At 40.1% G+C, this 144,147-nt stretch overlaps 6 protein-coding genes, 4 long non-coding RNA genes and 1 pseudogene across 16 annotated transcripts; 7 read left to right on the forward strand and 4 right to left on the reverse strand.

The window, feature by feature from the left end:
* The first annotated feature begins 24,374 nt into the window (after positions 1–24,374).
* On the forward strand, positions 24,375–48,363 carry LOC125020750. The gene is made up of 3 exons (XR_007114252.1): positions 24,375–24,503; positions 47,063–47,213; positions 48,204–48,363. It is a non-coding gene; the product is annotated as an uncharacterized LOC125020750 (long non-coding RNA).
* Positions 26,473–27,096, forward strand: LOC125020751. Its single transcript, XR_007114253.1, has 3 exons — positions 26,473–26,539; positions 26,630–26,710; positions 26,801–27,096. It is a non-coding gene; the product is annotated as an uncharacterized LOC125020751 (long non-coding RNA).
* Positions 48,364–72,017: 23,654 nt separating the features above from the next.
* LOC125020897 lies at positions 72,018–72,413 on the forward strand. Its single transcript, XR_007114288.1, has 3 exons — positions 72,018–72,051; positions 72,160–72,207; positions 72,296–72,413. It is a non-coding gene; the product is annotated as an uncharacterized LOC125020897 (long non-coding RNA).
* Positions 72,414–81,161: 8,748 nt separating this feature from the next.
* Positions 81,162–88,593, reverse strand: LOC125021230. Of its 2 annotated transcripts, XM_047607208.1 has the most exons (5): positions 88,547–88,593; positions 82,675–82,781; positions 82,050–82,109; positions 81,635–81,961; positions 81,162–81,522 (listed from the first exon to the last, which is right to left on the reverse strand). In XM_047607208.1, the coding sequence occupies exons 2-5, from the start codon at positions 82,682–82,684 to the stop codon at positions 81,425–81,427; spliced, it is 495 nt and encodes a 164-aa protein (XP_047463164.1). In that variant the 5' UTR covers positions 82,685–82,781; positions 88,547–88,593; the 3' UTR covers positions 81,162–81,424. The 2 variants fall into 2 exon arrangements, with proteins under 2 accessions (XP_047463164.1, XP_047463163.1); XM_047607207.1 differs by lacking the exon at positions 88,547–88,593 and having other exon boundaries at positions 82,675–83,656.
* A 1,215-nt stretch (positions 88,594–89,808) lies between these two features.
* bud13 (BUD13 homolog) lies at positions 89,809–98,140 on the reverse strand. 3 transcript variants are annotated; one of them, XM_047607884.1, is made up of 13 exons: positions 98,080–98,140; positions 97,260–97,454; positions 96,929–96,989; positions 92,782–92,963; positions 92,560–92,647; positions 92,189–92,273; positions 91,856–92,077; positions 91,304–91,536; positions 91,121–91,229; positions 90,820–90,958; positions 90,554–90,735; positions 90,306–90,387; positions 89,809–90,175 (listed from the first exon to the last, which is right to left on the reverse strand). In XM_047607884.1, the coding sequence occupies exons 4-13, from the start codon at positions 92,919–92,921 to the stop codon at positions 90,082–90,084; spliced, it is 1,374 nt and encodes a 457-aa protein (XP_047463840.1). In that variant the 5' UTR covers positions 92,922–92,963; positions 96,929–96,989; positions 97,260–97,454; positions 98,080–98,140; the 3' UTR covers positions 89,809–90,081. The 3 variants fall into 3 exon arrangements, with proteins under 3 accessions (XP_047463840.1, XP_047463841.1, XP_047463839.1); XM_047607885.1 differs by lacking the exon at positions 96,929–96,989; XM_047607883.1 differs by lacking the exons at positions 96,929–96,989; positions 97,260–97,454; positions 98,080–98,140 and having other exon boundaries at positions 92,782–93,069.
* LOC125021731 (U11/U12 small nuclear ribonucleoprotein 35 kDa protein-like) lies at positions 93,391–95,255 on the forward strand. The gene has a single exon (XM_047607887.1). It carries the CDS (start codon positions 94,209–94,211, stop codon positions 94,899–94,901), a length of 693 nt encoding a protein of 230 aa, XP_047463843.1. The 5' UTR covers positions 93,391–94,208; the 3' UTR covers positions 94,902–95,255.
* On the forward strand, positions 95,573–101,281 carry LOC125021730 (U11/U12 small nuclear ribonucleoprotein 35 kDa protein-like). Its single transcript, XM_047607886.1, has 2 exons — positions 95,573–96,356; positions 99,781–101,281. Exon 2 carries the CDS (start codon positions 100,235–100,237, stop codon positions 100,925–100,927), a length of 693 nt encoding a protein of 230 aa, XP_047463842.1. The 5' UTR covers positions 95,573–96,356; positions 99,781–100,234; the 3' UTR covers positions 100,928–101,281.
* Positions 101,282–101,450: 169 nt separating this feature from the next.
* On the reverse strand, positions 101,451–104,677 carry LOC125021734. The gene is made up of 2 exons (XR_007114366.1): positions 104,107–104,677; positions 101,451–103,480 (listed from the first exon to the last, which is right to left on the reverse strand). It is a non-coding gene; the product is annotated as an uncharacterized LOC125021734 (long non-coding RNA).
* Positions 102,262–107,309, forward strand: LOC125021732 (U11/U12 small nuclear ribonucleoprotein 35 kDa protein-like). Its single transcript, XM_047607888.1, has 2 exons — positions 102,262–102,382; positions 105,809–107,309. The coding sequence occupies exon 2, from the start codon at positions 106,263–106,265 to the stop codon at positions 106,953–106,955; it is 693 nt and encodes a 230-aa protein (XP_047463844.1). The 5' UTR covers positions 102,262–102,382; positions 105,809–106,262; the 3' UTR covers positions 106,956–107,309.
* Positions 107,310–107,479: 170 nt separating this feature from the next.
* si:dkeyp-69c1.9 lies at positions 107,480–137,861 on the reverse strand. 4 transcript variants are annotated; one of them, XR_007114365.1, is made up of 5 exons: positions 114,286–118,647; positions 114,041–114,151; positions 113,329–113,451; positions 110,943–111,213; positions 107,480–110,862 (listed from the first exon to the last, which is right to left on the reverse strand). XR_007114365.1 is itself a non-coding variant. In XM_047607891.1 (5 exons), exons 2-5 carry the CDS (start codon positions 114,111–114,113, stop codon positions 110,769–110,771), a joined length of 561 nt encoding a protein of 186 aa, XP_047463847.1. In that variant the 5' UTR covers positions 114,114–114,151; positions 137,797–137,861; the 3' UTR covers positions 107,480–110,768. The 4 variants fall into 4 exon arrangements, 3 of the variants coding, with proteins under 3 accessions (XP_047463847.1, XP_047463848.1, XP_047463846.1); XM_047607891.1 differs by lacking the exon at positions 114,286–118,647 and adding an exon at positions 137,797–137,861; XM_047607892.1 differs by lacking the exon at positions 114,286–118,647 and having other exon boundaries at positions 110,943–111,012; positions 114,041–114,272.
* Positions 119,681–136,955, forward strand: LOC125021728 (annotated as a pseudogene).
* Positions 137,862–144,147: the final 6,286 nt, after the last annotated feature.

The following is a 144,147-nucleotide window of genomic DNA, read 5'->3' on the forward strand; positions in this document are numbered from 1 at the left end:
TGAAATGGTAAAAATGTTTCGAATGTATTTGATCATAGGTCAATAACACTTGGAAGTTATTATTGTTATGGAGCTACTTGTTCTGCACTTTGCTGTAGTAAGACAGCAATTCTCTGCTGCTACTGTTAAATTGTTAAATGGAACAATTTCCAATTATTTCAATAAAGTATGAAGTAAACTTTAAACTTGTTTTGTATTCTGTGAAATGCAATTTTAAATGTTATTAACCTTAACTTGAAATGTTAACTTAACAACCCTAACTTACTTTTTTGAGTGAGTAAAATTCTTAGTTGGTATAACGCTAACCTTTAAGTTTTACTAATGGAGAAAACTACTTTATCTGAACAAAAGATTATTAGTTGGCCAAACTGTTTGAAAACATAGACTTGGTACAAGTCTAACTTTCAAGTTTGTCTCAAAAGGAAAATGTAAAAACAAAACAACATGAGTTTTTGGTTGGGCTCAAAACTCAAACATTGATTGCAATAAGTTGCCTTGAAATTTTGAGTTTTCTCAACTTTTTCATTTTTACAGTGTCTGTATCTTGACGACTACAATGCAACACAAACCAAACCCAGGAGACATGGACTCAAACACCCACAGCCATGGCACAAAACTTTCGGAAAGCTCTCTCCCTGCTCTATCACATAGGTCAGAGTCAAAACCCAGTTAGTGATATATTTCTTTTTTCATTGAAATTGTAGATTAATGACAATCGTGTGCCACAAAACTTAAAATAACGGATTGCTTAAACTGGCGAATGTGAGCAGGTTCCTGCTTGGCCCAACAAGCCTCAGCAACACTCTGCGAAAAGGTCTGTTTAGTGACCTTTCCGATCTTACAACACCACACGCTGGTGGGACAAAAACTTTCTGAAAATTTTCCGGAGCATCTCTCTGACATATAGCAAATTCACACTGTTGGCACGTTGCTTTATATTGGACCTCCAACAAAAGATCACCAAACTCTTATATACCCACATACAATGTGTCTTTAATGAGGCCCACGTACACAACTTCCTCATCTTTAGTACAACATTTAGATCCAACATATTCTTGGAAAGGTCTCAGTGTTGAATCAAGCTACCTCAGACCCAGCGCTATGTGCATACCTGAACAGAACTAGATGGTGCCTATTTTTTTTACCAAAACCCACAAAAGATACACTGAAACACTCACACGCACGGCACAAAATGATTCAGAAACTTCTCTCCCTGCTCAATCACACATGTCCAAAACAAAGTATCAGTAACTGATAGGTTCACATTTCTTTTGTCTGAAATGACTGAAATTGCAGATTAATGACAATCATGCAAAATTTAGTGCAAAGGATATCTTCCGCCTGGCGAATTTAAGAACATTAAAGGCAATTTAACAACACATATTGGTGGGACAAAAACTTTCTGAATACGCGTCTCTCTGATATGTACGTGGCATGTTGCTTTAAATTACACCTCCAATAAAAGACACACGAATATTAGTAGCTCACAGATAAAGTTTTGAGTTTTCAGGAAGGAACCATTCATAAGACTTTAAAGGCAAGGAATTCCCAAGGGATGTTACTTCAGAGAGAGATGGAATTCATAACACTTTTCAAAGAGCCTAAAAGAATGTCCCCTTCCAAAAGATAATATCCAAACGACACAAAGGTCTTCAAAATCTTGGCCATACTTTAGATATTAAGGAAAGATGGGAAACAGAGGGGGGCCTCACATTCTCACAGCAGTGGTTAGTGACCAGCTCTCCCTCCTGGAGGGAATTCAGCTGGAAAAATTTGTCTTGATTCTTTTGTTCTCCAGCTCAAAAGATCCACTAGTATAACCAGACTGCTTGTTGGAGGTCCTATAGCAAATAATTTTCACATGTTTTGGAGGCTGGGGGCTGTTTTTAAAAGGAAAATCTTTGATTTGAATACATAAAGTAAGACAAATAACTTTTTAAAGTATTTTTAGTTGTATCTATAAAGACTCTGACCAGAAAAGAAAGACAAACCAACAAAATATATTTTGGAGAGAATTACATTCAAACCAATGAACTAAATTGATGTTTTTGAAGAGAACTGGCCTGAATGGCTCAGCTATGTGTTAACCTGAGACCTGATTTTATATAGAATCACAACGATAAGGTCCCCTTAATAACAAATGATTTTTTCTTCCCCTTTAATTTCAAGCAGCATCTTTATCCTTATGTGTGATGTGTTTATGTATGACGCTGTTGTTGTACTTAGTGCACAAATCCTCCCTTTGTCATGTTGTGTTTTGTTGTCTTGTTCCCAGTTACCGCATACGCAAAGTATGTGTATTTTACGGAAAGAAAGCTAATAAAAAGTAAATAAAGAAAGTTTAATTTCATTAGAAAGGGATCAATATCTCGGGCTTAACATGCTCAGCGGACACCTGGATGTCTCAGTGAGGCAAACAGTCATTCTCTTGCATGGAATCCACTGCATTCCATAGTTTCCATTACATTTAGCATAACAAATGATGAAATGAGTTTAATTGCATTAGTCTGGAACATTAGGCAACTTCAGACAGAAAACAAATGCGATGTTTGGACTGCACTGACATGCAGCCATCCTCCACATAATATTCAACTGAAATACATGGAACCTACTCAAAAAAAACAAAAAAACGGTATTTTTATCCAGGAATCGAATTAAACAGTGGCTTTTGGTGGAGCCCCATTTTACAGTGCACCCCACGACTTTCCAATTCACATGCATAAGCTTTTAACAATCCAATTGTGGATCTGCAACAGTTTTTCCTTGCCACCGTTGCCCTCAGGCTTGCTATGGAGTTTTTTTTTTTTTGAAAAGCATCTTGAGACAATTTGTATTGTTATAGGCACTATATAAATAAAATTGAATTGAACTGAATTGAATTGTTAAGTATTCATGATGTTGTTTATTTGGATTATGTTCCAAGGGTGTTATGACTTGCATCATCCACCATATTTGTGTGGAACATGCCAGAGGCAGTGGACTCTTAATGTGTCTGCTTTGTACAAACTGGACCTTCTGAGCTCCTTTCAGGAACTGAATATAATTTCTCCCGTCTTCCAGAAAGGTCTTTGTAATGTTAATGGAGCACTGCACAAGCGTGGAGGAAGAGTAAGTATATTTGTTCTTCATCATATTAAAAAGCTGTATTTCAGCAGACAACATCCAAAAATGTACAATTCTCTTTACCTTGTAGTGTGGACATATCAAGATACACTGCAGTGCAGTTTTTCCTACTCTTGGTTTGAGGAAACCCAACTCTGCTGTCTTGAATTCCACTGTCCTACCTGCTAGTCTGAAATGTTGCCTGTTTCTGTTGATGGAAATTCATATTGCTTTAGCCAAAGTGGAGGGTGCTCTTTTTTCAGTGTTTTTGCTAATTAATTAATTTATATTCTTATGTGATTAATGGATTTGTCTATTTTTCTTTCTTCCTCAGCCTCTGCTTTTTTGTCTTTGTAGCAAAAGACAGTGAAGATGCCATATATATCATTCAAAAAGCAGTGAAAATGGAAGTTATATTCATAATGTTACAAAATTAGCTGTATCACGGAATTGTTACTGAAATTAAATTAAGAGAAACTATGACATTTTAGTGGACCCCATTGCTTTCCTTTTAATTTACATTTGTGGCCTATGTCACAGGCACAGGGAAAGGAAAGTGTAGGAACTCCCAGTGGACAGCAGCAAGGGAGAGATCCAAGAAGGCTTTGCAATTGGATGAAGAGGTGATGGAAGTCACTGCATGCAAACCTCAGTTCTTTGCCATCAATGTAGCTTGCAAATTTTGGGCCTACCTCAGCAAAGCTGCCCGTGTCCTTCCGGCCCTCTAGGGGCTGTCAAAAATTAAACCGTTCCTCAGTGTGATGTATGCAAGAGCTCATGCAACTAAGTGTGAGGTATTGTTAACATTTTTGTTTCACATGTGCATTGTCAATGTTTACAAGAGCAATATTAACATACAATTTAAAGTTGATGCATAACAATGGTATGTAGCCTTTTGCGATATCAACACTCATAGATCAAATGAAGTGGTAGGAACCAGTAAGGAGCCTGGACAAAGGTTGGTGAGGAGGCGTAGCAAGTTATTAACTATCTATCTTGTTTTGCCCTGATGACAAAATATGTCAAAAGCAGCTGTAAATCAATTTGCCATATTTTTGCTCCCTTTGATTAGACTGCATTTGATATACTCATCATTTGTTTTCAACGGCACGTGTGGACATGCTTGCATGCACTGGGGTGGAACCATAATAAAAGCACTTTCCACTACATACATCTGTATTGATGGTTTTGTTGTGCCCATTTGGTGACATTTGCTGTTCTCTTGCCTTGTTAATTCTCGAGGGCTTAAATCTTATTATTGTACAACACTGTTTAAGTCTTAAGACTCCTGGACGAGACTGCAAGGTTAGCTGAGCTAAAAAATGAGCTACATTGCCCAGATGAAATGACAACACAGTGGATCTCTGAGGTGACTGAATGAGCAGAGAGTAGAGTGCAGAGAGTGCAGGTAGAATATTTTACAACCAAGCTGTATAAAAAGGGGGTTCTAAAACAAAGTCTTACCTTTCAAGTCATGTGTTCTGTCAAACAAAGGGCTGTGCTCCATTCAGTACTGGACAACCTCCTCGTTTGTGCACCCACAGAGGAACAGTGCCGTTCTGACTCACTCTCCTTGCTGCGGACACAAGGACACAAGGTAAGTCTCTTAGAACCTCAGTGGGTACAGGAAAAGGTTATTTTTCTGGGCCGTGTTCTCAATGCTGAAGACAAACAATTTGTTCAAACTGTTGATGAGAAAGGAGGCCACATGACCTCTGTGTTGCTGCAAAAACATAGTGACAAACTCAGACCTGTGGGCTATTATTACTGTAAACTGGACCCTGTGGCACCTGTAATCTCTCACAGCCCCACGGCCGTGAGAGATAGCATGTCAGCTGAAAGAGCTCTGCTGGCCACCAGAGACATTGTGGCCTACTCCGATGTCACTCCTATTTTCCCTCATGCAATAACTCTTCTACTTAATGATCAGATATCTTCTCATTTCTCTGCTGCTCAATTTGTCTGGTACCATCCAAATCATCCAAATGTTGAATCATCCAAATGTCACCATTAAAAGATGCAACACACTGAACCCGGCCTCTCTCCTCCCCCTCCCAGAGGATGGAGAACCACATAGCTGTCTTGATTATGTTAACCTTGTTTGCACCCCCAGGCATGACCTGAAGGATGAACCAATCCCCAATTCTGACCGTATTCTCTTCGTAGATGGTTCTCCTTCCAGCAACCAGCTGGGAACCAACTGTGTTGGTTATGACGTTGTGACCAACACTGCTGTCCTGGACTCTGGACTGCTCCCCTTCCACTACTCAGCACAATCTGCAGAACTGGTAGCACTCACAACAGCATGTAAACTCTCAGAAAATGTCACCTGCACAACCTATACGGAATCACGTTACGCATTTGGTGTAGCGCAGGATTTTGGTTGCCTCTGGAAACACCGAAACTTTCTAAAATCAGATGGTTCATCTATTCAGAACCACAAACTTGTTTTGGACCTTTTAAACGCTATCCTGTTCCCTCTGCGGTTGCCATATGCAAATGTGCTGCTCATACCAATAACGCTGACCCCGTATCTAAGGGAAATGCAAGAGCAGATGGAGACACTAAGCAGGCTGCAATCCGTCAATCGCCTCCTTCTTTTTCTGAAATTCCCATTATCTAGTGCCGCAAAACACTCTGGTCTCTGTCTGGCTGCACTTATTCTAATAATGTATGGACAGGTCAAGTCAAGTCAACATGTATTTATATAGCACATTTAAAATGACAGCAGTCGACCACAGTGCTGCATATGGGAAGGATAGAAAGTTTAATGAATCAATAAAAAACAGTTAATGCAGCAGCAGCAATAATAGTTTGATAAAACATCAATAACAAATAGCCTAATAAAATAAATATAAAAACAAACACAGGGCAAACAGTGCAGGTAGTCATGAAAAAGATAAAAAGTTAAAGTCAGAGTGAGAGACAGGGTCAGGATAAAATCAGGCTGAATTATACGCTAGGTAGAAGAGATGGGTTTTGTAAGGAAGATTTAAAAGTCTCCAGGGACTGGGAGGACAGAATGTGGAGGGGAAGGCTAATCCAGAGCCTTGGGGCGGCCGCTACGAGGGCTCTGTCACCCCGAGACCATAAATGAAGCAGTGCAACAGGTCAGTGATTTCCTGAAAATTGACCTCAAGCAACACTGTGCTTACCACCCAGCCAATGGGGGTGCAGTGGAGTGTGAAAATGGAACACTGAAACAAAAATTGGTCAAATGCTGTGAAGAAAGTGGTCTTCAATGGACCTCAGCACTACCACCTGTGCTCATGTATGTGAGGATGAGGAAAAGAGCCAGAACTAATTTGAGTCTATTTGAAGTTCTCTTTCCAGCCCCACCAGAAATGGGACATGGACAACCAGGAAAGGGTTTCCCTTCCACAACTCTTTGTGAAGATTCATGGACTGTTCCAGATTTCGCTCACACCCCACATGTGGCAGAGTGGCAGAACGAGCAATGTGGATCCACGCCAGCCAATGCGCATGGGTCCAGACTCCTGTTGAGCCAGAACCATGAAAAGAAGCAGACGACAATGCCTGTATCCCCAATCACCAGCACACACTGGATCGGACACACAACCGAGTCCGGGCAGCATTTTTTTCATGTGTCAGAAGTATGAAGATATGTATTAAACTGTGTCTCAGGGTAACATGAAAGATGTAATTTTCTAATACTTGGCATATTTTGTGATCTTTAAATGATCAACGGGGGGAAATGTGATGGGAAATTACATTTTTATTTTTACATCTCTCATATAAGCTGTCTATATTTACTAATGTGACCTTTTAGCACACACGAGTTCAAAACAAGTGAAAAATATGTTCAGCAGAAGTTCACCGAAAGTTCATAATAAGTGCGACATTACATTATATTTTCTATATGTGCAGACTGAAGACCTTGACTTTGCTTGCACTTCCTCTTGACCTTCTCACCTCATTTCTATGAAGAAGTAAGAATCAAGAAATGGAAAGCACACTTTCACCAGATCCATGTGGAACAAATGTGAGTGTGGATTATAAATTTTGTTGTCACCTCACATTCGGGGTGTCATGCTCTCTGAGTTTTACTCTGTGTGTGTGTCTCCTTCCGCGCAGAATATTTGCAAATAAACCATCAAATGTGATCACTGAGTCTGAATCATTACTAGTTTCAAAAACCCCCCTTGGGGAAATTTTTTCCACAACACTTGCCACAACGTACCGGAGAGGACAGTTCAATAAGGTGAAAAATTTAATAACAAAAAAGATGAAGACAGAGGTCCAACATTCATTCAACTTTGAGAAAGACATGTGATTGAATGTACAGATTTTTGAGAACATCGATCACGACTTTTTTGATAGTCTTTTTTTTAAACTGTGTCTTATTTTAACTATTTCAGTTCATTATTAGTTCTACTTTAAAGGGGTCATTTTTTAAAGTTAAGTTAAAACTTAATTTAAATTTTAAGAACGGGAAACTTAAATTTTGGCTTTTAGCAGAATTGATTACTTTAAGATTTTCTGTTAGTTTTGGTCTAATTTTTTTCTTTCAGAGCCCAAAAAAATTTTTGCTTATTTTAAGAATTCTTGTCAAGCAAACAAAACTCATTGTCAGATTTCTTTGCTTTCTATTTTAACCTATTTTAGCTTTCTATTAGACTATTAGTCTCAGACCCAGCGCTATGTGCTATGTCTGAGCAGAAGTAGGTGGTGCCTAGTTTTGGAAAATATCACCTAGTCAGCCCTTGTATCTTGAGAACTAAAACACAACACAAACTAAACCAATAAAACATACACTGAAACAGCTACAGATATGGCACAAAATGTTTCAGAAACCACTCTCCCTGCGTTATCACAGGGATGTAATATATTTCCCTACACAATATTATCTGGGAGATGTGCTTGGGCTACACAGTCTCTTCTAATAGACTGTAAAAGGCACCCTGTTTAATGTATTTGCCTCCGCCAACTGACGTGACCGTAGTTTTTGTTGTTCTTGCTGCCTTTGCTACATTGTGATTCAGGATGCAGTTGAGTCAAGGGCCATTTCATTTTGGCTGTGTTTGTTTTTGTTTTGTTTTTTATTTGTGGGCCATGCAGTTGTCATCCAGCATGCTTATTTGTATTAAGTTGTATGTTGTTTGTGGTATAGACTGGCATCTTAACATGATATGAAGCAGCAGGTTCTCTCAGGTTCAGATGGCCTGCAATGAAATAATAATTTCATTGTTGCACAAATGGTCTTACTCTTAAAATAAGGCAAACACTCTTGTTATTCCACAGAATTTCATCATTAATTTATTGTAAAACATTTTGATACTCTGGTTTCTGGTTCATTCTAAAAAATGAGTGTGTTGCTTAGAAATGATGACATAAACAATGCAGTGTGTCTATGTAATTATGTATTGTTTTGAGCTGCAGCAGCATAATACCGTTTAGTATGACAGAAATTAATTATTTTGGGAATTTCTATATGACAACATTCATGTTACTAAACAAAGACTATCAAAAAAGCATCCAAGCCTTTTAGATTCATGTGATCGATGTTCTCAAAAATTCATAAATTCGACTCACATGTCTTGCTCAAAGTTGAATGAATATTGGACCTCTGTCTTCACCTTTTCTATTTTTATATCATTATATTAATCACTTTTGAATTGAATTGAACTGTCCCCTCATGGGATGTTGTGTCAAGGTGTTGTGGAAAATTTCAAATCACTTTTGTTGGTTTGTTTGCAAATATTCTGCATGGACGGAGACACACACATACAGTAAAACTCATATATCAATAACTAAGGAAGTTAGAGTTTTGACTCTGACCTATGTGATAACGCAGGGAGAGTGGTTTCTGAACATTTTGTGCCATATCTGTAGCTGTTTCAGTGTATGTTTTATTGGTTTAGTTTGTGTTGTGTTTTAGTTCTCAAGATACAAGGGCTGACAAGGTAATATTTTCCAAAACTAGGCACCACCTACTTCTGCTCAGACATAGCACATAGCGCTGGGTCTGAGACTAATAGTCTAATAGAAAGCTAAAATAGATTAAAATAGAAAGCAAAGAAATCTGGCAATGAGGTTTGTTTGCTTGACTAGAATTCTTAAAATAAGCACAAAGTTCTTGGCTCTGAAAGACTAAAATTAGACTCAAAACTAGACAGAAAATCTTAAATTAATACAAGTTCTGCGGTAAAAGCACTAATTTAAGATTCAGTTACTTAAAATTCAAATTTAAGTTTTAACTGAACTTTAAGAAATGACACCTTAATGTGGAATTAATAATGAGACTGAAAGTAGTTAAAATAAGACACAGTTTAAACAAAGACTATCAAAAAAGTCTGTGATCGATGTTCTCAAAAATCTGTACATTCAACTCACATGTCTTGCTCAAAGTTGAATGAATGTTGGACCTCTGTCTTCACCTTTTCTGTTATTAAATTATTCACCAACTAAATTTTGCGTGATTGTCATTAATCCGCAATTTCAGTGACAAAAGAAATGTGAACCTATCAGTTACTGATACTTTGTTTTGGACACATGTGATTGAGCAGGGAGAGAAGTTTCTGAATCATTTTGTGCCGTGCGTGTGAGTGTTTCAGTGTATGTTTTGTGGGTTTTGGTAAAAGAAATAGGCATCATCTAGTTCTGTTCAGGTATGCACATAGCGCTGGGTCTGAGGTAGCTTGATTCAACACTGAGACCTTTCCAGGAATATGTTGGATCTAAATGTTGTACTAAAGATGAGGAAGTTGTGTAACTGGGCCTCATTAAAGACACATTGTATGTGGGTATATAAGAGTTTGGTGATCTTTTGTTGGAGGTGCAATATAAAGCAACGTGCCAAACAGTGTGAATTTGCTATATGTCAGAGAGATGCTCCGGAGAATTCAGAAAGTTTTTGTCCCACCAGCGTGTGGTGTTGTAAGGTCGGAAAGGTCACTAAACAGACCTTTTTGCAGAGTGTTGCTGAGGCTTGTTGGGCCAAGCAGGAACCTGCTCACATTTGCCAGTTGAAGCAATCCGTTATTTTAAGTTTTGTGGCACACGATTGTCATTAATCTACAATTTCAATGAAAAAAGAAATATATCACTAACTGAGTTTTGACTCTGACCTATGTGCTTTCTGAAAGATTTGTGCCATGGCTGTGGGTGTTTGAGTCCATGTCTCCTGGGTTTGGTTTGTGTTGCATTTTAGTCGTCAAGATACAGACACTGTAAAAATGAAAAAGTTGAGAAAACTCAAAATTTCAAGGCAAACTTATTGCAATCAATGTTTGAGTTTTGAGCCCAACAAAAACTCATATTGTTTTGTTTTTACATTTTCCTTTTGAGACAAACTTGAAAGTTTAGACTTGTGCCAAGTCTATGTTTTCAAACAGTTTGGCCAACTAATAATCTTTTGTTCAGATAAAGTAGTTTTCTCCATTAGTAAAACTTAAAGGTTAGCGTTATACCAACTAAGAATTTTACTCACTCAAAAAAGTAAGTTAGGGTTGTTAAGTTAACATTTTGAAGTTAAGGTTAATAACATTTAAAATTGCATTTCACAGAATACAAAACAAGTTTAAAGTTTACTTCATACTTTATTGAAATAATTGGAAATTGTTCCATTTAACAATTTAACAGTAGCAGCAGAGAATTTCTGTCTTACTACAGCAAAGCGAAACATTTTTACCATTTCATATACAAGTCATTGAGCAGTGTATTACAATTGTAACAACAGCAACAACATTGCTGACATATCTCAAGTGGCTGTGTCAAACAGAAATACGCAAAACCTGTAAAAACACCTGTGCAGTTCACAAACACAACAGTTTATATAATATAAAAAAAGAAAAACAATGTCACAATGTCAGCATACAATTTAACATTGTAAATTGGGCAGAATTATCCAACTGAATAAAACACCCATAAAAACAAAACAAAAAAGTTTGCCATGCATGTCTGCATGTAGACAAAAGCAACATAGAGTGATGCTTCTACCATTTTTTTCCCCTTTGGGATAACATTTTTTAATTTAATTAGCTTCACTCTAATGAACGGTAGTAAATGGGATTCATTCTGCTTAGTCATCTGATAAACTTTCCAGTGGTGTACACAATTATTCCGTACCCTACCGTGCGTTTGTTTCTTGTTAATGCACACACAGTCCAAGCGATTATATCTATCCTCTTGTTGGATAGATATGTTGAGCCTCCTATTGTACTCACCAAGCATGTCCTGAAGAAGTTCTCTGAATCCTCGCGAAGAAACAGGGTTAGACCTTGCAGGGATGTGCTCCTTCTGTGTAGTCCCAATGTCAGATGTTTGAAACCCCCGCCAAAAAAAAGAAATACTTCTCAGAGAAGTGACCAACGCTGTATTATTACATAAGTTGCTATTACGGCCGTGAGGGTTGGCCGTATGTCTCTCCCCTCTTGATGTGTGTGTGCATGCACTGGTGTGTCTGTTTCTATCTTGCGCTAGGTGTATTGTGGAGAGTCTCCAGTGGGCGTGTCTCCAGAGAGCGTGTCCGACTGATCAGCTTAAGTGTATAGTGTATTAGGGTTGGGATAGAAAATCAACTCACATAAGTATCAGGACTTTTTGTTTTACGATTTTTAAATCGATTTTTTTGTTCAAAATTGTCCCCCCCCGCCCCCCAAATTTAAATGCTTCATTTTAGTTTGTTCATGACCCTAAGTGGGAAAAAGTTACCACTTTTGTCCAGTGCAGGGTGAAATGTGTGTGTGTGTGTGTGTGTGCATGAGGTGTAAGTGAACGAGCGAGCGGGCAGAGAGTGAGTGTGCATGTACACACTCACTCCAGGGTCCAGGGTGTACGCCCCATCGTTTCCGGTTGATAGTTTTGTGTGCTCGCTTCCTGATTTCTATGGCCTCCAATTTCTCCTGCAGTGATCTGTGATTGCTCCTGATTTCCCCGCTGTCTCCTGTTTCGCATTCTTTTTTGTGTTCATTTCTCCATGTGTAGAATGATCTTCCAGTTTCTCCAATGTATGTTTTTGGGCATGTTTATGTTTTGCACGATATTTCATAGATGATGTTGCATTTTTTGTCCAGTTCTATTTTGTCTTTTGGGTGTACTATGAGTTAACAGAGTTTTTTGTGTGGTTTTATTGCTGCGTTGATGTGATGTTTTTTCATGATGTGTTGTATTGCTTCCATTATCCCCAGATGTATGGTATGCATATGGTGTCTTTGTATTGGTCCTCTGTTTTCTGAGTGTGTTTCTTCGTTCTCTCTTTTTGTTTATTGTATTGTATTATATTGACAAAGTGTGAGTGCGTGTTCTATGTGTCTTTCCTCTTCCTGTCTGTCTTTATCTTCCGTGATGATGTTGACCTGTTGATAGAGTGTTCTGACGACTGAGTGATTGTGTGCTGTGGGATGTTCTGATGTCCAGAGGAGGTACTGGTCCGTGTGAGTGGGTTTTCTGTAAACAGTGATTTTTTTGATGCCGTCTTCTTTGTGGTGGATGTTCAGATCGAGGAACGACATGGTCCGGTTGTGTTCTTCTTCGTGCGTGAATTTTATGTTTCCAGTGTTGTCCATAGTGTGGACATTGTGTGTATCCGACTTTTATTTTTTCCAAGATGTCGTCCATGTATCTTTTCCACAGTGTGGGTTTACAGTGTGTGGATGCTGTGTAGATGGTTTTTGATTCCAGGTCCTCCATGAAAAAACTGCTCATTGTTGCTGATAGTGGATCTCCCATTGCGAAATGTTCTGTCTGTCTGTATATGATTCCTTTAAACTGAAAATAAGTGGATTTAGCAACAAAATGTAAGAGTGTGGAAATATCTTCAACTGTCAGGTTTGGTGTGTTTTTTGAGGGTTTCGGTGTTCCTTGAGTCGTTCCTGTACGATGTGTAATGTGAAGTCAACTGGGGGTTTTGTGACTCGTGATAACACGTCGTGTGATATGAATATTTCATCTTTTTCTACTCTTATGCTGTTGAGTTCTTGTGCCAGTTGTTTTTTGTTTTGTTGTCTCAAAACAACTTCTGTTGTACTGAGGAGGGGTTTGATGATTTCAATCAGTGCTTTGGGGAGGTTGTATGTTACTGATCTGATACTGTCAACTATTGGGCGGAGAGGGGTGTCTTTTTTGTGAATTTTGTTGTTCCGTATATATGGGGGGTGATGTTGGCTGTGGGTATCAGGTGTTCAGATGCGTCCCGTGTTATTTTGTTACTTTGTATTAAAGGTTTTAGTAATGATTTCAGGGTCCTTTTCTTTTCTTCCGTGGGGTTCTTTTTCAGTATTTTGTAGGTGTTCCTGTCCCCTAACATGGATTCCATCGGTTTTTCATATGTTTTTGTGTCCATGATGACTGTTGTTCTTCTTTTATCGGCCGGCAGGATGGTAATGGTTTTGTCTCCTTTTAACGATTTAATTGCATTTTGTTATTCCTGTGTGATGTTGCTTGGTGGAAGTTTGACTGATTTTAAAATTCAATACAATTTTAAAGCTCATATTACAATGAGTGTACTCATCAGGAAAATGAGCTCAGCACATCCACATTAGTCTAGAAATGTTAGTAAATGTGGCCCATTTTACATTGTTTTGCTCAGGATTCAAGAGGACAGTGTTTTGTTTTGTTTTTAAATTTTTTTAATATATATATATATATGTATCATTAATTTAATTCTCATCCTTTGCCTTGTTTTTCATTCATGAATTCATATTTCACATGATTGGTTGTGCCACAACCAAGCACTTGATTTCACAGAGCCAGGTAAAATACTCGTCTGTTTTACTTGGCTGCTAATTCAGAGTTATGATTGCGGTGACGCTTCATTTCTCTCGTCAGATTACACATACTGTATCTACTCTTTATTATGTCGATGAATGAAGTTAACCCAAAGATAGTATATCGAACCAAGTGTCACACCTCATTTTCAATATAAATTTAATACAACTTTTGACCACAAACGGCAAAGATAAAACATACAGTTTTGTGTGGGAATTTTTTTTTTCTCTACTCTTCGGGGGCTTGCTCACCGAGTTTTCGCACAGTGATGAGACACATATCTTTGTAATCAGCAGAGTCTCTGCTTTCAGGGGACACCTTGTTTGTGTGGTTTGGTTGAAGTGGTGAAATTAACAGAAGCACTGAAGTGCACATACGCGTTTTCGTTTTTGTTACCTGCCCATACATGCTTGGGGATTGAACTGTGTTTCGTTTGGGTGGCGTTTCCCAAAGGTTGGGAGTAATCTGGGATGGTTTCTATGCGTTTGGTTGACAGGATTTTGTCTTCAGCAGTGAGAACACAGCCCAGAATAATAATCTTTTCCTGTACCCATTGAGGTTTTGACAGACTTACCTTGTGTTCTTCTGCAGATAAGTGACGCAAGGAGAGTGAGTCAGGGCAACACTGTTCCTCTGTGGGTGCACAAACGAGGAGGTTGTCCACGCACTGAATGAGAGCAGAGCCCTTTGTTAGAAAGAACAGATGACTTGAAAGAGTGCTCTGATATTACAGAGATTTTTTTTTTCATAAGTTATTAAACTATCTTTCCAGGCTTTCCATGTGAGAACTACTGGAATGCCAAATTCTTCCCATCTTTTCGAACTTTGCTTTGAACTACATGACTGTGAATTATACCATGGAGCTACCCTCCTCCGATTTATCACCTTTTTCAGAGGAGCAATTCTATTTAAAGTTGTACTGAGTGATGCTGTCGTACTATCAACAAAATAATGTTTTTGTGTTGGAGTTAGATTGTGGTTGCTGGCATCCACATAAGGCACTGAGGAAATGTCTTTCTAATTCAGTGTAATCCCATATTGTGAATTCAAATGTAACAAGGAAATTATCAGACAAAGGAGAGTTATGAGAATATATTGTCAGACCTTCAGTTTCTATGCCGTAAGTTAGAACAAGATCTGAAGTGTGATTGAAACAGTGACTTGACCCATTTACATTCTGAGAAAAGCCAATTGAATCTAATAATGACATATATGAAGAGCTAAGACTGTCACTGCTAACATCAGTATGGATGTTAAAGTCATCTACTATGATGACTTTATCTGTTCTAAGCACTAAATCACGTAGAAACTCATAGTAGCTATGACTGGGTGGCGTGGACTCATTTAAACTGACATATTCATCATTCTGCAGCCACGTTTCAGTCAAACTAAATAGATCAATCTGATGAGTAGTTGAAAGCAGGCAGTTCGAAATATGGTAGGTATTTGGCATTCCACTAAATCTGAAGAAGCTCGCATAGCCTGGGAAGATAGTTTATTAACTTATATATATATATATATATATATATATATATATATATATATAAAAAACTCTCTGTAAGAGTAGAACAGCAATGTAAGGGTCTCTTGTCTAGAGTGCTGAATATCTGAGCTAAGCTACACCTGCTGTCGTGGTTTCATTAACCAGCCCAGTCTTCATGGCCTGGAGTGCTGTGTGTCAGACATGTTGAGCTCCATAAACTACATGTGCCTCAGTCTTCATGGCCTCCTCTGCTTCTGAATATCAATATTTTCTACCAGCTCAAAAGAAATGAGCCCACCATGGAATCATTTATTCATGTTTTTCATGAATACCAACTGAATGACAGCAGGCTCGTTGCCAGGCCAACACATGGGATGACCAGCAGTGTCTTTCTCTATGAGGACTGGAGGTTGTATGCTTTGTATGCTTATATGCTGACGGATGTATCAGGATGATAGTGAGCTTCTCTGAGGCTTAGCAGAATGATATGATGCCCAAATACCGGGAGAGGGATCTCCATATTTATATAGATAGATAAATATATAGATAGATATATATATGTGGCAAAATGCCATGTGTTCATTTGATACATTTCAGAGAGATGCTCCAACGAATTCAGAATGTTTTTGTCCCACCAATGTGTGGTATTGTGTCTTAGATAAGTTGCAAGGTCAAAGGTCCTCTAAAGGGGCCTTTTCTCAGAGTGTTGCTGAGGCCTGTTGGGCCAAAGAGATTGAGCAAATAGGAACCTGTCCAAAGTCAAAGAGGTTTGACTTCACGGGACAACTTATTGTGAGTAAGTGTCACTTCAGGAAATGATGTTTAATTGCCTTCAATATTCTTATATTCACAAGGCAGAAGATATTTTTTTTAATTTTCTGCCATGTTTGTGAGTGTTTCAGTGTATGTTATATGGGTTCGCTTTGTGTTGTGTTGTAGTTTTCAAGATACAAGGGTTAAAAAGGTCAAACTTTGCAAAAATAGGCACCACCTAGTTCTGTTGTACATGGCGCTGGGTCTAAGACAGCTTGACTCAACACTGAGACCTTTCCAGGAATATGTTGGATTGTAATGATAATCCAATGTGGGCGTATGGCGAAAAACCCCAATTGCCCACGATTTATTGAGCGTTCCCTCGTTAACGATAAATGGATGAAAAATGCGGGAATTAAAAAGAAATTTTAAAAAAAAATAGTTCCCGAAATTCAACCACATTTTTTTAAAATTCCCGGTGGGGGAAAAAAGGTTTGATGTTTTTTCCCTTTTGGTTGTGACAACATTTGTTTTTGCACATTTTACATTTTTTGAGCAGTATTCCCCCTTTTTAAAAAACCCAAAATATCCCACAAAAATTAAAAATGCTTTTCCCTCTTTGGAACAAGCGGCTGCTTTTCCTCCCCCCTCAACTGGTTTTAAACCTCCGCTGCGGCACTGCAGCTGCGCTTCGACGTTTAAACATTTCCTCTGTTTTGAACCGTCTTTCCCTTCTTTTTAAACAGGCTGGATGGGGTGGAGTCACATGACTACTTTGGGTTGTACAAAGTGTGCAGTTTTTTAAAAGGACATAAACAAAGCCTCCCTACCCCAACACAGCCAAAAGAAAAAAAATACTTTTCTTTTTTTTTTTTTTTTTTTCCCAAATATCCCGCCCTTTGGGGCAAAATGAATTCGGTTTTGTCGTAAATTTCGATATTGGAAAATTTTGGGTTTTGTATCCCCCCGGATAATGATAATAATAATGCACTGTTTTTTTTTCTTTTTTAAAAATGCTAAAAGCGCTTACAATTGTATGAATTTTTCATTCACTAACTTTGAAACCCCCTTTGGTGGTGGAAAAACTACCCCCTCAGTAGTCACAGCTCCCCTAGGAAGGTGACAGAAACAGGGTTGCCAATGTGGCCAATTTTGCCCAAACCACCAACTTTTACTCCCCTGCAGTCTTTAAAACCAGGTGAGTTTGGTGGGTTAATTGTCCCAAGGACACAACAGAAGATAGTTACGGGGACGGAATAAACCCCGGCCCAAACCTTCCCCGTTATTGCGGGGATTGCTCTACCCCTAAAGCTACTTCTCCAATAGTACGAAAGTTGAGGGGTGTTTTTAAAACTTGGGTTTTTCAAAAAAAGGGACACTTTTGTAAAATAAGAATTCTTTTTTTTGGAGGTGAAAAATAAAGCAACTTTCCCAAAAGTGTAGATATGTAGAGGGGGGCTCCAGAGAATTCAGAAATTTTTTGCCCCACCAGTGTTTTGGTTTATTTTTTGGGGAAAATTTGTAAGTTCAAAGTTTCCCCAAAAGGGGGCCTTTATTTGCGGAGCTTTCCCTGGGGCCCTTTTGGGGAAAAATTGGGAAACCCTGCCCAAATTAAAAGGGGTTTTGGGCTTCAAAAGAAAAATTTGGGGTGAAAAAAGTTAGGGGTTTTTTTGCCTTCGGGAAAAGGATTTTAAAATTTTCCCTTCAATTTTATTAAAATTCCCCAGATAGAAGCAATCGCTTTATTCCGTTTTATCCCTGCATGTTGGCTTTTAACCCAACAATTGGGGTGAAAAAAAAGAAAGGTAAATTATTGAAAAACTATTTAAGTTGGGTTTTTTGATCTAACCTTGGGATAAAAGCAGGGAAAAAATTTTTTGAATGTGATTTGTTTTGGGGCCCCCTGTCCCATGTGTTGGCGGTAGCCCTTTGCGGGCAGGGCCCCTGGTTCGAACCCCCTACTGGGTTCCCTTTTCCCTAGATGTTCTTTGTAACCCACGTGAGCCTCAAAAGGCGGGGGGGGGGGGGGGGGGGGGAAAATTTTTTTTTAAAAAGAAGATACAATGGTTTTTAAAACAGGAGATTCCAAAAAGACTAGATAGCGGCTTTTTTTTTGAATCCGGGGCGGGGAAAATAATAAATTTTTCTGTAAACTAAAAGACGCATCCAGAATATGGGGGTTTTTTGGGGCTTCCCAAATTTCAGACTTTACCCCAAAAAAAAAGGGATAATAGTTTTAAGTTTTGGGTTCAAATTTTTTTTAAACAAATTGTAATCCATTTCTTGAAAAAAAATTTCAAAAATTTTTTTTGTCACACCAGTTTTGTGGTGTTGGGATTGTGCCTTTTTGGAAAAGTTGTTAGGTTAAAAAAGTTACAAAAACGGGCCTTTTGCAGGATTTTTGTTTGCTGGGCCCTTTTTGGGATAAAACGGGAACTGCCCAAAGGGCAATGGGTTTGGCTTACAAAGGACAATTTGGTGACAAGTAAAGTGCCCACTTTAGGGCTTTTACCCCTTCAAGTAATTTAATTTTTTTTTAGTCTTCAATGTTTTTATATCCGCTGGGTTAAAAACAATCCGTTATTTCTAAGTTTTGTGCTGTAGGATTGTCATTAATCAGCATTTTTCAATGTAAAAAGTAACGTGAATATATTTATAACTAAGGAAAGTTAGAGTTTTTTGGCTCTGAGTGCAGGGAGAGGGGTTTTTTCTAAAAACATTTCGTGCCATATCTGTAGCTGTTTCAGTGTTGTTTTTTTGGGGTTTTAGTTTGTGTTGTGTATTAGGCACCACCTATTCTGCTCAGGCATAGCCCCTTTGCACTGGGTCTTAGGGAGTTCACTAAACCCCTGGGGACCTTTCCCGGAGTTTGTTGTTTCCCTCAATGTAGCAATAAAGATTGGGGGGTGGTTGGGGTTTTGTGAGGGCCCCCAACCCGAATCTTTTTAAAATGGCAAAAAACAAACCCCAATAGAAAACAAAAAAATCTAAAAAGTTTTTTTTTTTTGACAGGAAATTTTCAAAAAAAAGCACAAAGTTTTTGGCTCGGAAAAACTAAAAAATTTGACTCAAAAAAAGACAAAATATCTTAAAATTAAACCAAATTTCTTCTTAAAAAACCCCTAATGAGATTTATTTACTTAAAATTTTAAATTTAAATTTTTATTAACTTAAAGAAATTTCACCTTAATGTGGAATTAATAATGAGAAAAGAAAGTAGTTAAAAAAAAAATTTCTTTAAAAAGAATAAAAAAATATTGATGTTGTCTTAAACAAGGGCCTGTTGATGATATTAACCCAAACCCCAACAAGCCTGTCTTTTTGGGGGTGGGGGAAAAAAAACTACAAAAATACCCGAAAGAAAACCCACACCAACAGGGGGAACTTTTAACCCCCGAAAGGCCCAAGTGGGTTGAATCCCAACCTTTCCCGAAAGGGGGGATAAGTGCTAACCACCAAACTGTGGGGGACTTTTGGGGGGAAAAATTTTTCAAAAATGTTTTTCAAAATCTTTTAGGAGGCATGAAAGAAATATTTTGAAGGTTTTAAAAATTTTAAGTCCCTTCTGAAAAACACAAATTTTTTTTTGAGTGGTTTTATTGTGACCCCAAATTTTAGAAATAGCAACATGTCTAATTTTAAGGAAATGAAGGGCTTTTCCCTTTGGAAAATGATTACAAAAACAATGCAGTGGCCCGTTAAATGGGGTTTTATCTAAATGGTAATAAATTATAAAAGAGAAGACATTACTTGCAAAATGCTGTTTTAAGGGAGTGATTTTCCCGAGTTTGGACTTGTTTAGCCAATGTATATTACAATGTATATTAAAAATTTTAATTTATGTAAATTTAAATATCGTTGTATTGGGTTTTTAGTGGGGAGCAGGGAATACTATTTGCTAGGGTAGACATTTTAAAAGGCATATACAATTTGAAATCCAAAAATTTACCAATTTAATGAAAATTTTAACATCTATTAATTTGGTTTTATTTCTTCCATGTTTTAGGGTTTTACTACAGGGGATGTAATTATTTCCCCACACGATTTATTTGGGAGATGTGCTTGGGACACAGTCTCTTCTAATAGACTGTTAAAAGGCCCCCCGTTTAATGTATTTGCCTCCGCAATGTTTTGACCCTAGTTTTTTTTTTGTTTTTTGCTGCCCTTTTCTACATTGTGATTAGGATTTCAGTTTTTAGTCAAGGGCCCTTTCATTTTGGCTGTGTTTTTTTTTAGTTTTTTTTTTTTAATTTTGTGGGGCCCTGCAGTTTTTCATCCCGCATGTTATTTTTATTAAGTTGTATGTTGTTTGTGGTATAGATGGTCTTAACATGATAGAAGCAGCAGGTTTCTCAGGGTTTAGATGGCCCGCAATGAAATAATAATTTCATTGTTGCACAAAAAGGTCTTACTCTTAAAATAAGGCAAAACTTTGTTTTTCCAGAATTTTTTCATTTATTTATTGTAAAACATTTTTTATGCTCTGGTTTCTGGTTCATTCTAAAAAACGAGTGTTTTGCTTAGAAAGGGTTTTAATAAAATGCAGTGTTTTTTTTTTTGTAATTTGTATTGTTTTGGTGCAGCAGCATAATATGTTGGGGTATAAGAGAAAGTAAATTTTTTTGGGAATTTTTTATATGACAGCATTCATGTTACTAAACAAAGATAAACAAAAAAGCATCCCAAACCCTTTTAGATTCATGTGATTGAGGGTTTTCAAAAATTCCTTTAAAAACGACTCACATGTCTTGTTCAAAGTTTAATGAATATTGGGGCTCTGGGCTTAAACCTTTTTTATTTTTATTTATTATATTATTCAAATTTTGAAATTTAAATTTAAAATGTCCCTCATGGGATGGGGTTTTGTCAAGGTGTTGTGGAAAAATTTTTAAAAACTGGGGGGTTGTTGAGAAAAATTTGTAATGATGCGAGTCTCAGTGTGACTTTTGTTGGTTTGTTTGCAAATTTTTCTGCAAAGGGGCGGAGGGCACACACATACAGGAAAAACTCTTTTTTAATCAATAACTAAGGAAGTTAGAGGGTTTTACTTTTGACTATGTGATAAGCAGGGGAGAGTGGTTTCTTTAAACATTTTGGCCTTTCTGTAGCTGTTTTCGTGTATGTTTTATTTTGGTTTTTTGTTTGGGGGTTGTGTTTTTTGTTTTTCAAGATACAAAGGGTGACAAGGGAATATTTTCCCAAAAAAAGGACACCTACTTCTGCCAGACATAGACATTGCGCTGGGTTTTGGGACTAATAGGGCTAATAGAAAGCTAAAAAAAGTTTAAAAAAGAAAGCAAAAAAAATTTTGGAATGAAAAGGGTTTTTTTGTTGACAAGGGAAATTTTCAAAATGAGCACAAAGGGTTTCCCGGCTCTGGGAAAAATAAAATTAGGGCTCAAAAATAGAAAAAAAAAAAAATCTTAAATTTTTACAAATTCTGCGGTTTAAAAGCACTAATTTTAAAATTGGGGTTACTTAAAAATTTTAAAATTTTAAATTTTTAAATTAACTTTAAGAAATGGGCAAAATTAATGTGGAATTTAAAAATGAACTGAAAGGGAGTTAAAATAAGACACAGTTTAAACAAAGGGCTATCAAAAAGTTTTGTGGGTCGATGTTCTCAAAAAACTGTACATTCAAATTTCATGGGCTTTCTCAAAATTGAATGAATGTTGGGGCCTCTGTTTCACCTTTTCCCGTTATTAAATTATTCACCTTTTTGAATGTCCCCTTTAGGGGGCGTTGTGTAAAATTTTTTGTGGAAAAATTCCAAGTGAGGGGGTTTTTGGAATTTGTAATGATTTAGATCCCGTGATCACTTTTGAAAGGTTTTTTTGAAAAAATTTGTGCGGCAGGAGACAAAGGAAAAAAAAACGAGTAAACTCAAAAGCATGGGCACCCCGAAAGGGGAAAGGGGACAAAAAAAATTTTAATCCAAAACCCCCATTTGTTCCACATGGATCTGGTGAAAGTGTGCTTTCCATTTCTTGATTCTTACTTCTTCATAGAAATGAGGTGAGAAGGTCAAGAGGAAGTGCAAGCAAAGTCAAGGTCTTCAGTCTGCACATATAGAAATTATAATGTAATGTCGCACTTATTATGAACTTTCGGTGAACTTCTGCTGAACATATTTTCACTTGTTTTGAACTCGTGTGTGCTAAAAGGTTACATTAGTAAATATAGACAGCTTATATGAGAGATGTTAAAATAAAAATGTAATTTCCCATCACATTTCCCCCCATTGATCATTTAAAGATCACAAAAATGCCAAGTATTAGAAAATTACATCTATCATGTTACCCTGAGACACAGTTTAATACATATCTTCATACTTCTGACACATGAAAAAAATGCTGCCCGGACTCGGTTGTGTGTCCGATCCAGTGTGTGCTGGTGATTCTCTGTTGGGGATACAGGCATTGTCGTCTGCTTCTTTTCATGGTTCTGGCTCAACAGGAGTCTGGACCCATGTGCAGTGGCTGGTGTAGATCCACATTGCTCGTTCTGCCACTCTGCCACATGTGGGGTGTGAGCGTAATCTGGAACAGTCCATGAATCCATGAAAGAGTTGTGGAAGGGAAACCCTTTCCTGGTTGTCCAGGAAAGCCCCACCAGGTTGTCTGGTGGGGCTGGAAAGAGAACTTCAAATAGACTCAAATTAGTTCTGGCTCTTTTCCTCATCCTCATATACATAAGCACAGGTGGTAGTGCTGTGGTCCATTGAAGACCACTTTCTTCACAGCATTTGACCAATTTTTGTTTCAGTGTTCCATTTTCACACTCCACTGCACCCCCACTGGCTGGGTGGTAAGCACAGTGTTGCTTGAGGTCAATTTTCAGGAATTCACTGACCTGTTGCACTGCTTCATTTATGGTCTCGGGGTGACAGAGCCCTCGTAGCAGCCGCCCCAAGGCTCTGGATTAGCCTTCCCCTCCACATTCTGTCCTCCCAGTCCCCGGAGACTTTTAAATCTTCCTTACAAAACCCATCTCTTCCACCTAGCGTATAATTCAGCCTGATTTTATCCTGACCCTGTCTCTCACTCTGACTTTTAACTTTTTATCCTTTTCATGACTGCCTGCACTGTTTGCCCTGTGTTTGTTTTTATATTTATTTTATTAGGCTATTTGTTATTGATGTTTTATCAAACTATTATTGCTGCTGCTGCATTAACTGTTTTTTATTGATTCATTAAACTTTCTATCCTTCCCATATGCAGCACTGTGGTCGACTGCTGTCATTTAAAATGTGCTATATAAATACATGTTGACTTGACTTGACCTGTCCATACATTATTAGAATAAGTGCAGCCAGACAGAGACCAGAGTGTTTTGCGGCACTAGATAATGGGAATTTCAGAAAAAGAAGGAGGCGGTTGACGGATTGCAGCCTGCTTAGTGGCTCCATCTGCTCTTGCACTTCCCTTAGATACGGGGTCAGCGTTATTGGTATGAGCAGCACATTTGCATATGGCAACCGCAGAGGGAACAGGATAGCGTTTAAAAGGTCCAAAACAAGTTTGTGGTTCTGAATAGGTGAACCATCTGATTTTAGAAAGTTTCTGTGTTTCCAGAGGCAACCAAAATCCTGCGCTACACCAAATGCGTAACGTGAGTCCGTATAGGTTGTGCAGGTGAGATTTTCTGAGACTCACCACTTTACACGCTGTTGTGAGTGCTACCAGTTCTGCAGATTGTGCTGAGTAGTGGAAAGGGAGCAGTCCAGAGTCCAGGACAGCAGTGTTGGGGATGAATTGGGGATGGGTTCATCCTTCAGGTCAGGCCTGGGGGTGCAAACAAGGTTAACATATCAAGACAGCTATGTGGTTCTCCATCCTCTGGGAGGGGGAGGAGAGAGGCTGGGTTCAGTGTGTTGCATCTTTTAATGGTGACATTTGGATGATTCAACATTTGGATGATTTGGATGGTACCAGACAAATCGAGCAGCAGAGAAATGAGAAGATGTCTGATCATTAAGTAGAAGAGTTATTGCATGAGGGAAAATAGGAGTGACATCAGAGTAGGCCACAATGTCTCTGGTGGCCAGCAGAGCTCTTTCAGCTGACATGCTATCTCTCACGGCCGTGGGGCTGTGAGAGATTACAGGTGCCACAGGGTCCAGTTTACAGTAATAATAGCCCACAGGTCTGAGTTTGTCACTATGTTCTTGCACCAACACAGAGGTTATGTGGCCTCCTTTCTCATCAACAGTTTGAACAAATTTTTTGTCTTCAGCATTGAGAACACGGCCCAGAAAAATAACCTTTTCCTGTACCCACTGAGGTTCTAAGAGACTTACCTTGTGTCCTTGTGTCCGCAGCAAGGAGAGTGAGTCAGAACGGCACTGTTCCTCTGTGGGTGCATAAACGAGGAGGTTGTCCACGTACTGAATGAGAGCAGAGCCCTTAGTTTGACAGAACACATGACTTGAAAGGTAAGACTTTGTTTTAGAACCCCCTTTTAATACAGCTTGGTTGTAAAATATTCTACCTGCACTCTCTGCACTCTACTCTCTGCTCATTCAGTCACCTCAGAGATCCACTGTGTTGTCATTTCATCTGGGCAATGTAGCTCATTTTTTAGCTCAGCTAACCTTGCAGTCTCATCCAGGAGTCTTAAGACTTAAACAGTGTTGTACAATAATAAGATTTAAGCCCTCGAGAATTAACAAGGCAAGACAACAGCAAATGTCACCAAATGGGCACAACAAAACCATCAATACAGATGTATGTAGTGGAAAGTGCTTTTATTATGGTTCCACCCCAGTGCATGCAAGCATGTCCACACGTGAAAACAAATGATGAGTATATCAAATGTAGTCTAATCAAAAATAAAAAACAACACCATCTGTCACTTTTTAATCGAATTAATTTGATGGATCAAAGTGGGCGTGACCGATCAAGTGTGTGTCAGCAATTTTCAAAGTGGGCGTGACTGAGGAAGTGGGCGTGACTGAGGAAGTGTGCATCACCAACTTTCAAGGTGGGCGTGACTGAGGAAGTGGGCGTCAGCAACTTTCAAGGTGGACGTAACCAACGTTGATTGGATGTTGTGGCATTTCACTTTCCTTGGGGGTAGGAAGTCGGGGTCTGTGTGAGAATCTTTTTTAAGATGAGTCAGCGGGGTCACGACCCCCCGAGGTAGGATGTCGGGGGGTATGTGAAAGTATTTTTATTACCTGAAACAGCGGTGTCACGACCCCCGAGGTAGGAAGTCGGGGATTATGTGAGAATCTTTTTATTAGGTGAAAAAGCGGTGTCACGCCCCCGAGGTAGGAAGTCGGGGATTATGTGCAAGTATTTTGATCAGGTAAAAACAGCGGTGTCAAGACCCCCGAGGTAGGAAGTCGGGGGGTATGTGAAAGTATTTTTTATTAGGTGAAACAGCGGTGTCGCGTATAATACCGCTGGTCAGTCGATGTCATACGCACATTTCATCACGGCCTGCCGCTGAAGACGTCACATCAGTCCTGCCTGAGAGTCTCCAAAGAAGCTAATTATCTTTTTTCTGGGGAGGGTAAGTAATCTCTGTACCCTTATTAGCGGGTGATTCCTTTTACTACACCTAACATAGTTTTTCCGAACCTGTTTTTCAGAATAAAGATATCTTTTCGTGAAAGCATCAAAAATGGATTCTTGTATGTAACATTTTAAGACTTACATGATTTTATACATGTTTCATTGTTACGGTATAAGGATAACACAGTGCCTTTCTTCCAGACACTGAGAAAGCGGCCTTCTTTTGCCGTGCATATGATGAGGACAGCAGGACATCTTATGTAAGGCAGTTATTTCATTCAAATGAAGCTATACATTTTACAGAAATTTACAAGAATTACTTGTATTATTTTTTTTTGTAGGCACCCCTGAAGTAGTCCCATCCACCCCGTCTGTATCAGTTCAGAATGGTTAGTTACTTTCCTTTAAAAATAAAAACTGCATGTGTGAATATATTTATATGTGTGTGTGTGTGTTTCACTAAAGTATTATAATAATAAATTGTTTTCTGTTTATAGTATATCCTTCTCAGACCGTAATCTGGCCAGGGAGTGGACTGTTTGAAGGTAGAAGCACTAACACTCTTCCACTTTCCTTTGACTGTGTATCCCAGAATGTATGTGATAGATTCTATTGACTTGTATTATACTTTAACAGGTGACGAAGCAATACTAGACAGCGTTTTGGATTACGAGAACGAGAGTGGACTTCTATCTCTATCTGAAATTCATACAACAGACAGGCCCGAGACACCTCCGACTAACGGTAAGAAGAAGAAGAAAAGAAAAAAAAAAGCATAAATTTTAAATAAATAAGTAAAATAAATCTAAACGCGTCTCTCTCCATTTTGTAGAGTGCAGACCAGAACCCGCTCACAAGGTGGACAAGGCTACTTGTACCAGCGAAGACGGTGTCTACCCGCTACTTGTCATACCCGACACGCCAGAAAAGCAAGGCAGACAACCGGCTAACAGTAAGAATTATTATTATTTTTTTTTAAGAAACTAAATGATTATAAGTAAGCCATGTCACTCATTGTGATATTTTAACATGATTCTGATAGCTAAAGAAGCTGACACTGACGGAGGACCATCTGGATCCAAAATTAGCATACCAGAAGCACCAGAGAAAGCAGTGACTGACGGTAAGAATAAAATACAAATTTTATACAAACTTAAAATAAATAATAGCTAATCAGCTAAATAAAATAAATACTTCTTTATCTATGCTGTAGACTCCAGGCCATACCCCAGACTGAAGCATTCCACTAGAAGAAGCGGCAGGAGGAATACGAGGAGATCAGCTTCAGGACGTCGGGGTCTATCGAGAGGGAAGGTTGTGAAAACTTTTGGAAAATGCTGACTTCTGTTTGTGAATTGACCTCAGCGTTGACTAGGTAGAGTCGTGTGTGTTGTAATGATGAATGATCAAGGGGAAAATTCGGTCTCGCAGTCAGCTCTGTTATCTTTACAGTCTTCGGTCTCGCAGTCAGCTCTGTTATCTTTACAGTCTATGGTTGAAGTGTTAAGCGATATCCCTCACCCGCAAACTTTATCTCCACTGGTTGAAATACAACAACAATTAGAGATTTCAAACGAGCCTCAGGCTCGCCACGAACCTTCGGATTTACAGAATTTGGAAGGTATCGATGTAGCCCTTCAGTGTTTAAGAGAAGCTCCGTCCAGTCCTCCATCCCCCGAGCTTTTACCTCCGCCGCTTGAATTACAGCCTTTAGAGATTTCAAATGAGCCTCAGGCTCGCCACGAACCTTCTGATTTTCAAAATTTGGAAAGTACCGATGTAGCCCTTCAACGTTTAAGAGAAGCTTTGTCCAGTCCTCCACTCCCGGAGCTCTTACCTCCTCCCTCCCAACCCCGCGTCGTTTGTCCGTCTAATGTACCATTACCTCGGCCGACGCAGGTTCCCTCTGTTCGTCCAACCGAAGATTCCGTGCCTGGCCCGTCTAACCTTTTACCCGTAAACGATCCGTTACCCGGTCCGTCCTCGTACTTCCCACCTGCAACACCAGCCCTCAGAGGGGTGCGGGTCAAAATCCTGAATCCCCCGGGAGGGTCTCCAGAGACAGGTTTAATAACATTGAAATAAGACAGATGCTAAATTTCAACTTTCCCAATCCTGTGAGTAATTACGCAGAGTTTTATCTTAATGTGATGGAGACTCTCCAAGCAGCGGTTGAACGGGCTGTATCCTATGCCAGACAGGGGGATGTGCTGCAACTAGAATTAAGGGGGAAAGATCAAACAGCGCCTCTGTCATAGTCACACACAACGGCAGTCTAACCTCTAAACCATGTTCAAGAGGCTCTCGACCGCCTTGTGCAATCCAACATGGCATTATGCCGGAAGATGAGATGGAGTTACTTGTGCAGGTGGTACGTAGTCCTAGAGGGGGTGTTAAAAGAAAACTGCAAACCATTTTTGACGATGAAATCTGCAGGAAAAAAGCCCATTGCCTGAACATTGTCATCAATCCTGGCAACCAGCTCTGCTTTGCCATTAACCTCGCTCAGCTTTAAACCGTGAATTAACCACGCGTCAGGCAACTGAGCACGCTAAAGTGCTACAGAATCATGCGGGGTTGGCGGACGACACGCCTGTGACTTTTAATGATATTATCAAATTTGAACAGGCTTTAGATTGCAAAATCGTCGTCTTCTTCAGAGCAGACGGTGAGCGGGCCCTGTCTAAATTCCAAACATCTGAAGGAATGCATCCTAAAACCCTCTATCTCTTCCTCCATCAGAACCATTACTATGGTATCAACAATCTGAAAACATTTCTAGGTGCACGGTACATCTGCGGTTACTGCCACACAGGTTTTACTAACTTATGGCAGCATCAGTGCCCGGGCCGTTGTTCTGTATGCTTCACCTCAGACTGCACAAAAACCGAGACTAAACTGATTAAATGCCCCGATTGTAATATGACGTGTCGATCCGACACGTGTTATTTAAAACATAAAATACCTCGTCACCGCCCCACCGCCGGTACAGCCGCCAGCAACTGCGGTACAATTAAAAAGTCCAATACCTCAAAGTGGTGTATTACTCAGCCATCAGCGGCAGCACCCAGCACAAATGTCGAGCTAAGACATGTCCGTGTCTGTTCCGTAAGGACCCGGGCGAGGATCATCTGTGTTACATGACTCCTTTGAAGGTCGAGACTGATTATTCGAACGCATAGTGTTTTATGATTTGAAACATTTGTAGATGGAACAGGCAGACACACATCCCATTTTACATCAGTACACACAGTCTATGCTTGGAAAGAAGTGGGTTCCTGGGGCATGAGTTGCACAGCTAGCTTCTTTAAACACTTCAGAAAACAGAAATACAGAGGCTGCATCTTCATAGCTCACAACGCTAAGGGTTTTGACAGTTACCTGCCTCTCAATCATATAATTCAGCAAGGTATGGCACCCCGTATAATCATGCAGGGCAGCAAGGTGTTGCAGATGGTGGATGAGGCGTTCCGTCAAACATACATCGACTCGCTTTCCTTCTTAACCATGCGCCTAGCAGATATGCCCGCAGCCATGGGCCTCGATGCTGTGAATGCTCCACGCGACCAGGAACTAAGCAAAGGTTTCTTCCCCCACCTTTTCAGTTCAGAGGCTCACTTAAATTATGTAAGCCCTTACCCTCCCCCAGACACTTACGGCGTAGACAGGATGCCTTCGGACACGCTGAAAAAGTTCAATGCCTGGTACGCCACCAAAGCTGGCTGTACATTTGATTTCAGAAAAGAGGCAGTGCTTTACTGCAATCTCGATACTGAAATCCTGGCAGCATCATGCTTAAAGTTTCGCGAAGAATTCATTCGAGAGACACGCGTTGACCCCTTTACATGCATTACAATCGCTTCCGCCTGCATGAAAGTCTTTAAGACAAATTTCCTCCCTCCAAACACTCTGGCTCTAACCGCCGGCCGATAACTACAACCGGCAATTCAAAAACTACTCCGACTCTGGCATCCAGTGGTTAGAGTGGGTCTCGCGAAACGAAAACGTCGCTATTCGACACGCTCTAAACGGAGGAGAGAAAAAACTGGGGAAATACTTTGTGGACGGCTATGCAGAGACTGACGGTGTTAAAAAAGCATGGGAGTTTCTCGGGTGTTTTTTTCACGGCTGTCCAAAGTGTTACTCGCCTACTGAAGTGAATCGTTTGTTGCAGACTCCCTTTGAGCAGCTCCACTCAGCCTGGCAGGCCAAGCTGCTGACCCTGCGATCGGAGCTACACGTCTCGGTACAGTTCATATGGGAGCATGACTGGATCCGAATGAAAAAATCTCATGACGGAGTGAAACAGTTCCTCCTTCAGTATAGTGCACCGCAGCCCTTAAAACCTCGCGATGCGCTGTTTGGAGGTAGAACTTGTGCCATCCGTCTGAGGTACACGACAAGTGACACAGAGCAGGTTCGTTACGCTGCGCTGAGATCAACCATCAAGCCGGTTCGTGCATGCATAGTGACGGAGAAAGAGCTCTATCCGGTACCTGGACGACGCCTGAATTCACGAAAGCCCTAGACAGTGGATACCGTGTAGCCCAGATAACAGAAGTCTGGCATTTCAAGCAAAAGAGTGACTCCATTTTTAGGGGCTACATCAACACCTTTCTGAAGGGTAAACAGGAGGCTTCTGGTTTCCCCCCGAAGCATCGGATGAGGCTAGCAGAGGAAATTACATCAGAGACTACGCAGCCAATCAAGGTATTGAATTAGACCCCAGTAAAATCGCACCTAATCCTGCAAAAAGACAGATTGCCAAACTTTGTCTCAACAGCTTTTGGGGAAAGTTTGCCCAGAGAACCAACTTAGGTCAGACCACCCTTGTCAGAAAACCTGAAGAGTTTTTCAAGTTTCTGTTTTCAGAGCAGTACGATGTAAAGTATTTTGGCTTTCTGAATGATGAGGTGGCTATGGTGCAGTGGCAGTACGGTAACGGGTACATCCTCCCTCCCGGGAAAAGCAATAACATCTTTATCGCAGCGTTTACCACATCCTATGCTCGACTGACTCTTTACAGGTATATGGAGATGGTACATGATCCTGAAAGGATTCTGTACTATGACACTGACAGCTTGATTTATGTCGTCAGAGAGGGGGAGACGCCTCTTCCCACAGGTAACTACCTGGGGCAGCTGACGGACGAGCTGGGCGGGGACTACATTCAAGAGTTTGCAGCGGCAGGTCCTAAAAGTTATGCATATCAGACCAGAGGGGGTAAAGTGTTACTGCGCGTGAAGGGTATCACACTGAACCGTCAGAGTGGTGAAGAAATTAAATTCAACAGTATTAAACAGTTGGTAGAGGGTTACATTGAGAATCCTGTCAGCGACGCCGTCATTACAGTGCCTCAGCAGAACATCGTGCGAGATAAAAAAGGCTTCACCCTGAAAAATTCTTCATTCCAAAAGAGGTTCAGGGTGGTGTATGACAAAAGGCGTCTTTTAGCTGGCGGGCGAACCGAACCCTTTGGTTATTAATCAGAAAATGTCACACTCTCTAGGAGAAGAGATTGAGTTTGACCCCAGATTGCAGCTTCCTTTTTCGTGTCTGGTGGTGGGTCCGAGTGGATGTGGAAAAACTGTTGGAAAACTGAACATGTCATGAATGATGTACCTGATAATATTGTATGGATTTATACTTCTTTTCAACCTTTGTATACTGAACTGCAGAAGAAAAATAAAAAGATTTATTAAAGAATTACCGGATTCTTTTGAAGATGAGTCTCTTTTTCCAGCCGACCAAACACACTTGGTTATTTTGGATGATGTCATCTTTCAAGCGTCTGATCACCCAGAGGTGGTAAGGATTTTTACCCAATACTGGCATCACCGAAATATGAGCGTCATAATGCTCACTCAGAATGTGTTTTCATCAAGGGAAATTCAGTCGAACCATCGGTCTAAACACCATTTATCTGGTGCTGTTCAAAAATCCCAGAGACAAACTGCAGATGAATATACTAGCTCAACAGATGTATCCCTCCAGAAAAAAATATTTTTTAGAAAGTCTCGAGATGCCACTAGTCAACCGCACTCCTATTTATTACTGGATTTAACTCACCGTTGTCCAGACAGGTTCAGACTGAGAACGGGGCTACTACCCTATGAGTGGCCTGTTGTGTACATTCAGAAAGAATCATGACCAGCGCTCGTCTGAAAAGAAACACATCCTTGCTTCTTCTCCAGACGTTGTGTGAGATCGCGCTGAATCTTTTGAAGGGGAATATACCCCTTTCACCGCAACAATATCAGAAGTTAAAAAGATATAAGAAAAATATCAGACTCATTGCCGATAAGGAAGCCAGCGTGAAGAGTAAACGCAGGGTGTTATAAACAGGAGGCTTCCTTTTCCCTCTGCTTACAGCGGCCATTCCTATTATCGGGGAATTAATAGGAGGACTCGCTAGACGATAATCCTCCCTCCTACTCCCATGGCTCTGAAGACGACGCAGAAAATGTTTTTGGTGTCCCCGCATCAGTTAAACCGCCCTAGTCAACCCACGGTTGCTACAGGTAGCACCATCAGGCAAACAGCCCAGCAAGATTTGGATGCAAAGATGCGTGAGATATTAGAGGAGAGAGGTTTAAATCCTTATGAAAAAATTAAAAAGTGCAACGCTTTGCTCCAACGCTATCTCAGCCTCAGCAGACAAGGGGAGAATGAACTTCAACCCATAACTCTGAGTCTACCGCAAGAAGAGGCACATCAGGCAGAGAACGCAGAGGTGAAAGGTCAGGAAAGTGGGAGGAGGGAAGATGTTTTAAAAAGTCTTCCCGACACGCAGTCGAAAAAACACAGAGTATGTGATGAAAAAACTATCCAAGAGCCCCAGTAGCTGGACGCCGAGAGGTGAATTTATCTACAGTGGGTAAAGCCGTGAGAGGCTCTCATATGCTTGATCTGGTAAAACATCTGACCTCTTCCTATAAGAAAGTGAATGATCAGCCACCGGAAGGATGGATAGAATTTCTAAGTACTCTGTCAGAGCTCAATATTCCCGAGAGCTCTGTGACTAACCCCCAGGCCCGTGAGCAGTTCAGGAGACTCAAAAACTCTGGCCCCCTGCAGACGCACGCTGCTGCCACTGCTGCTGCTGCTGCTGCTGCTGCTGCTGCTGTTGCAGAGTCCCCCTCTGTTCATCGAATGAGGGGGAGAAAAAAGAAAAAACGTCCAACTATGGAGTGGACGGATTTCTCTCCTTAAGATCACCAAAAAATAAATAAATGATTGCGATAATTGTACGACAATAAAGACTCTGTAAATCAGTCATTGATAATAATAAAGTTTATTGAATCCGTTCAACGTTGCAGACTTTTTCCTTTCACAAACGGTAACAAATCTTTAAACATTTGCAGAGAACAGGCTAGCTGGTTAGAATTCCCGCCGCAGGGGTATGCTAGACATTTTTGATATTTTTTAACAAATTCAGATACTATGGCATCGTTGCGGACAGGATCGTCTTTATAGTGAATAGCACGTCGGCGTACGATAGGCCGCTTCCTCTCAGACACAAATAATATGCACAGTGCTGACCACAGACATCCGATAATTCATGCTGGAGCTGACGATTGTGATGCAGGATCTGTTTTATTCCACGTTGACGTTCCAGGAAACGCAGGATGCTTGTAGGATAATATTCAAATTCAGAGTCCGAAAGAGTCAAAGAATGTGGCCTTTCCATGTTTTTCTACAGTGAGCGCTAGCCAGTGCTCTCCTGGCAGATGACGAGGGTGGGTGTTCACGATATAGTATGCGGGCAGCGAGGGTTGTAGGGAGGGTAATTCATCCGAAGCCCAGACACCCACGGAATAACGTTACCCAGTAGTTCCGCTCAGGAGTGTTTCCAGCTCAGTAGAATTCATTGTTTCAATAATAATCCACCAGCACCTGTCGTTTTGAATTGATCTCCAGAATGGAGTCGTAGCAGGTGTAGACAACCAGGGTCAGAGTGTGAGGTAAGGGGACTCGAAATCTCATTTCCAGCCTCAAACTCCCGCTGGATACTGGGGAAAGAGCCGCCACATCTTCGTCGGGGCTCAGGTTGAAAACAAATAAAGTATATCCTCTTTCGAAATCTTCGCGGTCGATGGTCAGAGGTAAATCTTTCAAATGTCTCCCAGTGGCAGTAAACATGTTATAATATTCTCTCACGGAAATGCCGTTGTTAAATTGTGGCTGGAAAGCTTTGGCCGGTACTTGTCGACCGTTATGACACAGAGCCAAGTACTCCACGTCATTGTGAGTAAAGTTGAAAGGCGAGAGATCTCTTCTTCCCGTGAAAGCGTGATGGTTCACCATCCCCAGAACAACGTATTTAGGCATGACACCCAGAAACAGGTTCTCCTGATTGCATTAGTCTGGAGTTTTGAGGAATGGAATAGGTTTTCACATTAATTCTCGACATGGGGTAGAGGGCGTTGCCTTCATCAGAGCCGCTGAATGACCTAATCGCACTGCGGGGGACACGGTTACTTTTTTCATAAACAGAGAAGCTCCCAGTATTTTGAGGCGGAAGTTGGCGTTGGCTTGACTCATCAGACAGAAAGCGTCACTCGCCCGAGTTAGTTTAATCCGCAAGTCGACGCTGTTCAAAAGAAGTCTCTCGCTAAAGAAGATGTCCCCGTGCAGGGGGCCCATCACGTGAAACTCGCTCGAGGCAGCACTAAACTGAGCTCTTTTAACCAGACCCCGATTCGGACCGTCGGCCGCCACCACGGTTGAATCCATAAATCCGGCTGTGTCTTTATAAAACAGACCGGCTGAACACTGACTAGCAAGTGTTTCATGACTGTAGTTCAATAAAAGCTCTATCAAAGCTCTGTAGGGGTGTGTAGCGCTGGACTGAGAGATTAATCTATCTCCCAGGGTCACGTCGACCTGTGAGAAAATGGTGTTGAGGGGATAGTTGATCAGGCCCACACGAGCGTCCTGTGCCAAGTTTGTCCCACCTCGTTAGTAATTTGTAGACGCAGGAATAGCAGAGTGTTGGCTAGAATCCAGATATTTCTCTCCATCGCCCGGGATAAAAAATTCTATGGGGACCGGTGTCCGTGAGAGCCGATAAAGGGGAAATCTCTGTATACTGACTCTGCTCGATAGACATCTGCGTCACCGGAGCAGCAAATAAGTCCAGTTCCGTCATGCTGCATTCTGGTGATTTGTGATGTAATAGAGCCATTTTCAGGAGAAAATATCTTCGGCCCTTCCTTCCTCTGGACCTTCTTCTCTGCACTGAATTACTATTAGCGGTTGACTTGCGCTTTTTATGAGCTGCTACGCGACGCCCGGGGGGTCTCTTCCCGGCTCGTCGAGCGAGAAGCATAAGTCCTGATCCTTCTTGGTTCTCTTCCTTGAACCTCTCACGCGCCGAACAACCCTGCTGACCACGTCAGATGCTATGTTCTTAGCGGCGTTTTGAAGATGAAGTTTTGCGATGGTAAAACCTTTTTTAACCATCGGCGTCACAAACCTAAATAGTTTTGAAAATATGGATCCCAGCCCCCTACCGTACATCATGGGGGCTCCATGAAATCCTCGCAGGCCACTTCCCACTTGATCTTCATAATAACTTACAAATCGATAAAGATCAGGGTGAGGCTCCACCACCATCATTTTCAGCTCACTGTTTTACACGGTTTAAAATGTAACGTCGCAACCACTTTCCCAAACTTCAAATCTACCGGTCGGTTCTGTTCGGTCTTGAGCTCGACGCTGATGTTTTCAATATGTCTTTTTGCTACCGGTAAGTAATAGGCGGGGCTGAAGGTGTGTGAAATAACATCTCCAAATTTACCCTCAATTTGAACCGTTCTTAAGAGCGGGGCATAAGCGTGCCCCACCGCCTGATGCTGAACCACGTCGCTATAACAGAACATATGATAAAACCCCGCTTTTATATCAGCGGTTCGAGGAGACTGAATGAGTAACCCGCTCGTAAACCACTCACCGGGTTTTAATCCTAACATATAGGCCATGGGAGGGAAAAAAACGTAGTCTATAACGGCCGCTACCTAGCCACTGAAACTTATTTTACATTCGTGATATAGTAGAGTAACATCGCTGTTAATTTCCCTCATACAGGCGTTTATCTGTTTCATGATCTGCTCTTTGTCATCATAATATCCGCTTTCAAAACGTTTGACGTGCAGGGTAAATCTTTTCTCGTCCAATTCGATAACGGGATCAATCGCCTCCGGGGCGCCATGTTCCCACGCGTCAATCCAATGAAAGAAAGAGTTGTCTTTAGGAGTATTATACCACGTGTGTGGATAGGAAATTTCCATCAGTGCCACCTGCCATGGGCCCTCCAGGTGGAGATGTTGTGCTAAATCCACTCGGTAGCTGGCTATAGTGTTTTCAGGAAACACATTGAGACTGGTGTTAGAGGGTAAAGTCACGTAAAAACCCTCTTCTGTTCTCGCGTCCATGACTGTTTGTGATACGGAGACTGTCGCGAGCAATGACTTTATACATCAATCAGCTGACCTGCGGCTACCCAGCTATTAAATTTCTCAGGCCAGTTTTTTCAACGCACCAGAACCTGTTTTCTACCACGACTAGTGCGCTCATCCAGAACGGCTTCCACTTGGTACGGTTTATCCTCGGTGACGGTTACTTTTTGTAGTTCGGCCTCATAAAAGGTTCCGTCGATAGGTTCCCCATCATAATCTTTTATTTTGTACACCGGTGGAAGGCGGGGAATACATTCTGATACGGTGAAAAGCTCGTCCGTGTAACTCTGCTCATACTTTTTGTCAAACACACCCCTCAGCTTGGAAATCCTCACTACATCACCCTCTTTAAATTAATTTCCATGTGTTTTTGTGACGAAGAGGAAATTTACCGTACAAGTTTTGAAATACCGCAGGAGAGTTCTCAGCTGTGACGTCGTTCGGTTTCATTTTTATACTCATATGATAGCTCTCGTTATAACTTTTAAGCAGATCCTGCAAAACATCTACATATCGACGCGTGAAGTATCGCCACATTCTAGTCTTTAGCGTACGTTTGAACCGCTCGACGACGCAAGCTTTGAGGTCGCTAGCGGTGGAGAAGTGAGTAATACCGTGCTTCTTCATCAGAGCATTAAAAGTCTTGTTATAGAATTCTTTACCCGCGTCCGTCTGTAACTTTTCAGGCACTTTGCTCTCCTTTAACACAGAGGCAAAAGCCCTGCTCACTTCACTTCCCGTTTTTGTCTTCAGTGCTCTAGCGTATGCCTTCTTTGAAAAAATATCGATGACCGTTAATAAATACTTATACCCATCATTGAACTCTGCTAAAGCTTGCATATCACATAAATCCGCTTGAAACTGGATCAGGGGTCGTGATACAAATACTCTGTTTCTAGCAAAATGTATCCTGGACGGTTTGTGTAAAGTGTAGGCATCCTGCTTCGATAAAAAATCTTTTACTCGATCAATTTTTACTTTAGCCCCGCCTTCGTCCTGTACAGCTCTCTGAAGCCGTTCTACCCCTCCAAAACTTCCCGGATGTGAAGGTGTATAATAAAGCTTTTTCATCAGGCGTTCTTCCTTTTTCTCCATCTTTCACCCTCGTACGTTAAAGAATGACGAGGCCTCTTTACTGTTTTCGACTTTATAGTTTATTAACAAAAGGCATAAAAGAAATCATTATTATTATTATTTCAACATTTTCCAGGTTTGGATGAGAACAGCGGCTGTGAATTTCCGATGTATAATAACATGCAATGTTTTCAGCATTTGTAAGATATCATCGCTCGACGGATCTTGAACGTAATGGGACAATGCATCGACGATCAGAGCGTAAAGTGCCAACAGGTGAAACACATTCATTTCAACAGTTTCATCATCATTGATTATATCACAGAATGTATCCATCACAGAGCTTTCAAAGAATGATGTTACAGCCTTTTGCACAAACACTTCCCATTCAACGTTTGTAGCCCGAGCACGTACTAAATCCAAAAACATTTCTAATTTTTTAACTTCGTCAGGTTTCGGGCTACCGCTGATTTTAAATTTTTTATCATCGTTCACTTTGTTGGCAACAGCTTGCTCTAGTATAGCAGATAGCTCCCACACGATGTACCTCAGCCTCACAGCCCTGAACACTATTCTCAAACAATTCCCCATGGTAAAGAAACAAAAAACAACAACGACAAAGATGTAGATAAATGCACATACAAACTCAAAAAAGTAATCTAAAGATAAATGTGTTCTAAATAAGAAATTTATTCTGGCGGTTTTCAGGCTCCTCTCCAGGTATTGGCGACCATACGAAGTAGAGCTATTTTCATGATGTCCTCTCCAACCAGCGAATCGTACAGCTCACCGATTGTCTCAAAGATATTCTCACAGGAACTCAGGTCATGTAGCATGGCCGCACCTTGAATTCTGGATTTATCAACGGAGATACGAAGGCTAGTCAGCAGCTGCTGCAGGGCCGGTATAAACTTCGGTGTCCAGAGTCTCCTCATCAGCTGGTGAAAGTGACTCCTGTAGAAGAAGCTGGGGACCTCAAAGAGGCACTCATGGTTCGTCTGGCTAGGGTGGTCTACCTGACAACCGAAGCAGATCTCACGACGAAACTCCTGCAGGACAATGTTCAGCAGATGGATGATCCCGGCTTTAATATTTTCTTGGAGGGTGGAAGACAGCACCCCAGCATCCAGCTGGTCTTCAGTAGTAGGCTTGGGGAGGCACACCGCAGAGCTCTCCTCTTCTTCTACGCCTGACCCAGGAGATGAAGGCGGAGTGGATGGTAGAGTCACCTCTTCCTCTACGAGAGGAGACGGAGGTGGAGTTGAGTCAAAGGCGAGAGACATGATGCTCAAAGTTGAAGTTGGTGTCTTCTTCGGACCTGGGGCTCGGGTGTTCAAATTTATGCTGTGGTCAGGGAAGTGGGCGGGTTGGGGGAGTGCCTTGTAGTCCTAAAACAGATGAGAAATGTCTTTTCTCACCAGCGTCACATCTTTCCAGAGGCGACTGTTTTGGAATAGAGCGGTGATGCGATCGGCCGACTCATCCAGCATCTTCATCCACTCAACAACCGGCACACTCAGGACCTGAGAAATACCCCATTTTCAGAGCTGAAACGGTCCAGCACCAGGTGGCCGCCTGGACTTTTCTTCCCGTGCATCTCCAATTTTACTCGGTAAAACCATTTACTGGAGCTGTCAGATTTGGTCTCCCATATTATCTTGATGATTTTTTTGATTTCTTCTTCTCCCTCATGGAACTCAAAGGCATCCCCCTCCTCCTTCAAATGGGCTTCTCCCTCTTCGTTTAGCATGACACAAGATGGAATGCTCTCGCCTCTCATGCATCTGGCCACCAAGCCGTTCAGTACTCCCCAGTCATTGGAAGTGATTATGGCATTCGGTGTGTCAGGACTGAAGGTTTGTCCCGGATAGAGATGATACATACAGACTTCAGCGGTGTGATAGTTGAAAGAATAGCCAAATTTTCTCACCCGTCTCCAAACGCCACTCTTCCTGGAGAGGGCACGTTGGCGGCTGCTGGAATCTGCACTTAAACACCATCAGTTTTCTCGGCGCCATCCCTGGCAAGGCTTCCTGAATGACGCTCACAGGCGTCTCACTAATGATACCGGATGTGTAAGTTCTCTTGCTCATTTTTATTTTTCAAGTCAGGCGCGGACTGGAGAATGGACTGCAACGATCTTCGGTTATCATTAGCTTTTCACTTGGCCGGAAGCATGGGCGGGGTCAGGTGGCATCACGTGACTTTCATAGAAACATGTCTGTGTGTGTGTGTGTGTGTGTGTGTGTGTGTGTGTGTGTGTGTGTGTGTCTGTGTGTGACTGGGGTCTGCGCGCGTGTGTATCTGCCTGTGTGTGTGTGACTGGGGGGTCGTGACCCCGCTGACTCATCTTAAAAAAGATTCTCACACAGACCCCGACTTCCTACCCCCAAGGAAAGTGAAATGCCACAACATCCTATCAACGTTGGTTACGCCCACCTTGAAAGTTGCTGACGCCCACTTCCTCAGTCACGCCCACCTTGAAAGTTGGTGACGCACACTTCCTCAGTCACGCCCACTTCCTCAGTCACGCCCACTTTGAAAATTGCTGACACACACTTGATCGGTCACGCCCACTTTGATCCATCAAATTCATTCGATTAAAAAGTGACAGATGGTGTTTTTCTTTATTTTTTCTAATCAAAGGGAGCAAAAATATGGCAAATGGATTTACAGCTGCTTTTGACATATTTTGTCATCAGGGCACAACAAGATAGGTAGCTAATAACTTGCTACGCCTCCTCACCAACCTTTGTTCAGGCTCCTTACTGGTTCCTACCACTTCATTTGATCTATGAGTGTTGATATCGCAAAAGGCTACATACCATTGTTATGCATCAATTTTAAATTGTATGTTAATATTGCTCTTGTAAACATTGACAATGCACATGTGAAACAAAAATGTTAACAATACCTCACACTTAGTTGCATGAGCTCTTGCATACATCACACTGAGGAACGGTTTCATTTTTGACAGCCCCTAGAGGGCCGGAAGGACACGGGCAGCTTTGCTGAGGTAGGGCCAAAATTTGCAAGCTACATTGATGGCACTGAGGACTGAGGTTTGCATGCAGTGACTTCCATCACCTCTTCATCCAATTGCAAAGCCTTCTTGGATCTCTCCCTTGCTGCTGTCCACTGAGAGTTCCTACACTTCCCTTTCCCTGTGCCTGTGACATAGACCACAAATGTAAATTCACTGTCTTTTGCTACAAAGACAAAAAAAAGCAGAGGCTGAGGAAGAAAGAAAAATAGAAAGATCCATTAATCACATAAGAATATAAATTAATTAATTAGCAAAAACACTGAAAAAAGAGCACCCTCCACTTTGGCTAAAGCAATACAAATTTCCATCAACAGAAACAGGCAACATTTCAGACTAGCAGGTTGGACAGGGGAATTCAAGACTGCAGAGTTGGGTTGATATGTCCACATTACAAGGTAAAGAGAATTGTACATTTTTGGATGTTGTCTGCTGAAATACAGCTTTTTAATATGATGAAGAACAAATATACTTACTCTTCCTCCACGCTTGTGCAGTGCTCCATTAACGTTACAAAGACCTTTCTGGAAGACGGGAGAAATTATATTCAGTTCCTGAAAGGAGCTCAGAAGGTCCAATTTGTACAAAGCAGACACATTAAGAGTCCACTGCCTCTGGCATGTTCCACACAAATATGGTGGATGATGCAAGTCATAACACCCTTGGAACATAATCCAAATAATCAACATCATGAATACTTAACAATTCAATTCAGTTCAATTCAATTTTATTTATATAGTGCCTATAACAATACAAATTGTCTCAAGATGCTTTTCAAAAAAAAAAAAAAACTCCATAGCAAGCCTGAGGGCAACGGTGGCAAGGAAAAACTGTTGCAGTTTGAGAGTAAAAGAGGATTCGATTTGGGGTTGTGCTTGTTTTCTTCTATTAGTGAAGCATAATATGCTGCTCTAATCTTACAGAGATTTTTTTTTTCATAAGTTATTAAACTATCTTTCCAGGCTATGTGAGAACTAGTGGAATGCCAAATTCTTCCCATCTTTTGAACTCCCTGCTTTGAACTACATGACTGTGAATTATACCATGGAGCTACCCTCCTCCGATTTATCACCTTTTTCAGAGGAGCAATTCGATGTACTGAGTGATGCTGTCGTACTATCAACAAAATAATCTTTTTGTGTTGGAGTTAGATTGTGGTTGCTGGCATCCACATCTCTGACATAAGGCACTGAGGTAAATACTGAAGGAATTAATTCCTTATATCTAGTTACAAAATGTCTTTCTAATTTCAGTGTAGTCCCATATTGTGAATTCAAATGTAACAAGGAAATTATCAGACAAAGGAGAGTTATGAGAATATATTGTCAGACCTTCAGTTTCTATGCCGTAAGTTAGAACAAGATCTGAGGTGTGATTGAAACAGTGACTTGATCCATTTACATTCTGAGAAAAGCCAATTGAATCTAATAATGACATATATGAAGAGCTAAGACTGTCACTGCTAACATCAGTATGGATGTTAAAGTCATCTACTATGATGACTTTATCTGTTCTAAGCACTAAATCACGTAGAAACTCATAGTTTCTATGACTAGGTGACGTGGACTCATTTAAACTGACATATTCATCATCCTGCAGCCCCGTTTCAGTCAAACTAAATAGATCAATCTGATGAGTAGTTCAAAGCAGGCAGTTCGAAATATGGTAGGAATTTGGCATTCCACTAAATCTGAAGAAGCTCACATAGCCTGGGAAGATAGTTTATTAACTTATATATATATATATATGTATATATATATATATACATATATAAAAAGAAAAAAAAACTCTCTGTAAGACTAGAACAGCATTGTAAGGGTCTCTTGTCTGGAGTGCTGAATATCTGAGCTAAGCTACACCTGCTGTCGTGGTTTCATTAACAGCTGTCCACTCCTACCTGGATGAAAAATTCGCCAACCTGCCCATGAATCCTCTTATACTCTCAAACTGCAACAGTTTTTCCTTGCCACCGTAGCCCTCAGGCTTGCCATGGAGTTTTTTAAAATTTTTTTGGGAAGCATCTTGAGACAATTTGCATTGTTATAGGCACTATATAAATAAAATTGAATTGAACTGAATTGAATTGCTAAGTATTCATGATGTTGTTTATTTGGATTGTGTTCCAAGGGTGTTATGACTTGCATCATCCACTATATTTGCGTGGAACATGTCAGAGGTAGTGGACTCTTAATGTGTCTGCTTTGTACACACTGGACCTTCTGAGCTCCTTTCAGGAACTGAATATAATTTCTCCCGTCTTCCAGAAAGGTCTTTGTAACGTTAATGGAGCACTGCACAAGTGTGGAGGAGAGTAAGTATATTTGTTCTTCATCATATTAAAAAGCTGTATTTCAGCAGACAACATCCAAAAATGTACAATTCTCTTTCCTTGTAGTGTGGACATATCAAAGATACACTGCAGTGCAGTTTTCCTACTCTTGGTTTGAGGAAACCCAACTCTGCTGTCTTGAATTCCCCTGTCCAACCTGCTAGGCTGAAATGTTGCCTGTTTCTGTTGATGGAAAATTGTATCACTTTAGCCAAAGTGGATGGTGCTCTTTTTTCAGTGGTTTTATTAATAATTTATATTCTTATGTGATTAATGGATTTGTCTATTTTTCTTTCTTCCTCAGCCTCTGCCTTTTCGTCTTTGTAGCAAAAGACAGTGAAGTTGCCATATATATCATTCAAAAAGCAGTGAAAATGGAAGTTATATTCATAATGTTACAAATTAGCTGTATCACGGAATTGTTACTGAAATTAAATTAAGAGAAACTATGACCTCTTTAGTGGACCCCATTGCTTTCCTTTTAATTTACATTTGTGGCCTATGTCACAGGCACAGGGAAAGGAAAGTGTAGGAACTCCAGTGTACAGCAGCAAGGGGAGATCCAAGAAGGCTTTGCAATTGGATGAAGAGGTGATGGAAGTCACTGCATGCAAACCTCAGTTCTTTGCCATCAATGTAGCTTGCAAATTTTGGCCCTACTCAGCAAAGCTGCCCGTGTCCTTCCTGCCCTCTAGGGGCTGTCAAAATTAAAACCGTTCCTCAGTGTGATGTATGCAAGAGCTCTTGCAACTAAGTGTGAGGTATTGTTAACATTTTTGTTTCACATGTGCATTGTCAATGTTTACAAGAGCAATATTAACATACAATTTAAAGTTGATGCATAACAATGGTATGTAGCCTTTTGCGATATCAACACTCATAGATCAAATGAAGTGATAGGAACCAGTAAGGAGCCTGGACAAAGGTTGGTGAGGAGGTGGAACAAGTTATTAGCTACCTATCTCGTTGTGCCCTGATGACAAGATATGTCAAAAGCAGGTGATTAATCCATTTGCCACGTTTTAGCTTTGATTAGACTGCATTTGATAAACTCATCATTTGTTTTCAACTGAATGTGTGGACATGCTTGCATGCACTGGGGTGGAACCATAAAGAAGCACTTTCCAACAACATACATCTGTATTGATGGTTTTGTTGTGCCCATTTGTTGACATTTGCTGTTCTCTTGGCTTGTTAATCCTCAAGGGCTTTAATCTTATTATTGTGTAACACTGTTCAAGTGTTAAGACTACTGGACGAGACTACAAAATAGAACTGGACAAAAAATGCAACATCATCTATGAAATATCGTGCAAAACATAAACATGCCCAAAAACATACATTGGAGAACAATACATGGAGAAATTAACACAAAAAAGAATGCGAACAGGGGACAGCGGGGAAATTAGGACTTAAAAAGAAAAAGCAGAACAGGAAAATTTAAAATCAAGCAATCACAGATCACTGCAGGAGAAATTGGATAAAAGAGGGGGCATACACCCTGGACCCTGGAGTGAGTGTGCACATGCACACTTTTCAAAGAGCCTACAAGAATGTCCCCTTCCAAAAGATAATATCCAAACTGAACTAAACTGATGTTTTTGAAGAGAACTGGCCTGAATGGCTCAGCTATGTGTTAACCTGAGACATGATTTTATATAGAATCACAACGATAAGGTCCCAGTATGTGTATTTTACGAAAAGAAAGCTAATAAAAAGTAAATAAAAAAAGTTTAATTTCACTAGAAAGGGATCAATATCTCGGGCTTAACATGCTCAGCAGACACCTGGATGTCTCAGTGAGGCAAACAGTCATTCTCTTGCATGGAATCCACTGCATTCCATAGTTTCCATTACATTTAGCATAACAAAGTACCCAGAATGTCAGGATGTTGAGAGGAGTTTTAACACCGTTTATCCTGGTGGGATGTTTTGCAGTTCAAAGTCCCCAGATGGCCTGTTGGGCTTGATATGCAATTAAAACATTACTGGCTGTTCTTCAAAAAGGTATTTAATAAAAAAATATTTAAAAACAAAATATGATTCCTAATAATCAATAACAAAGCCTGTGTAACAAAGCGTGCCTTCACAGCCACAGAAGTTCCTTTCCCTCTCTGTGGACTAATCTCCCAGATGTCTTCTCCTGTCTTACAAGCATCCCTTTTCAGAAAAAAAAATCTGTGTATATGTGTATATATATATATATATATGTGTGTGTGTATATATATATATATATATATATATATATATATATATATATATGTGTGTATATATATATATATATATATATATATATATATATATATATATATATATATATATATATATATATATATATATATATATATATATATATATATATGTACACACACAATTAAGCATCACTACCATAGGTGGCTGGCCAGCTAAGACTTATTAAGAGTTATTGTGCTGTCTGGTGTTTGTGATTTCTAATTTCTATTGCTTGGTTATTAGAAATTGACAAAGATTATTTTGAGGGAACAATAAAAGAATTATTCAAACATAGTCACATTGAATGTATTTTTGATAAATTCTTCTTTTAATAAGTACATTCTTTTAACTACACAAAGCAGTGTTTTGCTAGTTACTTTTAATTATAAGTTAAGTTGGTTGCTAAGTTGATTGCAAGAATCAATATGATGTCGCAGTTAAACGTTAGCATTCTATGTTAGCTAACGTTAGCAAATCCATTTCACAATAGACGTTTCGAATGATATCATAAAGAGCTGTTTTTGCACAGGCAGGTATTTGTTGGACCATTGTCAGAGTAACATGTGCAGATACCCAGACTAATATGCAGAGTGAAATTGAATATGAGTTTGCGAGATCAGGATGGTCTCACCAGGCTAGCCTCAGGTACCTCCTATGTCAGCATTTTAGACCTCAAGACAATCATTAATTTGGAAACCTGTACTATAATGTGAATTACAAGGTCAGATGTGATCTTTATAAAATACCTTTGAATGAACTCCAGCGTCGACAATCCAGTGGCAGGACACTCGAGGTTGAAGACGTAATAGCTGCTGAAGAAAGCAGCTACTCCGTGTAACAATAAAGGGTGTGGGCCCATCATCACATGTAAGCCTTCCAGAGGGCTTCATCATGTCACCTGAAATGAAAAGATATAACATTATGTGTTATGAGCACTTTGAGATCTGCTTCAGATACAAAGGGCTATACAAATGTTGACACTAGATCAGAGTAACATTGCCTTGAATGATCAAGCAGGGGGTGCTGGGGAGTTTTGCAGTATTAATGTCCACAGCAGTGGCACATGGCTGTAACATAGCACAACACAATAGCATTGATTTAAGATGAGATGATAAATATTGTTCATTGGTCAGAGGTACTAACCAATGTGTAAGCTTCCTCCAGGAAGTACTGGAGAAGGACTACATTTAAGCACGTAGTCTATCGACCCATAGCCCTACATCTTGCCTCTAATCTTAATTAATAAATTGTTTTTGTGCCTTCTAGGACTATTTTACTATTAATATGGAGTTGGTCTCTGCACCCGATCCAAGTACTCCAAGTTCCCGAATTCCAAGTTCTCCAAACACAACATTCCGTATGTGTTGCGAATGTATTGAATCAAGTAGAGTGTAAATTTCCTTTAAAAGCAGAACAAAATGCTTTCAGACCTTTTATTGAAAAGGATGTGTTTGTCATACTTTCAACAGGGTTTGGTTTAATTTACCAACTGGCCAATTGCGTGAAGATGCATTTGAGTGGCGGCCTACTTTGCCTCGGCAATTACTGGGGAATTACAACCTTTTGACAACCTTTTCATATTACCACTGTAATATCATGGTAATTGCTTTGTCATTAAAGCTGTAAAGTTACAGTACACATTTGTGTTTTTAAAACAATGCATTGTAATATCACAGATGTGAAACTGCAGTAAATTGCTTTGAGTATATTTCACAGAACATGCTGTAATCCTTACTGTGAAGTCATGCAAAACTTATGCAGAGTTCTATTTGGATGTAATTATGGTTGAGAAATGAAATAAAATTTAACTCCTTCTTTGTACAGTGTCATATTGACAGTCCTCCTGAAAGCACGAAATGTCACAGTTTCATGATCCGCCATGAGACCGGGTTGGCGTGAAACATACCGACGAGTTGGTAGTTTTTCCTCAAGACTCTTAGTTTTTTCCCCCAACCATATTTAAGATATCATCCTAGATATTCAATTATCATCATAGATGATAATGTGTGGGCCCTTACAATTGCCTATACAAGGGCGTTGCACCTGTGTATGACCAAATATTATATATTATCTTCATTTGCATGTATAGCAGGATTCTTCAGCTCACTATTTATGATGCACACAATCACAATTGCAGGTGCAGTAGGCAGAGAATTTCCGCTGACACAACCGCAGACGAGGTGCATTCAGTTTGACCAATCAGAATCAAGGTTTTCAAATAACTGCCCAATTACGCTGCTATACACTGTCATCATGAAAGGAATCGAAGGTTGACTTAAAATCGTGTTGTTCCCCACGTTTGCTTTATTTTATTCTACCGACTCAAACTTGGCGAAGGTGGACGGCACAGACCTGATACGAAGACAAGCACAGAAGGTCCGATACGAAGGCCTGAGCAATGAAGAGAGCTGTGTGGAGCTGAGTCTGCCGAGCCGAAGCAGACGTGGGCAGACGAGAATACGGCCAGCAAAAATACTTTGTTTTAGTGGTAAGTTTCGTGAAAGTCACTTTGAGCTAAGTGTTCTTATCGGGCTAGTGATGCATTTGCTAACGTTAGCTGACATAGAATGCTAACGTTAACTGCGACATCATATTGATTCTTGCTATCAACTTAGCAACCAACTTATAATTAAAAGTAACTAGCGAAACTGCTTTGTGTAGTTAAAGAATGTACTTATTAAAAGAAGAATTTATCAAAAATACATTCAATGCGACTATAATAATTCTTGTTCCCTCAAAATAATCTTTGTCATTTCTAATAACCAAGCAATAGAAATTAGAAATCACAAACACCAAACAGTACAATAACTCTTAATAAGTCTTAGCTGGCCAGCCACCTATGGTAGTGATGCTTAATTAGTGTATATATATATATATAGGTATATCTGCACATGTTACTCGGACAATGGTCCAACAAATACCTGCCGGTGCAAAAAAAGCTCTTTATGATATCATTTCGAAACGTCTATTGTGAAATGGATTTGCTAACGTTAGCTAACATAGAATGCTAACGTTAACTGCGACATCATATTGATTCTTGCTATCAACTTAGCAACCAACTTAACTTATAATTAAAAGTAACTAGCAAAACACTGCTTTGTGTAGTTAAAGAATATACTTATTAAAAGAAGAAAAATACATTCAATGTGACTATATTTGAACAATTCTTTTATTGTTCCTTCAAAATAATCTTTGTCATTTCTAATGAATGGTAGTGATGCTTAATTTGTGTGTATATATATATATATATATATATATATATATATATATATATATATACACACACACAGATTTTTTTTCTGAAAACATCTGGGAGATTAGTCCACAGAGAGGGAAAGGAAATTCTGTGGCTGTGAAGGCACGCTTTGTTACACAGGCTTTGTTATTGATTATTAGGAATCATATTTTGTTTTTTAAATATTTTTTTATTAAATACCTTTTTGAAGAACAGCCAGTAATGTTTAAATTGCATATCAAGCCCAACAGGCCATCTGGGGACTTTGAACTGCAAAACATCCCACCAGCATAACGGTGTTAAAACTCCTATCAACATCCTGACATCCTGGGTACCCTGGGTATGGACAGCCAAAGAGAGGTTCAATGGGCCCTGTGATCGTGTCTGAATTAAGGTAAGAATCATAGAATGAATGGCTTGTGTGTTTGGACTGGTGTTGTCCTATTTACCATTGCTGTATTTTTAATGAGTTGTGATGAGTCTGTTTCTCAACTAAGATATAGCCGTTCCCCTTTGTTTTATTGTCACTTGATCTCGATACCACTTTAGCCACTTGATATTGTGTGTATGGCGTTTGCACCTGGGTGGAAGCCAAATGTTTGCAATGGTGATTTAATTTCTTGCAAACCTTTTGTGTTGTTGCTGTTGTGACTATTGTCATGTCAAATGTTTATGACAGTATTAATCGCATTGCTGTGGTAATAGAGTGTTTTCCTCAGTAATCCTGTTACTGATCCACAATTGGATTGTTAAAAGCTTATGCATGTGAATTGGAAAGTCGTGGGGTGCACTGTAAAAATGGGCTCCGCCAAAAGCCACTGTTTAATTCGTCCCTGGATAAAAATACTGTTGTTGTTTTTTTTGAGTAGGTTCCATGTATTTCAGTTGAATATTATGTGGAGGATGGCTGCATGTCAGTGCAGTCCAAACATCGCATTTGTTTTCTGTCTGAAGTTGCCTAATGTTCCAGACTAATGAAATTAAACTCATTTCATCCTTTGTTATGCTAAATGTAATGGAAACTATGGAATGCAATGGATTCCATGCAAGAGAATGACTGTTTGCCTCACTGAGACATCCAGGTGTCCGCTGAGCATGTTAAGCCCGAGATATTGATCCCTTTCTAATGAAATTAAACTTTTTTTATTTGCTTTTTATTAGCTTTCTTTCCGTAAAATACACATACTGTACGTATGCGGTAACTGGGAACAAGACAACAAAACATAACACTACAAAAGGAGGATTTGTGCACTAAGTACAACAACAGCATCATACATAAACACATCACACATAAGGATAAAGATGCTGCTTGAAATTAAAGGGGAAGAAAAAATCATTTGTTATTAAGGGGACCTTATCGTTGTGATTCTATATAAAATCAGGTCTCAGGTTAACACATAGCTGAGCCATTCAGGCCAGTTCTCTTCAAAAACATCAATTTAGTTCATTGGTTGAATGTAATTCTCTCCAAAATATATTTTGTTGGTTTGTCTTTCTTTTCTGGTCAGAGTCTTTATAGATACAACTAAAAAAATCCTTCAAAATGTATTTGTCATTACTTTATGTATTCAAATCAAAGATTTTCCTTTAAAAACAGCCCCAGCCTCCAAAACATGTGAAAATTGATTTGCTATAGGACCTCAACAAGCAGTCTGGTTATACTAGTGGACTTCTTTTGAGCTGGAGAACAAAAGAATCAAGACTAATTTTCCAGCTGAATTCCCTCCAGGAGGGAGAGCTGGTCGCTAACCACTGCTGTGAGAATGTGAGGCCCCCCTCTGTTTCTCATCTTTCCTTAATATCTAAAGTATGGCCAAGATTTTGAAGACCATTGTGTAGTTTGGATATTATCTTTTGGAAGGGGACATTCTTTTAGGCTCTTTGAAAAGTGTTATGAATTCCATCTCTCTCTGAAGTAACATCCCTTGGAATCCTTGCCTTTAAAGTCTTATGAAGGTTCCTTCTGAAAACTCAAAACTTTATCTGTGAGCTACTAAATTCGTGTGTCTTTTATGGAGGTGTAATTTAAAGCAACATGTCAACGTACATATCAGAGAGACGCGTATTCAGAAAGTTTTATGTCCCACCAATAATGTGTTAAATTGCCTTTAATGTTCTTAAATTGCCAGGGGAAGATATCTTTTGCACTAAATTTTGCGTGATTGTCATTAATCTGCATTTCAGTGACAAAAGAAATGTGAACCTATCAGTTACTGATACTTTGTTTTGGACATATTGATTGAGCAGGAGAGAAGTTCTGAAATCATTTTGTGCCGTGCGTGTTTCAGTGTATGTTTTGTGGTTTTGGTAAAAAAAATAGGCACCATCTAGTTCTGTTCAGTAGCACATAGCGCTGGGTCTGAGTGCTTGATTCAACACTGAGACCTTCAGGAATATTTGGATCTAATATGTTGTACTAAAGATGAGGAAGTTGTGTAAGTGGGCCTCATTAAAGACACATGTATGTGGGTATATAAGAGTTTGGTGATCTTTTAATTGGAGTGCAATATAAAGCAACGTGCCAACAGTGTGGAATTTGCTATAATGTCAGAGAGATGCTCGGAGAATTCAGAAAAGTTTTTGTCCACCAGCGTGTGGTGTTGTAAGGTCGGAAAGGTCACTAAACAGACCTTTTCGCAGAGTGTTGCTGAGGCTTGTTGGGCCAGCAGGAACCTGCTCACATTTGCCAGTTGAAGCAATCCGTTATTTTAAGTTTTGTGGCACACGATTGTCATTAATCTACAATTTCAATGAAAAAAGAAATATATCACTAACTGAGTTTTGACTCTGATCTATGTGATAGAGCAGGGAGAGAGCTTTCCGAAAGTTTTGTGCCATGGCTTTGGGTGTTTGAGTCCATGTCTCTTGGGTTTGGTTTGTGTTGCATTTTAGTCGTCAAGATACAGACACTGTAAAAATGAAAAAGTTGAGAAAAATTTCAAAATTTCAAGGCAACTTATTGCAATCAATGTTTGAGTTTTGAGCCCAACCAAAAACTCATATTGTTTTGTTTTTACATTTTCCTTTTGAGACAAACTTGAAAGTTAGACTTGTGCCAAGTCTATGTTTTCAAACAGTTTGGCCAACTAATGATCTTTTGTTCAGATAAAGTAGTTTTCTCCATTAGTAAAACTTAAAGGTTTAGCGTTATACCAACTAAGAATTTTACTCACTCAAAAAAGTAAGTTGGGTTGTTAGTTAACATTTCAAGTTAAGGTTAATAACATTTAAAATTGCATTTCACAGAATACAAAACAGTTTAAAGTTTACTTCATACTTTATTGAAATAATTGGAAATTGTTCCATTTAACAATTTAACAGTAGCAGCAGAGAATTGCTGTCTTACTACAGTTAAGTGCAGAACAAGTAGCTCCATAACAATAATAACTTCCAAGTGTTATTGACCTATGATCAAATACATTCGAAACATTTGTACCATTTCATATACAAGTCATTGAGCAGTGTATTACAATTGTAACAACAGCAACAACATTGCTGACATATCTCAAGTGGCTGTGTCAAACAGAAATACGCAAAACCTGTAAAAACACCTGTGCAGTTCACAACACAACAGTTTATATAATATAAAAAAAAATAACAATGTCACAATGTCAGCATAAATTTAACATTGTAAATTGGGCAGAATTACAACTGAATAAAACACCCATAAAAACAAAACAAAAAAGTTTGCCATGCATGTCTGCATGTAGACAAAAGCAACATAGAGTGATGCTTCTACCAATTTTTCCCCCTTTGGTTATTAGCCTCTCGACCCTGATCCAGACAAGAGGATAACATTTTTTTATTTAATTAGCTTCACTCTAATGAACGGTAGTAAATGGAATTCATTCTGCTTAGTCATCTGATAAACCTTCCAGTGGTGTACACAATTATTCCGTACCCTACCGTGCATTTGTTTCTTGTTAATGCACACACAGTCTAAGCGATTATATCTATCTCTTGTCTGGATAGATATGTTGAGCCTCCTATTGTACTCACCAAGCATGTCCTGAAGAAGTTCTCTGAATCCTCGCGAAGAAACAGGGTTAGACCTTGCAGGGATGTGCTCCTTCTGTGTAGTCCAATGTCAGATGTTTGAAACCCCTCGCCAAAAAAAAGAAACACTTGTCAGAGAAGTGACCAACACTGTATTATTACATAAGTTGCTATTACGGCCGGTGAGGGTTGGCACGTATGTCTCTCCCCTCTTGATGTGTGTGTGCATGCACTGGTGTGTCTGTTTCTATCTTGCGCTAGGTGTATTGTGGAGAGTCTCCAGTGGGTGTGTCTCCAGAGAGCGTGTCGACCTGATCAGCTCAAGTGTATAGTTTATTAGGGTTGGGATAGAAAATCAACTCACATAAGTATCAGGATTTTTTGTTTTGATTTACGATTTAAATCCATTTTTTTGTTCAAAATTGTCCCCCCCCCCCCCAAATTTAAACGCTTCATTTTAGTTTGTTCATGAGCCTAAGTGGGAAAAAGTTACCACTTTTGTCCAGTGCAGGGTGAAATGTGTGTGTGTGTGTGTGCATGAGGTGTAAGTGAATGAGCGAGCGGCCGGAGAGTGAGTGTACATGTGCACACTCACTCCAGGGTCCAGGGTGTACGCCCCCTCATCCCAGTTGATAGTTTTGTGTGCCCGCTTCCTGATTTCTATGGCCTCCAATTTCTCCTGCAGTGAATCTGTGATTGCTCCTGATTTTCCCGCTGTCTCCTGTTCACATCTTTTTTGTGTTAATTTCTCCATGTGTAGAATGATCTTCCAGTTTCTCCAATGTATGTTTTTGGGCAGTTTATGTTTTGCACGATATTTCATAGATGATTGTTGCTATTTTTCGTCCGTTCTATTTTGTCTTTGGGTGTACTATGAGTTAACAGAGTTTTTGTGTGGTTTTATGCTGCATTGATGTGATGTTTTTTCATGATGTGTTGTATTGCTTCCGTTATCCCCGGATGTATGGTATGCATATGGTGTCTTTGTATGGTCCTTGTTTTTCTGAGTGTGTTTCTTCGTTCTTCTTTTTGTTTATTGTATTGTATTATGTTGACAAAGTGTGAGTGTGTGTTCTATGTGTCTTTCCTCTCCTGTTGTCTTTATCTTCCATGATGAATGTTGACCTGTTGATAGAGTGTTCTGACGACTGAGTGATTGTGTGCTGTGGGATGTTCTGATGTCCAGAGGAGGTACTGGTCCGTGTGAGTGGGTTTTCTGTAAACAGTGATTTTTTGCGCCAGTCTTCTTGTGGTGGATGTTCAGATCGAGGAACGACATGGTCCGGTTGTGTTCTTCTTCGTGCTGTGAATTTTACGGGTTTTCAGTGTTGTCCAAGTGTGGACATTGGTGTGTATCCGACTTTTATTTTTTCCAAGATGTCGTCCACGTATCTTTTCCACAGTGTGGGTTTACAGTGTGTGGATGCTGTGTAGATGGTTTTTGATTCCAGGTCCTCCATGAAAAAACTGCTCATTGTTGCTGATAGGGATCTCCCATTGCGAACGTTCTGTCTATCTGTATATGATTTCCTTTAAACTGAAAATAAGTGGATTTAGCAACAAATGTAAGAGTGTGGAAATATCTTCAAACTGTCAGGTTTGTGTGTTTTTTGAGGTTTCGTGTTCCTTGAGTCGTTCCTGTACGATGTGTATGTGACTCAACTGGGGGTTTTTGTGACTAAGTGATGACACGTCGTGTGATATGAATATTCCATCTTTTTCTACTTTTATGCTGTTGAGTTCTTGTGCAGTTGTTTTTTTGTTTTGTTTTTTTTTGCAACATTGCAAAACTCAAAACAACTTCTGTTGTACTGAGGAGGGGTTTGATGATTCAATCAGTGCTTTGGGGAGGTTGTATTTACTGATCCGATCTGTCAATATTGGGCAGAGAGGGGTGTCTTTTTTTGTGAATTTTGTTGTTCTGTATATTGGGGGGTGATGTTGGCTGTGGGTGTCAGGTGTTCATATGCGTCCCGTGTTATTTTGTTACTTTGTAGTAAGGTTTTAGTAATGATTCAGGGTCCTTTTTTTTCTTCCGTGGGGTTCTTTTTCAGTATTTATCGTAGGTGTTCCTGTCCCCTAAGATGGATTCCATCTGTTTTTCATATGTTTTTGTGTCCATGATGACTGTTGTTCTTCATTTATCGGCCAGCAGGATGGTAATGGTTTTGTCTCCTTTTAACGATTTAATTGCGTTTTGTTCTTCTTGTGTGATGTTGCTTGGTGGAAGTTTGGCTGATTTTAAAAGTCTTGATATTGCATTTCGGAGTTCTGCATTTTGTCCCTGATCTTGACATTTATGGCATGCTAATTCTGTTGCTAGGATGTATTTTTTCGTGTGGTATTTTGGAGGGTGTAATGGTTGAAATGTAGCCCTCTTGCTAGCACCCTTTTTTTTCTGTTTCGGTGAGGGTGCGTTTGGACAGGTTCCGTACCATTTTTCATTGGTTTTGTAGTTTGTTTGTCTCTGCTTTTTCTTTCTATTAGTTTGTTTAATTCTTGATGTGGCGTTGTGTGGTAATGGAAAATTCCTGTTTGTATATGTATTTTAAGTGTGCGTTTTATTTCCTCTTCCATGTTGTGGTCCAGCGTGTAATGTTCTTTGAAACGGTCCGTTTCTTTTTTTATTTGCATGTTGATTTTGTCTATTTTATTGGCTGTTGTTCAAATCCATTCTATGATAAGAGACTTTTTGCTTTGTTGATGATGTTTTCTCTGCGTTTTATGGCTTTTTGTGTTGAGGCTTGCCGGTGTTACTTCCTCATCTTTGAAAGCGGAGTTTGAATCTCTTGATTTTTTTGGGGCGCCCACCTTTTTTCCAGTTTCTCCAGACGGCAGAATGTTTTGACACAATCATTTCCAAAACTTCCACGTAATAGAATAATGAGGTTCATTATGTCTTATTTTAGATATATGTTTAGGATTTTCTTATCTTCCAACTTAATATGAGGAGATGTGCATCAAGGTCATCAAACTTTTGGTCTAAGACATGAGGTTCACTTTCAGAAAAAGAGACAATGCACAATCTCTTGATTTCCGAGATGGACCAAAAACTTTCTTTCATTACATACGTCTCTGAATTCACATAATTCACAGGAAAAATATGACCGTGCCATAGCCGGTGGTGTATCAAAAGAACATCTTGGTTGGACCCCACAAATGCACAGAACTTGCACTGCATGTATGACCTAAAATGAAAATTAGCACGAAACAACAATTAGTTAGTTAATGTTTTAACCAGAACACATGAAAAAATCCAATTTTAAAGCTGATATTACAACGAGTGTACTCATCAGGAAAGGAGCTCAGCACATCCACATTAGTCTAGAAATGTTAGTAAATGTAGCCCATTTTACATTGTTTTGCTCAGGATTAAAGAGACAGTGTTTTTTTTTTTTTTTAATTTTATTAATAATATATATATATATGTATCATTAATTTAATTCTCATCCTTTGCCTTGTTTTTCATTCATGAATTCATATTTCACATGATTGGTTGTGCCACAACCAAGCACTTGATTTCACAGAGCCAGGTAAAATACTCGTCTGTTTTACTTGGCTGCGTTATGATTAATCAATCATAATCAATGAAGCGTCACCGCATTTAATCAAATGCGGTGACGCTTCATTTCTCTCGTCAGATTACACATACTGTATCTACTCTTTATTATGTCGATGAATGAAGTTAACCCAAAGATAGTATATCGAACCAAGAGTCACACCTCTTTTTCAATATAAATTTAATACAACTTTTGACACAAACAGCAAAGATAAAACTACAGTTTCGTGTGGGGATTTTTTTTTTCTCTACTCTTCGGGGGCTAGCTCACCGAGTTTTCGCACAGTATGAGACACATATCTTTGTAATCAGCAGAGTTTCTGCTTTCAGGGACACCTTGTTTGTGTGGTTTGGTAGAAGAGGTGAAATAAACAGAAGCACTGAAGTGGACATAAGCGGTTTTCGTTTTTGTTACATGCCCATACATGCTTGGGGATTGAACTGTGTTTCGTTTGGGTGGCGATTACAGGTTGGAGTAATCTGGGATGGTTTCTATGCGTTTGTTTGACAGGATTTTGTCTTCAGCAGTGAGAACACAGCCAGAATAATAATCTTTTCCTGTCCCACTGAGGTTTTGACAGACTTACCTTGTGTTCTTCTGCAGATAAGTGACCCAAGGAGAGTGAGTCAGAGCGACACTGTTCCTCTGTGGGTGCACAAACAAGGAGGTTGTCCACGCACTGAATGAGAGCAGAGCCCTTTGTTGGAAAGAACACATGACTTGAAAGAGTGCTCTAATCTTACAGAGATTTTTCAAAAGTTATCAAACTATCTTTCCAGGCTATGTGAGAACTAGTGGAATGCCAAATTCTTCCCATCTTTCGAATTCCCTGCTTTGAACTACATGACTGTGAATTTACCATGGAGCTACCCTCCTCCGATTTATCACTTTTTCAGAGGAGCAATTCCATTTAAAGTGTACTGAGTGATGCTGTCGTACTATCAACAAAATAATCTTATTTGTGTTGGAGTTAGATTGTGGTTGCTGCATCCAACATCTCTGACATAAGGCACTGAGGTAAATTACTGAAGGAAATTAAATTCCTTATATCTAGTTACAAAATGTCTTTCTAATTTCAGTGTAATCCCATATTGTGAATTCAAATGTAACAAGGTAATTATCAGACAAAGGAGAGTTATCAGAATATATTGTCAGACCTTCAGTTTCTATGCCGTAAGTTAGAACAAGATCTGAGGTGTGATTGAAACAGTGACTTGATCCATTTACATTCTGAGAAAAGCCAATTGAATCTAATAATGACATATATGAAGAGCTAAGACTGTCACTGCTAACATCAGTATGGATGTTAAAGTCATCTACTATGATGACTTTATCTGTTCTAAGCACTAAATCACGTAGAAACTCATAGTACCTATGACTGGGTGGCGTGGACTCATTTAAACTGACATGTTCATCATCCTGCAGCCCCGTTTCAGCAGGCAGTTCGAAATATGGTAGGAATTTGGCATTCCACTAAATCTGAAGAAGCTCACATAGCCTGGGAAGATAGTTTATTAACTTATATATATATATAAAAAAAAGAAAAAAAATTCTCTAAGAGTAGAACAGCATTGTAAGGGTCTCTTGTCTGGAGTGCTGAATATCTGAGCTAAGCTACACCTGCTGTCGTGGTTTCATTAACCAGCCCAGTCTTCATGGCCTGGAGTGCTGTGTGTCAGACATGTGGAGCTCCATAAACTACATGTGCCTCAGTCTTCATGGCCTCCTCTGCTTCTGAATATCAATATTTTCTACCAGCTCAAAAGAAATGAGCCCCCCATGGAATCATTTATTCATGGTTTTTATGAATACCAACTAAATGACAGCAGGCTTGTTGCCGGGCCAACACATGGGATGACCAGCAGTCTCTTTCTCTATGAGGCACTGGAGGTTGTATGCTTTGTATGCTTATATGCTGACGGATGTATCAGGATGATAGTGAGCTTCTCTGAGGCTTAGCAGAATGATATGATGCCCAAATACCGGAGAGCATCTCCATATTTATATAGATAGATAAATATATAGATAGATATATATATGTGGCAAAATGCCATGTGTTCATTTGATACATTTCAGAGAGATGCTCCAACGAATTCAGAATGTTTTTGTCCCACCAATGTGTGGCATTGTGTCTTAGATAAGTTGCAAGGTCAAAGGTCCTCTAAAGGGGACTTTTCACAGAGTGTTGCTGAGGCCTGTTGGGCCAAAGAGATTGAGCAAATAGGAATCTGTCCAAAGTCAAAGAGGTTTGACTTCACGGGACAACTTATTGTGATTAAGTGTCACTTCAGGTCTTTTTGCCCTTCAGGAAATGATGTTTAATTGCCATCAATATTCTTATATTCACCAGGCAGAAGATATTTTTTTATTTTCTGCCATGTTTGTGAGTGCTTCAGTGTATGTTATATGGGTTCGCTTTGTGTTGTGTTGTAGTTCTCAAGATACAAGAGTTAAAAAGGTCAAACTTTGCAAAAATAGGCACCACCTAGTTCTGTTGTACATGGCGCTGGGTCTAAGACAGCTTGACTCAACACTGAGACCTTTCCAGGAATATGTTGGATTGTAATGATAATCCAATGCTGGGCGATATGGCGTAAAATCAATGTCACGATATATTGAGCAGTTCACCTCGATAACGATAAATGGATGATAAATGTGGGAAATTAAAAAAGAAATTTAAAAAAAATATGTGTACGAATTCAACCACATGATTGTATTACAGGTGGTGGAAAAGGTTAGATGTATTGCCCTGGCTTGTGACAACAGTGTTTTTGCACATTTTACGTTTTTCTGAGCAGTATCCTCCCTGTTAAAACCAAAATACTGCCACACGATTGAAAACACATTTCTCTTTGGAACAAGCTGCTGCTTTTCCTCCTCCTCAACTAGGTCTACCTCCGCTGCCGGCACTGCAGCTGCCACTTTGGCGTTTAAACACTCCTCTGTTTTGTCACCGTCTCTTCCCCTTCTTGTTACAGACTGGATGGGCGGAGTCACATGACTACATACGCTGTACTACGTGTGCAGTGTTTTAAAGAGACATGAACACAGCCTACCTACACACACAGCCAAAAGACAAAAAACACTTTTCTTTTTTTTTAATTCCAAATATACCGACATGGGCAAAATGAATTCAGTTTTTATTGTAAATTTCGATATTGGTAAATTTTCGGTTTATCGCCCAGGCATAATGATAATAAAAATATATTATATTTATTTTTTAAATGCTCAAAGTGCTTTCAATTGTATGCATTATTTATTCACTCACACAGTCACACCCTGGTGGTGGTAAACTACCGCCTCAGTAGTCACAGCTGCCCTGGGACAGGCTGACAGAAACATGGCTGCCAATGTGAGCCAATCTCTGACCACCACCAACATTACTCACCCTGCAGTCATACACCAGGGAGTATGGTGGATTAAGTGTGCCAAGGACACAACAGACAGACTAGGGACAGGACGGAATCAACCCGCCAACCTTTCTGTTATTGCGCGACTGCTCTACCCCCTGAGCTATTGCCTCCCGATAGTACGAAAGATGAGGAGGTTGTGTAACTGGGCCTCATTAAAGACACGTTGTATACAAGAATTCTTCTGTTGGAGGTGCAATATAAAGCAACGTGCCAACAGTGTAGATATGTCAGAGAGGTGCTCCAGAGAATTCAGAAAGTTTTTGTCCCACCAGTGTGTGGTATTATGTTTTGGGTAAATTGTAAGTTCAAAAGTTCACTAAAGAGGCCTATTTGCGGAGCATTCCTGTGGCCTGTTGGGACAAATAGGAACCTGTCCAAATTCAAAGAGGTTTGGCTTCAGAAGACAACTTGGTGAACAAGTTAGGGCTTTTTGCCCTTCAGGAAAGGATGTGAAATTTCCTTCAATTTTATTATATTCACCAGATAGAAGCATTCCGCTTTATTACGTTTTATGCTGCATGATTGGCATTAATCCACAATTCGATGACAAAAGAAATGTGAATATATGAATAACTATTTAAGTTAGAGTTTTTACTCTAACGTATGTGATAGAGCAGGGAGAAATGTTTCTGAAACATTTTGTGTTTCAGCGTGTGTATTTACAGGTTGCTCTTTGTTGTGTTTTAGTCGTCAAGACACAATTGGTATTTAGCTCGGTGTGTAGAGCGCCTGTCCCGTGTGTAGAGACGGTAGTCCTTGCTGCAGGTGCCCCTGGTTCGAATCCCGTACTGGGTTGCCTTTCCTAGATGTTCTTCTGTAATCCACTGCGATGCCTCTAAAGGTATATGGTATAAACAGGAGATTCCAGAAGACTAGATAGCAGGCCGTTTTTTGAATCCGTGGCAGGAAATAATCAATATCTGTAAACTAAAAGACTCATCCAGAATCATAAGGTGGTGTGCTTACAACTCAGACTTTACTCCCAAAAGAACGGATAATAGATTTAAGATTTGGGCTTCAAAGGGTTTGACAAATTATAATCCATTTCTCAGACAAAAATTCAGAAAGTTTTTGTCACACCAGTGTGTGGTGTTGTTATTAGTGCCATTTGGAAGTTGTTAGGTTAGAAAATTCACTAAACAGGCCTTTTCGCAGAGTGTTGCTGAGGCCTGTTGGGATGAACGGGAACCTGTCCACATGCAAGGTGGTTTGGCTTACAAAGGACAATTTGGTGACAAGTGAGTGTCACTTTAGGGCTTTTAGCCCTTCAAGTAAGTAATTTTACATAGTCTTCAATGCTCTTATATCCGCCAGGTTGAAACAATCCATTATTCTAAGTTTTGTGATGTATGATTGTCATTAATCAGCAGTTTCAATGTCAAAAGTAACGTGAATATATATATGTAACTAAGGAAGTTAGAGTTTTGGCTCTGACCTATGTGATAGCGCAGGGAGAGTGGTTTCTGAAACATTTCGTGCCATATCTGTATCTGTTTCAGTGTATGTTTTATTGGTTTAGTTTGTGTTGTGTATTAGGCACCACCTACTTCTGCTCAGGCATAGCACATAGCACTGGGTTTGGGCAGCTTCACTAACAACTGAGACCTTTCCAGGAGTTTGTTGTACGTCAATGTAGCACTAAAGATGAGGTGGTTGAGTGTTGCTGAGGCCGAACACGAATCTGTCCATATGGCAAAAACAGCCCTAATAGAAAGCAGAAAAATCTGAACAAGTTTTTTTGCTTGACAAGAATTCTCAAAATAAGCAAAAAGTTCTTGGCTCTGAAAGACTAAAATTAGACTCAAAACTAGACAGAAAATCTTAAATTAATACAAGTTCAGCGGTAAAAGCATTAATTTAAGATTCAGTTACTTAGAATTCAAATTTAAGTTTTAACTTAACTTTAAGAAATGACACCTTAATGTAGAATTAATAATGAGACTGGAAGAAGTTAAAATAAGACACAGCTTAAACAAAGACTATCAAAAAAGTCTGTGATTGATGTTCTCAAAAATCTGTACATTCAACTCACATGTTTTGCTCAAAGTTGAATGAATGTTGGACCTCTGTCTTCACCTTTTCTGTTATTAAATTATTCACCTTATTGAACTGTCCCCTCACGGGACGTTGTGTCAAGGTGTTGTGGAAAATTTCAACAACTGAGGGTTGTTGAGAAGTTGGTAATGATTCAGTCTCAGTGATCACTTTTGTTGGTTTGTTTGCAAATATTCTGCATGGAAGGAGACACACACATACAGTAAAACTCAGAGAGTATGTCACCCCAAATGTGAGGTGACAACAACTTTTATAATCCACACTCACATTTGTTCCCCGTGGATCTGATGAAAGTGTGCTTTCCATTTCTTGATTCTTACTTCTGCATAGAAATGAGGTGAGAAGGTCAAGAGGAAGTGCAAGCAAAGTCAAACGAGACAACGAAAGGTCTTCAGTCTGCACTTATAGAAAATATGATGTAATGTCGCACTTATTATGAACTTTCGGTGAACTTCTGCCGAACTTGTTTTGATGTGTTTTCAACTTGTTTTGGCTAAAAGGTCGCATAAGCACATAAAGAAAGGTTGTATGAGCGAAATAAAAATAAAAATGTAATTTTCCATCACATTTCGCAACTTTGATCATTTAAAGATCACAACATATACAGAGTATTAGAAAATGACATTCAATGTGTTGCCCTGAAACACAGTTGACACACAACATAATCTTCATACGTCTGACACATGAAAAAAATGCTTCCCTGACTCTGTTGTGTGTTAGATCGAGTGGGTGCATGTTAGTATTGTGCAGGAAACGCTTCCTTTCGCTGAGAGAAGTCGTTTTCTGCACAGAGGGTCACAAAGTGTCAGACTAGTGGAACTGAGCTCATTTTGTGACTTATTGTGCTGAATGTGATGAAAAGCACCTCCTAGTGACTTGTTATGCTCAGAATGACTGTTTCAGGCACGTGGTTGCTCCAGACCACAGGGGCCCCACCGTGCGCCTGTTAGGCCGAGAAAGGCGCACCTTTTCCGGATCAATTTTTCGCCATCTGCCGCCCCTCTGCTGGAGCATGAAAATGTTGTTTCTCCTGCAATAAAGGCCTCCCTGCTATCATTCAGGCTTATTCATGGTGGGAGGTGACTGTTCTCATGCAGTACAGCTGAATATTGAGTGTGGGCTGGATGCCCGTTAGTATTTTTACCATCTGTGCAAGAAACGCTTTCTCTCGCTGAGAGAAGTCGTTTTTTGCACAGACATGAAAATGTTGTTTCTCCTGCAATAAAGGCCTCCCTGCTATCATTCAGGCTTATTCATGGTGGGAGGTGACTGTTCTCATGCAGTACAGCTGAATATTGAGTGTGGGCTTGATGCCCGTTTAGTATTTTTACAATCTGTGCAAGAAACGCTTTCTCTCGCTGAGAGAAGTCGTTTTCTGCACAGAGTGTCACAAAGTGTCAGACGAGTGGAACCTAGCTCATTCTGTGACTTATTGTGCTGATTGTTATGAAAAGCACCTCCTAGTGACTTTTTACGCTCAGAATGACTGTTTCAGGCACGCGGTTGCTCCAGAACACAGGGGCCCCACCGTGCGCCTATTAGGCCGAGAAAGGCGCACCTTTTCCGGATCAATTTCTCGCCATCTGCCGCCCCTCTGCTGGAGCATGAAAATGTTTTTTCTCCTGCAATAAAGGCCTCCCTGCTATCATTCAAGCTTATTTATGGTGGGAGGTGACGGTTCTCGTGAAGTACAGCTGAATATTGCCCTTCACTAAGTAGTTTTACATTGTCTTCATTGTTCTTATATCCGCCAGGTTGAAGCAATCCGTTATACTAAGTTTTGTGCTAGATGATTGCCATTAATCAGCAGTTTTAATGTCAAAGGAAATGTGAATATATCAATAACTAAGGAAGTTAGAGTTTTAACTCTGACCTATGTGATAGCTCAGGGAGAGTGGTTTCTGAAACATTTTGTACCATATCTGTAGCTGTTTCAGTGTATGTTTTATTAATTTAATAATAATAATAAAAGTTTTTGTTGTGTTTTAGTTCTCAAGATACAAAGGCTGACAAGGTAATATTTTCCAAAACTAGGCACCACCTACTTCTGCTCAGGCATAGCACATAGCGCTGGGTCTGAAACTAATAGTCTAATAGAAAGCTAAAATAGATTCAAATAGAAAGCAAAGAAATCTGGCAATGAGTTAGGTTTGTTTGCTTGACAAGAATTCTTAAAATAAGCACAAAGTTCTTGGCTCTGAAAGACTAAAATTAGACTCAAAACTAGACAGAAAATCTTAAATTAATACAAGTTCTGCGGTAAAAGCACTAATTTAAGATTGAGTTACTTAAAATTCAAATTTAAGTTTTAACTTAACTTTAAGAAATGACACCTTAATGTGGAATTAATAATGAGACTGAAAGTAGTTAAAATAAGACACAGTTTAAACAAAGACTATCAAAAAAGTCTGTGATCGATGTTCTCAAAAATCTGGATATTCAATTCACATGTCTTGCTCAAAGTTGAATGAATGTTGGACCTCTGTCTTCACCTTTTCTATCATTAAATTATTCACCTATTGAACTGTCCCCTCACGGGACGTTGTGGCAAGGTGTTGTGGAAAAATTCCACAAGTGAGGGTTGTTGAGAAGTTAGTAATGATTCAAACTCAGTGATCACTTTTGATGGTTTATTTGCAAATATTCTGCGAGGAAGGAGACACACACACAGAGTAAAACTCAGAGAGCATGACACCCCGAATGTGAGGTGACAACAACTTTTAGAATTCACACTCACATTTTTTCCACGTGGATCTGGTGAAAGTGTGCTTTCCATTTCTTGATTCTTACTTCTTCATAGAAATGAGGTGAGAAGGTCAAGAGGAAGTGCAAGCAAAGTCAAGGTCTTCAGTCTGCACATATAGAAAATATAATGTAATGTTGCACTTATTATGAACTTTCGGTGAACTTCTGCTGAACATGTTTTCACTTGTTTTGAACTCGTGTGTCCTAAAAGGTCACATAAGTAAATATAGACAGCTTATATGAGAGATGTAAAAATAAAAATGTAATTTCCCATCACATTTCCCCCCGTTGATCATTTAAAGATCACAAAATATGCCAAGTATTAGAAAATTATATCTACCATGTTACCCTGAGACACAGTTTAATACATATCTTCATACTTCTGACACATGAAAAAAATGCCCGGACACGGTTGTGTGTCCGATCCAGTGTGTGCTGGTGATTCTCTGTTGGGGATACAGGCATTGTCGTCTACTTCTTTTCGTGGTTCTGGCTCAATAGGAGTCTGGACCCATGTGCAGTGGCTGGCGTGGATCCCCATTGCTCGTTCTGCCACTCTGCCGCATGTGGGTTGTGAGCGGAGTCTGGAACAGTCCATGAATCTTCACAAAGAGTTGTGGAAGGGAAACCCTTTCCTGGTTGTCCATGTCCCATTTCTGGTGGGGCTGGAAAGAGAACTTCAAATAGACTCAAATTAGTTCTGGCTCTTTTCCTCATCCTCATATACATAAGCACAGGTGGCAGTGCTGTGGTCCATTGAAGACCACTTTCTTCACAGCATTTGACCAATTTTTGTTTCAGTGTTCCATTTTCACACTCCACTGCACCCCCACTGGCTGGGTGGTAAGCACAGTGTTGCTTGAGGTCAATTTTCAGGAAATCACTGACCTGTTGCACTGCTTCATTTATGGTCTCGGGGTGACAGAGCCCTCGTAGCGGCCGCCCCAAGGCTCTGGATTAGCCTTCCCCTCCACATTCGGTCCTCCCAGTCCCTGGAGACTTTTAAATCTTCCTTACAAAACCCATCTCTTCCACCTAGCCTATAATTCAGCCTGATTTTATCCTGACCCTGTCTCTCACTCTGACTTTTAACTTTTTATCCTTTTCATGACTGCCTGCACTGTTTGCCCTGTGTTTGTTTTTATATTTATTTTATTTGGCTATTTTTGATTGATGTTTTATCAAACTATTATTGCTGCTGCTGCATTAACTGATTTTTATTGATTCATTAAACTTTCTATCCTTCCCATATGCAGCACTGTGGTCGACTGCTGTCATTTAAAATGTGCTATATAAATACATGTTGACTTGACTTGACCTGTCCATACATTATTAGAATAAGTGCAGCCAGACAGAGACCAGAGTGTTTTGCGGCACTAGATAGTGGGAATTTCAGAAAAAGATGGAGGCGATTGACGGATTGCAGCGTCAATAGTGGCTCCATCTGCTCTTGCATTTCCCTTAGATACGGGGTCAGCGTTATTGGTATGAGCAGCACATTTGCATATGGCAACCGCAGAGGGAACAGGATAGCGTTTAAAAGGTCCAAAACAAGTTTGTGGTTCTGAATAGGTGAACCATCTGATTTTAGAAAGTTTCGGTGTTTCCAGAGGCAACCAAAATCCTGCGCTACACCAAATGCGTAACGTGAGTCCGTATAGGTTGTGCAGGTGAGATTTTCTGAGAGTTTACACGCTGTTGTGAGTGCTACCAGTTCTGCAGATTGTGCTGAGTAGTGGAAGGGGAGCAGTCCAGAGTCCAGGACAGCAGTGTTGGTCACAACGTCATAACCAACACAGTTGGTTCCCAGCTGGTTGCTGGAAGGAGAACCATCTACGAAGAGAATACGGTCAGAATTGGGGATTGGTTCATCCTTCAGGTCATGCCTGGGGGTGCAAACAAGGTTAACATAATCAAGACAGCTACAGTATGTGATTCTCCATCCTCTGGGAGGGGGAGGAGAGAGGCTGGGTTCAGTGTGTTGCATCTTTTAATGGTGACATTTGGATGATTCAACATTTGGATGATTTGGATGGTACCAGACAAATCGAGCAGCAGAGAAATGAGAAGATGTCTGATCATTAAGTAGAAGCAGAGCTCTTTCAGCTGACACGCTATCTCTCACGGCCGTGGGGCTGTGAGAGATAGCTGTGAGAGATAGCCACAGATTACCACAGATTACAGGGGATGTTCTGTCAAGTTCACAAACTCATTGTCATATTCAGTATCTCTATATTGTAGTCTGAAACTACCAGACAAGCTGAATTGTCTTTTAATTTCTTCTTTGAGAGCCTCTACTGAATCAGGCATCCCATTGGGCAGAGTTAGTTTTGATGCGTTGTCCACTCTAAGTACAACTCTCAGTGATGCAGGCATCTTGTGTTCATTCTGAAAAACAAAAACAAAATACATAATAATTTTAAATATTTTTTTAAATACTTAATATTTGTAATACTTTTTAAATACTTAATGAAATACTTGATTTTTTTAAATCAAATCTCGATGAATTTCATAAATCTCATCATAATGAATTTCAGCATTGCAACACTTTATTTAGGAGTGACTGAGCTTTAATAACTGAGAACCATTTTACCATACTGTATTTTAAGAAATTACCTGTTGTTGCACTGTTTGCACCTCGACATTTAGAGCCTACAAAGAAGAGAGACAGTGATTAGTACTGCTTATAAAACAGATGTGGAACATAGTAAATACCAGTTATATAATATTACATTGAGCCACTCTGAGTCAACTGCACTGGACCTGTATATATTTTTACCAAAAGCAATTAATGGATGTAGGCTAAATTATGATTTTTTTTGCAACTACATTTAAGCCACTGGCTTTGCATCTATCAGGTGAAACACGAAAACAAACAAACACCTCTTTCATGGAATACAGGCCTCATAAAATTTACAACTTTAGTATACTCTAGGATTATCTATTAGATTTTAAAATGTGATATGAAATTTCAAATATGAATTTTTAAACAGTGTTTAAGCCCACTAGAGCTCCTGCTTTCTGTTTAATATTTAGGGATGCAGTAAACAGGCAAAAAAGAAAATCATATGGCTATTTAGGAATTCAAGAAATAACAGCTGCGGTATTTCACCAATTAATCGCTGGGCCGCAAATAGCCGCCTGGTTCTTTAAACGCCCACCCGAATAACCGCCGGGGCAATTATTGGCATTATTTTTGCAGAAGTAAACAGTTGGCACTTCCGTTTTCTGTCAAAATAAGAGAAGTAGCTAACGTTAGAAAAGGGTGCTCAGTAATCTTAGACGACCGACTAACTCTTATTTTGACAAAAAACGGAGTGAGAACGAAACGCAGCGCGCGATTTTAACGCCCCACCTTTACACACCGGAGGACAGGTCAACATGGAGGAGAATAGAACGCAAATGGACATAAATGATAACGTAAGAAGGAACAAAAATAAAAAGTGTGAGTTAGAGTTGTGAAATACAACTGTCATCACAATAATGGCCTGGTGCAGGTCTGTGTAAAATCAAATAAAGGCCTGCAGCGAAAGGCCGTATATTTATTTATTTTTTTTTTTTGGTGAAATACGGTATGCAAGTTTTACACTTCACAGTGGCACAAATATGTCAATGGCACACACCAAACTCATTTATTTGGAGAGAAAAAAAATGTCAGGGGAAAAAAAACACACTTTTACCTCCCCAATATAACTTTAAAAGATGTTTAACATAAAGCAGCATCTCCGATAAAAACACATTAGCCACATGCTGTTTTAAGCTAACGTTAGCAGTGACCGTTTTCCAAACTCTTTCAAAAAATACGACTGAGGGGAATAAAAACTGAAAACACTTACTGTCGGTTGACACAACGTGCAGCATCTCCGATAAAAACACATTAGCCACATGCTGTTTTAAGCTAACGTTAGCAGTGACCGTTTTCCAAACTCTTTCAAAAAATACGACTGAGGGGAATAAAAACTGAAAACACTTACTGTCGGTTGACACAACGTGCAGTTCACACTGTATTATCAAGGAAACGTTTGTACTTACCAATCTTTTCGAGGAAGACGGCTTCATGGCATGACATTGCAGGCCAGTGTGCCTGCTTTGCTCCGTGGTTACTGCGCATGTCTGAGGACGCGTCTGCGCGTGCGTGTATGATTTTAGTGAGATGGTTGTGTTCGTTTTGATCTTTTTTTTTTGTTTTTTTTTTTTGTTTTGTAACCTTGAAATCATTTATTATTATGTTATTCCAATGAGACCTTGTTCATTTTTATGTAAAAGCGTAGTATTTTTAGTAGTTTTACCACAACAAAGTTACACAATATGAACAACATCACTATTTCACTTCTTAGAGTGTGGGGTCAAATGAAGGCAGAAAACGTGCGAAATAGATTTAGTTTCCTTTGTTCATACACCATTTGAATCAAGCACACTAACGTTTTTTCTAGGTGCTTCAGTGGGAAACGAAGACTTAGGACAGAACAACTTTATTAATGGATAAATTATTTACTCACAAGAAGCCGCCCATCACGCCAACTGTACCAAATGTGCTCTTATTAGTTGTTTTAATGGCATTATTTTATTTAAAAAGGCTGTAGGCTGTATTAGATTTGATGAAATATAACATTTTAAAACAATAATTTGATCTTTTCAACACATGAGAACATGAGAAAAAATGAGACCAAGCTGAACAAGAATAGCTACAATTTCCCATTCTCCGTATTTTTATTCAACTGTAGCAGGTAGCCACTATTACAGCAATATTCAAAAATCTATTCAATTAAAATGACTGGATCTGAAACAATAAAAAAAAACAAAATTCAACTGAACTGGTAATGAAAGAAAAAAGTAAAAAAAAAAAAAATAGTTGGGTTACCAATTTACATACAAGTCACCATACATCCACAATACTGATTAGAAACTTGGTGAAACATCACTGGAAATGTATCAATACTCTATACCAGGGGTCGGCAACCCTCAACACCCAAAGAGTCATTTGGAAAGAAAACACTGGGAGCCACAAAACCCCTTTGACATCTAAAATGAAGATAACACTGCATATATCGTTTTCACCTCTATGCTAGGCCCATAGTGTGTTGCATTTATGAAATGAAATAACTGCTACAGAGAAAACCAAATTGCATTATGCATACATAACAGGGATTTATCCATGGTTGGCAAGGTGCAAGAAGATCCAGCCTTTTCCAACACCACAGCAGTCACACGAGTTCCACTATAGATGATACCGTTGCTTTGGGACAGACAAGCTTGCAAGATCTCAACATAACACACTACAAAGAAAATCAACACCAGACTGACTATACATGGGAACTAAATGAACAACATATTGTTGTTGGGGGAACTATTGCTACTGCTGGATACAAAAGTCATTTTTTTCTGTACATTGTGATAAAGTATTCTGTGTTCATTCCATAATCCCATCCCATCATTAGTTGTGTGTCATTTGCTACTGAATCAGAATCTAGAGCAGATAGACCCAACTGATGATACTGATTGCTAAGCACACTGTCAATTTACTGATGCTGATTGTACTATATTACACTAAGTTACAGGTAGATTATGTTATTTTTCAGCCCATCTAAGTCAAAAGAGTAACTGTGTGCAACAGATGCATGTAGTCACCAGAGAGGGGCATCTCATCAGACTGTGTTACTGGACTTGTACTGGTACTGGCTCTGCTCAACTGTTGGTTGCTCTGGCCGCTTGGAGGACTGTCCAAAACATGTTGTTGGCCTTATTAAAGGACAGCTAGTAGTAACATTTAAACACAGACATCACATAGCTCAATCTGGGTATATTATTACCTAACATAATTATATCCTCAGTAGCCATTAATATATATTTCAAACTGTTCCTTTCTCAATATAATGCAGTACACCACCACTAAGACCCACTATGAAATCAATGATGAACAAGGTGTAGTGTGTAGTCATCACATTTTTCAAAACATCAACAAAAATGTAGAGAAGATTCTTTGAAGTATAATTCATAATGGAACTGCTGTATTGGACTGCATTGATTAGAACAGGTGGACCTAACAAGTACATTTTGCCTATGCACATTTTTTTAATGTGAAAGTTTATTCTGTACAAATTGAAACACATACTTGTCTTTTTGAGCAGTGACAGCCGTTTCCTGGCTTCAACTGGTCTGAGGGCAGAAAGGAGGTCACTCTCCTGCAGGTAGCTCAGGTCCTCAAGTCCTACACATTGCAGATGCTCCAGCAAAGGCTCAGGGTCTCTCAGTTTAGGCACTTGATGAAAGACAGAAGCGGACTCTCTGCATCCATGACTAGGAGGACTAGAAGGAATGAAAAATACTGTTACTGTCAGATTTTAATCTTTCAAACTCCAGATGACTCGGAGTCAACAGTGCTATGCTTGAGTGAAATTACTCTTGTCCCACAAACCTTGTACACATGCAAATGGTAATTATCTAGTTTCTGCTCAGGCTTCCAACATTTCATGCTTGTTTTACTTCATACAATGCAAATGCTGGCATATAGGACACATCATGAGGTGTAACAATAAATTATACATGCTGGACCTGCATCACAAGCATGAGTTCAATCTGTCTGAATTCAAGTGCCTCACCTTGGTTTAAACACAGAAAGAACCTTTTTGTACCGAGTGCCTTTCCACTGCACCTCGGAAGCTCAACAAGGGGTTCTTTGACTAAGGTTTCTCCTACTGCGGAGCGCACTGCTTCACTGTACAGTTCAGCATGGAAAGGAGTGGAGTTCTTAACCACCAGAAAAAATATAGAAAAACACCGTCTGTCAAAATGTAATCGATTGACTTTGATGGATCAAAGGGGCGTGACTGATAAAGTGGGCGTGGCCGATCAAGTGGGGGTGACCGATCAAGTGTGCGTCACCAACTGTCAAGGTGGGCGTAACCAACGGTGATTGGATGTTGTGGCATTTCACTTCCCTTGGGGGTAGGAATTCGGGGGCTATGTTGAAGTTTTTTAATTAGGTGAAACAGCGGTGTCACGACCCCTGGGGCGGGAAGTCGGGGTCTATGTGAGAATCTTTTTATCAGGTAAAAACAGCGGTGTCAAGAGCCCCGAGGCGGGAAGTCGGGGTCTATGTGAAAGTCTTTTTATCAGATGAAACAGCGGTGTCACGACCCCCGGGGTAGGTAGTCGGAATCTACGGGGAAGTCTTTTTATCAACCGCAATATACGGGGGGTCTCTTTCGTGAAACAGCGGAGTCATGAGTCCCGGAGTAGGAAGTTGGTATCTACGTTAATTTTTTTTTAAATTAGGTGAAACAGCGGAGTCCCGAGCCCCGAGGCGGGAAGTCGGGGTCTATGTTAAAGTATTTTTATCAACCGACATGTCCGGGGGGTCTCTTTCGTGAAACAGCGGAGTCACGAGTCCCGGAGTAGGAAGTCGGTATCTACGTTAATTTTTTTTTAAATTAGGTGAAACAGCGGAGTCCCGAGCCCCGAGGCGGGAAGTCGGGGTCTATGTTAAAGTATTTTTATCAACCGAAATGTCCAGGGGTCTCTTTCGTGAAACCGAGCCCCGAGGCGGGAAGTCGGGGGCTATGTTAAAGTATTTTCATCAGGTAAAAACAGCGGTGTCACGACCCCCTAGGTAGGAAGTCGCGGGCTATGTGAAAGTATTTTCATCAGGTAAAAACAGCGGTGTCACGACCCCCGAGGTAGGAAGTCGTGGGCTATGTGAAAGTATTTTCATCAGGTAAAAACAGCGGTGTCACGAGCCCCGGGGTGGGAAGTCGGGGGGTATGTTAAAGTATTTTTATCAGGTGAAACAGCGGTGTCGCGTATAAAACCGCTGGTCAGCTGATGTCATACGCGCATTTCATCACGGCCTGCCGCTGAAGACGTCACTTCAGTCCTGCCTGAGAGTCTCCAAAGAAGCATTTTTTTTTTTTTTTTTTTTTTTTCTGGGGAGGGTAAGTAATCTCTATACCTTTATTATCGGGTGAATCCTTTTACTAGACCTAACATAGTTTTCCAAACCTGTTTTTCAGAATACAGATATTTTTTCGTGAAAGCATCAAAAATGGATTCTTGTATGTAACATTTTAAGACTTACATGATTTTATACATGTTTCATTGTTACGGTATAAGGATAACACAGTGCCTTTCTTCCAGACACTGAGAAAGCGGCCTTCTTTTGCCGTGCATATGATGAGGACAGCCAGGACATCTTATGTAAGGCAGTTATTTCATTCAAATGAAGCTATACATTTTACAGAAATTTACAAGAATTACTTGTATTATTTTTTTTTGTAGGCACCCCTGAAGTAGTCCCATCCACCCCGTCTGTATCAGTTCAGAATGGTTAGTTACTTTCCTTTAAAAATAAAAACTGCATGTGTGAATATATTTATATGTGTGTGTGTGTGTTTCACTAAAGTATTATAATAATAAATTGTTTTCTGTTTATAGTATATCCTTCTCAGACCGTAATCTGGCCAGGGAGTGGACTGTTTGAAGGTAGAAGCACTAACACTCTTCCACTTTCCTTTGACTCTGTATCCCACAATGTATGTGATAGATTCTATTGACTTGTATTATACTTTAGCAGGTGACGATGCAATACTAGACAGCGTTTTGGATTACGAGAACGAGAGTGGACTTCTATCTCAATCTGAAATTAATACAACAGACAGGCCTGAGACACCTCCGACTAACGACTGCAGTCACACCATCTGGGCTTCGGCGGGGCACGGTCGCGCTATCTACACTTGAAAATTGAGTGCCCGTCTACATCGCATCGGACGGTAAAGCGTTTGAGCGGTTTTATGGTGCATTCAAGTGCATCCCGTAAACTCGGACTAAACTAAATTTTTCTTCTTATTTTCATTTGTTGAAATACATATATCAGTCATTACTTTGTTTTTATCTTACTACATTCTATTTAATGATTAAAACTAAATGATAGAACAAAATTACTGAGGCATATTCAGAATCCAACTCATTTCTGCATGATCAGATTTGAAAACTTAATTAAGAAAATATGAAATTGTTTTCCGCATACTCTACAGCTACCACTGTGGTGATTTTCAACTTATTTCACTGCATCATTTTCTGAAAATGTGATGTTGAATTCATATCCAATGAATGATGTATATGGGCAGATTAAAAAAATAATTAAAAAAAACAAAACAAATTGTTTTCTGCAAACTCCACCAGATTCTTGTTCTACATCACAACATCACATTTTCAGAAAATGATGCAGTGAAATAAGTTGAAAATCACCACAGTGGTAGCGGTAGAGTATGCGGAAAACAATTTGATTCTTTTCTTAATTAAGTGCGCTTTACCGTCCGATGCGATGTAGACTCGCCGAAGCGCAGATGGCGTGACTGCAGTAGTTAAATTCCGTAGTATGAGTGATAGGATGTCGGAGTCCTGTAGTACGTACGCTTAAATTCCGCGTTGAAAAAGTGAGTGATTGTGTGTGCGATTGGAGATTAAAATACCACTAGGTATTTTATCTCATACCAAAACAGTAGGATTGTGAGTAGCGAGCCTCTTGTGGATGCAAAGGCAAGAACTCTCCACTCGAAAGAGTTGAAGCGAGGGTTACCACAAAAGGTAGTTCAATCGCTGCCCTACTGAAAACAACCCGGTTTTTAAAGCACCCTAGGTGTTAATAAACTGGACCAAATTCTCAAAAATAGGAAAAAGGGGGAAGCAAAATCGATCCTAAAGAACAACTGCAGTCTAAAGATTGGAAATTTATAGAAAAACAGGGCCCTGATAAAATAAAACATCTACATAAATGGATAAAAGTTTATGGATTCGATGGCCGACTAAATACTCAGAGAATAACCGCATTACAAGATGCAATAAAAGAAAAAACTAAAATGAATCAGCTGCTAAACATTTGAAGCCTGGTCTATGCACAGGTCCGAACATTAATATAATATAATATAATGTGGTATGGTATAGTATAATATAATATGATGTTGTAGTATGGTATAGTATATTATGATATAATATATATATATGTGTGTATAATGAGGAGTTGTAGGCCTTAATAAGCCACACTTGTTCTCTCAACTAAAATGCGTTGCTACAAACACATAAAATATCATTGTTGCTTTAAAAATCTTCAGAATGATGACACTAAAATCCCGTTTGAGGACAGAAATGATGAAGGCGTGGATGAAGGTGTTTCAATGTGCAAACGTTTTGAAGTACAAGAAATCAGGTCAAAGTTTTTCACAGAAGCATTTTACTGAATTTAAATCTAGAGAAGTATTTTAGATGCACTTAAAGAAGAAGAAACTGAGCAGAAAGAGTTCACAGTGGCTTATTGACAACTTTGCTCTTAAAATGTGTTTTTACCTGCCGTAAGGACTTTTTACTGTGTGTAAACCATTTAAAAAGTCTAGTTAAAAACTAAGGACTTCACAGTCATAGAATCATAAAAGCAGCTACAATCAGTATCAATACGAGAGCAGCAACAAGCAATATCAGTATTTATGGACCTCAGGGTGAAGCCTCCTATTGCTCCACTCATTCAGACACTGTATCCAGAACTACCAACCGAGACGCCACCTCAATATGAGGAAACACCACGAACGACTCGTTCAAAGGGAAAGAATTATACATGGTCAAAAACAATGGGGAAGCTGGTTTCCCCAGGACCGTCTGTACCATCAATAAACTCATCACTTACTGAAGCTGATGCATATCCAATGATTCAAGTAGCAAACCCAAACGTAGCTGATAATCAGCCACAAACCATCCTGATTTACAGAACATGGACCATAGATGACGTTAAAAAGGCTGTAGAAGGAGTGGCCTCCCATAAGGAGGACGTCACTCAGTTTGTCCAAGGTATGGAAAACGTTAGACAATCATACCACTTAAATGGACAGGAAGTGCAACAAGTTTGGATGGCTGCACTGGGATCAGATTTATTATTTATTTTATTAAATTTATTTATTATTGGCATTATGTAAGGCCATCCTCTGCCTCACAATGATGGAGAATTAACCATCCGTGTACGAGGTCTAACTGACCAAACTACACAACGTTTTAGATGTCAAAGAAATTACACCAAAATTGGAAGAGTTAAACAAAAAGAAGACGAACCATTTGAAGAATATAGGATCAGAATGACCACAGTGTTTAAAGCTCACAGTGGTTTAGAAGAAACTCAATCAAAAGATCAGTACGTTGCAGTACGTTGCAGTACGTTGTTGGGTCAGCAAACATTACATAGGCCTAGCAACTGGAACTCTGGAGGACTACGTTAGTCATGTCCTTCACGCAGAAAAATTTGTAAAAGAGAAAAAAGCTAAAAAACCTGTAGAGACCTTCTACCAAAATGAAAATGAAGACATCTATTATCAAGGAGGAAGGGGTAGAGGATGATTTAGAGGACGTGGCCCGAACTGTAGAGGACAGAGAGGAGGAGGATTAGGAAGAGGACATTATAGGCCAGGTGCTTCAGGCTGTTGGTCTTGTGGGAAAGAGGGACACATAGCTAGGGACTGTAAAGAACGGAAATATTTTCCAGCATGACTAGCACAAACACCAGCTGAAACAGTTCCCTACGAAGCAGAAACAGAAACATCAGTAAACACATGGTATAGATGTAGCACAGGTCTAACAAAGAAAGCCTTATTCTGGCCAGTCCAAGTACCGGCTGGTATACACCTCGATCAAAACAAAAGGACCCAATGATACGTAATGTGAACTGAGGCTGAGGAGCAGCTGTTAAAAGATGTTCCAGACAAATTATGGTCTAAAGGGCCTACTGATGTGGGATTGGTGAAAGGTGCACTGCCTGTACAAATCAGACCCAAAACAGAATATAGGCTGTGTGTGAGACAATATCCTTTAAAGCAAGATGCACAAGAAGGAATAAAACCGGTAATTGAAGACTTGATTGCAGCAGGGGTAATAATTAAATGTGAAGACTCCCCCTGTAACACTCCTATTTTTCCCGTTAAAAAGCAAGCTCCATCTGTAGGATGGCGCATGGTTCAAGACCTGCAAGCTGTAAATAATGCTGTAGTCCAAAGAACCCCGTGTGTGCCTGACCCCCACACACTGCTAAATTCCTTACGGCCAGATGCAAAAGTATTTACAGTAGTAGATATCAGCAATGCATTCTTCTCAGTGCCAGTAGACAAAAATAGTCAGTTCTGGTTTGCATTTACCTTCGAGGGCCAAAGATACACATACACCAGGCTGCCCCAAGGTTACTGCGAGAGCCCAACTATTTACTCCCAAGTAATGAGTGCGAGTATGGCAAAGTTCAAACCTCCAGGAGGGAGCCAAGTATTATTGTACGTAGACGATATCTTACTGGCCTCCCCTGATATGGAAACGTGTAAAAAAGATACATGTAGCCGAGGAAGGTCACAAAGCAAGTAAAAATAAGCTACAAATATGCAAAGACCAGATAAAATATGTAGGACATAGTCTTAGTGCAGGAGGACGAACAATATTAGAAGACAGGAAAACTGCAATCCTCCAAGCTCCAAAACCAAGAACAAAGAAACAGATGATGTCCTTTCTGGGCCTGACTAATTACTGCAGAACTTGGGTGCCTAATTATGCAGAAATAACAGCACCACTGAGCAAATTAATGTATGAAGAAAACCTCAAAATGACATCCCCTCTGAGCTGGACCGCAGAAGCTGAAGAAGCATTCTGCAAAATAAAACAAGTCTTAGTGTCCAGCACAGCATTAGCCTCAGTATTGGCTCAACAGCATGGAGACAAAATGAAACCTATAGCCTACTTCTCATCTAAGTTAGACAGTGTTGCATGTGCACTGCCTCACTGTGTTAGAGCAGTGATAGCAGCCTCTCTGGCAGTAGGAACGAGCGCCACAATAGTGCTGTTCCACCCTCTGATTCTGAAAGTACCACATCCTGTTTCTGTACTACTCTTACAAACAAATATGACATTCTTGTCACCAGCAAGCCCTCACACTACTCAGCACAAGCAGCAGAGCTAGTAGCATTAACTGAAGCGTGTAAGATAATGAAAAACAAAGAAGTAACAATCTACACTGATAGCCAGTACGCGTACACTACGCTTCATACCTTTGCGCAGTACTGGAAAAACAGAGGTATGATTACATCAACAGGGAAGCCAGTGACACATGCCGAACTCTTAACAGATTTACTGCAAGCAGTACAATTACCTAAAGCATTAGCTATATCTAAGTGTGTGGCGCATACGTATGGCACAGATACCGTTTCCCTAGGAAACGCCTTCACAGATGAAACAGCAAAGGCAGCAGCAACAGGCCAGATCAGCATTTTAACAGTAGAAAAAAGTACAATAACTTACAAGAACTTACAATCTGACGTATATGTATGACCAGACAACAAACCTATCCTACCAAAAAACATGTATAAATGGGCGGCTATATTGAGCCATGGTTCTACGCATGTCTCAACAGGAGGGATGGTAGGACAGGTACATCAATGTTATACCACTTAACTCTTATTCAAAAAAATTTTGTAGAGCATGCTTAACGTGTGCTAGACACAACTCACAAGGAAACCTGAGACCTTGTAGAGGACGGTTCCCTACACCTCAATATCCATTCCAAATGATCCATATGGATTTTATAGAACTAAACCAGAGTGAAGGAAATAGTAATAAATAATCTAGTCATAATAGATGCATTATCAAAGTGGGTTGAGCTCTTCCCGACTAAACATCCAGACGCTCTGATGGTGGCATAAGCACTCTGTAAAGATATAATCCCCAGGTATGAAATACCGGAGAAAATATACAGTGACAATGGAACTCATTTTGTAAATCAAATTGTGAAGAAGATTGGTGTAATGTTCCACATTGATCTGAAAAACCACTCTGCTTACCACCCTCAAAGTGCCGGCTTAGTAGAAAGGATGAATGGAACAATTAAAAATAGATTGAAAAAATGTATTGAAGAAACAGGGAGACCATGGACACAATGTTTGGACTTAGTGAAATTATATATCAATATTACATGCACCTGAGCTCTAACACCATATGAAACGCTGTTTGGAAGACCGTACAGATTACCTCAATTTGAAAATCAATGGGAGTGTTGCTCACGACTCCCACCACTGTAAAAATAGCAGAGAGATCGATGTGGATTCACCTAACACACTGTAAAAAGGTCATTTCGGCTGAAAGCTCTGATAGGGGAAGTGAGCCAAAGCCTGATAATAGGGTGGATCCAGATGTTTAGAGAATGGATAAACCTGAAAGTCAGTGAAGCTGTTAAAAGACACCAACCCAAGTAGAGGAGATAATTTCAGCAAAAATGACTCAGAAACGGTTAAGAGACGCCATCTGGTATTAGGTGGTGGTAATTTTTTTAATAATTATGATCCTGTTCATGTGGTATCTGTGGGAGCCACCTAAAGGAAAACTAAATGTAACATTGCCAGCTGTGGACCGCATTAAACCCAAGGCCAGTGAGAACAGACCTCCTATAAATTCGGAGTCCAGATATGTGTACCATCCAAATCCAGTGTCTCAGTGACCATTCCTTTCTCCAGCCTCACCGAACACTCCCTGAAAGGACAGGATTACGAAAATAATACATGGTATCTTACGAATGATCAAAAACTGACAAAATGGTCAACCTTAGTATGAGGGTAACGTGTGGACACCCAGCTGGGGTACCACGGATCATGCCAAACATCAGAAATCATTGTTTAATCTAACGCGAACTGCTGCTGGAATAATGCTAATGGTTAACCTGACAGCCAAGTCTCTATTTCCAGACTCAAAACCTCCTATCTCGGTTCCTGTAAACAGTGGGAGATTCGACCACAGATGTTGGGGGTTCCTCCTGTGGGCTCATACTTCATCCAAAATTCAAAGTTATGATATGTGAGGATAATCATGTTAATGCCACTGAGCCCTCTGTATCCCCAACGTCGTTAGCAAAAGGAGTAAGATTGATAAACATAACCTTAACTGTAGATGAATGGTTCCAAGTGACGACAGGTATATCAGGACAAACGAATAATTGGCTGTTGATGGTGGAACAGGTTGCAAACATGACAATGCAAGATTGTGTTGTATGTATGGGCCCTAGACCTTTACTACAAATAATTCCGTCAACTATTCCACAACCGTGTGTTACTGAAGTAATGAACAACACGAATCCAAATAGTGATTGCGCGGAGTGGGATTTTATATTTCCAGTAACGACTGCCGACAAAAAGAAACCATTGTTTTCTAAAAAGGTTGCGCCAGGTAACTTTACGTGCATCACTATGACTAAAGGTAAAGAATGATTAGGAAATCTCTCAAAAGAATGGTGCTAGGAGATAATACCTGTAGACAGCCGCTTTAAAACCATAGCTAGAGGCAACATCTGGTGGTGGTGTGGGGATGACAGACTATTTGACAAATTACCAAAGAATGTAACAGGATACTGTGCGCTTGTAACGCTCATACTGCCAGTATCCATTCACCCCATGTCCGCAGTAGATATAGCGTAAAAAATCTACCTCAGTTTTATGTTGCAATTGGACTTTATGCTAATTTCAATGTTTTAATAATATGCCTTAATTTTTACAGTTCCTGAATGTGTTTTTATTTTTTTACATTTTTAGTCCACAGCAATTCTGGCATTCACAGTTGAAACACTTGTTGTATTATGCTTTTTATTATTCCCATTATATCAGCCTTAACCACATTCTGGATGTGGAGGGTGTGAAAATCATTAACCAGTAATTAACACATAATAAAATATTTATTAGACTTAATAAAGCATTGTTCTCGCATTAGATCCGGTAGCTGCAAAAAACATAGTTAACTGTTAACAAGTGCATAGTTAACTAATAATAACGGCATAATAAATTTTATTTTAGTAAATCAAACAAAAAAAAGATTCTTAAAGGCATAATAATGCATAATAAATGATTTATTAGCTTTAATAAAGCATTGTTCTCGCTTTAGATCCGGTAGCTGCAAAAAGCATAATTAACTGTTAACAAGTGCATAGTTAACTGTTAATAGATGACCAATAAAGTATATTTTATTATTAATAAAACAAATAAAAAAAAAAGATTAATAAAGACATGGCAAAGACATAATGGGTGGGTTATGGGTGTTTTTAATGCTATTATGAACAATTATAAGATACACATGAGGCTTTTATTAATGTTCTTTAGCATTTGCAAACTGTTAACAAGTTTCTTATAAGCGCTTATAAATGTCTGCCTGCTATTAACTGTATTGCAATGTCATTATTAACACTTATATAGGTTTATAAACACACAATAATGTTAATAAGCATCTTGTAAGGACTTACAAGGGCCTTCCAAAAAAGCGTTGAAAAAGGTCAGCTGGACTTGTAGAATTTCCTTGAAGACGTTTCGCCACTCATCCGAGTAGCTTCTTCAGTTCTGATAAACTAGTGGGAAATTGAGGTTTAAATAGGAATAAACTCTGTGGGTAACACCCACCAGAAACTTGCTTGACCAGAAACTGGGGTCACTAATTTTTTTACTTACCTGTCCTTGAATGGGGGGAACTGTGTGCCTAGGCTACTCACCCTATGAATAGAGCTCTAACGAGGCTATTGTCCATGGGAGCCTGGAGGCTCAAAGTGTGAATGTTGTTGAAACTTCTTGGGGACAGAAGTCAAAACTGAATTATAAATAGTTGGTAAATTAAATCTCAGTCCACCTCCTCTGTTTAGAGAAGGTTTCTCCACTTTGACATAGATGGCTTCCTTAACTCCTCTCTCAAACCATCTGTCCTCTCTGGCCAGGACTTTGACGTTGGTATCCTCAAAGGAGTGTCCTTTGTCCTTCAGGTGGAGGTGGACCGCTGAGTCGTTTCCTAATGAGCTGGCTCTCCTGTGTTGGGCCATGCGCTTGTGGATGGGTTGTTTTGTTTCCCCAATGTACAAGTCTGTACATTCCTCACTACACTGAACCGCATACACTACATTACTCTGTTTCTGTCTAGGTGTTTTGTCTTTGGGGTGGACCAGTTTCTGTCTTAGTGTGTTTCCAGGTTTGAAATAAACTGGGATGCGGTGTTTACCAAAAATTCTCCTCAGTTTCTCTGATACACCAGCTATGTAGGGGATGGTGATGTTCTTCCTTTTGTTGTGCTACTCACTCAAGGACTCCCTGCCCTTCCTGGGATATCTTTTTGAGCCTGGTGGGTTTCTGGTGGGTGTTACCCACAGAGTTTATTCCTATTTAAACCTCAATTTCCCACTAGTTTATCAGAACTGAAGAAGCTACTCGGATGAGTGGCGAAACGTCTTCAAGGAAATCCTACAAGTCCAGCTGACCTTATTCAACACTTTTTGGAGTAACATTACCTGGATGACTGAGAACCTTCACAGACATACTTACAAGGGCCTTATTACCTATTAATTAATAGTTATTACAAGGACCTTAATATAAAGCGTTACTGCATCCCTGTATTGAAAACAATTGCTGCATCTTACAAAGTAATTTTAATAGGTTTACTACAGTGTGTGCAGCTCTGCAGCAGAAAAACTAAAATAAAAATACACCTCTAAAGCTTTCTGTTGCACCGTCTTCGTAAAAAAAACACTGTTAATGTGGTTTCAGCACTTCTGGCAAAACAACAAAAGAACATGTTTTCAACGTGTTATTGTGGGGATGTTTGTGGATGTTGACAGTACAGGAGGTGTGTTTAGATGCATGTAGCCCTGCACAAAACTGTCTACATGTTTTATTTATTTTAGCTGAGTATATAACAGCAGTAGCAGACAAGCCATCGAGTACCAGGAGTTCTTCTGAATCATGCTCATAGCTGAACATGGGATGAGATGATCTGCAGAGTAAGAAAAATGCAAACGGTTTACAAAAATCTCTTTTGGTGTCCTTCTCACATACTCCTGTTTTTGCTTCTAATCCTCCCTACACAACCTACGTATACCACTTACCTTTCTCCACAGTAATGCTGGCAGATGACCCAGATATTTTGCATATGTAGGTGGTATTGTGTGGGAGGCTATGCCTGAAGCCAGTAAGGGTCATTCTGTAGCCGTGAGGATCCAATTCCTCTACTGAGCTTTTGTCTTTGAACTGCACCTCTGCTGAAGAACCCGACACATTGGTGTTAATGAGCACCTCTTTGGATCCATAAGACCAGGAGAACTCATAGCTGTTGATTTGACTGGGCTTGGGATCGATCCGACAGTCTACTCGCAGGTCATCATCATCCTCAATACACACGGAGATTGGTTCACATTTGACTGAAATCAGCAGAACTGGAGCAAACACAAAAGAGATGAGAGCAATATATGATGTGCTTTTTATAAATTGTCTCTATGAAATATTTCTTAAAATTATTCTCACCTGCCAGCAATTCAAACACAAACAGAGACTTGAGCATGATGGAAAAGCACCCATCCAACTCTGTAATAAAAAGAAAGATGGGGAACTAAATCCAATTTGAAAGAGATACACATAAAATGTAAACAGGACAGTGAGACACCAAGTTGAATAAAGTTGGTTAAGCTCTCCAGGCGACTGTAAGGCCATTTTGAGAGCGATCATAATGTTAATGAGAATACAGAGACAGACAAAATATATTCTGGTATAGCACATGCTGTCGCTTGGATAACAGGCCGAGAAAGATTGAGATATTCTGATCTAAATGGCTGTTAATCTGCTCAGCCTGTATCCTGAACACCTGTGGTCAAACCTAATGACAGAACAGATGGTGACGCGGCTCTTTTTTTTCTTTTCTGTTTGCCATGATCTTCCTCTGAGTTTCCCTTAATCTATATTTACTAGTATTACATGGCAGATGTTGTACTTTTTAATCTGAAATTATACTTATGCTTGCCTATATCTGCTCAAAGGTATTTCCTGATATCATATCCTGCTCCATGTTCTAGCATATTCCATGTCATCCCGAAGTGATCTTCGTCCTCAAATCTTTCCTGAGCGGTAGCAGTACACTGATGAAGAGTCTTACCCCCTGTCATGGCTGAATGATGAAGCAGCTCCTTCCTGCGTGCTCTGGTATCTTTTGAGAGTTGCTGGTCGTCGTCACCACAGTGTAGACCACTGCAGAGAACACTTCTGAGACAGGGTGGGGATAATACAATGAGGTGGGGAAAGAGAGAGTGGGAGGGATGAGGGTGGAACAGAGACTGCTGATTCATCTTTCTCCTCTGCAGTGCCTGACGGAAAGCGGCTGGGCAGGCATCGCTTTCGACAGAAGTATATGTTGACCTTGTCCCATTTTGTTTTTAGACCTCAGAATTATCTCATTTACTGATTCCCCCTGTCCTGATTTCCCATCTGCCGTAATCAGGTTTTCATTTGCTCTCACCTATATATTAAAAATACTCCCAAATAGATAAGTGTGATCATTCCAATGCGTTCTACATAAAAAGCATATAACAATAATCTAATAAATGAAACATCGCAAAATTGTTGGAATAAATTGAGAGGGTTAAGGTTATAGTTAGTGACATCATGTTTGCACAGTATGAATGCTTACCAGCACAGTGTGAAAATGTGGCCTCCAAGAAATTTCTAGCACCGTCATACCATATGACGAAATAACCATTATGAAGTTTAATGGTTTGCTGGATCGATAGAACCTAAACTAGAAAATTCCCCCTGGGAAATTTTGAAAGGGCCACGGGGGGCTGCTGCCGGGGGATACCGTCTCTGTCAACATGTGAGTTAGCACACTTAGCCTACATTTAGCACAGTTAACCCACATTTAGCAGCGTTAGCACTCTTAACCCACTTTTAGCACAGTTAGCCTACACTTAGCACATTTAGCCTACATTTAGCATGGTAAGCCTACATTTAGCGCAGTTACCCTACCCAACCCTATTAGCACAGTTAGCACAGTTAACCCACATTTAGAACAGTTAACCCACATTTAGCACGGTTAGCTTACATTTAGAAAAGTTAACCCACATTTAGCACACTTAACCCACATTTAGGATACGGTTAGCACAGTTAACACTCTCACTCCTCACTCTCTCCCCTCCCCCTCCATCTTCTTGTGAGGGTCTCTGGTCTGGAGTGCTGAATATCTGACCTGTGGAGTTCTAAGATATATCTGCTGCCATGGCCTCATCAACCAGCCCAGTCGTCATGGTCTGGAGTGCTGTGTATCAGACCTGTGGAGCTCCATAAACTACATCTGCCCCAGTCTTCATGGCCTCCTAATCCTATCCACTACACCAAACATTAGTGGGGCAGAGGAGCTCATTCTCCAGCGGACTGATTCGTTACCACAGTGAATGCTACAGAAATTCTTATATTCCTTCTTTTATAGTCTAACCTAGGGATGCTGTGTAGGCAGCTGCACCGCAGCAGAGAAAGAACAGCTGCAGTGGGTCACCAAGATGGCCAGGATTGTAGTCTCCCTAATCCCACGTCTGGACAAGATCTATTCGAGTTGTCTCCTCTGATGAGCTCCTTAACCCCCTGTTGATCCAGTAGTGACAGGCAGCAGAACCAAGGGATAAAGACAGGGGTTCCAACAAGATAGTAGACTAAGCAGTTGCATCTGCTCAAGCTCTCCCTTGAAGTCCTGACAGTCAGCGTGTAATATACAGTCTAATTCAATTCAATTCAATTGTATTTATATTGCGCAAATAACAATACAAATTGTCTCAAGATGTTTTACAAAAAACGGCCTGCAACCTCCAGAGCAAGCCTGAAAGCGACAGTGGCAAGGAAAAACTCCCTTTATCAGGAAGAAACCCTGAGCAGAACATATGGAGTGACCCATTCGCCGAAGGCCAGCCAGGTAGAAACAGAGAATATAGAGAGAAAAGAAGAACAGGAAAAAAACATAAACAAACTTCTGTCATAGATACGTATATCAAGCTAAAGGAAACACATATAATCTAATAATATAACACATAGCTGATGATCTTATGTAACAGTTTGTGGGTATAACAGGAATCATGGGCAGGTTGGTGAATTGTTCATCCAGGTAGGAGTGGACAACTGCAAGCCATGAAGACTGGGGCAGATGTAGTTTATGGAGCTCCACAGCACTCCAGACCATGAAAACTGGGCTGGATGATGAGGCCACGGCAGCAGATGTAGCTTAGAACTCCATAGGTCAGATATTCAGCACTCCAGACATAAATCAGAGTGGAAGATTGCTACCACTCCTCCTCCTCGGTGTGTGCTTCAAGGAATGTAATAGTGACTGGGTAGCATGGACTCATTTAATCCGACATATTCATCACCCTGCAGCCACGTTTCAGTCAAACTAAATAGATCAATCTGATGGTCAGTTATCAGATCAGTCACTAAAAGAGATTAGATGAGAGAGATCTTACATTTAAGACCACATTTAATTTTGTTATCGTTCTGTTGTACTAGTGAATTTGTATAAGATTCCTATGAATAACTCCTCTATTGTTATTTTTCGATTTAAAAAATCTGGGCGCAGACAGCACATCTATCGGGTTTGGGGAATTATGGGTGTGAGACAGTGCTAGAGAAGCGGCAGAGAAGCATATAAGACTGCAGCTCTGCCACCTGGGCTGAACTCTGGGTTGTCATGGTTTTGGGGGATTAATAAAATCAGCCAAATCCCTAGAGATAAGAGAAGCACCCGCCAAGGTGTGGTGAACTCCATCTCGTCTAATCAGGCCAGGCTTTCCCCAGAAAGAGTTCCAATTATCAAGATTCAAGATCACTTTATTGATCCCCGCAGGGAAATTGTTTTGTCCAAGTCTCAAGCAAACATAGAACATAAATGTGTCTCTCCAGGGTCTTCATAAGATGGGAGGTGAGGGTCACCGGCCTGTAGTCATTCATCTCAGCCGGCCGCCTAACTTTAGGGGCCGGCACGAGACATGATGTCTTCTACAGAACCGGTATCCTCCCTCGTCACGTGAGTAAGTGTATTGCGTAACTTCCCGATTCTGCACTGATGCTGTGTGAGCTTACACTGTTTAAGCTCCATTAAAATCACGTAAACGTTTTCTGTATAAGTGGTGAAATTCGTGTTTTGAGTTTACCCGACCACCTGTCTTCTGTAGCACCTTGTTAATCTCACATTTCTTCTCAGTTTAATCAGCTTTGGTGTATTTAGCGGTTAACTATGGCCACTTTCTCTCCCTCTGCTTCTCCTTCTCTCTCCTGCTCATCGTGCCACATGTTTAGCTACTCCTCTGCCTCCTTTAGTGGTAATGGTACCTGTAACAAATATAGTTTATTATTTATTTATGTATTAATCCTAGACCTAAGCAAAGCTTCAATTCGTTTGAAAGCCTTACTCTTAGTCTTACTCATTCAGACTGGCAAACACAAAAAACTATTCTCTTTGTTGTGGTGTATCGCCCACCTGCTTTTAGCTGAATTCTCTGAGTTTCTGTGTGATTTAGTGCTTAGAACAGATAAAGTCATTATAGTAGGTGACTTTAACATCCATGTTGATGTTGGCAGTGACAGTCTTTGCTCTTCATTTGTGTCATTACTAGACTCAGTTGGCTTTTCTCAGAATGTAAATGGTTCAACACACTGTTTCAATCACACCTTAGATCTTATACTAACTTATGGCATAGAAACTGAAGGTCTAACCATATATTCTCACAACCCTCTATTGTCCGATCATTCTCTTGTAACATTTGAATTTACTATAAGTAATTACACAGATATTGGAAAGACGTTATGGTAGACACTTATCCGATGATGCTATAACTAGATATAAGGAATTAATTCCTTCAGTATTTACCTCAGTGCCTTATGTCAGTGATGTGGATGTCAGCAACCACAATCTAACTCAATCACAAATAGATCATTTTGTTGACAGCATGATAGCAGTTCCCTAGTTGCTCCTCTGAAAAAGAAGGTGATAAATCGGAGGAGGGTATCTCCATGGTATAATTCACAGTTGCATAGTTCAAAGCAGGCAGTTCGAAAGCTGGAAAGAATTTGGCATTCCACTAATTCTGAAGAGGCTCATATAGCCTGGAAAGATAGTTTAACAACTTATAAAAAAAAACTCTCTGTGAGATTAGAATAGCATATTATTCTTCATTAATAGAAGAAAACAAGAACAACCCCAGATTTCTTTTCAGCACTGTAGCCAGGCTGACAAAGAGTCACAGCTCTGTTGAGCCATCTATTCCTTCAGCCCTCAGCAGTAATGACTCCATGAGCTTCTTCTCTGATAAAATTGTTAGCATTAGAGATAAAATTCATAGCACCCTTCCATCTGTCAAATATGTAAGTACAGTGGCATTAGAAACCTCTGTAGGACCTAGTCAATATTTGATACTTTCTCTCTAATTGATCTTCCTGAGCTCACTTCAGTTATTACAGCATCTAAACCATCAACTTCCCTTCTAGATCCCATCCCGACTAAGTTGCTCAAGGAGGTTTTTCCATTAACTAATACCTCCATATTAAATCAGATAAACTTATCTTTATTAACAGGATATGTGCTCGAGTCTTTTAAGACTGCTGCAATTAAACCATTACTTAAAAAACCCACTCTTGACCCAGATGTTTTAGCCAACTATAGGCCAATTTCCAACCTTCCTTTTATCTCTAAAGTTTTAGAAAGGGTTGTTGCCAATCACTTGGTTGTCATTTAAAGAAGAATGGTTTGAAGAGTTTCAGTCAGGTTTTAGAGCTCATCATAGTACAGAAACGGCTCTGGTTAAAGTTACCAATGATCTCCTCATGGCTTCAGACGATGGACTTGTCTCCGTACTTGTCCTGTTAGATCTCAGTGCTGCATTTGACACTACTGATCAGAGTATTCTACTACAGAGACTCGAAAGTGTGAACAACATTACAGGAATTGCATTACAGGAACTAGTTTGTATATTATCTGTCAGACAGATTCCAGTTTGTCCGTGTAAACAACACTTACTTTGGTATATATACCAAAGTAAGCTATGGAGTTCCTCAGGGTGCTGTGCTAGGACCAATATTATTCACATTATGCATGCTTCCCTTAGGCAATATTATTAGAAAGCATGGCATAAACTTTCATTGCTACGCAGGTGATACTCAGCTATATTTATCCATGAAACCAGATGAAACTAATCCTCTGGTTAAACTCCAAGCATGCCTTAAAGACATAAAGGCTTGGATAACATGTCATTTTCTACTTTTACCTTGGCCTCCAGTACTACTTTGAAAAACCTTGGTGTTATGTTTGACCAGGATATGTCCTTTAATTCTCACATAAAGCATGTGACCAAGACTGCTTTCTTTCACCTTTGTAATATCATCAAAATTAGGAAAATCCTCCCTCAGGGTGATGCGGGAAAAAAAGGAGGCGGGTAAGAAATCGCGTCACTGCCCGTAATTCGCTATGATTGGTCGGTGAGGTTGACGACGTAATACGTATGGTGCGTCGGTGCATCAGCATAGAACTGCAATTTATAGACATAGAATGTGCCATAGACGATCCCACGATCTCTGCAGTTTGACAGATCGTCTTCACGTTGTAATCGTTCACGATTTAACATCGTCATATCACCCACCCCTATATGAATGTTAATTATGTTAATATTCACGCTTGTAAATACAACCTAGAAAATCTCAACTGATTATCACACGTCTAGACAAATATCAAAAAAAATAATTCTAACACTACCTAGATCAGGGGTCGGCAACCTTCAACACTCAAAGAGCCATTTGGATCCGTTTCCAACAGAAAAGAAAACACTGGGAGCCACAAAACCACTTTGACATCTAAAATGAAGATAACACTGCATATATCGTTTTTACATCTATGCTAGGCCTATAGTGTGTCGTATTTATGAAATGAAATAACTGCTACAGAGAAAACGAAATTGCATTTATGTAACATAACAGGGATTTATCCGTGGTTGGCTTACCTGGGGTCGAAAAGTTCAATAAATAGCGGGTTGGGCCTGCCGGGAGGTGTCGCACGTCGGCAGTTGTGACGTATATTTTGAGCGACAAAAAAAAAAATTAAATACATTTTATTTTAATGTTAAAAGATCACCATCAATTCAAATTTAGAATTATATATAAAAAAACTAACGCACTAAAATAAAAATACATTTGAATTAAATACTCGATAGCAACTAGTAAATGTGCTGCAATGCACTGTGGGAGTTCAGTGTTTTTTGGTTGTTTGATGTTACAACCGTGAGTGTGGTGTGGCATTCAGTGTCATTCAGTTGTTGTGTGGCTCTCGCTCGTTCACTAATGTGTGACTAGTTGCCGCTATTCTGAGGCAGTTAGCGTAAAAAAGTGAACGGCTTTGATCAGTGTCCTTGCTCGCCACAGAGAGCCGCAGAGGAACCAAAGAGCCGCGGGTTGCCAACCCCTGACCTAGATGAACAATTCACCATGATTCCGGTTATACTCAAACTGTACCATAAGATCATCAGCTATAGTAAAATGGTCTTGCTCATATATGGCGCTTTTTTACCTACTTACCGCTTTTACAGTCAGACTCACTCACTCACACACTCACACTCTCACACACACACACACACACACACACACACACACACACACACACACAAGTTGCACTGGGAGCAAATGGGGTTTCAGTGTCTTGCTCAAGGACTCTGGGGATTGAACAACTAACCTTTCGGTTCATGGACAACGTGCTCTACCTACTGAGCCACAGCCATGCTATATTACTAGATCCTGCATGTTTCCTTCAGCTTGATATATGTATCTATGACAAAAGTTTGTTTATCTTGTTTCTCCTGCCCTTATTTTCTCTCAATCTTCCCTGTTTCTACAGCTGCCCTTCTGGAGATGGGTCCCTCCATATGAGCTGGGTTCTGCTCAAGGTTTCTTCCTGTTAAAAGGGAGTATTTCCTTGCCACCGTCGCCCTCAGGCTTGCAGGCTGGTTTTTGTGTCTTGAGACAACTTGTATTGTTATTGGCACTATATAAATAAAATTGAATTGAATTGAGTTGAACCCTTTGGGGGAAGCGCTGATGCTAGATGCCCCACTATGTTCAATAGCAATGAAGCCACACTAATGATTGTGTACATTAGTGTTTATTTAGTACACTTAAGCTCAGGAATATTACATTAATACCTGAATGTCAAACCCTATTCTTACCAATTCCAAATACCACAGAAGAACACAAACAATCTTGACACAAAATCTTACAAAATTTTTTTTTTTTTTAATAAAACATAGTAATACGTTTGTCTCCACATTGAACATTTTCTTACAAAAGCCTTAAGTGTCTATCACTTCACCGCTATGTACAACTAAATCTTATCTCTGTTCTACAGTACTAAACTAGTCTGGAAAGTTCTTTCATTCATTCAGTTAATATTTAAATTATAAATAGATGTCTAACCTTCAGTTGGCTTAACAGCTTAGAAATTCTTGGTGAGCAGTCATGCTCTTTAGCTCTGCTCCTGATTCATTGACTACATGTCCTCCACACTCCATTTATAAGCTGCCTCCTGGCTGGCTTTCTTATCTGCAATGCGACTGTAGCGTTTCTGTTCAAAACCATTTGACCTGTGGTATAGACAAAGAAAATGTTATTCATTTTACAATTAACCCATCTTTAATTTGATGCAGCGCAGAAAAAACAAAGCATTTAATAAAATGCCAAATGATTATATAATTAAATTATAAACTGGAGTACCTGTCAACTCCATCCCAGCGAAAACCTGGTTGAATATTGAAGCGGTTTGGGGGTGGTGCAGGGCCTTTATATCGAGGTTTTTCTACAGATAAAGACAAACACAGATGCTGTATGCACAAAACAACCATTTTATTTAACTCAAGTCATGGACAAAGTATGAATCTTACAATATTGCCATTCTGGCTTTACCCTCTCAATCAAGAGGTTGCCAATTTCCAAAGGCTGAATAAAAATGTAATGTTTAAAACCTTGTGTTTTTGTATTGCGGCCCTTTTTCTGCCTGAGCATTGCAGCCATAGGATCCCCTTCTCTTTCCTGCTCTCTCAACATGCGGTCAAGATCCTCGTCATCACGATGGCGTGCCAGTGGCTTGTGGGCTTCACGCACTGCATCTTCAATTCTCTGCTGTTGCATCTGGTTTTGAGCCAACCTAAACACACATTTTAGCTTTAATGGTGGAGGCACATAAATCATGTAGATATCTATATTGTGTAAAATGATGATGCAGATTTACCCTTTCCCCCACTGTGCATATTTTTCATCCTTTGCTGCTTTTTTTCCAGCTTTCTTCTTCTGTTCCTCTCTCTCGAAATCCAAGTCCCTCCTTTTACCACTTTTGTCTCGGAATATCGTCTGCGCATTGCGGGATTCATCTAGTCATGCAGATAAATGATCAAACATGTAATCTAAGTAAAAACATAATTTTTCAACTATACAAGAACTAATATAGACATGGCAAAATAAATCTGCTATGTAAATCATGCATTAGTCATGTAGATTATGTGAAATGCAATGTCCTGGAAAGCTTCACCAACCTTCTAGAGGTTGATTGTTTCTTTCTCTGCATCGGTTTTCCTCCTGCTCTTTCCTTAAAACTTCTACAGAAACCAGACCTGCTTTTCCACCTGAAAGCATCCTTTGCCCCTGGTGATTAAAAGAAATATATAGTAATTTCAGGAAAATGACACTTTATCTTTCAACAAACATAGTTTCCCTACCTGAGATTGGCCAGGTCTACGTGGTGGTGACAGGTCTCCATCTGAGTCTTTTATACTCTGTGGCCACCTCCTTGGTGGAGACTGGTCGGACCCGGAGAGTCGTCTTGTTTTCGAGTGCCTCTTTGGAGGAGACAGATCAGTGTTGGAAGCTTTTCCCTTCAGTGGCTTTTTCCGTGGGGGCGACTGATCGGAGTCAGAGTCACACCAATTTTGGGCCCTACTGAGTGGTGAATCTGATGAAAACATAGTAAAACGGAGTAGCAGTGATGCATGTAAAACTACACTCTTGAAACAAATATTGTCACAAGGCTTGTAGGATGTGCGATCATTGTTGTAGCATGTAGTTTCTGTATAGGAAATCATAACACATTAAATTATTATTCAAGCACAATCCTCCCATGATGACATTTAAAAAATAAGGCAAAACTTAGATGTTTAAACTGGCTATTTCATGTGATGCATGTTGGGAGGGCTACTGGTAGATGTGGTCTTTTTAGTTTTGTTCACACTGCTTTGTCACATTCACTGTCATTTATTATGTTTGTCACTCACTTATACTTTGCATGTTCCCCGACTTCCTTGAATGTTGTCTCAGAGGTGACAAATCTGGAGAGTCATGGCGGCTCCTCCTGGGAGGAGATATGTCTGGAGAATCAAGCCTCCTCCTCTTTGATGACAGATCTGGTGAGTTATGACAGCTTTTGCTTGATGCCATAAGATCTGTGTGTTCAGGCCCACTTACGCCCTTCTTCTCTGTGTTTTCATCTTCATCAGCTATTTGAAGAGGAAACATAGTAGTAGTCATTGCAAATAATGTTTTAAAAAGGCATAGATGCTCTCTGCTTCTTATGCTCATATGCTTTTTTTTTTTTTTTTTACAATTACCTCCAATTATTTTCCATCTGTTGCTGGTTCTGAAGGCTTCCAATCGTTTAACCTGCTCTGGGCGATCATCAATCACCTCTGCAATCTGAGCAGACAGCAAAAAAGTGTTAAACCAAGGTCAAGTAATATAACAAAATTAATTTGGCGTTCATCAAGGATTATGCCACACTGACTTTAACCTATTTTCCACTCCTTTGTCTAAATGCACTTGCCTTTTGCGAAAGCTATTCATTTATAAAATGATCATAGTTTTCCTTTCGTAAATCAACAGAAACTGCTAATTTTTAAAGGGTGCATGGTGAAGGATTGGAACTCTTGACTTGGAAGTGAACAAAATGAACCATGTTAGCTAGTGTTAGCTAAGGGCTTACCACTGGAGCTTCTTCTTCATCCTCTTCAATTTCTGTCTGCTCGTTGATCATCTGTTTCCAGTCTATGTCATCGTCAACTATTTTAAGTCTTACACAAGAGAAACAAAGGTTAAGTAAGAAGCTTTTCACTTGCGCGGAGATTACAAGAGTGCGCGTGGCTAAACGGCAACAAAGCTTAATTAACCTAATGGCTAACACAAATAAATATTCTTGTCTACTCACCCCTTCTCGGGGACCGTACGTCGTTTCTTTCTTATTTTTCCTATGGATTTTTGGGGATCTTCTTCGGCTGAGAGATAACGTTTTAAGTACTCAGCTTTAGACAGCTCTGATCTCTTGCTGGTACCACTGGAAGCAGCCATCTTTATATTTTCGGGAACTACGGAAGTCGCTGAGGGCCAAATCTAGTATCAACGCTTACACACACACACACACACACACACACGCACGCACACACACACGCACGCCCACCCACACACAAACACACACACACACACACACAGTGGCGTCATTTCAATTTTGGACAAGGTAAGGCAAGCAAGACCGTAACTACCATTGAGGACACCGTCCTCGGTATTTTTTTTTTTGTTTAATTTGTGGTATACAAATTTAATATAGTATTATAATATAGTATATACATTTAAAATAAATTACACGTGAAAATGACTGGAGGACGATGATCTTGGTCTCCCACTCCCATTCATTGCAGATTTAGTTGGATGTCCCCCCTGATATCCCATCAAATAAATCACATAGACTACTGCATTGCAAGTTTCTGTCTCCTCAATGATAATGGTGTTTCTCCTATCTCCACATGTAAAACGAATTGGGGTAGTATGGAAGGCCCCACAGCATGCTTATGTATTTCCATCTTAACAATCTTAACAATGTTTTAGCTGCAGGTCCAAAACATAAGCAACCATAGTCAATTCGTGACCTTATCATTGCTCTATGAATCATAATTTGAGTATCTCTGTCTGCACCCCAAGAGCAGCTTGACATAAAGTGCATGAAATCGACCATTTTTTTCACATTTGCTTACAACATCCTCTCTATATGATTTTTCCATGTACGTTTTTCATCAAAATATACTCCTAGACACTTGAAATGTTTTACCTTTTCAAAGGTTGTCCATGCATTTTAAATCCACCACTTTCTTGTTACCAAATATCATATATTTATTTTTTTTTCCACAGATATTTCAAATACCCGTTTCTCACCCCAAGCAGCTATTTTGTTCAGAGCCCCCTGGATCTGCCGAGTTATTATTTTTACATTCCTTCCCCTTTTCCAGACAGCGCTGTCATCCGCAAACAAAGAAAACTCAAGGCCAGCCTCAGTATCTTGAAATATATAATTTATCATAATATTAAATAAGAGAGGACTTTCTTCGGGGGGATAAGCATATGCTGAGTTTGCAGATCTCCAAAGCAGTGGAACCTTTTAAATGAGACGGACCACAACTCGTTTCACTCCGGAATATTTTTGTAGAGGTACGTGCGACTGCTGTATCACTTGGAGGACTAAGCGTATTTCAAAGTAGCTGATTTTTTATAGCCAGTTATTTATTAATGCAGAGAAACTGCAGCATTGAAAAATACTACCAATAACCCATTCGACTCTTGGGACTTGGGACTCCTGGAACTAAAATGGTTGACTGGAGTCCGATAGCGAAGGTATATGACCCGCTTAAAGCAGGCAGCATCGATGGCACGGACGTGGAGCCCCATGACCGGGCAGTATGGAGAGCTATGTGTGTCCGCTACAAACCCAACAAAGGCGTTGTTGGAGACCCATTGCTAACACTGTTCGTGGCCCGTTTGAACCCCCAGACAACTGAAAATAAACTCTGCCAGATATTCTCTCAGTATGGAGACATCCAGCGGCTCCGGCTAGTCCGGGACATCATCACGGGGTTCTCCAAAGGATACGCCTTCATTGAATACAAAGAGGAGCGGTCCATTGTTCGTGCTCGTCAGGACGCCAACAAGCTGGTGGTGGACCAACACGAAGTGTTTGTGGACTTTGAACAAGAGAGAACTCTTATTGGATGGGTTCCACGGCGGCTCGGTGGTGGGCAGGGAGGGAAAAAGGAGTCCGGACAGCTGAGGTTCGGAGGCAGGGACCGGCCTTTCCGTAAACCCATTAACATCGGAATCGGCCCGGTGAAGGAACGTGGAGGGAGGGAGTGGGACTTCGACAAGTCAGGGCTGAGAAACAGGAAGGATCGTGACCGACACAGAGAGACCGAGTGGGGCAGCAGAGAGAGGAGGAATTATCGAGGAAGAGACATGGATGACCACAGACAGGGAAACAAGAGCAGGCATCGGGACAGGAGATGAGACGCCGAACGAGTCAATGTTTGTGACAAATGTTTGAATGAAAGTTCAGATACGTTCATAAAATGGAATCCTTTAAGCAAAGTGGACAAACAATGGAACTGTCAAGGTTCCTGGTGTGTACGGAAGAGTGTGGACTGTGGACATAACGACCATTTAATTCACTGAACATTTTAATAATGTTCGATTTTGGATTATTGGTTTATGTATTTGAGATTGTGGTAATTGACGCCAGCCTTCATCTGTCTTTTCCGTTCATACTAAGCATCTCATTTTCTCTCAGGGAAATGTCACGTAGTAACCGAGCAGTTAGTATTGTGACTATTGTAATTTACCACATAAAAATTCTGCTTTACATTACAATATCAGACTCGTTTCTTAATCTCCTGATGTTTCCAAGTGAGGCTACAGCTAAATGGACAAAGCTTATTTTCAAGTCTCCTATAAAGCAGATCAGGTTGATTTGGTTTCCCTTTTATAATGAATGTTTTGAGACTTCTGACAGTGAAGCTAAAGACCCAGAGAGTTGTGAATTCAGAGTTTATTGCAACATACTTAGACATCAGCTGATAACACCACATCACCTTTCCATTGGTGACACTTCTAACATCTTACTATTTAAGAAATCAGTGTCTGAAAAAAAGAAAACTGTAATATATTATTAATTGCAGAGACAAAATGAAAACAATTGAGAAACTAAAGAATAACAAAGACTTTAAGCCACATATAGTCCCTATCAGCATATATTGAAATAGTGATAATACTTGAACAATGGGACACCCTCCTTACCAGCCCAATATCACCCATATGTGCACTGTGTGCACCTTCTGTGTGATTGCTGAATGTCTCTGCTGCAAGAATTTAATCACTGTGGGATGAATAAAGGCTTATCTTAACACTTGAAGTTTGAATTTTTTTTTTCAAACTTCCATGAAGTTCATTTCAAGACATTTTCATCCCTAAATCTACCATACTTCATACGTGGTCAAAAGTCACTCCTGAAAGCTCGTACAGCATTGGATCTATACAGAAACATATCAATGAACCAAAAAATTATATAAACCTACAAAAACTAAACAGTGTGTGGCTGAAATGTTAAGAAGATATTCATGATCTGTATTTCCTTTGAGTTTTTTATTTGATGTACAATCATGCTGCAATTTTATTTAAATGTAAAGGAACAAGTGTAGCTTCAAGCAAAATGTAAATATATAACTATAACAAGGCCATAACTACCCTTGAGGACACCGAGGTCGTGTCCTCGGTATTTTTTTCTTTTTCTTCTTTTTTTTTTTTTGCTTAAATTGTGGTATATGAACTTAAAATAAATTACACGTGAAAATGACTGTAGGACGATGATCTTGGTCTCCCACAAAACCGTAAGGTGATTTTATATTTGAAGAGCCAAGAGTTGGGCATACGTGCTACGCGTCATCAACAACACGCACTGTCGCTATGGTAAGTACCACACTAAAGTTGGACGCTGATGTTGTTACCAGTACCGTTAGTGAGTCGGTCAGTCACACCAGTCACTGGAAGAGGAGCACATGAAGCTAAACATGTAGGTGGTAAATGACTGTGAGAAACATTTTCATTTTCATGTGGAAATATTTTTATTGCAGCCCAGCGTACTATTCTAGGAAACATCGAATCAAAGTGTAATTTTGATTAACTCCGTCAGTAGCGGTCATTAATTTCCATCAGTTCAACATTCATTTTGCGATTGATATGTCAGCAACGTCTTCGATTGAAAATGAAACGTTCATTCAGTGTTGATTTCTCAATGTCGGATGCTGAACCTGTTATGTATTTCTGCGCCGGATACACAACTAGCACAACGCAGCAACACGGCACAGAGCAGATCGAATTTTCAAAAATAATAATAATAAATCATTTTCGGTGGTAACTTGCCCTTACTTAATGAGTCACCATAGTGGTCCTACAAAAATAAATAATGTTTTTGCTCCTTAAGACTAAGAAAAAAAAAGCCAGATTTAAATAATGTAATTAAAAATACGAACCGTACCCACCTAGAAGTTCTGATTCATGACCTCAGTATTTCTTGGGCCCTGCATACGGCCCTGCGCAGGGCTAACACAGAGACAAACAAGCATTCGTACTCACAGAAGTAACACTCTTCCTGATTCTTCCCAAGGTTATATACAGCCTTATTAAACCCTTTAAAACCCAACAGTGTCCATTATCTGAAATGAATGGACTTTGCGAAAGCTCCGCGTCGTCCATTCATTTCTGATAATGGACACCTTGTCGGGCATTATCCCGCTTAGACCATGGCCACTTACGAAATAAATAAATAATACAAGAATTAGAATATAAGAAGCTAAGATGTGGGTGACTTACGGGATGGTTATTTGTAGTGATGTAACGTTCCGTGTCGAGGCTTTGAAGCGTGTGCCGAGTAGGGGAGGGGGCGTTTCAGCGATGGGCGTATCGAGGCTTGCTTCATTTAGGGGAGGAGCTGAAAATGATGAAGTCCGAAGCCTCGCTGCCCGGCTGATACCACGTGACTAATTCAGGAAGTGGTTCGCCTAAGACCTGCCACAACGATTAGGTGTTGTTTTAAAATAAAAACCAACGTGTCCCCTAAACCATAATCACTGGCCATAACTCAACGTTACAAAAGCACAATCATTGTCCATATCCCAACCCCAACCACCCTCACCTCACTGTAAATGATCGTTTCCATTTTCATCATTTTCCATACTGCCAGTATATATATACACAGTATACTGCCATCACTACAATATACATGTTTTGCATACTTCTTTATTTTGCCGACAGTTTTATTCACATGCTTTCTGCAAAATGCCACACACTTCAAACTCATGCAAACTGATATTTTTGTGTCCATTAGATAGTAGATGTCCTACTAGAGCAAATGAAGCTTCAAGAAGCTTCAAGTTTTGGAGTGAACCAACTGGATGAAAGGCTTCAATGCTTCATGAAGCTTCATCTACCCATCACTAGTTTTTTTGTGTCCAGTTTCTCCTGAGTGAGAGGAGCAGACACGCTGCACGAAAATGAATTATCTCGTTATCACAAAAATGAAAATATGTTGTTATCACGAGAAAACGGGTGAATTATCTCGTTATCTCGAGAAACGGAGGAATTAACTCGTTATCAAGGGAAACGGATGGAATAAAACGTATGTATGTATTACCCTTTAGGGTTTCCATAAATACCCATATGCTTCTTCTCCTTCTTTTCCGGCAGGCTAGATGCCTTGCGGCATGTTGCTGCCTCTCACTGGTTAGTCGTGATAGTGCATCAAAAGGAGATATTTCCTGTAAAAACCCAGGACTGCGTTGATAAATTGGGACTGGTTTTCCGACGACTTTAAAAGGTGCTTCGGAGATAAATTGTTTATTCCAGAGTCCAATACCACAGCGAACAACTGCCCTCTTTGCTCCTTATATAAGACACACTCCATTAAGACATGTTACACTGTCCTGCAGATCCCGCAGAGCCCGCAGAGCCCATCCTCATGTTTTCCCATCTTTGACCGATCTCACGGCAAATCACAATGTCCTAAACCCGAGTCCTGTCATAATTAGCCTATGGTTTGTCTCCCTCCTTTTCCAAGATAGCACTTTTTAGACTTTATGCTGTGGCAAAAAGTGGCGTGCTTTCTCCTCACTCTCCCAATGCTTCTGCCACAGAGCTGTACACTTGTCATTAATGCCAGATCGCCACTCACTCACTCCCATATGCACCAGCAAGTCAGTCTTTCTTCTTAGAGCCAGTTTGGCTGCCTTACCTGCCGTCTCATTTTCATCCACATCCACATGGGCAGGCATCCACAAAAACCCGACTAACACTCCTGCTTTTTCAATTCTGTAAAACAGTATTAATAATTCAATAGCAAGTTCTGGACAAGCTCTCAAATTCCTCTTTTTCAGTGTTTCTAATAATGATGCTGAATCAGAATAGATAACCACCCCCTCTGGCTTTAACTCTTACACCCATGTTAGTGCAGTCAGTTCTGTTGTATAGACTGATACCCCCTCAAACATTTGGATGAACTTCACAAAGTCATATTCTGGAATATAAAAACTAAAACCAGATCTGCCACTCTTAGGATCTTTAGCCCTGACTATATAAATCTGGAGAAAGCCTCCCCAGTAATTCTCCAATTCCACTCTATGTTTCTCCAAACTTGTATATGCAGTGCTCTCATCAAATTTAATATTATTCAAAATGCTGAAATCCACTTCTGGAGTGGGCAGAAGCCATGGTGGTATAACTGGCCAAGAGCATACGAGGGGCCACTCCTTCCCCCAATCCCAGCTTCTCCAATTCCCTGCTCATATTAAACACAAAGCTTTCCTTTTTAACTTTCTCTACTCCTCACTCCCAGGCGTCATTCATTGCAGATTTAGTTGGATGTCCCCCTGATATCCCATCAAATAAATCACATAGACTACTGCATTGCAAGTTTCTGTCTCCTCAATGATAATGGTGTTTCTCCTATCTCCACATGTAAAACTGGAATTGGGGTAGTATGGAAGGCCCCACAGCATGCTTATGTATTTCCATCTTAACAATCTTAACAATGTTTTAGCTGCAGGTCCAAAACATAAGCAACCATAGTCAATTCGTGACCTTATCATTGCTCTATGAATCATAATTTGAGTATCTCTGTCTGCACCCCAAGAGCAGCTTGACATAAAGTGCATGAAATCGACCATTTTTTTCACATTTGCTTACAACATCCTCTCTATATGATTTTTCCATGTACGTTTTTCATCAAAATATACTCCTAGACACTTGAAATGTTTTACCTTTTCAAAGGTTGTCCATGCATTTTAAATCCACCACTTTCTTGTTACCAAATATCATATATTTATTTTTTTTTCCACAGATATTTCAAATACCCGTTTCTCACCCCAAGCAGCTATTTTGTTCAGAGCCCCCTGGATCTGCCGAGTTATTATTTTTACATTCCTTCCCCTTTTCCAGACAGCGCTGTCATCCGCAAACAAAGAAAACTCAAGGCCAGCCTCAGTATCTTGAAATATATAATTTATCATAATATTAAATAAGAGAGGACTTTCTTCGGGGGGGATAAGCATATGCTGAGTTTGCAGATCTCCAAAGCAGTGGAACCTTTTAAATGAGACGGACCACAACTCGTTTCACTCCGGAATATTTTTGTAGAGGTACGTGCGACTGCTGTATCACTTGGAGGACTAAGCGTATTTCAAAGTAGCTGATTTTTTATAGCCAGTTATTTATTAATGCAGAGAAACTGCAGCATTGAAAAATACTACCAATAACCCATTCGACTCTTGGGACTTGGGACTCCTGGAACTAAAATGGTTGACTGGAGTCCGATAGCGAAGGTATATGACCCGCTTAAAGCAGGCAGCATCGATGGCACGGACGTGGAGCCCCATGACCGGGCAGTATGGAGAGCTATGTGTGTCCGCTACAAACCCAACAAAGGCGTTGTTGGAGACCCATTGCTAACACTGTTCGTGGCCCGTTTGAACCCCCAGACAACTGAAAATAAACTCTGCCAGATATTCTCTCAGTATGGAGACATCCAGCGGCTCCGGCTAGTCCGGGACATCATCACGGGGTTCTCCAAAGGATACGCCTTCATTGAATACAAAGAGGAGCGGTCCATTGTTCGTGCTCGTCAGGACGCCAACAAGCTGGTGGTGGACCAACACGAAGTGTTTGTGGACTTTGAACAAGAGAGAACTCTTATTGGATGGGTTCCACGGCGGCTCGGTGGTGGGCAGGGAGGGAAAAAGGAGTCCGGACAGCTGAGGTTCGGAGGCAGGGACCGGCCTTTCCGTAAACCCATTAACATCGGAATCGGCCCGGTGAAGGAACGTGGAGGGAGGGAGTGGGACTTCGACAAGTCAGGGCTGAGAAACAGGAAGGATCGTGACCGACACAGAGAGACCGAGTGGGGCAGCAGAGAGAGGAGGAATTATCGAGGAAGAGACATGGATGACCACAGACAGGGAAACAAGAGCAGGCATCGGGACAGGAGATGAGACGCCGAACGAGTCAATGTTTGTGACAAATGTTTGAATGAAAGTTCAGATACGTTCATAAAATGGAATCCTTTAAGCAAAGTGGACAAACAATGGAACTGTCAAGGTTCCTGGTGTGTACGGAAGAGTGTGGACTGTGGACATAACGACCATTTAATTCACTGAACATTTTAATAATGTTCGATTTTGGATTATTGGTTTATGTATTTGAGATTGTGGTAATTGACGCCAGCCTTCATCTGTCTTTTCCGTTCATACTAAGCATCTCATTTTCTCTCAGGGAAATGTCACGTAGTAACCGAGCAGTTAGTATTGTGACTATTGTAATTTACCACATAAAAATTCTGCTTTACATTACAATATCAGACTCGTTTCTTAATCTCCTGATGTTTCCAAGTGAGGCTACAGCTAAATGGACAAAGCTTATTTTCAAGTCTCCTATAAAGCAGATCAGGTTGATTTGGTTTCCCTTTTATAATGAATGTTTTGAGACTTCTGACAGTGAAGCTAAAGACCCAGAGAGTTGTGAATTCAGAGTTTATTGCAACATACTTAGACATCAGCTGATAACACCACATCACCTTTCCATTGGTGACACTTCTAACATCTTACTATTTAAGAAATCAGTGTCTGAAAAAAAGAAAACTGTAATATATTATTAATCGCAGAGACAAAATGAAAACAATTGAGAAACTAAAGAATAACAAAGACTTTAAGCCACATATAGTCCCTATCAGCATATATTGAAATAGTGATAATACTTGAACAATGGGACACCCTCCTTACCAGCCCAATATCACCCATATGTGCACTGTGTGCACCTTCTGTGTGATTGCTGAATGTCTCTGCTGCAAGAATTTAATCACTGTGGGATGAATAAAGGCTTATCTTAACACTTGAAGTTTGAATTTTTTTTTTCAAACTTCCATGAAGTTCATTTCAAGACATTTTCATCCCTAAATCTACCATACTTCATACGTGGTCAAAAGTCACTCCTGAAAGCTCGTACAGCATTGGATCTATACAGAAACATATCAATGAACCAAAAAATTATATAAACCTACAAAAACTAAACAGTGTGTGGCTGAAATGTTAAGAAGATATTCATGATCTGTATTTCCTTTGAGTTTTTTATTTGATGTACAATCATGCTGCAATTTTATTTAAATGTAAAGGAACAAGTGTAGCTTCAAGCAAAATGTAAATATATAACTATAACAAGGCCATAACTACCCTTGAGGACACCGAGGTCGTGTCCTCGGTATTTTTTTCTTTTTCTTCTTTTTTTTTTTTTGCTTAAATTGTGGTATATGAACTTAAAATAAATTACACGTGAAAATGACTGTAGGACGATGATCTTGGTCTCCCACAAAACCGTAAGGTGATTTTATATTTGAAGAGCCAAGAGTTGGGCATACGTGCTACGCGTCATCAACAACACGCACTGTCGCTATGGTAAGTACCACACTAAAGTTGGACGCTGATGTTGTTACCAGTACCGTTAGTGAGTCGGTCAGTCACACCAGTCACTGGAAGAGGAGCACATGAAGCTAAACATGTAGGTGGTAAATGACTGTGAGAAACATTTTCATTTTCATGTGGAAATATTTTTATTGCAGCCCAGCGTACTATTCTAGGAAACATCGAATCAAAGTGTAATTTTGATTAACTCCGTCAGTAGCGGTCATTAATTTCCATCAGTTCAACATTCATTTTGCGATTGATATGTCAGCAACGTCTTCGATTGAAAATGAAACGTTCATTCAGTGTTGATTTCTCAATGTCGGATGCTGAACCTGTTATGTATTTCTGCGCCGGATACACAACTAGCACAACGCAGCAACACGGCACAGAGCAGATCGAATTTTCAAAAATAATAATAATAAATCATTTTCGGTGGTAACTTGCCCTTACTTAATGAGTCACCATAGTGGTCCTACAAAAATAAATAATGTTTTTGCTCCTTAAGACTAAGAAAAAAAAAGCCAGATTTAAATAATGTAATTAAAAATACGAACCGTACCCACCTAGAAGTTCTGATTCATGACCTCAGTATTTCTTGGGCCCTGCATACGGCCCTGCGCAGGGCTAACACAGAGACAAACAAGCATTCGTACTCACAGAAGTAACACTCTTCCTGATTCTTCCCAAGGTTATATACAGCCTTATTAAACCCTTTAAAACCCAACAGTGTCCATTATCTGAAATGAATGGACTTTGCGAAAGCTCCGCGTCGTCCATTCATTTCTGATAATGGACACCTTGTCGGGCATTATCCCGCTTAGACCATGGCCACTTACGAAATAAATAAATAATACAAGAATTAGAATATAAGAAGCTAAGATGTGGGTGACTTACGGGATGGTTATTTGTAGTGATGTAACGTTCCGTGTCGAGGCTTTGAAGCGTGTGCCGAGTAGGGGAGGGGGCGTTTCAGCGATGGGCGTATCGAGGCTTGCTTCATTTAGGGGAGGAGCTGAAAATGATGAAGTCCGAAGCCTCGCTGCCCGGCTGATACCACGTGACTAATTCAGGAAGTGGTTCGCCTAAGACCTGCCACAACGATTAGGTGTTGTTTTAAAATAAAAACCAACGTGTCCCCTAAACCATAATCACTGGCCATAACTCAACGTTACAAAAGCACAATCATTGTCCATATCCCAACCCCAACCACCCTCACCTCACTGTAAATGATCGTTTCCATTTTCATCATTTTCCATACTGCCAGTATATATATACACAGTATACTGCCATCACTACAATATACATGTTTTGCATACTTCTTTATTTTGCCGACAGTTTTATTCACATGCTTTCTGCAAAATGCCACACACTTCAAACTCATGCAAACTGATATTTTTGTGTCCATTAGATAGTAGATGTCCTACTAGAGCAAATGAAGCTTCAAGAAGCTTCAAGTTTTGGAGTGAACCAACTGGATGAAAGGCTTCAATGCTTCATGAAGCTTCATCTACCCATCACTAGTTTTTTTGTGTCCAGTTTCTCCTGAGTGAGAGGAGCAGACACGCTGCACGAAAATGAATTATCTCGTTATCACAAAAATGAAAATATGTTGTTATCACGAGAAAACGGGTGAATTATCTCGTTATCTCGAGAAACGGAGGAATTAACTCGTTATCAAGGGGAAACGGATGGAATAAAACGTATGTATGTATTACCCTTTAGGGTTTCCATAAATACCCATATGCTTCTTCTCCTTCTTTTCCGGCAGGCTAGATGCCTTGCGGCATGTTGCTGCCTCTCACTGGTTAGTCGTGATAGTGCATCAAAAGGAGATATTTCCTGTAAAAACCCAGGACTGCGTTGATAAATTGGGACTGGTTTTCCGACGACTTTAAAAGGTGCTTCGGAGATAAATTGTTTATTCCAGAGTCCAATACCACAGCGAACAACTGCCCTCTTTGCTCCTTATATAAGACACACTCCATTAAGACATGTTACACTGTCCTGCAGATCCCGCAGAGCCCGCAGAGCCCATCCTCATGTTTTCCCATCTTTGACCGATCTCACGGCAAATCACAATGTCCTAAACCCGAGTCCTGTCATAATTAGCCTATGGTTTGTCTCCCTCCTTTTCCAAGATAGCACTTTTTAGACTTTATGCTGTGGCAAAAAGTGGCGTGCTTTCTCCTCACTCTCCCAATGCTTCTGCCACAGAGCTGTACACTTGTCATTAATGCCAGATCGCCACTCACTCACTCCCATATGCACCAGCAAGTCAGTCTTTCTTCTTAGAGCCAGTTTGGCTGCCTTACCTGCCGTCTCATTTTCATCCACATCCACATGGGCAGGCATCCACAAAAACCCGACTAACACTCCTGCTTTTTCAATTCTGTAAAACAGTATTAATAATTCAATAGCAAGTTCTGGACAAGCTCTCAAATTCCTCTTTTTCAGTGTTTCTAATAATGATGCTGAATCAGAATAGATAACCACCCCCTCTGGCTTTAACTCTTACACCCATGTTAGTGCAGTCAGTTCTGTTGTATAGACTGATACCCCCTCAAACATTTGGATGAACTTCACAAAGTCATATTCTGGAATATAAAAACTAAAACCAGATCTGCCACTCTTAGGATCTTTAGCCCTGACTATATAAATCTGGAGAAAGCCTCCCCAGTAATTCTCCAATTCCACTCTATGTTTCTCCAAACTTGTATATGCAGTGCTCTCATCAAATTTAATATTATTCAAAATGCTGAAATCCACTTCTGGAGTGGGCAGAAGCCATGGTGGTATAACTGGCCAAGAGCATACGAGGGGCCACTCCTTCCCCCAATCCCAGCTTCTCCAATTCCCTGCTCATATTAAACACAAAGCTTTCCTTTTTAACTTTCTCTACTCCTCACTCCCAGGCGTCATTCATTGCAGATTTAGTTGGATGTCCCCCCTGATATCCCATCAAATAAATCACATAGACTACTGCATTGCAAGTTTCTGTCTCCTCAATGATAATGGTGTTTCTCCTATCTCCACATGTAAAACTGGAATTGGGGTAGTATGGAAGGCCCCACAGCATGCTTATGTATTTCCATCTTAACAATCTTAACAATGTTTTAGCTGCAGGTCCAAAACATAAGCAACCATAGTCAATTCGTGACCTTATCATTGCTCTATGAATCATAATTTGAGTATCTCTGTCTGCACCCCAAGAGCAGCTTGACATAAAGTGCATGAAATCGACCATTTTTTTCACATTTGCTTACAACATCCTCTCTATATGATTTTTCCATGTACGTTTTTCATCAAAATATACTCCTAGACACTTGAAATGTTTTACCTTTTCAAAGGTTGTCCATGCATTTTAAATCCACCACTTTCTTGTTACCAAATATCATATATTTATTTTTTTTTCCACAGATATTTCAAATACCCGTTTCTCACCCCAAGCAGCTATTTTGTTCAGAGCCCCCTGGATCTGCCGAGTTATTATTTTTACATTCCTTCCCCTTTTCCAGACAGCGCTGTCATCCGCAAACAAAGAAAACTCAAGGCCAGCCTCAGTATCTTGAAATATATAATTTATCATAATATTAAATAAGAGAGGACTTTCTTCGGGGGGGATAAGCATATGCTGAGTTTGCAGATCTCCAAAGCAGTGGAACCTTTTAAATGAGACGGACCACAACTCGTTTCACTCCGGAATATTTTTGTAGAGGTACGTGCGACTGCTGTATCACTTGGAGGACTAAGCGTATTTCAAAGTAGCTGATTTTTTATAGCCAGTTATTTATTAATGCAGAGAAACTGCAGCATTGAAAAATACTACCAATAACCCATTCGACTCTTGGGACTTGGGACTCCTGGAACTAAAATGGTTGACTGGAGTCCGATAGCGAAGGTATATGACCCGCTTAAAGCAGGCAGCATCGATGGCACGGACGTGGAGCCCCATGACCGGGCAGTATGGAGAGCTATGTGTGTCCGCTACAAACCCAACAAAGGCGTTGTTGGAGACCCATTGCTAACACTGTTCGTGGCCCGTTTGAACCCCCAGACAACTGAAAATAAACTCTGCCAGATATTCTCTCAGTATGGAGACATCCAGCGGCTCCGGCTAGTCCGGGACATCATCACGGGGTTCTCCAAAGGATACGCCTTCATTGAATACAAAGAGGAGCGGTCCATTGTTCGTGCTCGTCAGGACGCCAACAAGCTGGTGGTGGACCAACACGAAGTGTTTGTGGACTTTGAACAAGAGAGAACTCTTATTGGATGGGTTCCACGGCGGCTCGGTGGTGGGCAGGGAGGGAAAAAGGAGTCCGGACAGCTGAGGTTCGGAGGCAGGGACCGGCCTTTCCGTAAACCCATTAACATCGGAATCGGCCCGGTGAAGGAACGTGGAGGGAGGGAGTGGGACTTCGACAAGTCAGGGCTGAGAAACAGGAAGGATCGTGACCGACACAGAGAGACCGAGTGGGGCAGCAGAGAGAGGAGGAATTATCGAGGAAGAGACATGGATGACCACAGACAGGGAAACAAGAGCAGGCATCGGGACAGGAGATGAGACGCCGAACGAGTCAATGTTTGTGACAAATGTTTGAATGAAAGTTCAGATACGTTCATAAAATGGAATCCTTTAAGCAAAGTGGACAAACAATGGAACTGTCAAGGTTCCTGGTGTGTACGGAAGAGTGTGGACTGTGGACATAACGACCATTTAATTCACTGAACATTTTAATAATGTTCGATTTTGGATTATTGGTTTATGTATTTGAGATTGTGGTAATTGACGCCAGCCTTCATCTGTCTTTTCCGTTCATACTAAGCATCTCATTTTCTCTCAGGGAAATGTCACGTAGTAACCGAGCAGTTAGTATTGTGACTATTGTAATTTACCACATAAAAATTCTGCTTTACATTACAATATCAGACTCGTTTCTTAATCTCCTGATGTTTCCAAGTGAGGCTACAGCTAAATGGACAAAGCTTATTTTCAAGTCTCCTATAAAGCAGATCAGGTTGATTTGGTTTCCCTTTTATATATGAATGTTTTGAGACTTCTGACAGTGAAGCTAAAGACCCAGAGAGTTGTGAATTCAGAGTTTATTGCAACATACTTAGACATCAGCTGATAACACCACATCACCTTTCCATTGGTGACACTTCTAACATCTTACTATTTAAGAAATCAGTGTCTGAAAAAAAGAAAACTGTAATATATTATTAATCGCAGAGACAAAATGAAAACAATTGAGAAACTAAAGAATAACAAAGACTTTAAGCCACATATAGTCCCTATCAGCATATATTGAAATAGTGATAATACTTGAACAATGGGACACCCTCCTTACCAGCCCAATATCACCCATATGTGCACTGTGTGCACCTTCTGTGTGATTGCTGAATGTCTCTGCTGCAAGAATTTAATCACTGTGGGATGAATAAAGGCTTATCTTAACACTTGAAGTTTGAATTTTTTTTTTCAAACTTCCATGAAGTTCATTTCAAGACATTTTCATCCCTAAATCTACCATACTTCATACGTGGTCAAAAGTCACTCCTGAAAGCTCGTACAGCATTGGATCTATACAGAAACATATCAATGAACCAAAAAATTATATAAACCTACAAAACTAAACAGTGTGTGGCTGAAATGTTAAGAAGATATTCATGATCTGTATTTCCTTTGAGTTTTTTATTTGATGTACAATCATGCTGCAATTTTATTTAAATGTAAAGGAACAAGTGTAGCTTCAAGCAAAATGTAAATATATAACTATAACAAGGCCATAACTACCCTTGAGGACACCGAGGTCGTGTCCTCGGTATTTTTTCTTTTTCTTCTTTTTTTTTTTTTGCTTAAATTGTGGTATATGAACTTAAAATAAATTACACGTGAAAATGACTGTAGGACGATGATCTTGGTCTCCCACAAAACCGTAAGGTGATTTTATATTTGAAGAGCCAAGAGTTGGGCATACGTGCTACGCGTCATCAACAACACGCACTGTCGCTATGGTAAGTACCACACTAAAGTTGGACGCTGATGTTGTTACCAGTACCGTTAGTGAGTCGGTCAGTCACACCAGTCACTGGAAGAGGAGCACATGAAGCTAAACATGAGCCAAGAGTAGAGCGACTGTTTAATAAAACGAGCTCAAGAGTTTGGGCATATGTGCTGTGCGTAATCAACAACACGCACTGTCGCTATGGTAACCACTACCACACACAAGTCGGACGCTGATGTTGTTACCGCTAACGTTAGTGAGTCGGTCAGTCACACCAGTCACTGGAAGAGGAGCACATGAAGCTAAACATGTAGGTGGAGAGCAGTTTAAGTGGTAGATGAGTATGAGAAAAAAAAAAAAATTCACGTGGAAATATTTTTATTGCAGCCCAGCGTACTGCTCTACTCGGATAGCAAGGAAACATTTTGGTTAACTCAGTCAGTAACGTTACCGGTCGTCAATTTCCATTACTTATTTTGCGATTGATATGTCATTGACGTCTTAGATTGGAAATGAAACGTTTATTCACTGTTGATTTCTCAATGTCGGATGTTTAACCTGTTATATTTCTGCGCCGGATACACAACCAGCACAACGCAGCAACACGGCACAGAGCAGATCGTGCGGGACAAGAAGTCGTGCGCAGAAACAAAATAAAACATCCGGTTAATTTTCAAAATAATAATAAACAATTTTCTGTGGTAACTTGCCCTTACTTCATGAGTCACCATAATGGTCCTTCAAAAAGCCTCAGAATGCCTCGTTTTTACCTCAAAATTTCAAAAGCTCCGCAAGGTTTTATAAGATTGCTGACACATCTGAATACATGATGTTAAAATGGCATATTGTTTTCATTGCTATCAGTTTAATATTTGACTGTGTGTGTTTATAATCTTCACTAAAGGGAAAACAGGATAGGGAGGAAAAGGCTGAATTCATTCTCAGTTTTAAAATGGGATTCATTTGCAAATCATTTAGGATGAGGGTGATGTTCTCTGATAACAAACAAAACAAATAAACCTATTGAAAAGTCATAATAATGATGTTTTTGCTCCTTAAGACTCTGAAAATGGCCAGATTTAAATAATGGAATTTAAAAAAAATATCCAGGGGAGCATGTCCCCGTACCTGCCTAGAAGTTCTGACTCATTACCTCAGTATTTTTTGGGCCCTGCGTACGGCCCTGAACTATAACTATGAATATTGCTGTTTTTAAAGTTCCCTAGCCTGTGATAACGAAGCACTGGCTCCAGAGAGGGCCATAAGCTAAATTTATGGCCTGTACCGGACATCAGTTTAGCTACATGCTATTATCTGTCTGAAATGCCTTTCCTCATTCACATATCAGAGTGGCTGGACGAACATAAAAAGTCAATCTCCTAAATGTTCAAAATTTGATTTCAGTTGCAACATGAAATTTAGCTGTGTTATTACTCATAAATGTTAAAGTAAGTATGGTTTAGGCTCTGTGTACATACCAAGTATAAACCAAGCTTCACACATGAAATGGCAGAGGGATATATAGCTGATTGCAACCTCAGCATTAGACTCCACTAAATTCTACACACTCGACCTTTGAAATCTGTTACATATATTTTCAAAAGGAGTCAGTTGTGATGAAAACTGCACATAAATTAGAACCAATTGTTTTCTGTTCAGTTGCCTGATCCTTGTCTTGGCCATTTAAACATATTGCATTTCACTTATGGGTGGCTCTTTTTTTCACAAGCTGATCCCAAATTATGTCTGATGTCATCACTATCAAACATTAACAGCTCTGGTTTTAGGAGTAGTTCATTCAGTCCAGTGACTCCAGAGACCATTGATTTCTAGTGACTCCATGGTACCTGTGTGGTCATTATCAGTCCATTAGCTCTTCATATTGACCTGGAACTGCAATGCTTATTTACTTAGATTACATAGATATGAATGAGACAAGTTTGTGTGGAAAAGGACTGAATCATTCCAACAATGATGTAACAGGAAATAGCAACTAAAGAATTAACTTCTGTGTGTTTTACCTGTTTTATGCCTGAACTGATGAGTCGGCCATATAATCCAGTTTATAAAACAATAAAATATATGCCAACCTCCACACATAAGCCACAAAGGCCCCCCAAAAAGGTAGATTTTTTTTTTAAACTGGTTTATACATTTTTTTAAAAATTATTATTGTTGAATGGTCATATAATCACAAGAACAAGCTGTGCAAAGCATTATGATGGAAGTCTGCCATAATCACAAATAGTAAATGCCAGTAATAACCAGAGTTATGTGACATGAGAGTCTGAGGTGAAATGGATAGGCTGTCCTGTCAGATGTACATGATTCAGGCTGGTTTCTCATGTAGTGTAAGTAAACATTACCCCTCAGATGTCGTGTTTGATTGTGTCTGCGGGCCTACTGGGACTCATGTTAGGCCAGCCAGAGTAAGTCTCTCTTTGGACTGTGCTGAACTCAATCCTGTGAATCAGAACACAAAGATACAGGTTAGACAATCTCTACATAAAGCCTTTAGGACACTTTGACAAATTTGCTTTCACCTGAAGGCAGGGTTGATGCCAATGTTGTCAGGTTGTGGGAAGGCAGGCGTTCGCCTCCTGCAGCAAGAGGCTGGAGGATGAAAATCCTTCTGATATTGAGACTGCATCTCTGTTATACCATTTTTCATGGCTGTTGGCTTTGTGTGATCTTGGTTACATTCTTGCTCATCCCCTCCCACTTCCCTGTCCTTGTGGCCGTTTCCTGTTCGTGTTTGTCTTGAGGATGTGGGATAGTTCAACTCCAGATGTGTATTCTGAGTAACACGGTCATCTGAAGAGTTATCATAACTTTGTTAAGGTTTTCATCTCATACACATTAACAAAAACTACATAAAAATTGTCAGTTGAGGAAGGATGTCGTAAACAAACTTGACATTTCCACTTCTTCGATCCTTCTGTTTTCTTACTAGAAGGCTTGAAAAATAACTATGTGGTTTCATGCAACTATATTATACATTTTAGGCCTGGAGAGAATCGTCCCCTCAGTATCATTCAGAGAATAATTTTTCAAGTCTGTATATCTATATGCTAAATTATAATACTCATATATATGAGTATATATGTATAGCTATCATAAAACCTTTAATTGAAGACAAGTAATTTTAAATATTAATAGCTAATAGTTTTGGACTATTTCATTATATTGAGACTGAAGGCAACAGTATTTTCACAATTGGGGCCTAGCAGCGTAAGCTGTGAAGGCACCTATTGTTTTAATAGCTTTTCTTCTTCTTCTTCTTCTTCTTCTTCTTCTTCTAATTGTTATTATTGGGGCCTAGCAGTGTAAGCTGCGAAGGCACCTATTGTTTTAGTAGCTTTTCTTATTATTATTATTATTGGGGCCTAGTAGCGTAAGCTAAGAAAGGCACCTATTGTTTTAATAGATTTTATTATTATTATTATTATTATTATTATTATTGTTATTATTATTATTATTATTATTATTATTATTATTATTAGTATTGGGGCCTAGCAGTGTAAGCTGTGAAGGCACCTATTGTTTTAGTAGCTTTTCTTCTTCTTCTGCTTCTGCTTGTTCTTGTTATCATTGATCTACTTTCTGCTGCAATTGAAGTTTATGGCAGCCCCTAGAACGCCATGGTGAAAAGTTTTGAAACTTGGCACATGTATTCAGGACAATCCCATGGTCAACCTCAAGAATTATCCTGCCCATACAACTTTCTACAAACTCTCTAGCACCACCAACATGTCAAAATGCGAAGTGCATTGAGCTTTCATAACTTTGGACCAGTTGGTCCAAATTTCACAAATGATGCCGTATCGTTGGAATCCTTGAATCAAGACAAGTGCAACGCACACAATGGTGTCAATTTTCACCATATTGGATTTTCTGACATTTTGAATTTTATCAAAAACCTTCAAAAAGCATTTCAGGTCTCACAGAGTCCATTTTCCACAGGACTTGACACATAGAATCTTCCGCACAAAAGTTATTATGTAGATTTTCTAATTTTGCTTCCGTTTGCCCGTAGCAACCAATCAAACTCGTCGGCAAAGCCACCAAAAAGGAAGTGAGGCCACATCTCAGCAACCTAACTAACTAACACAGACTCAAGACGACTTCCTTGAGAGTTGGGGCAGTGGGCAGCAGCCCTCTGGTTGGTGCGGCCGGGGAGTATATTGGGGGTTACATGCTTGCTCAGGGCACCACAGCCATGGACAGGGCGGGAGGCAAACCTGTGACCCTTCTAACCCCAAGCTGTGCCACTCACCACTGCGCTACAGCCCCAAGTTTACAAGAAACTTGGTGAATATGGTCTTCAGAACACGTCTGGCTGATGGTTGAAGGTTTCAAGTGTTGACTGATACTCTCAGACATTCCAGAACATTTCATGAAGGACTGTGTGCGTTTGCATTCAAATTTGGCAGCCATGTTGAAGTGTGTAAAAAAAGCCGTATAAGTACAGAGGGCACTTACTTTGTCCAATTTACATGAAACTTGGTGGGTATGGTCTTCAGACCATGCTTGGTTGATGGTTCAAGTTTCATGTCTGAACTTCAAACTGTTTTGCCTCCAAACAGGAAGTAGGCCAATATCTCTGCGATGGATTGATGTATCGACACCAAACTTGGTGTATGGGCTCATGAAGCCTTCCTGAGCAGGCACTGGCTTGCTTGCTATGCTGCTATGCTGCCTGGCACCCCAACACTGCTTGCAGCTTTAATTACTGAATTAATATTGTCTTAGCATGAGAGTAGTGTACTGACAACAGCTCTGACACGATCAAAGTCCAAACTTTTTCCAAATCACACGTGTATGTATTAATCACCCTGATGTGTTTAGATTAATCTCTGAAAATGTCTCATTGTCTTCACAAACACAGCTCACAGCTTAACTTAAAACGGATATGATGATTTCACTTACTGTCTGGATTGAGATATGACGTAAGACCTTTGTCTCTGAGTTGTTGTGTGACAGGCCTGAAGCAGAAAGCCTCCTGTGATGTGGTCTCCATACTGGCAGGAGTGTCTGGATATAGGAGAAATCCTGCAAAAACGCCAGAGATGGTAAAAAAGTTTTAATGCCCTTACTATAGAATCAAAAGGCTTTATACTTTCAAATGGGGCCTTTTTCAGAGTTTAATCATAGTTGTTTTCATAATCATTTCTTTGGCCTGATCCTCACTTGGCATTTACTGAAACCTCCTCAGTTAGCCATGTTCATTGTATTGCTTGAGCTGACAGGCTCAAATCACTATATATAAATCACGGGCTATAAATTATGTCACAGCTCATTATGGCTCATTTACTACGGTTAAATGGTAAATGGTCTTGTTTTTATATTGCGCTTTTCAGTGCCTTGCTCAAGGGCACTTGGGCGCTGTCATGATAGTGATGGTCAAAATCCATGGGAATGATGCCATGGACCTTTGTGATACGATTGATTTCAGAAATAATGATTTTTTTCTGATCACTGAACATGTGACCAATGTGAATTCAAAGACAACAAAACACTATAAGGGTAACTTATGCACATTGCATTTCAACTACAAAATCTGATGAATATTATATTAATATTAAAGCTAAGAATAAAAACATCACCATGCTGGGACAAAGACAAAGAAGTTAAGTTTTACCTGCCACTGTTGGTGGTTCTCCCCTGTAGGGCCGACTGCGCAGAAAGAATTCATGGTGGTGACGGGGGAGCATTTTATCTGTTGGCTCCAGGATCAGAAGCTATAAATACACTGGAAAATACTTCAAGATGAATTTCTTCAGTTGTCATAGAAAGCAGGAAAATGTTGCAAACATTAAAATCATCACAATTTATTATGTTTAAATAACATCCAACATAAAGGAAAAGTTTTATTTTATTACTTACCTCATGTGACTAGGGGGAGAAAAAAAAACAACATAAATCTGCAGTGCATCTCTATGCTGTCTACATTTCTCTGCACTGTATGTGTGTACACAGAGCTACTTAAAGCTTGTTTACTGCAGTAGCCATAGTGTCTATTCTTCTCCACGAGTGGCAGTTTCAGTAGTTACCAACTGGGAGAATAAAGCAGATGGACACCAACAAAGAGCTAAAACTTTGTGGCGGTAGCCAACACATGAACAATAGAACTGAAGAAGGGATTATTCAGTAGGTTAACAGAGTAAAAGAAAGAACTGTCTACTTATGTCATGTCTAACACTGACAGTGACTGGGTGACTGGATGCACACACACAGGCTTACTTCTAACAGTGACTTGGAGATGCCACGTTTAGTCATACACAAAGCCAACAGAAAAAGAAGAAAGGAGCACCATGGCCCTCTCTGTTCAGCTAGCATGACTCCACCTCTATTTCTCTCACATGAGAGGGCCTGTTTTAGCCTGTTTTCAGTAGGTAATTTTACCCTTGTGAAAAACAGAAAATTCTTGCAATTGCGTGAAAAGTTTTGCCAGACCTTGAAAGGGGACATTCCACAGTTTCAGCAGACATGAAAATTTACTCTGAAATCCTAACACGTCAAGAGAAAAGAGCAAAAATGCAATTTTGTTAATTACAGCGCCCCCTAGTGCCCGAATGACACCAAATTTTTATTGCACATTTCGGAGGGAGTCCCGAAGCGTCCGACCAAGTTTGGTCTTCAGAAGTCAAAGTGTCGCCGAGATACGAGCAAACTTCCTGTTTGGTGGTGTCGCTGCCAACAACAATTGGCTAATATGAAAAGTTGGCATGAACTATCAATGGGGCACCCATCAGTACCTGTGGATGTCACAAAGTTATTTCAAATATAAACCCATCAAGAGATATGAGAAAAAATAACATGTTTTTCTAATTACAGCGCCCCCTGGAGGCCAAATGGCACCAAATTCATCATGTTCACTTGGGACCGGGTCAGGACCCATAATGCCAAATGTGATGACAATATGTCACACTATTGCAAAGATATGAGCTCACATCCAAAACGGCGCCTTCGCTGCTGATTTTGATTGGCTGCAGCAGATGAACGAAGTAGAAATTAAAAAACCCATCTACTAACTTTTGTGCGGCTTGGTCTGAAGATAGTCTGTGCCGATTTTCGTGAGAATCCGAATAAATTTGCGCCCCGTGAATCCTTTTAAAGGTTTTTGACAAAATCCAATATGGCGGACAAATTCTTGCAATTGCGTGAAAAGTTTTGCCAGATCCTGAAGGGGACATTCCACAGTATCAGCAGACATGGAAATCTACTCTGAAATCCTAACACGTCAAGAGAAAAGAGCAAAAACGCAATTTGTTAATTACAGCGCCCCCTAGTGGCCGAATGACACCAAATTTTTCCTGCGCATTTCGGAGGGAGTCCCGAAGAGTCCGACCAAGTTTGGCCGAAATAAGAGCAAACGTCCTGTTTAGCGGCACCGCCACTGACAACGAGCGGCTTACATGAAAAGTTGGCATGAACTATCAATGGGGCACCCAACAGTACCTGTGTATGTCACAAAGTCATTTCAAATATAAACCCATCAACAGATATCAGCAAAAACCTTGTTTTTTAATTACAGCGCCCCCCAGTGGCCAAACGACACCAAATTCATGGTGTCCACTTAGGACCATGTCACGACCCATAATACCAAATGTGATGTCAATATGTCACACCATTGCCCAGATATGAGCTCACATCGATTGGCCGCAATGGAAGAACAAAGTGGAAATTAAAAAACCCATCTAGTAACTTTTGTGCGGCTTGGTCTGAAGATAGTCTGTGCCGCTTTTCGTGAGAATCGGACAAAATTTGCGACCCGTGAAAACTTTTGGAGGTTGTGACAAAATCCAAGATCCAAGATCATGACGTATCATGACGTCACATGGTAGGCTGAACTCAGCATGATCCAAGGATCACAAGGATACCTTGTTTGTAAATTTCGGGCGTATCGTTCAAAAGTTACGTACGCAAATGTACCTCCAACATTGACCCGTTGGTGGCGCTAGAGCGTACTTACTGGCAACATGTAACTCAGTCACATTAAATATTACTGTCCTTAAGCGATGTGCAAAATTTCACGACTGTTTACCATACGGTTCTATGGGCTGCCATAGACTCCAATGGCAGAAGAAAGCGGAATAATAATAATAATAAATATAGCTGCATGCAGCAATGAGGGGTCCAAGCAGTTATGGACTCCATGCAGCAAGATGACGCCATGGGGAGAAGCAAAAAACCCGGCCGTCAACGGTTCAAATGAAAAGAAACTAGAAGCAATTTGCATTTCTTGCAGAAATGCACTGTGAATGCCTTCTGCCGATTCACCCGCCACACCTGTGGAAATTTGCGCAGACACGCACATTGCGGCGGCCAGCTTGGGAATCACGCAATGCATTGTTGGATGCGTAGTTTTCCGCCGACATGTGTTTGTAACGAGAGTCTCTGGGTTATATAAAATAATCCTCATTTGCATTCATAACAATGACTGGATACAATCGATGTGCCGTGTGTGGATGTAGCAATGATCGCCGATGTAACTCCAAGTAAATGTACATGCTTATGTCCGTAGATGTCTTGTTAAATGTTCCTAATTTGATGAAGATGTTTTATATCATGTAACTGCTATGGACTGCTATGGAATGTATGTGTAAAGCTTCGGAAAATTAAATTGATGTATGTTGCTACTAGCTTATGTAAGGATAAGAGAGCAATTGTGATCATTACATCATGAACTGTAGTGTGTTATTATTAAATATATCATTAACACTGTGTTGATTATTAATATCAATCCGTTTTTATAAATGCCTACAAGCCTTTCAATGGCGTTGCACATGATCTGCATTTTCAATTGGACCAATTTATATAGTAGCATAAATATATGTCAGACATTTCTAATAAACCAAAGGGATTAAAAAAATCGGTTGAGAATTCAGTGAGTAATGATGATTGTAATCGTTGATAGACCTCTGCCTCAGTTCACTAATACAGTCAGTAAATTGTTGCAGTACCAACGAGCGCCATCTGCCGGGCCCTAATTAGAGGCGCGCGTGTTACTTTATTCAGGGGTGCGCATGCGCACTGCTGAGTGAATTCTCCGGTCGTTCGCTCTGAAGCAGTTTCTTGTCCGAGCTGTTGTGTATCGTTAAAGTTGAACAAAATAACAAATAACACTAAACACAAGTGCTGCTTACTCTCCCACTGATTGTGATTGGGACATAATGCAACGAACGTAAAGACATGAAACGTGTGGTACACGTTTCAAAGGCTGGGCGAACAGGTGACCACCGGGCTCTCTCCGAGGGGAGGGGGAGAGAGGGAGAAGACCGACCGGCATGAACTAAAACAGCACGGACAGTTCAGAAACAAACAACTTACGTCGCGAAAAATTAATATTTCAGCAAGACAAGCAATAGCACTAATGTGGTGGAAGAGCGGCATCTGGGAATGTAATTTACATGTTTATAGGACAAAATTTATGAGATTCCAATGCCAAAACACACAGGAGAAGCGGCAGAAACTAAGACCCCAGAATGCATTGCGCGCTGGCGAAATGGCCGCCCGCCCGCTGTCCCATTCATGTGTATGGGGAAATTTCTGGCAGTTTTTTACAACTTGCATGACAGAAAATAATATATCAGCACGAAAAGTAATAGCACTTACGCGGTGAATGAGCGGCATCTGGGAATGTAATTTATATGTTTATAGGTCAACATTTGTAAGATTCCCGTTGCCAAACACATAGTGGTCGGTAGCTGTTATGGGACTATGATAATTGCTCCAACGGATGTAACAGGGGGCCTGTCTACCTGGCGTGTATAGTTGAGTGATGGGTGTTGTTTGTACGTGTGTAATGTCTGGAACATTAACATACCAATGTACTATACATACCAATGTATAGTGGGCACATGTACGTATGTGGCCGACGTATGGACATGTGCCCACAATGTGGGCGTGCCAGGTCGGAACGCCGGTGTGGAGGACATAGGTGATTTGTATCTAAGAGGGTGCGACAGTACGTGAAAACCAGAGGCCTTCTGAAGATGTTGCGGTGCATGTCATCCTGACTGAAGACTGTGTGTGCAGCACTTCGTAACCAGAAGCCAGATAGTGCACGTACAACTGTTGGAGAGGTAAGGGAGCACACAATACGGGTTTGTTTCACAGTGGTCAATGTCATTCAATTCAATTCAGTTTTATTTATATAGCGCCAATAACAATACAAATTGTCTCAAGACGCTTCACAAAAACCAGAATGCAACCTCCAGAGCAAGCCTGAGGGCGACGGTGGACAGCTCGTATGGAGGGACCCATCGGTCAGCTCATATGGAGGGACCCATCTGCCGAAGCTGGGAGCTGGTTCCATAGGAGAGGAGCCTGATAGCTGAAGGCTCTACCTCCCATTCTACTTTTAGAAACTCTAGGAACCACAAGCAGACCTGCACTTAGAGATCGTAGTGATCTGTTGGGAGAGTATGGTACTATGAGGTCTTCCATATATGATGGAGCTAGGCCTTTCAGGGCCTTGTATGTAAGGAGGAGGATTTTAAATTCAATTCTAGATTTTAAAGGGAGCCAATGAAGAGAAGCTAATACTGGAGTAATATGATCTCTCTTGCTAATTCCTGTCAGTGCTCTTGCTGCAGTGTTTTGAATCAGTTGGAGGCTTTTTAAAGAGCTACTTTTACAGCCAGACAGTAACGAGTTACAATAATCCAGCCTGGAAGACACAAATGCATGAACTAGTTTTTCCGCATCACTCTGAGAAAAGATGTTCCTAATTTTGATGATATTACGAAGGTGAAAGAAAGCAGTCTTAATCACCTGCTTTATGTGAGAATTAAAGGACATATCCTGGTCAAATATAACACCAGGGTTTTTCACAGTAGTACTGGCGGCCAAGGTAATGCATCCAACAAAAGCAGGTGATTAGATAATGAATCTCTGACATGTTAGAGCCAAATACAATAACTTCGGTTTTGTCTGAGTTTAAAAGTAGAAAATTACATGTCATCCAAGCCTTTATGTATTTAAGGCATGCTTGGAGTTTAACCAACTGATTAGTTTCATCTGGTTTCATGGATAAATATAGCTGGGTATCATCTGCGTAGCAATGGAAGTTTATGCCGTGCTTTCTAATAATATTGCCTAAGGGAAGCATGTATAATGTGAATAATATTGGTCCTACTACAGAACCCTGAGGAACTCCATAGCTTACTTTGGTATATATAAAAGAGTTGTTTACATGGACAAACTGGAATCTGTCTGACAGATATGATTCAAACCAGTCCAGTGCAGTTCCTGTAATCTTGATCACACTTTCAAGTCTGTATAGTAGAATATAGTGATCAATAGTGTCAAATGCAGCACTGAGATCTTGCAGGACAAGTATAGAGACAAGTGTAAATGTTAGTGTTATGTACAGGGTAATACGGACTGTGAAGGCCTCTGTAGTAATGTGCGTAAATGCACGTGTTGCGTTGGTTTGTAAAACAGGGACATATAAATTAATGTATGTGTGGGATCTGTATTTACAGTGTGTTTTGCAGTGTGATGGAGAGACGGAGAGAAATGGAGAGGCCCACTAAAAGGAGTAGGAGCGACAGTGAGGACATCGTTGCGGGTTATGTGCACGAGCTGTCCCCGATCAAGGTGTCCCGGAAAAATATGCAGTACTTTGATGCGACCTTGCAGTGCGGCAGGGAATAGTATCACGGTGTCATAGTGTTTTCCCCAGAAAAGCAGGGGCAATTTCAACAAGTAGCAGCAACCAACAGGCCGGTTAAGCTTGTTGAAGTACGGAAAACAATCAGTAAGTAGTGTGTGGTGTATGTGTGTACAGTTGGATTGTGTCACAGTTGTCAAAGTGCAGGGTAGTGATTGTTATGTTTTTGGTGTGTTCTAGGTTTCAGCGACCTGGAGGGTTACGATATTTTGTGTTCAGCCGCCATGAGATTGGAACCTAGCCCAAAGTTGCCTTTTTGTCCCCGTGGACCGACCAGCGGTGGACCTGTCCAACTGAGCACCGTGTTGGGTTTAGGTTCTAAACAGAAAGTAAGTGGAGCACATGTGGTTGTAATTCAAATGCAATGTGTGATGCAAATGCAGGAAAAGTGGAGCGTGACAGCCATAAAAATGAAAGGTGTGAGGGCACCGTAAAGGTGTGTCTGCACATTTACACATGACTACATGAACATGGCATGTATTTGTGGAAAAAGGTGATCAGTGTAGGCTGTGTGTAAAGACGGTATTATGTAAGTTTTGTGAACTGTGACAGTTACTGTGTGCATAAATTTGGAAGTGCATTTGGGAAAACATGCTAAAGCAGCCCTCAGACTACATGCAGTAGTAAGGCAGGAGTCAGTATGAGGCATGTATGCAAAGAGTCATGTAGAGATGAGGAACTGTAAGGATGAGGTGTATTGTTTAGAGATAGGAAATGGAAGGTATACAAAGGTTGTTTGGGAGAGCAGGGGAGAGATATGTCAAATGGTTGCTGAGTTGGTTTGGAATGTAATGAGTGCAATTTGTTTTTTAACAAGTGCATTCCATACGGGTGAAGATTCTGCCTGCTGGTATGACCAGTCTGACTGTGGAGGTTTCTGGGGCTGAACTTGAGCTGAAGACATTTCATGTGTGTGACAAGACTGCTCAAACCACATTGACAGTGTGGGAGGAGAAAATTGTACAGGTGGAACCTGGAAAGTCCTACCAGTTTGGGAATGTGGTAACCAGAAAATATGCAGACCAGACCACACTCAGCACAACAGCATCAACCACAATCACCGAAATACAAATGTGGGGGAGCCGAAGACACTGACTGTTCCACACGAACTGCAAGACACAACAAAGCTGAGTGGACAGTTTCTAGGGGCATAAATTGTTGCCAAGTATCCATGTAAGATGTGTAGTGGTGTGCAAAAGGACTTTGATGTCAAATGTTCACGTCAGCGTTGCCAAAAATGTAGATTGTTTGCAACAAGGGACAGTTTCAGTGCTGTATACAGTGGCACAGTGAGCTTGGTTAGTGCTGTTAGCACAAAAGGTTTGAAACTGAGTAAAGCTGCTGTGGACATGTTTATAACAGCTCACATGCAGGGGAAAGTGCCAGACCTGGAGGAACTGTCATGGCAGATGTGCTTGGTAAAAGAGGTGGAGGTAATCATTGATGCAAGCAATGTCATTAACAGTATTACAGTGCTCAGGACTGCATAAACAGACACGACCACACAGAAGGATACACAGCCTGTGAGTGTTGTGCCTGGCCAGGAGGCTGCAGGACCCAGCAGTGACATTAGCCATGGCTACAGACATGATGGTGAAACAGAGTTGGGGCTGGAAGACTGTGTGTGTAGCAGTGTAAAACTTGTTACAGTTGTGTACATAGTTTGTATTGTGTGTGTTATTTTATATTTTTTATGATTACATATGTGTTAAGGAGTATGGTGTGGGTATGTGACATGTGCTGTTTTAGCCTCAAATGCACGGCTCCTATTGTGTGTGTATGTCATTATAAATGTGTGTTTACATTGCTCTTTTTCCTGTATAGGTGTTGTGTTATTTAAATAAAGGTTGTTTTTGGCTTAACAAATCTTTTTAAAAGAATGTCTTTTGTTTTGCGGTTTAGAGAAAAGAATATACACAACATGTAGGCTTGATCACCTGTCCAGCAGATGGCAGTAATGGTGCTTTAAGGATGGCAATTGCCATCACCAGCTGACCACGACGACGAGGAAGAGTTTGCCATTCACGTGGTCCAGGTGCATATGTGTTATTTCGAATAACCATACGCAAGTATGTGAGTGCGGTCAGAAAACAGCAGTGACATGCTGTGTGCATTTTCATACACTGTTAAAGCGTTTGCATATAGTCTGGTGTTGGTGATGGTATTTCTTGAAAGTGGAACAACCGCGTTGTCGTGTGCACCATCGACTATTTACACTGTGTTAGGGGTTGCCATACGTTCTCAAACTTTGGACTTTAGTACTATATTATATGCAGTGTAGGCGGAACATTCAGTGGGGGGAAGGAGTCCAGGGAGCGGGTGGTGCTGGGAGACAAAGGACAGCAAGGGGAGGGTTTACCTGCTAGGTACAGGCAGCCATTTTAACGAAGCCGTCATTTGCGTGTCAGGTAAGTGGAATATAACCCTTAGACGTGCAAATGGTTTACATGGGTATAAAGTGTAGACAGTGACGATGTGCTGTAAGCGTGATTGCGAGGCGTGTATGCATAATTGTTGTCCTGGCTAATAGGATTACATGTAAATGCTGTTATGTGACAGTGGTCGAGTAACGGCGGCGAAATGGTGCGAGAAGTAGCATACAGACACTGTACAAAGGCCGGCGTGTAGCGTGGCGTTGGTAACCTGTCGTAATTCTCGTGCACAAATACGTGCTGTCGTGTGTGCGACAGAAAGTGTATTTAGGCTGGAGTGGATAACAGAAACTTTAGAGATTTGTTGGGATGTTTGCGCAATCTTTGGGGGAGGGTAGTCTATAGGTGCCGTGTAGAGGCAGGCATGTCAGCGAACGCAACACTTGCGTTTGTCACGTAAGTGAAATAGAAATCTCACACAACTCATATGGTCAGAAAGCAGAGGTAATGACGACACGTCCGAACAGTACTTGCGAGTCCAGTGTTGTCCGCCTGGTGTCTTTCTTGGTAAAGCTGGCGAGTTTCCAAACACTGTTGGAGACTTTTATTGTGAAAAGCCACTAGCGACAAATCCAGCGAGTTGTCCTGGTCTTGATGTGCGGGACTAGCGCGTACTGCTGTCGTTTACTTTTATTTTGAAAAGCGACTAGCGACAAATCTAGTTATTGCTTACGGTCCTGATGTGATGGGCAAATATGAAAAGCAGGTGTTGTGAGCTTTTAGAGCAGTCATTAGCGCGTTCCCTTCCCGTGGAGTTTCCAACACTTTGCGAGGCTTGTATGCATAAGCGTCGTCACAGTTAATGGCATGTGAGGGAAATGCGGTTATGTGACTGTGTTCGATTCACTGTAACCAAGTGCTGTGAGAAGTAGCATACAGACGACGTAACACATGTGCGTGTATGGTCCTGTTGCTCGTTTGTGCCCCAATGACTGTGACAGGCTTAGAGTGTGCAGCGTACACTTATGCGATTTGTAAGTCCGTAGCATATTTTTTATTCTGTTTGCGAAACATTCTGAACTGACGGAAACACAGAAACTGCTATGTAGATTGTGGTTGTTTTGCATGAGGTTGTGGCATAGAATTGCTACTAGATGACAACAAATGCCATGTTACTAGTATGTCTGGCTGTAGCAGGTGATGCACATATGTAATAAATGTGTTGACATGTTGCATGTGTGGTGTTTTTCTAGTGTTAGACCATGACTTTGCATAATGACTAATGTCTCTTTGCTGAAAGGGCAAGCTTGTATTTGGCGTTAAATTTGAGCGGTTGCTATTGACATAAATGGGGACTGATGACAACGATGAGCACATGCAGTGCAGGTGTATATATAATAACAACAAAGCATGTAAAGTGGCAAGTGATCATATTATATGACGTGTATATGATGTTGGTAATTATGTGCAAAGCAATTCACAAGAGCAGCAATGGGCAAATCAATAGCAGGGAACATTACACTGGTAATGTACAAATTTGCTTGGACAAATGTGTGGCAGGTTTGTGTAAAGAATGGTGTTGTATGTGGTGTGGTATGGTGTGTATATTCGTAAGACCCACTATTGTCAGTCGTGTAGCATGTAATTGTGGAGTTCATGTGACAAGTTGTAGGGTGCCATGGCTGTGCCCTATTATAATTTTGTCTTTGTGTGTTTCTACACAGGATCATCACACAGTTGTAGAACGTAAGTCTTGTACCTCTGTCTTCAACTACTTGAAGTGTATTTCCATGTGACAATAACAGGAGAGTGTCAGAATTATGTTTGCAAGCAGTTGTGATGACATAAACACACACAAGCTTGGACTTGTCTGCTGTGTGTAATGGTTGTTATGTATGTAATGTGTAAAAGTGTTATAATACCATGTAATGGAGTGCCAGTGAATGGCACAAGTAGGCTGTGTTGTATGCTCTGCAGTTGCGTAGAAGTTCCTAATTGGTGGAATTTATCCAATCTCTTTTGTGCACCATGACATGTGTAAAGTGGAGCACACAGAATACTGAAGACACTTCAGTGTTCCCAAAACAGTGTAGATATTAATTCACATATTTGCGGCTGATGTAAAGTGCATACAGCAGCCATATAATCTGATATCTGATAAGACACATATGTATGTACACAGGGTCTGTTACGTCAAGGTACCTGAAACACCATTATGACTGCTGCACATGTGTGCGGTGTTTCAAACAACAGGTGCAGGTACATGTATTTCTGCTTACAGGTATACAGTTTTGATATGTGACCTTTGTATTACAGATGCCACGTGCTAGCAAGAGGTCTTTGGCAGGACGAAAGAACCAGCGAGCAGCTGAAGCCCAGGGGACTAATGACGAGGTCAGACACATCACTGTGTTGGGTGGTACATGTTATGCTTGTGGGGGCCCTGAGCTTGGTTAGGATGTGTGTTGCAGCATGCTAAGGATGTTGATTACCACCACCACAGACGTTACTTTAATGATTGCAATGATTTATGGTTACTGCATGTAGACATGTCTGTCTGCATGCGGTCAATGTAATCTCAAATGTGAATACTCTTAAGTTTCCATGGTAGGCAATTATAGACAATGCACACGTCAACTACATTGCAACTATATAATGATAGTGTCACATTTGTAAAAAATTTGGGATGCAAAGACAGCAACAACACTTCCTTCACAATGCAGTAGTCACATGTGATAACTTTCGTCTTTGTTTTTCAGATACCATGTACTACGGCACCTCAAAAGACAAGCATAAAGACCTTTCATGTAGCTGCAGTCCGGGGTACTTCTGAGAAGGTCCGCAAATAAACTGTTGTTGTTAGATGTATGCAACGTTTATGTTTGGCGTGCAAAAGACATGTTATTGTGTAAAGTTTGTAATTTATATGCAATGTCAGCCAACATTTTACTGTGGGTACACTGTGTTACTTTGCTGAATATCAAGTTGCAGAAAAATGAGTGCAAAATCTTTCAGCAACAGGTCTGGCAAGCCTGCAGAAATTGTGCCAGATGTAAATACAGTAAACAATGAGTCACAGTATACTTTACACATGCATGCAGAGTCAACGAAGACACAATGCCTACTCTATAGTGTATAGTGACATGTAAACTCTTTCCTTGAAATGGCATACCTGCAGACATTGTATTGTGTAAGACTGGCCTATGTCATCACTGCGTATGTGTTACACACAGAAATACCATTGGTTATGTTGTGTATGTCCTTGTCATTGCATTTTCTAGGCACATGATGTTTTACTGTTACTTTGACATTGTAGTGTTTTACCTAGAAAGGCCAGACATATCGACTTGAGCAAACCATTGCTCATATGGACAGGAAGTTGGTAACATGTATGACCTTTACAAGGACTGTCAAACACTCTTCTTTAACCGTCGTGGGTTTATTATACAATAAAATATGTCAGACATTATGTGCGCTGTCATGTCCAACAAATGTATGACAAGGAAAACAATTGGATAATGACATGGGTGAGATTGGACATGAAAGGACTTGTGTGACTGTAACTGTCAGTGCCTCTGATGCATTTTCTGTGTGTTATAGATACTGAGGCCCAGGAAGCAAACATGGGAGGGGGACCATCTGCGAGTTCCTGAAGAGGTGGCGCATCCTCGTCTGAAAAAAGCCCAAACACCTACTTGTGCAAAGCCCAAGTCTGTCTCAGACTTTACACAGTTGTCAGAAGTCCAGTCCACAAATTTGCCTGAAAGTAACCTGAATAACTTGTGCAAAGACGTGTCTGAGACACTGTGGAATGACTTGTGCTGTGACCTGAGAACATTCTGAGTGATCCCAGCTGTGACTTTTCTGTGAAACTTCTGTTCAAAAGTTCGCCTATGAAACCCCTGATTCACTACACGCAAAAGTCTGCGCTGACACACTGTGGAATCAATGCTGATGTTCCTCATAGCAACCCAATGTCATGTTTTGTTAATGACCACATTGGAATGACTGAGTACTCAGTAACTACACCATCTGCCTTTTCAGAAAAATCTGTGCGCATGGGATCATTTCATCAGGGCCATGCAAGGTTTGGAAGTGTGTGCAACAAGCAGTGTGGTGCCATCAGTCCGACAGCCATTTTGAAGAGCAACACGAAGAACATAGGGAGTTGGGACACTGCAGATCTTGATAATGTGCCGATTGAGGGAACTGTTTTGTACAGAGCAATGAGTGCCCAAGGTATAATAAAAGACAATGTGGCACGTTGGGGTTACATCTCTGTGTGTGAATTGCCTTGAATACTGACAATGTGGGATTGTAATTTTGAAATAAACTTTGCTCAGTCTTACACCGGCTTTGTCAATGTTGATGTTTATGACAATGATTTGCGTGATGTGGCCATGCCATTTGATGAGGCACTACAGCGAACACTATTCAACAATGACGCATGTTTGTTAACAATTTGTGCCAGTACATGTGCTATTATTAATGACAATGGTAGATTTGCATTTGTTGACTCCCATGCAAACAGAAGGGTAAAGCATCAAGGTGAAACGACAAGCTGTGTTTCACATTTTCCCAGTGTACAGACTCTACTCAGGTTTGTTTATGACTATGTGCTATCATTTGCTGTAACCACACCAGGATTTGAAGTCACAGGAGTGAAAGTGGTACATGATGACACCATGGAAACGCAGTCCCATTTGTACGAGCCATCGTCCAGTGAGGTAACAAAAACCAATGCTCTACACCGCGGTGCAGTGTACAGCGATGTGGTGAGAAATGAGCAAAAAGTGTACGGGCAAAAGTCTGTGGTCAACATGGTGAGCGACATTCCACCAAAAGTAAATAATGTCAACAGTAAGCCGCAATATGCATTACACCAGAATACAGAACAAAAGCCGCAACCATGTTCAGACGTTACAGATGATGTTATCGTGACCCATGTGACAGTTCCAAAGCAGCCATTTACACAGTTAAGTATTGATGAGTGCAATCGGCTGTGCGAGAAACTAGCAATCTGTCATGAAAATGCAGAGGAAGACCACACGGTAACTGCTGTAGAAGACATGGGTTGTCCTTGCAAGATACAACGCATCAAACCAGACGGAAACTGCTTTCATCATAGTCTGGCATTCAGTGTCTGCCATAATGAGGAGAAGCATTTGAAAATAAGACGAGTTGTCGTGCGACATCTCCAAAGCAACAGTAGTGCATTTGCCAAGTATTTACGAGATGAATACACATCTGTGCAGGACTAGGTGACCAAATCCAAAATGTATTACTGTGGGTCATGGACAACAGAAATTGATATTTTCGCTGCGGCAGATTTATTGCAAATAAGTATTTGCACTTTCAATGATGGTAAATGGAACATGCGCAAGCCAACTACATCACCACAGACATGTGTACACAAGTGTATTTATTTGAATCACACTGGCAATCATTACGAAGTTGTAACATGTGTTGCGCCAAAGGACGCAGGAGGTTTGTGTGCTGGAATTTGTCAGCCTGTGATGAGCGATGGCAACTTGCGATCTCAGCGGAAGAGAAAGTCAACCTGCGAAACACAATCTGTGAAAGCAAAGAAAGAGCGATTGAGATACCACAATGACATCGAATACAAAAAAACAAAGTTACAAAATCTTAAAGACAAATACAATGATGTGTCGATTAAACAGGCTAAACGGACATGTAATCGGCAGCAGTGTGAAAGACAATACAAATCCAATGTTGAGTATCAAAAATACAAGCGTGCATATATTGTAGCGAAATACAATACAGATGCTACATATCAGCAACAGCAACGTCACACCTCAAAGACGACATATGTAAACAGTGCATCTTTTCAGGCAAGACTACGAGAATATTCTAAGGCCAAGTACAACAGCGACAAGGATGTCCTGAGCGCTGTGCGTGAGTACTCAAAAGCCAAATATAAGACAAACACTGCGTTTCAGAATTGTGTTTGCAAATACTCAATAGCCAAATACAAAACAAACACAACGTTTCAGAATTTTGTTTGCAAATACTCAGTAGCCAAATACAAAACAAACACTACGTTTCAAAATCTTGTTTGCAAATACTCAGTAGCCAAATACAAAACAAACACTACGTTTCAAAATCTTGTTCGCAAATACTCAATAGCCAAATACAAAACAAACACTGCGTTTCAAAATCTTGTTCACAAATACTCAATGGCCAAATACAAAACAAACACTACATTTCAGAATTATGTTTGCAAATACTCAGTAGCCAAATACAAAACAAACACTACGTTTCAGAATTTTGTTCGCAAATACTCAGTAGCCAAATACAAAACAAACACTGCGTTTCAAAATCTTGTTCACAAATACTCAATAGCCAAATACAAAACAAACACAACGTTTCAGAATTTTGTTCGCAAATACTCAATAGCCAAATACAAAACAAACACTGCGTTTCAAAATCTTGTTCACAAATACTCAATGGCCAAATACAAAACAAACACTACATTTCAGAATTATGTTTGCAAATACTCAGTAGCCAAATACAAAACAAACACTACGTTTCAGAATTTTTTCGCAAATACTCAGTAGCCAAATACAAAACAAACACTGCGTTTCAAAATCTTGTTCACAAATACTCAATAGCCAAATACAAAACAATCACTATGTTTCAGAATTTTGTTCACAAATATTCAATAGCCAAATACAAAACAAACACTACGTTTCAAAATCTTGTTTACAAATATTCAATAGCCAAATACAAAACAAACACCACGTTTCAGAATTTTGTTCGCAAATACTCAATAGCCAAATACAAAACAAACAGTACGTTTCAGAATCGTGTTCGCGATTATAGTCGCATAAAATTCAAAAAGTTGACTGTGCAACAAAAAGTCAAAGCTGATAACCAACGAAAATACAGAAACAAATAAAACAAGGGTGTGCACGTCATGCACAGTGCCAAAAAAAAAAAAAACAACACGCAGACCTCAAATTCACATCACATTTTCATGAATATGTGTGCTCCGTATGTCACCGTTTACTCAGAAAACAGGTGGTTGAGTGTAAGAGACAATCCTATGATAATAAACAAGCTGAAGCATCTGCACTGGCAAAAAGATGCATAACTTTGCAATATTTACAAGTCTGTGCTGATAACTGTCCACACGTATGTCCCATGCTTGCTGGTCCAGCAGGGAAGTTATGGATTTGCTATGCATGTCGCCACAAAATACTTGCAGGGAAACTTCCAGAAGACAGTGTTACCAATAACATGCACCTGAATGAAATACCACCAGAACTAAGATCTCTCAATACATTAGAACAACATCTGATTGCATGCCATGTGCCATTCATGAAGCTGCTGTGTTTACCTAGAGGCCGTCAGAGGGCATGTCATGGTCCATGTGTCTGTGTTCCTGTCAATACCACAGATGTCACAAACGTCCTTCCAAGAAATGAAAGTGATGACAAAATTATAAGAGTCAAACTCAAACGCAAACTGACATTTAAAGGTCATTATGAGTACATGTATGTGCGCACTGATTGTGTTAGAAATGCCCTTCGATATTTAATGGCAACCAGTCACTGGTACAGTGATGTAAGCTGGAACAATGACTGGGTGAATACACTAAATGGCACTGATGAAGAGGAAGAACAAAATAAGTCCCACACAGATGCTGTTGACAGTGCTGATGATAATGATGCTGATGAGCAAAGAGACCAAGACTTAACTTACATTAAAGACCAAAGTGGCCTTCTGTCAGACACGTCACTACAACCAGTTGACGTCGGCTCTGAGATCGTTGATCAGAATTTCGAAGATATTCTAAATCTGGCACCAGGGGAAGGAAACAGTCCTGTTCGCTTGCTGTCGGACACAACCAATGAGGCAAAATATTTTCCTGTGTTGTATCCACTAGGTGGACCAACAATTCATGATGACAGAGAAGCATAAATTACATTATCCCGCTACTTGAACAATCGCATACTTAATGCTGATGGATGCTTTGCACAAAACACAGACTTTTATATTTTATGCACAATACATGTCAGAAGTGCATCAAGTTGTCTCGAATGTATCTGTGGCGATACGTAAAGTTGATGCATCCTCTTTGAAAAAGCATCACCTGACATGTTCCTGAACTTTGAGGCATTAAGTAAAATATTTTGCAATGACGAAGGGTACAAATTCTTACGGGGAATACGTGGCACACCACCATACTGGATGTCAGTACAGAAAAATGTATTGGCAATGATAAGACAACTGTCCATCCCTACCTTTTTTGCTTCTTTCACCTCAGCAGATTTGAGACGGCCTGAAATGCTTAACTCTATTCTTAGACTGGAGAATAACACAACATATGTGGAGGACCTGGACTGGTGAGATAAATGTGGACTTCTACGTCGCAACCCTGTCACAGCAGCCAGATTGTTTGACCATAGATGGCATTGTTCCTTAAAGGATGTGATTTTGTCAAAAAGTCAGCCTATTGGAAAAGTAATAGACTACTTTTATAGTGTTGAATTTCAACAACGTGGTTCTCCATATGTCCATTGTTTGTTTGGGGTTGAACATGCACCAAGGATTGACCGGGACTCCGTTTCATTGACACATACATCACTTGTGAGACTCCACCAGAAGCTGATGCAGAGCTCTATGAGGTTGTCAACAGCGTGCAGAAATACAGCACAAAACACTCCAAGACTTGCTGGAAGAATAACACAGTGTGTAGGTTTAATTTCCCACGTCCACCATCAAACATTACTTTCATCACAAGAAATGTAAATACTGATGAATCAAATGTTGAGGAGGAAAATACTAAAGCCCGGGACATCATGAAGACAGTAAAAGGTGCATTAACTAACCCTGCCATGCATTGTGAGTCAACAGATGCATTCTTTACGTCTCTTGGGATAAATCAGAGCATGTTTGAAAGAGCATACAACATATGTTCTAAAGAGAAAAGCGTTGTTCTGAAACGAAATGCTACAGATGTTTGGGCGAATCAGTACAATAAAGACTTACTGCGTGCTTGGAATGGCAATATGGACATTCAGTATGTCACAGATGCTTTTTCGGTTGTGGTCTATATATTGTCATAGACAAAGCAGAACAAGAAATGGGTTTGCTCTTAGAACGTGCTCAAAAGGAGGCAATTAATAGAAATATCGATGCCAAATCAGCATTTAAACAGCTCTGCAACATGTACCTACACAACAGAGAAGTGTCAGCTCAGGAAGCAGTGTATTGCTCAACACGTATGCATTTAAAAGAATGCTCTCGGGATGTACATTTCATCCCTGTTGGTGACAATCCTATTCGCATGAGTTTACCTTTGCATGTGCTCAAATCTAAAGCTCAATATGAACAGTCTGATGCTGAAAACTGTATGTGGATGACCAATATCATTGAGAGATATAAAAACAGACCACACACAACACAGTTTAAGAAACTATGCCTTACTAGTTTCTGCTCTGAATACAGAACTCTGTCAAGGTCACAAGTCTCCACTAAAAGTGATGCACACGACATAATACAACTTAACAACAATTGTGGCTCTGTGAAACAAAGGACCAGAAAGCAACAGGCTGTGGTACAATATCCCAGATTTTCACCCACCAAAAATCCTGAGAAGTACTTTCACTAATTGCTTCAACTGTTTTTGCCATACTACCATGACTGTCAACTGAAACCACCTCAGTTTGATACATATGAGGATTTCTATCACGCCGGTGCAGTGAAATGCAACAAAGTCCAACAAGTATCAGTGATTGTAGATTTTAATAAAACGTTATTTGAAAAAGAAAGTGACGTAATTGACAAGGCCAAACACTTGCTGGACCAAAACACTGACTTCGAAGATGCTTGGGCGCAGATATGTCCTGAAACAGAACACGAACGTCTTCACTGTTTGGATGTAATGAAAGAAAAAAATCATAGATGAGGAAAGTGATGATGACAAAGTCATTCCTGACCTCACAGCAAAACCACAAACCGCATGTACTTTGGAGACAAATCATGTCACTATGCCTAGACAAGATGCCTTGCAGTTACTTAGATCACTGAATGACGAGCAAGCTGGCATATTTTATGCTGTACGTGAGTGGTGTGTACAGAAAGTACATGGACAAAACCCAGACCCTTTAAAACTAATCATCACTGCTGGAGCGGGAACCGGAAAAAGTCATTTAATCAAAGCATTACATTATGAGGCTACAAGGCTGCTGTCACAAATTGCTGACAATCCAGACAATATCACTGTACTTCTAACAGCACCAACAGGTGTGGCTGCATACAACATTGGTGCCGCAACCATTCACAACACATTTTCCATTGGTGCAAACGTCACTTTGCCATATCAACCACTAGGAGATGAGAAAGTCAATTCATTACGAACTAGGATGAGCAACTTGCACATTCTGATCATTGATGAAATATCTATGGTTGATCACCGTCTTCTGGCCTACATTCACGGCAGACTACGTCAGATCAAACAGACTGGTGATTATTCCTTGTTATTCCAAATGTATCAATAATCTGCATAGGAGACTTTTATTAGTTAAAACCTGTGAAGGGCACTCCACTTTTTGCCAACAGCAAAGGAGCCAGCTTGTTGGAGAACAACTTTGTAGTTGCTCAGTTAACTAGCATTGTTAGCCAAGACAATGCAGTATTTGCAGAGATGCTCAATCGCCTTAGAACCCATACCAAAAATGAACCACTCAATGACCATGACACTGTCACTCTCAAGCAATGTGAAACAGGTGAAGAAAGTGTAGACATGCACATTTATTCTACCAATGCAGAGGTTAATGAATATAACATTGTGAGACTGCACAAAACTTGTCCTGACGCAATCACCATACAGGCACATGATTTCATACGTAATCCCAAAACTGGTAGAATGGAACGCAAAGCAGGTTTCCATACAAAAGTGTTTAACTCATGCCTGCCAAGGTATGTATCTTTGGGTATTGGAGCAAGGGTGATGTTAAAAAAGAATATAGATGTGTACGATGGACTTGTCAATGGAGAGGGACCGTTGTGAACATCATTAAAGATAAAGACCATGATGATCTTCCTGCAGCTATACATGTAGAGTTTGAAAATCCAAATGTGGGCAAGATGCAAAGACTGAAAGGAAAGAGAGGGTCTGAACGTGCAACTGTCATTGAAGTACAGGAAAACCAAGTAACACAAGCTGGTGGAATTAGGAGACAATTCCCCCTTTCTCTGTCATGGGCTGTAACAATAAACAAATGTCAAGGCCTCACTGTTGAAAGAAGATCTTTGCTCCAGGACAAGCTTATGTTGCATTGAGTCGTCTGAATAGTCTAAGTGGGCTGACAGTTGAAGACTTTAAAGACTCTGCTCTATATTGTGACAACAACATCACCCTGGCTATGGCAAGCATGCCTTCCTTTCAGTTTGGACAGACTTTGTCATCTCACCAAAACCCTGTATGCACCATAGCACTTCACAATGTTTAAGGCTTACATGCGCATCTACTAGATATACAAGCACATAAAACCCTCATGGAAGCTGACTGTATCTGCATAACAGACATGGCTGTTGGCAGCAAAGATGAACCACAGATTCCAGGACACATTTTTCACCACAATCCCAGGCAAAACTGTTATGATGACTCTGAGCCAATACTGGCAACACTGAAGCAACAACAAAGAGGTGCCGTTGGTATCAATTGTTCAGACACCGCTGACGTAAACGTATCCATTCCTGAACCATGCAATATTGAATGTCTATATTTTGAGCTTCAACATGTTCAGTTCTGTGGTGCTGTTTTGTACAGCCCTAACTCTTATAAGATTGACTTTTTTTGACAAAAACTACTACAACTGATCTGTTACCTTGACAAGCACCCAGGCAAAAAAACTCATCATGGTTCATGGACTTTATTGAAGACGTTTTAATTTCATCTTCCATTCAAAAGTTACTACACCAGCATGGATACACCCAACATGTGCAAATGAGTACAACAGAAAAAGGTACGTTACTCGACCATGTATACATGAAGTTATATAAACATACTACAGTTTTCATGATGCTATACTTGTCTCACTGCTGTAATATTTGTCCTTAACATCATTCTGACTACTAACTGCAACACTAACAACTTATATGCCCTGTTGTTCCTCACCATACATTTAGTTTGCCATGGCATATTATCTCCATGTAATTGTATTTGCAACATTATGTGCAATTAGTTCACTTTATTTATGTGTTTTACCATGACCCAAACACTTATTTGGGTTTTCCTTGTTAATTTTAGCAATTGCATATGACATGTTTCAGTGTTTTGTCAACATACTATCTGCACAATCTCATTTTTCCCTTTAACCAACATGTACATTGATTGATGTAAACAGATGTGACCTAGACTTTTTTCCATAACACCGGCATATGTATGAGTTACCATTCAGTACATTCTACTTTTTGTACATTTCCACTGTGCTTGTCTGTGTATGAACTGTTGTAAATGCTGTGCTACTACAACAACATTGATTTACAGATTACATTTGTTAAAAATGGCATTGGTTACAAATTAAAGTATGTGTCTTTTTGTTTTGAAGGCTCAGAATGGGATGATGAAGACTGCACAAATGCTGTCAAACAGAGCCTTTCCACCACCACAGACATGTCATCCCCAGATGCTGGAGCCAAGTCTCATACGACATGAAACACCGGACCAACCCTGCACACACACTGTTTGTCCTTGTACTGTTCAGAAAATGGATGCAGAATATTAACAGCAAAAGCACCAGCCTCAAAAACATCTTCATTTGTAAAACTGTAATCTGTTCTTGAGGGCCCCTGTGCATGTTTTGAACACTTTGTACCGTTTCTGCGATTGCCTTACACCAGTCCCACTGTTACTGCTTGTATTCCACCTCATGTGCTAACATTTGCTTATGTAATAAAGACTTTTTCTAATCCTTGACACCTTCATAACCAGCCTGACTGTCTTATTTTCACATAATGAATAATTATGTACTACCATAAATGGAATTAGTAACATGATGTCATAAGATTACGGTCGTAAACTCTGACCACAAGTTCCAAGTGAATTTGTAAAGAACTAACGAATATATAACCTGACTTCCTGTTTGGCATCTTTGCTGTAAATTTCAGCAGGCTATCAAGAACATTTGGCAAGGTCTATCAGTTGGATAAACCACACTATCTGCAAACATCACAGTTCACTGCAATAGCCAAACAAATAAAGTGATATAAGGCAACGCAACATCATTTGTGTGGTCTTTCAGCTCCCCCTAGTGGGAAATGAAAAGCAGTTCAGGTCTATATCAAAATACATTACTGTATATGAGGCTGGGTGAACAGATGACCACCGGGCTCTCTCGGAGAGGAGGGGGAGAGAGGAAGAAGCCCGACCAGCATGAATTAAAACACAGCACGGACAGTTCAGAAACACAAAACTTACGTTACGAAAAACTAATGTGTCAGCAAGACAAGTAATAGCACTAATGCGGTGAATGTGCGGCATCTGGGAATGTAATTAATGTTTATAGGACAAAATTTGTGAGATTCCGATGCAAATACACATTGGGTTAGCGGCGGAAACTACGGCTCCCAGAATGCATTGCGTGCTGGGAAAATGACCGCCCTCCCGGTGTCCCATTCATTTCTATGGGGAAATTTTTGGCAGTTTTTAATATCAGCACGAAAAGTAATAGCAGGCATGTCGCGAATGACGCCCTCTGGGCATCCACACTAATTAGAAAACAGCCGAGATGTGCGGCCTTTGAGCTCCCCCTGGTTGTACAGATGTGAGAAAAATGGGCCAGCACTGGTTTATATGAAGATACAGTAGAAAATGTGTGGTCTTTCAGCTCCCTCTAGTGGGAAATGAAAAGCAGTTCAGGTCTACATCCAAATACATTATGGTATATGAGACAACAGGACACTTTTACTACCTGCAGCACCCCCGAGTGGCCTTAAGACACCATATTTGGCATGTGTACTTAGGTTGGGGTCTGGAGATGTGTTGGTAAATTTCATTTCTATACGTCAAAGCGTTCCCGAGATATGACCTCACATCCAGTCTGGAACCTTTGCCACCTATTACGATTGGCTATTGTGGACAAACGGATTGGACGATGAAAACGTCACTAGGTAACTTTTGTGCGGCTTGGTCTAAAGATAGTCTGTGTTGATTTTCGTGAGAATCGGACAAAATTTGCGACGCGTGAAACTTTTTAAAGGTTTTTGACAAAATCCAAGACGGCGGAAAATCTGTGATGCCGCATTTTGACGTCATAATGTAGGCTGAACTCAGCATGATCCAAGGATCACAAAGGTACCTTGTTTGTGAATTTCGGGCATACGGTTCAAAACTCACGTGCGCAAATGTACTTCCAACCCATTGGTGGCGCTAGAGCGTACTTACTGGCAACATGTAACTCAGTCAAATTAAAGAACCTACTGTCCTTAATCAATGTGCAAAATTTCACAACTTTTTACCATACAGTTCTATGGGCTGCCATAGGCTCCAATAGCAGAAGACGGAAGAAGAAGAAGAAGAAGAAGAAGAAAACGTAGAAACACAATGTGTTCCTCGCAGCTTTGCTGCTTGGACCCCAATAACACTAACAAAAACAATGGGGTTCCTGCAGCTTCGCTGTTTGGACCCCCAATAATAATAATAATAAAAAACGTAGAAACACAATGGGTTCCTCGCAGCTTCGCTGCTTGGACCCCAATAATAACACTAAAAAAAAAGGGGGGGTTCCTGCAGCTTCCCTGCTTGGACCCCAAATAATAATAAGAAAACGTAGAAACACAATGGGTTCCTCGCAGCTTTGCTGCTTGGACCCCAATAACACTAACAAAAACAATGGGGTTCCTGCAGCTTCGCTGTTTGGACCCCCAATAATAATAATAATAAAAAACGTAGAAACACAATGGGTTCCTCGCAGCTTCGCTGCTTGGACCCCAATAATAACACTAAAAAAAAAAGGGGGGGTTCCTGCAGCTTCCCTGCTTGGACCCCAAATAATAATAAGAAAACGTAGAAACACAATGGGTTCCTCGCAGCTTCGACCCCAATGACTCACTGTTACGTGCTAAGCTAACGTTAGTGTAAATAAAACAAAAAGTGGTTGGTCTGGCTGACTACTAACACTCATAGATATATATCTATGACTAAGACTGGCAGACGCCACGTGAAGACGACGTCCACCGGCCATACTTTTGTCATCATAGTTAGCTAACATTTCAACTGACGACATGCTAGCGGATTGGTTTTGTCGACCTAGTAAAGTCAGAGGCATGGTGGTAAATAAAGCTAATACTACTCAGCTTCAGTTTGATACTTGCCTTCTGCATTCGTCCTTCCTCCAGCCTCGACATTAGCTGCTGTTTTCTCCAAGTTTCTTCTTCTCCTTCTCCTCCTTCTCCTCCTTCTTCTGCTTCTCCTCCTCCTCCTCCTCCTCCTCCAACCGTTTCTGTCGACCAATCCAAACGGGACCCGCTGTTTTCACAGCACGCACTCCAATGACATGTCACGTTCGCGTTTTTTTTCTTTCTTTTCTTTCGGTGTGTTTGTGCAGGGAGACGTTGCAGCAGTGAAATGTCTCCTGATTACACACGTTTTGTTCAGATATGCTGTGAAATAATTCAAGACGTTGTGATTTACATTGGATTGTATATGTATACACAATAGCCTCCAGTGTTAAATAGTTATTTTAATACTATTTTACTATTAATTTCTCAATTTTTAAATGATTTTTCAAATTTTAAAGTTGAATTTTACACTTTATTCCATTAACAGAGAAATATTTGTAAAATTACAATACATTTGTGGATGTATTTTAACAATAAATATCTGTATTTTTTATAAAAGGACAGAAATATCATGTTTTCATAGTTACAGTGATTTCGTGTTATTTTACAATTGACATGTAAATTCACAATCTCACTTTGTAAATTAAATTATATTTTAAAAATACAGAAACAATATGTAAATTAAACAGTACAATTCTGTTATATTATTTTTTTTTTTACAGTGTGGTTTCACATTTGGGCTTACTGTGACAAAACGGTAGCTCCTATCAGAAAAACAAGCAGACCGTGGACGTAGTAAGACCTTCCTGAAGACTTTGATATGTTTTTTGTCCCCCTAGAGTAAAAATTTTGGACAGACTTGCAAGTTTTTCTACAACTATGCAAAAAATCATGTGTCTAGTGTATAAATTGTGGCTGGGAATTTCAGGCGATTTCACACACACATTCTCTCACTCTATGTAGCAACATTCCGCACTCTAAAACGAGTTTTTTCAAAAAAGATCTTGGTCATTGAACAGTAACTGATCAACAACGATAAGACCTGTCAAAACGAGGAAATAATACAGCAATACAGGAGGCTTGTCTCTACATTTTAAAGCTTAAATGAAGTCTCTAGGTGAAAGTATGCTTTAGCAGTACACCTTTGATAAACTGTCTTTTTTGCGTGTTTTTTATCGTCCATCCAATTCATTTTCAATGGGAAAATTTTCCAAAAACATTTTGATATAATAAGAAAACGTAAAATCACAATGGGTTCCTCATAGCTTCGCTGCTTGGACCCCAATAACACTAACAAAAACAATGGGGTTCCTTACAGCTTCGCTGCTTAGACCCCAATAAGAAAATGTAGAATCTCAACGGGTTCCTTGCAGCTTCGCTGCTTGGACCCCAAAAAACAATGGGGTTCCTGCAGCTTTGCTGCTTGGATTCCCAATATTCCCAATAAAAGTGCAGTTGAGTCATCACTTGCATCAAAAACCAAAGGTAAAAGTACAGAAAATAATGAAACACTGTTTTGGTCATTTGCAATAAAGCAACACAAAACAAACAAGCACATCCATTTGTCAAGGCAAGTGAGAAAGTGATTTTTTTAGTGCATTAGTGGCTGCAATGAGCTTGTTTTTCACTGCACATGTTTTGAAAACAGGGTAACAAGCTTGCCACTGCCAGTCTTAAATCATACCTTCCATTTGCATATCTTCATTCTGGATTTATATGTTAACAGATTCTCACAAGTTCTTTAGCATGGCCTTTTCTATGTTGTGTTCTGCTCAGCTCCATTCTCAAAAGGTTTAAAGAATGTGTGATATTTTGCTCAGATGAACTATTATACCCACGAAGATCAAATGATTTAAAGTTAACTGAAAAAGAAAAAATATACTATATTATAGTCTACTGTAAAATTATAGGTGGCTTGCTGTAAAAAAAATAAATAATTACTGCTTTTTACGTTAGACTTTCCAGGAGCTTGTTGTTGTTATTTTGTTCCTCAAAGACATCAGAATTAACAGGATTCAACTGTATTAATGGAAAACAGTACACTACTGTGCAAAATATCCAGTATTTTTACAGCAATTTCTTACAGTGTATATCTTCCGCAGAATAAAATAAAGTAGTATCATCTGCGGACAGAATACATTTAAGCAGTTTGGATACATAGTCAAAATCATTAATATACAAAAGAAAGTGTTTTGGCCCTAGGGCCAACCCCTGAGGTACTTCACACTTCATCACATGACTCAGATTTTACATTATTTATCTGTACAAACTCCTCTCTGTTTTAAAACCCACTGATGTGCCACCCGTCTGATACCGTATTTACTCAGTTTGTAAAGAAGTACGGTATGACCTATGGTATCAAAGGCCTTTGTATCGGTTTATGAATTTGTCTATGAATACTCCTGTTGAGAATAATAGATTGCATATGTACAAAAATGGTTCAATAACCAGATCAGTTATGTTTTTCACTGATATCATGTCCATGTCTGTAGTCAGTGGATCCTTTACTTGCACTTGTTTTTTTTTTTTGTTTTGTTTTTTTTTGTTTTTTTTTTACAATACTCAGCATTTCTTCCTTCCATCTTCAGCATCTTTTGACCTTAATTTACAAATCTGTCAATAACGTCATGAATGAAGCTTTATTTACATAATTTACATATATTTCATCCCAGTTCTGTTTTTAAGGTCTTCTTTCTGTGTCTGCTTCTTTTTCTTATTATTTTTCCGGTGATGATTTTCCTTGTATTATACTGATCATTTTTATAAACTGCAGAAACAGGTAAATGATCTCTCAACAAGATCCCACTCACTACTTTTCCACCAACTGCGTTTATGAAAATATTATCAATAACAGTTGCACATATTTTTGTAAAGGGATAAATGGAGGCAGAAGAAATGCCTTTCATTCAGCGATACAAAAGCTGTCTCAACAGGATACCGTTTCACACAGAGTGCCACACTAAACCTAACAGATTTTCCCCACTCGGCGACACACCCGCTGAGAAGCCAACTCTGGTAATTGGCGACTCCATTTTGCGGAACGTGAAGTTAGAGAAACCAGCAACCATAGTTAGATGCATTCCAGGGGCCAGAGCAGGCGACACCAAATCTTATCTCAAACTGCTGGCTAAGGCTAAGTATGGTAAGATTGTTATTCACGTCGGCAGTAATGACCAACGGTTACGCCAATCGGAGGTCACTAAACTTAATGTGGAATCAGTGTGTAAGTTTGCTAAAACTATGTCGGACTCCGTAGTTTTCTCTGGTCCCCTGCCCAATCTGACCAGTGACGATATGTATATTCGCATGTCATCATTCCACCGCTGGTTATCTAGGTGGTGTCCAGCCAACGACGTGGCCTATGTTGATAATTGGAACAGTTTCCGACGAAAGCCTGGGCTGATTAGACGAGATGGAGTTCATCCCACCTTGGCGGGTACTTCTCTTATCTCTAGGAATTTGGCAGATTTTATTAATACCCCAGTTGAAGTCTTACACGCCTCTCAAGGACTGTCTCACACCCATAACTCCCCAAACTAGATGTGCCTTCTGCTCCCAGATTTTTTAAATGGAAAAACAATAGAGGAGTTATTCATAAGAACCTTATCCAAATCAACACAAATTCACTAGTACAACAGAGCAATAAGAAAATTAAATGTGGTCTTTTGAATGTCAGGTCTCTCTCATCTAAATCACTTTTAGCGACCGATTTGATAACTGATCATCAGATTGATCTATTTAGTTTGACTGAAACGTGGCTGCAGGATGATGAGTATGTCAGTTTAAATGAGTTTATGCCACCCAGTCATAGTAACTATCACATTCCTCGAGGCACAGGCTGAGGAGGAGGAGTGGCAGCAATCTTCCACTCTGGTTTATGTATTAATCCTAGACCTAAGCAAAGCTTTAATTCGTTTGAAAGCCCTTGTTGTATATTGATGTGCTGAAGAAAGAAGTGATTACCGCTGACAAGTCTTATCTTGCATTTAAAAAGGTTTATTTACAAGACAGAACGATGTCAAAATCACAGCCGAATCTGAGAGAGCTTCCAGCTAATCGTCGAATCCTCTCTCCCATTCAGCTCCTACAGACTCCTTCTAGTCTTATCCCCAAGAACCCCCATTCACAAACACAACTTGTCTCCTTACGTCTAGCAGTTTTATGGACTGACAACTGGTACATCACCTTCTAACCTTTAAACTTTATATAGACATCCCCAAAAAAGGAAACAAATACTAAGAACGAATGGAGAGGACCATATACTACACCCTACTCTTAGTCTTGCTCATCCAGACTGGAAAACACAAAAACCTATTCTCTTTGTTGTGGTGTATCGCCCACCTGCTCCTTACTTGGAATTTTTAGCTGAATTCTCTGAGTTTCTATGTGATTTAGTGCTTAGAACAGATACAGTCATTATAGTAGGTGACTTTCACATCCATGTTGATGTTGGCAGTGACAGTCTTAGCTCTTCATTTATGTCATTATTAGACTCAATTGACTTTTCTCAGAATGTAAATGGTTCAACTCACTGTTTCACACCTTAGATCTTGTACTAACTTATGGCATAGAAACTGAAGGTCTAACCGTATATTCTCACAACCCTCTATTGTCCGATCATTCTCTTGTAACATTTAAATTTACTATAAGTAATTACACTGAAATTGGAAAGACATTTCGTTATGGTAGACACTTATCCGATGATTCTATAAGTAGATGTAAGGAATTCATACCTTCAGTATTTACCTCAGTGCCTTATGTTAGTGATGTGAATGTCAGCAACCACAATTTATCTCCAACACAAATAGATTATTTTGCTGACAACATCGCTCAGTACAACTCTAAATCTAGTTGCTCCTCCTAAAAAGAAGGTGGTAAATCGAAGGAGGGTAGCTCCATGGTATAATTCACTGTTGCGTAGTTCAAAGCAGGCAGTTCAAAAGCTGGAAAGAATTTGGCATTCCACTAGTTCTGAACAAGCTCACATAGCCTGGAAAGATAGTTTAACAACGAAAAAAAAAAAAACTCTCTGTAAGATTAGAACAGCATATTATTCTTCATTAATAGAAGAAAACAAGAACAACCCCAGATTTCTTTTCAGCACTGTAGCCAGGCTGACAAAGAGTCACAGCTCTGTTGAGCCATCTATTCCTTCAGCCCTTAGCAGTAATGACTTCCTGAGCTTCTTCTCAGTTCTTCTTGCTTCTTCTTGTTCTTCTCTGATAAAATTGTTGGCATTAGAGATAAAATTCATAGCACCCTTCCATCTGTCAAATATGTAAGTACAGTGGCATTAGAAACCTCTGTAGGACCTAGTCAATATTTGATACTTTCTCTCTAATTGATCTTCCTGAGCTAACTTCAGTTATTACAGCATCTAAACCATCAACTTGTCTTCTAGACCCCATCCCGACTAAGTTGCTCAAGGAGGTTTTTCCATTAATTAATACCTCCATATTAAATCAGATAAACTTATCTTTATTAGCAGGATATGTGCCCCAATCTTTTAAAACTGCTTTATTTAAACCTTTACTTTAAAAAACCCACTCTTTGACCCAGATGTTGTAGCCAACTATAGGCGAATTTCCAACCTTCCTTTTATCTCTAAAGTTTTAGAAAGGGTTGTTGTCAATCAGTTGGTTGACCAGTTAAACAAGAATGGTTTGTTTGAAGAGTTTCAGTCAGGTTTTAGAGCTCATCATAGTACAGGAACCGCTCTGGTTAAAGTTATCAACGATCACCTCATGGCTTCAGACGATGGATTTGTCTTTATACTTGTCCTGCTAGATCTCAGTGCTGCATTTGACACTATTGATCACAGTATTCTACTGCAGAGACTTGAAAGTGTGATCAAGATTACAGGAACTCCATTAGACTGTTTTGAATCTTATCTGTCAGACTGATTCCAGTTGGTCCATGTAAACAACAATTCCTCTATATATACCAAAGTAAGCCACGGAGTTCCTCGGGGTCCTGTGCTAGGACCAATATTATTCACATTATACATGCAATATTATCAGAAAATACAGCATAAACTTCCATTGCTATGCAGATGTTACCCAGCTATATTTATCCATGAAACCAGATGAAACTAATCAGCTGGTTAAACTCCAAGCATGCCTTAAAGACATAAAGGCTTGGATGACCCGTAATTTTCTACTTATTTCTACTTGTATTTTGCCCTAATCATGTCAGAGATTCATTATTTAATTACCAGGACTGCTTTCGTTCACCTTGGTAATATCATCAAAATTGGGAAAATTCTTTCTCAGAGTGATGCGAAAAAACTAGTTCATGCATTTGCGCCCTCCAGGCTGGATTATTGTAACTCATTACTGTGTGTAAAATCTATAATTGAATTTAAAATCCTCCTCCTCACATGCA

Source organism: Mugil cephalus, chromosome 15, assembly GCF_022458985.1.
Source record: "Mugil cephalus isolate CIBA_MC_2020 chromosome 15, CIBA_Mcephalus_1.1, whole genome shotgun sequence".
NCBI lineage: Eukaryota > Metazoa > Chordata > Actinopteri > Mugiliformes > Mugilidae > Mugil > Mugil cephalus.

Excerpts from the sequence above, each read along its gene's own strand:
- LOC125021230 (XM_047607207.1), bottom strand. The coding sequence starts at position 82,864 with ATGAATCAGCAGTCTCTGTTCCACCCTCATCCCTCCCACTCTCTCTTT. Across the intron at positions 82,110-82,674 it reads TCATTCAGCCATGACAGGGG|AGTTGGATGGGTGCTTTTCC; the intron begins GTAAGACTCTTC and ends TTTTTATTACAG. Across the intron at positions 81,523-81,634 it reads CAGCATTACTGTGGAGAAAG|ATCATCTCATCCCATGTTCA; the intron begins GTAAGTGGTATA and ends CTTACTCTGCAG.
- bud13 (XM_047607885.1), bottom strand. The coding sequence starts at position 92,921 with ATGGCTGCTTCCAGTGGTACCAGCAAGAGATCAGAGCTGTCTAAAGCT. Across the intron at positions 91,537-91,855 it reads GGGGAACATGCAAAGTATAA|ATTCACCACTCAGTAGGGCC; the intron begins GTGAGTGACAAA and ends TGTTTTCATCAG. Across the intron at positions 91,230-91,303 it reads GTAGACCTGGCCAATCTCAG|GGGCAAAGGATGCTTTCAGG; the intron begins GTAGGGAAACTA and ends TTTAATCACCAG.
- LOC125021731 (XM_047607887.1), top strand. The coding sequence starts at position 94,209 with ATGGTTGACTGGAGTCCGATAGCGAAGGTATATGACCCGCTTAAAGCA.
- LOC125021730 (XM_047607886.1), top strand. The coding sequence starts at position 100,235 with ATGGTTGACTGGAGTCCGATAGCGAAGGTATATGACCCGCTTAAAGCA.
- LOC125021732 (XM_047607888.1), top strand. The coding sequence starts at position 106,263 with ATGGTTGACTGGAGTCCGATAGCGAAGGTATATGACCCGCTTAAAGCA.
- si:dkeyp-69c1.9 (XM_047607891.1), bottom strand. The coding sequence starts at position 114,113 with ATGCTCCCCCGTCACCACCATGAATTCTTTCTGCGCAGTCGGCCCTAC. Across the intron at positions 111,214-113,328 it reads GTCATATCTCAATCCAGACA|ATGACCGTGTTACTCAGAAT; the intron begins GTAAGTGAAATC and ends ATAACTCTTCAG. Across the intron at positions 110,863-110,942 it reads GGCATCAACCCTGCCTTCAG|GATTGAGTTCAGCACAGTCC; the intron begins GTGAAAGCAAAT and ends TCTGATTCACAG.